The sequence below is a fragment of the Denticeps clupeoides genome, chromosome 17 (genome assembly GCF_900700375.1).
Source record: "Denticeps clupeoides chromosome 17, fDenClu1.1, whole genome shotgun sequence".
Classification (NCBI taxonomy): Eukaryota; Metazoa; Chordata; class Actinopteri; order Clupeiformes; family Denticipitidae; genus Denticeps; species Denticeps clupeoides.
The window spans coordinates 285-141,614 of record NC_041723.1 but is presented as its reverse complement, the minus strand read 5'-3'; the positions used below and the strand labels follow the sequence as shown (position 1 = coordinate 141,614).

General features: G+C 47.0%; 10 protein-coding genes, 1 non-coding gene and 1 pseudogene across 14 annotated transcripts in view; 8 read left to right on the top strand and 4 right to left on the bottom strand.

Annotated features, from left to right (window-relative positions):
• Positions 1 to 33,929, bottom strand: part of shank3a (SH3 and multiple ankyrin repeat domains 3a) — a 116,657-nt gene extending 82,728 nt beyond the window's left edge. The window contains exons 1-3 of the mRNA XM_028958753.1: positions 33,761 to 33,929; positions 16,962 to 17,264; positions 1,760 to 1,963 (exon numbers count right to left, since the gene is read on the bottom strand). Coding sequence (XP_028814586.1) covers positions 1,760 to 1,963; positions 16,962 to 17,240 — 483 coding nt within the window. The 5' untranslated portion in view covers positions 17,241 to 17,264; positions 33,761 to 33,929. The remainder of the gene's footprint in view (positions 1 to 1,759; positions 1,964 to 16,961; positions 17,265 to 33,760) is intronic.
• Positions 18,619 to 18,748, bottom strand: LOC114767577 (uncharacterized; annotated as a pseudogene).
• Positions 33,930 to 80,462: 46,533 nt separating the features above from the next.
• Positions 80,463 to 83,409, top strand: arsa (arylsulfatase A). Its single transcript, XM_028958663.1, has 8 exons — positions 80,463 to 80,847; positions 80,919 to 81,159; positions 81,278 to 81,496; positions 81,571 to 81,740; positions 81,811 to 81,935; positions 82,004 to 82,131; positions 82,501 to 82,603; positions 82,669 to 83,409. The coding sequence occupies exons 1-8, from the start codon at positions 80,633 to 80,635 to the stop codon at positions 82,965 to 82,967; spliced, it is 1,500 nt and encodes a 499-aa protein (XP_028814496.1). The 5' UTR covers positions 80,463 to 80,632; the 3' UTR covers positions 82,968 to 83,409.
• A 2,747-nt stretch (positions 83,410 to 86,156) lies between these two features.
• mapk8ip2 (mitogen-activated protein kinase 8 interacting protein 2) lies at positions 86,157 to 116,574 on the bottom strand. Of its 2 annotated transcripts, none has more exons than XM_028957351.1 (13): positions 116,273 to 116,574; positions 101,796 to 101,901; positions 94,759 to 94,968; positions 94,531 to 94,612; positions 93,942 to 94,118; positions 91,110 to 93,227; positions 90,762 to 90,837; positions 90,110 to 90,282; positions 89,917 to 90,026; positions 89,677 to 89,799; positions 88,898 to 88,968; positions 88,699 to 88,797; positions 86,157 to 88,505 (listed from the first exon to the last, which is right to left on the bottom strand). In XM_028957351.1, the coding sequence occupies exons 1-13, from the start codon at positions 116,335 to 116,337 to the stop codon at positions 88,433 to 88,435; spliced, it is 3,483 nt and encodes a 1,160-aa protein (XP_028813184.1). In that variant the 5' UTR covers positions 116,338 to 116,574; the 3' UTR covers positions 86,157 to 88,432. The 2 variants fall into 2 exon arrangements, with proteins under 2 accessions (XP_028813184.1, XP_028813185.1); XM_028957352.1 differs by having other exon boundaries at positions 94,026 to 94,118.
• LOC114766539 (gastricsin-like) lies at positions 98,866 to 100,927 on the top strand. Its single transcript, XM_028957354.1, has 9 exons — positions 98,866 to 98,921; positions 99,043 to 99,187; positions 99,436 to 99,553; positions 99,644 to 99,762; positions 99,848 to 100,047; positions 100,171 to 100,284; positions 100,372 to 100,519; positions 100,590 to 100,705; positions 100,777 to 100,927. Exons 1-9 carry the CDS (start codon positions 98,866 to 98,868, stop codon positions 100,916 to 100,918), a joined length of 1,158 nt encoding a protein of 385 aa, XP_028813187.1. The 3' UTR covers positions 100,919 to 100,927.
• On the top strand, positions 103,007 to 106,263 carry LOC114766540 (gastricsin-like). Its single transcript, XM_028957355.1, has 9 exons — positions 103,007 to 103,059; positions 103,432 to 103,576; positions 103,651 to 103,768; positions 103,876 to 103,994; positions 104,556 to 104,746; positions 105,029 to 105,145; positions 105,710 to 105,854; positions 105,929 to 106,027; positions 106,111 to 106,263. The coding sequence occupies exons 1-9, from the start codon at positions 103,007 to 103,009 to the stop codon at positions 106,261 to 106,263; spliced, it is 1,140 nt and encodes a 379-aa protein (XP_028813188.1).
• On the top strand, positions 108,412 to 112,248 carry LOC114766696 (gastricsin-like). Its single transcript, XM_028957796.1, has 9 exons — positions 108,412 to 108,464; positions 109,845 to 109,995; positions 110,070 to 110,187; positions 110,270 to 110,388; positions 110,465 to 110,661; positions 110,912 to 111,028; positions 111,115 to 111,262; positions 111,910 to 112,005; positions 112,084 to 112,248. The coding sequence occupies exons 1-9, from the start codon at positions 108,412 to 108,414 to the stop codon at positions 112,246 to 112,248; spliced, it is 1,164 nt and encodes a 387-aa protein (XP_028813629.1).
• A 679-nt stretch (positions 116,575 to 117,253) lies between the features above and the next one.
• On the top strand, positions 117,254 to 126,888 carry chkb (choline kinase beta). Its single transcript, XM_028957353.1, has 11 exons — positions 117,254 to 117,671; positions 118,731 to 118,839; positions 119,103 to 119,216; positions 119,980 to 120,113; positions 120,202 to 120,306; positions 120,449 to 120,507; positions 121,022 to 121,109; positions 122,444 to 122,552; positions 122,919 to 123,016; positions 124,191 to 124,272; positions 125,789 to 126,888. The coding sequence occupies exons 1-11, from the start codon at positions 117,454 to 117,456 to the stop codon at positions 125,843 to 125,845; spliced, it is 1,173 nt and encodes a 390-aa protein (XP_028813186.1). The 5' UTR covers positions 117,254 to 117,453; the 3' UTR covers positions 125,846 to 126,888.
• A 1,059-nt stretch (positions 126,889 to 127,947) lies between these two features.
• On the bottom strand, positions 127,948 to 129,310 carry LOC114767173 (galanin receptor type 2). Its single transcript, XM_028958751.1, has 2 exons — positions 129,305 to 129,310; positions 127,948 to 129,074 (listed from the first exon to the last, which is right to left on the bottom strand). The coding sequence occupies exons 1-2, from the start codon at positions 129,308 to 129,310 to the stop codon at positions 128,130 to 128,132; spliced, it is 951 nt and encodes a 316-aa protein (XP_028814584.1). The 3' UTR covers positions 127,948 to 128,129.
• A 2,356-nt stretch (positions 129,311 to 131,666) lies between these two features.
• On the top strand, positions 131,667 to 135,144 carry tmpob (thymopoietin b). The gene is made up of 6 exons (XM_028958575.1): positions 131,667 to 132,020; positions 132,334 to 132,442; positions 132,693 to 132,851; positions 132,944 to 133,044; positions 133,460 to 133,554; positions 133,668 to 135,144. The coding sequence occupies exons 1-6, from the start codon at positions 131,790 to 131,792 to the stop codon at positions 134,011 to 134,013; spliced, it is 1,041 nt and encodes a 346-aa protein (XP_028814408.1). The 5' UTR covers positions 131,667 to 131,789; the 3' UTR covers positions 134,014 to 135,144.
• Positions 135,145 to 136,063: 919 nt separating this feature from the next.
• slc25a3b (solute carrier family 25 member 3b) lies at positions 136,064 to 139,471 on the top strand. Of its 3 annotated transcripts, none has more exons than XM_028958895.1 (8): positions 136,064 to 136,147; positions 136,426 to 136,565; positions 137,268 to 137,395; positions 137,561 to 137,740; positions 137,987 to 138,168; positions 138,550 to 138,722; positions 138,805 to 138,915; positions 139,037 to 139,471. In XM_028958895.1, the coding sequence occupies exons 2-8, from the start codon at positions 136,442 to 136,444 to the stop codon at positions 139,195 to 139,197; spliced, it is 1,059 nt and encodes a 352-aa protein (XP_028814728.1). In that variant the 5' UTR covers positions 136,064 to 136,147; positions 136,426 to 136,441; the 3' UTR covers positions 139,198 to 139,471. The 3 variants fall into 3 exon arrangements, with proteins under 3 accessions (XP_028814728.1, XP_028814727.1, XP_028814729.1); XM_028958894.1 differs by having other exon boundaries at positions 136,068 to 136,147; positions 136,423 to 136,565; XM_028958896.1 differs by lacking the exon at positions 137,268 to 137,395 and adding an exon at positions 137,027 to 137,151 and having other exon boundaries at positions 136,068 to 136,147; positions 136,423 to 136,565.
• On the top strand, positions 138,204 to 138,385 carry LOC114767547 (small nucleolar RNA SNORA53). The gene has a single exon (XR_003742968.1). It is a non-coding gene; the product is annotated as a small nucleolar RNA SNORA53 (small nucleolar RNA).
• Positions 139,472 to 141,330: the final 1,859 nt, after the last annotated feature.

Sequence of the window (141,330 nt, the reverse complement as noted above, 5' to 3'; positions counted from 1 at the left end):
CAAAGCTCAAGAACATTTGGCCGACGCCCTGACCCAGAGCAACTCACAGGTTTCTGGGATGGGAGACCACTTTTCATGGATGAAATTGTTATATTTTCCATCAACATCAATACCTGATGGTGCATTTTTAAATAAGAGCGTGACTATGGCAACCTTTCAGCCATTTCTGGCAAATCTCACTGTTGAATTAAAAAAAAGATTATTGTGAGACCAGACATTAAGGCGAATAATCTAATGATTCTTATTCTTCCTTTTTCTTTTTTTTTTGCCATTTTAAAGCGATGCTGAAATCCATCAGTAATCCTGTATGATATAATAAGCCAGGTATTACATTGTAATGCACATTACACCGCTGGTGTCTCGCCAGACTGTGATATCTGTAAAACAAACCATGACATTTTGTAATTGTCACACCTCTATGGCCCTGATAATGACGATGCATTTGATTCCATTGCTCTTGTACCATGATTACATCATGTTTCATGTTGATCAGAAGGCCTCCGCTATTTCCATCATGTATCGTCCTGAAGACGTCTGGAATGTGCCGTTTTCTAGAGACTGCAGGGACAACATCCCAATCGGCTTGAATACGTGAAAGTTCAGATCTGTGATCTGTGGGCGATTTGCTGTGTTGTTCCGTGTTAATAATGAAATAGTCAGGGGGACGTTTATGACTCTTCACATGCCTGCTTGTAACAAGCTTTCAGTTTTGTCCCCCTTTCTTGTCACATTTATGATGCCTGTGATTGAGATTAGGAGAGGAACCGGGAAAACAGAGCTCATCTCCTCTCCTCTCCTCTCCCCTCACTTCACTCCCCAACTCTCTGAAGAGCTGCGGATTTAATTGGAACAATAAATCAGCTCAAATAATACTAACTGCAGCACCATAATGACAGGAAGAGAGAGATAAAGAGTCTAGAGAACCGCGAAGGAGGGGGATGGACGGATGAGGCAGAGAAGAAAGGTATATTCCACATGTAGAGTGTAAAATGGTCTAAAACAGCCTCGCACTTGAGGATGAGCGAACGGGTCGTTAACGGAGATTAGCATGAAGTAGTCGATTCAGAAACAGGATCCAAGGAGAACCATTAGTGGTAGGTCTTTTAGATCTTGTTCTGAGTCCTAAGCGTTTATTTTTAATGTTGCTTCAAAAGTTGAATTAGAATTTTGTGGAACCAAAAAGTGAATTTTCTACCAGCCAGAAGCCATGGGCCATCCAGTTTAATTTCCCACAATTGTAATGATACCTCCTGATGCGCGCATGTGTTCCTCCAGGTTCTCCTGAATCATCTACTCCTACCCAAGGAGCCCAGAAAGCGGAGCTACAACAACAGGCCTGTATTACAGTATTGTATGCACATTTACACTATTTATGACACGTCTATTGGTGCTTGGTAGTCCAGGTCTGATCTTCATACCCGTACTATACATTACATTTTACATTTACAGCATTTATCAGACACCCTTATCCAAAGCAACTTACAATCAGTAGTTACAGGGACAGTCCCCCCTGGAGCAACTTAGGATTAAGTGTCTTGCTCAGGGACACAATGGTAGTAAGCGGGACTTGATCCCGGGTCTTCTGGTTCATAGGCGAGTGTGTTACCCCTAGGCTACTACCACCCCCTATACGAGACTTACATCATCACCAGCCCTGTTGAGGTTACATCTAAAAACATAGTAAAGTACAGTCAAGAGAATAAACCACATTCCTTTTTGTAATGGGTGACGACGGCGCAGTGAGGAAGAAGGCTCTGACCTCCAGGTAGGGTACAGGGGTGACGGCGGGCAGTGGGTAGTCCTTCAGCGCGCGCTCCTCGTCTAGAAACTTGCCGGCTTTGCCGTTGTGGGCAGGCTGGAACAGGCCATAGTTCAGCACGTCCTTCAGGCTCTGGTTCAGCGTGTAGAGGATCCGCTGCTTCGATGACCAGATGGGAGCCTCCAGGTTAAACTTCATACATTTCTGCACACAGAGACACACAGAGAGGGCTGTGGGTTTAAGGCACTTACACCAACTGACCACTTTGTGGAGCTTGTGAGTCATGTGGGTATTTCTGTGTGCAATATGAGTGTGTGTGTGTGTGTGTGTGGGCCGCCAGATCCCTGACAGATAACAGACTTCTCACATCCATGAGACAACAAACGCACAAACACAAAGCAAACGCTGACTGAAACAGCACATTAGAAGAGGAACTACCAGCATGCACTGCTTTGAAGTGAGTTCTGACATGTCAGGTAACTTTCATCACTATCGAATCCCAATCTGAACAACACCAGGTCAACAGACACAACGATAAGTTCACGGGAAATACCCGTGTGACAGGTTAGAGTGTGATATCACAACCATGCTAGCATGACGAGGCGGGTGGTAGTAGCCTATGAACCAGAAGACCCGGGTTCGAATCCCACTTACTACCATCGTGTCCCTGAGCAAGACAGTTGCTCCAGGGAGACTGTCCCCCTGTAACTACTGATTGTAAGTCACTCTGGATAAGGGCGTCTGATAAATGCTGTTAATGTAAATGTAGGTGCCCAGAGAAGAGGACGCAGAGGTGACGAGAAGTCGAGGAAGGAAGGATGCAATTGTATGACATCACAAAACCGGGGTTTAATTGTGAAGAACAGGACAGGGGAGACATCCAATGACACTGGTGAACATGGAACATAACATCAAAGAACTGACCGCAAACAGAAACAATGGGCCGGTACCACACTGACCCGAAGCCGTCTGCGCAGGACATCTGCCGCTCGTCCATCGTGAATACCGGTCCAGTCATTCATTCATTTACCATTCACCTCAGTTGTTCATCTCTTTTCTTCTCTTCTCGTCTTGACTCTACTCGACTCGACTCATCTTATCTTCCACTCGAATCATAAAGACTCAGTGTATGGACTTCCCTCCCTCCTTCATGGACTGTTTTGCATGGCCCGCCAGGGGTCGTGCCCTAAGAGGGGGGGTACTGTCATGATCCGGTCCGAAAGGAATCCGGACCGGAGTTTCACTGTTGTCCTGTGTAATGTTCCCTAATTGTTTTCACATGTGTAAATTGTATAAAGCTGCCCTGTTCGTTTCTGTTCGCTGTCAGGTCTTTGATGTTATGTTCCATGTTCACCATGTCTCCCCTGTTCTGTTCTTCACAATTAAACCCCGGTTTCGTGATGTCATGCGATTGCGTCTTTCCTTCCTCGTCTTCTTGTCACCTCTTCGTCCTCTTCTCCGTTCACCTGCCTCGTCATGCCATCATGGTTGTGACACGTGATCATCTATTAAAATGATCCAATAATTTTTAATCCAAGATGCCAGATCTCTCACACAACTCGATGCCGGGACGTGTCAGCACCTTCTTTCTCTTTTCCATTGTGACTCTATGCAGCTCTTTTGTGCAACAATTTCTTAAAATTTGTTCAAATTGCATAATTACACACAGAACATAAGTAATACAAGACCATCCAACACACACACACACACTGGTTTCAACTGGAAATAAAAAGATCCCCAGAGAGTCCGAAACTCCCTAAACACTGATTCAGGTATGATATTCAGGTACAATGCAGGAGATTAAGCAGCTCAGCTTCTCTCTCATCCAACATATACACACAAACACGAAAACTGGATTTCAAACACCATTACTGTATAAGAAGGTGCAAACCTTCTCCAAAGCTTGTGACTGTAGTGTCATGGTTAGGTAAATGAGAACCTCTCATCCAGGGGGTGTCCTCTAATACTATTAGAAGTAAAAATTAAACCTGATGAACCCACTCGTTCCTGAGTTTCTTGTGACACTCTTGGGGCAGTGGTGGCCTAGCGGTTAAGGAAGCGGCCCCATAATCAGAAGGATGCCGGTACGAATCCAGATCCACCAAAGTGCCACTGAGGTCCCCTCGATGAAGGTTCCGTCCCCACACACTGCTCCCCGGGCTACTGTCATGGCTGCCCACTGCTCACCAAGGGTGAGGGTTTAATACAGAGGACAAATTTCACCGTGTCACAGTGTGCTGTGCTGCAGTGTTTCACAATGACAATCACTTCACTTTCACATTTGTGCTAATTTGTACATTCAATCACCACACAACTGTGATGTTTTGCACATTTGGAAGCCATGACAGTCGATGGAGATCATGTTTTAGGGGAGGGGTGGGAAATTCTCTGGGTGGAAAAAGCATGAGTAACAGGAGGTAACCTTTCCCCATATGACATCATAAGGGGACAAAGTGACAAAATAAAGTGATAAAGTGAAGTGATTGTCACTTGTGATACACAACAGCACAGCACACGGTGCACACTCAGACAAGAGGAGTTGGAACAGGGACGGGTCCTCAGGCTCAGATTCCTGGGGTCCAGCAGGCTGTAAATGTTTAAACCTCCGCCGTGGAGATGACTGATCCCAACTGGAGAGGCTTGCATGAGTAAATATCACAAGCTGTCTGGCTGCCGGCTCCTCCAGACTCCCTGTCCACGAGATGTGTGTGTGTGTCTGTGTGTGTGTGTGTGTGTGTGTGTGTGCTGTACTTACACTCAGCCAGAGTGACAAGGAAGAGTGAATAGATGCTCCTGCAACAGCAGCATCAGTTCTGCTTAATGAGATCAGAGAAAAGACAGCAGATTGACTGCATAACCCCCTCACTCTCAACAGATTACTGTGTGTGTGTGAGTCTGTGTGTGTGTGCGTGAGAAAGAAAATGACATGCATATGCTCAGGTACTCATTATCCAGCCTCTGCAGAGAACCCCCCATGTGCTGCACAACTCTGAATAATAAACACACTGTATGTGTGTGTGTGTGTGTGTGTGTATGTGTGTGTGAGACAGTAGTAGAGCTTATTAAAGTTTTCATGAAATGAATGTCCTGGAGTCTCTTGTCTCATGAAATGAGTGGAACTGGCTGTTTATTTGGGTGTAACGGAACACACTCCTGTAATGTATTTGTATTATCTTTCACTCTTATGTTGTCACAGCCTGATTCCGATGGGGTTCCCCCGTCTCTGTGATCCGGACCGGAGTTTCGTCATTTGTTTATTTGCTGTTATTATAAATATAAATGGTTGCCTTGTTGGGTTGTTGATTGTCTACCTGTCCTGTTGTGTTGTGTATTAAATCTTTTTTTGTAGTTTGCGTCCTTTTTTCTATGTACCACCATGACATATATTGTCTTATATTCTGTGGTCTTGTATGGATTATGTTTTTTTTTATTTTCTTGCTTGCTAGTTGTGTCTTGTTTTTACAATTCTGTTTTGTTTTGTATTGTTTTGAATATGCTTGTACAGTTTTGTATAGTATTGTATAGTTTTGAAAAGTCGGATATAGTCTTTTATCATTTTGTTTGTATAGCCTTATGTTGAATGATCTTATATATAAAGATGTATAGACTTGTACAGCCTTGCATGGTTGTGTAAAGCATTGAATAATCTTGTATAGATGTTTTTTTTATTATTTTGTATAGTGTTGTATAGTATTGAGTAGTTGTGTCTAGTTTTGTATACTTCTGTATAGTTTTGTAAAGTATTTTATAGTCGTGTATATCTTTGTATAGTTATGTACAGACTTGTATATTATTATATAGTTTTCTATCTTTTGTGTAGTTTTGTTCAGTCTTGTCTAGTTTAATTTATTCCTGTCTAAATTTGGAAAGTCTTGTAGAGATGTGTAAATTTTACAAATGTTTTGTACAATTGTTGTACAGTCGTATAATTTTGTACAGTTGTGTACCATTTTAAATGATGTAGTACAGTCGTTGGATAGATTTGCACAGTTGCATATATATTTTTTTTTGTACAGCGCCAGTCGAGTGCCACTGTTTGTATTTTTTTATTCAGTCGTTGTATAGTCTTGTACAGTCGTGTCTGTGTGTGTGCGTGTGTGTGTGTGTGTGTGTGTATATATATACATGTGTTCCAGAGAGTTCACATCTGTCCTGACCCACACCTCACATGAAATCTCTCATTCGCTCTCTGTGAGAAACGGAGGCAGGACAAGACGCAGGACAGGACGCAGGCGTCTGAATAATAAGGTGGAAATGCGCTAATATTAGGACGCTGATGGGTGCGGAGATGAAATATTACTGTATGAGATAAAAGAAGTAAAGATTTCTTCCAGGAATGCAGCCAGTGATAAAACAAGCAGCTGCTGCTTTGTCTGAGGGGAACATCAGCCTGCTCTTTGTTGGACGAATATGAAAGCCACCTACGTCCACCTGCTGCGGACGCTGGGACATAAATACGTGTGGTGGAGAGGTGGTGAGTGCAACACAAAAGCAAATGGGCCTTATCTTCGATTCCAGCACGGCGGTGCTGAGGACATCTCACACTGATCCAAAACCGGGGCCGCTTCCAATCTGGCTAATGCGTGTGTCAGTGGGGAGAGGCTGCAATCGCTCTCTCACACACATGCACACACACACACACACACTGAACACACCCACTTGATTATATATTTTTTTGCCATATTTTGTGGACATTTCTACTTAAATATAAAATAGCCTTATATTGAATTGTCAAATTTTTACTGAAATGTCTTAATTATTAGGTTTTCAGATTAAGACATTTCAAACACACCCACACCCCCCCTCCAGAGAGATGCATGTTTAATACAGCTGTAGTACCGCTGTAAATGCGCAGTACGGCCGCGTTACAGTCGAATCGATGCCGGCGCCTCTGGCAAGGGTACGAATGGATTTTTCTGCATCGATTCCTGTGGCCGTGTGTAAACCGGGACGCGTAGCAGCCACATCACAGCGGTGGCCCTCAGAAACAATGTCCGGTCCCCGTCACGAGAGGGAACATGAATCTGAGACTAACCTGTCACAACCCAAACTCCCTGGGCGCATTTGAATCTCTGTGGAATCCGTCCGTCTCCCTTCACCACCACATGACTGTGGCCAGACCCCTTCGACCATAATAAAAATAGCTTCCAATATTGTGCAATGACATTAGATCAAAAAAAGACTTCTGCTGACAGTGTCCAGGGTGGCAGCCAATTAAAGTTGGTTTGCACAGACATTAAGCGAATGAGGTTCCTTCTGAACGCAGACAGGGACCGACACCGCATACGCTTAAAGCTTTATCTTGCATCTCATTAGGAACCCTGAGCCCGAGACCCAGCAGCAGCGCTGTGTAATTGGCCAGCGTTGTTGAGAAACGGCTGGAGCAGAAGACCGGCAAACGCGGCGAGAGCAGCCTGCTGCGGGCTGATGGAAACCTGAAGCTCTGGAGAAAGTTCACCTGTCAGGCAGACGAATGGAGCGAAGCCGATCCCAGACAAGAGCGAACGCCCAGAAGACACAAAGCTGCTCCTGCACCTCATGGTGACTATAGATTATTCATGTGTGAATAAAGAGAATACCGATGTTAACGCAGCAGCACGCAGCAGCTCCACACTACATTCATCTCAGCGTCATTTTCCGGTTTGATCTGCTGCAGGTTGTGATTTGGCACCATCAGTTTCTCCAACCTGGCAACGGCCATCACAGAACAAACCGCCTTCATGCTCCTGCATCTCTGTGTACATCGGTTGGTGGATTAATGTGTGTGTGTGTGTGTGTGTGTGTGTGTGTGTGCGGCTGAAACAGCTGTGACTGCAGTGCACCCAGCCTGCATCCTAATGGTGCAGCACCACACCACCAATCATCTCCAGCCACCCAACGCTCTGCATTCCAGCCGAACGGGGCCCTGTGTGCGGTGTAAAAACGACGCTGCGACGCTGGTCAGGTTCCTCCGGAATCGCAATCCTGGGAGCGCCGCTTTAGAAAACGGCAGAACTTTTCGGGGGACCTCCGGATATTTAAATGAGAATTAGTTGCAGCATGTGCGGCAGTGTGGTAGTGTGTCAGGGTGTTTGTGCGGCACGTGCTGAAGGGTAATTGGGGTGAAGAGAAAAGACCCGCTGACCCCCACAGCCTCGGCACGTGTCGATCCTCCAATCATCAGATATTCCGAGCAGCGTGTGGTAAACAGAGGCTGTGTGTGTGTGTGTGTGTGTGTGTGTGTGTGTGTGTGTGAGGAATCCACCATGAAAATCCAGTGAAGTTTGACTGATGAGCTTTGCTTTGAAAGTGATGCAGACTGTTTGTTTGTGTCTGTGTGTGTCCCCATGCTGCTTCTTCACCCAGACTTGATCAGAACCGAGCTCCACCTGCCTGCTGTCGCCCTGGACCGAAGTGTGTCGAGCTTCTGAAGGACGTGTTTTAATGGGGGAGGAAGCTGATTGGTCCCACCACAGAGGAATGAAGCCTCTCCACCTCGCACACAACCTTCTCCCTTCATCTGACATCTGCCAGTAAACCTCCATACCACAAACTTGCAGAGAGCGTGCAGCTGGTGCTCTACAGGACAGTACTGTGGAGCCGCCTCTGGTTTCTTCACATTCTGCTAGGAAAATGAGACAACATGCAGGACGAGTTCCATACACATAAAACACAAAGAGAGCGAGTTCCTATCGATTTAACAACCTGTCAAGGCAATATCCGGAGGATCACAACCCGGTGGTTCTTCTCAGCTCCTTCATAGCAGGTTCTCCACCAGGTTCTCTGTCCTGGCGTTAACCAAAACCCACCCTACAAGACCTGCTGCCAGAATAAGGGCTTCATTATGTTTCACTTCCTTAAATGTCCCCATCATGAAAATGTGACTTTGTGAGATGATTTAACATTAATACAAGTTCCCCGAGTTGGTCTATGGTCCTGCAGCGGCTAGAAATGGCGATAATTTGGTTATTCTGCTTCACCGTTCAGAGAGCGGCAGCTCAGATGGTCGGATCTGGAATTTGTCCCCTTATGATGTCATAAAGGGAAAGGTTACCTCCCATTTCTCATGCTTTTTCAGGCCAGAGAATTTCCCGCCCTGCCCATAAGACATGATCTCCACAGACCGTCACGGCTTCCAAGCATGTTAAGCGTTGCAGTTACTCGGTGTTTGGATGTAAAAATTAGCACAAATGTATTTGTTTTTTACTTCCGTCACGCGAGACTCTGAAGAACCAGCGGGTTCATTTTATTTTTACTGGAATAATGCGACACGACTTCCTGTCTGTACCAAACATTGTGGTTGGTGGATGGTGTTGATGACGTCATTTCCGTGAATGTCCCCTCAACTTCTATAGGCCGCTCTCCTCCTTGTCCCGCCTCTCTCCTGCTCATTAGCATTTAAAAAAAAGCGGTAAAACGGTGCATCCTGGGAAATCTCTTTGTGGGACTGGATCAAAGTGGCTGTAATTCTGCACCAAGAGACGTCAGATACAGAATTAGGGGACCAACACGACCGACATAAAAGCAAAAAAAAAATGTTATGTCAGAGGAGCTTTAAAAATGACTTTAAAAAGGGAAAATGTGAAGATACATAGTCTACCATATTTTTCTTCTGGAACGTTCACCAGTCCCACCAGTAAAATCCTCACATCTGCTCATGTGAGTCCCGGACCAGCCGACGTCCGGACACTTTGTTCCACCAGACCAGCCGCACACTGACTCACAACTACAGTTTGCACTGTTTTAAATGAACTAACAGTACGTATACTTGTGTACAGTATATAGGTTTATTGTTAATTGTTTCTACAATGAAATCATTTTATTTATTTCTATTCATATATGTTTAATGTTTTTGTCACACCACTGCTGCATGAGAAGCTTTGCACGCAAAACTTTCACTCAAATACACTCTACCTGTGTATTGGTGTCATGTGATGTGACAATTAAAGCGATTTGATTCCATTTGATTTAACTACCTGCAGTTTTGCAAGAACACACACACATTTTCCATCTTTGTGAGGACCAGTCCAGTTCTTTTCATGATCAAAGTGAAGGGAAGTGATTGTCATCGTGAGACACTGCATCACAGCACACGGTGCACATGGTGAAACGTGTCCTCTGTATTTAACCGTCACCCTTGGTGAGCAGCGGGCATCAAGACAGGCGCCCGGGCAGCAGTGTGTGGCACCTTGGTAGTTCGGGATCATGCTCTACCAGGGTTCTACTCTGATGAAGGGTTCTGAGTAATTCTAGATCAGTGTGAACAGGACGTCATTGGACAGGGCTTCACTATTATGTGGCTACTGTCATGTTCTGAAGGTTTTAGTTAAGATGTGTCCACTGCAGTCCTCGGGTGTGTCAGATGACTGCGGCCATGAGGCTGAGCAAAACAACAACAATTTTAATCAGTTAACCCAGTGGCTGATGGGTAATTTCAGGAGGCAAGCGAGGTTATATGGAAACAAAAGATGTACAATTCAGCGACTGATAAAACTAAACGTCTGGAAGGGGAGAAACGGGCTCAAGTCTACACACACGCACACAGACTGACGTGAAAGGAATTCCTTCACAATATCAGCTTCAATTAAAGCTCCCATTCAGTCAGCTGACAAGGTTGAGAACACACGTCAGATTCTCCTGCTGCCGCTGCCAATCTCTCACTCTCACACACACACACACACACACACACACTCAGTCAAAAGAAGTGAGACGGTGTGGTGTGTCTGTGTTTGCTTTTCTCTTATTGTCAGTGACAAACAGGCCGACAGACACACAAAACGTCAGGGTAAATGTTAGCTGTCCCCTCCCTGTTTCCACAAATTCACTCACACATTCAGATCACAACAAGTAGTGTGTGTGTGTGTGTGTGTGTGTGTGTGTGTGTGTGTGCATACATGTGTGTTTGTGTCTCGTCACAAAACCAGGGCACCTCACAGCCAAGCAGCCATGAAATAGCCACACCTTCAAATAGAGAAAAACTAAAGGGAATTACACACACACACACACACTTTTGAAATACACAATCTGATCAACTGTTGATCCGAGTGTCACATTCTGAATTGCATTCCATCCAGAGATGGTGCAGAAGTGCCTACGGCGCCTCAAACTGGGTGACCATCACTGAATAACAAAATTGTGTGTGTGTCTGTGTGTGTTTGTGTGGATATAGTCAAGTTTGCCACTTGATTGCTCACAACATATCTGCACACACACACTCCTATCTGTAATATGCTTTTCCGAATGGCTGTGCTCCAGCGTGTGGGGAGAACGAGGAGAACCCCTTCAGGTAACATGCAGTTCCGGCGCAGCCTGTTATTTGGTGATAGCAGGGTGGAGGCTGCTGTACACACCGCTCGGTGTGTGTGTGTGTGTGTGTGTGTGTGTGTGTGTGTGTGTCTACGTGGTCTTCCTGGGGAATGCGGAGACATTTCAACACAGAAACCTGTCATTCGGCTTCTCCAGCCATGCGAAGTGTCCGGAACCTCTTCATGGACCAGGTTCCCCACTCCTGACCCAGCCTGGCTTCTGCTACCTCTGCCACTCTCCATCTCGGAGGAGATCAGCTCGATCGCGATAATAATTTAATTTAGTTTAAAAAGGAGACACGTGGCTGCCAGATATCCCAAATCCCGGAACTCCCTGCTACAAAATCCAGGAATCCAGCAAACGAGAGCATCAGGGTTCCCACAGGTCAGGGAATATCGGGGAATTCCAGTAAAGGCCTTTTCATGCAGGGAAAGTCAGGAAATTGGATTGTTTGGGTCCCAAGTCGGGGAATTGTCAGGGAATGTGGATTTACACGTCTTTCTTCCCCCACTCTGTATTTTCTCTCCCGCTCTAAAAACGTCCAAAATTCTTTGCAAAGTCGACACGCATCCTTACACTCGCCGACATGCCAGGTAAGTGTACATTCACAGATATTCTGAGTGAAAATGAAGAATTTAAGGACTGGCTCGCCCGAAGTAGAGGATGTGAGTGATGGAGTCGAGGTTTCATTCACGTAAATGCAGTTTTGAATTCTAGCCGAATGCCTTTTTCTGCTCAGCACCCCAACGTTATGTTGGAAACTACTGCAGGCAAAACTACTACAGTAGTGGCGAGACAGTAGTCTGCAGGTGAGACAGTAGTAGCGAGACAGTAGTCTGCAGGTGAGACAGTAGTGGCGAGATAGTAGTGTGCAGGCGAGACAGCAGTGGCGAGACAGTAGTGGTGAGATAGTAGTGTGCAGGCGAGACAGTAGTGTGCAGGCGGGACAGTAGTGGCAAGAGAGTAGTGTCCAGGCAAGACAGTAGTGTGCAGGCGGGACAGTAGTGTGCAGGCGGGACAGTAGTGTGCAGGTGGGACAGTAGTGTGCAGGCGGGACAGTAGTGGTGAGATAGTAGTGTGCAGACGAGACAGTAGTGTGCAGGCAGTAGCGTGCAGGCAGGACAGTAGTGTGCATGCAGGACAGTAGTGTGCAGACAGAACAGTAGTGTGCAGGCAGTAGTGTGCATGCAGGACAGTAGTGTGCAGACAGAACAGTAGTGTGCAGGTGAGACAGTTGTGTGCAGGCAGGAGAGTAGTGTGCAGGTAGGACAGTAGTGTGCAGGCGAGACAGTAGTGTGCAGGTGGGACAGTAGTGTGCAGGCAAGACAGTAGTGGCGAGATAGTAGTGTGCAGGCGAGACAGTAGTGGCGGGACAGTAGTGTGCAGGTGGGATAGTAGTGTGCAGGCGGGACAGTAGTGTGCAGGTGGGACAGTAGTGTGCAGGCGGGACAGTAGTGTGCAGGCGAGACAGTAGTGTGCAGGCAGGACAGTAGTGTGCAGGCAAGACAGTAGTGGCGAGATAGTAGTGTGCAGGCGAGACAGTAGTGTGCAGGCAGGACAGTAGCGTGCAGGCGAGACAGTAGTGTGCAGATGGGACAGTAGTGGCAGGACAGTAGTGTGCAGGCGGGACAGCAGTGTGCAGGTGGGACAGTAGTGTGCAGGCGGGACAGTAGTGTGCAGGTGGGACAGTAGTGTGCAGGCGAGACAGTAGTGTGCAGGCAGGACAGTAGTGTGCAGGCAAGACAGTAGTGGCGAGATAGTAGTGTGCAGGCGGGACAGTAGTGGCGGGACAGTAGTGTGCAGGTGGGACAGTAGTGTGCAGGCGGGACAGTAGTGTGCAGGTGGGACAGTAGTGGCGAGATAGTAGTGTGCAGGCGAGACAGCAGTGTGCAGGCAGTAGCGTGCAGGCAGGACAGTAGTGTGCAGGCAGGACAGTAGTGTGCAGGCGAGACAGTAGTGTGCAGGCGGGACAGTAGTGGCGGGACAGTAGTGTGCAGGTGGGACAGTAGTGTGCAGGTGGGACAGTAGTGTGCAGGCAGGACAGTAGTGTGCAGGCGAGACAGTAGTGTGCAGGCAGGACAGTAGTGTGCAGGCGAGACAGTAGTGGCGAGATAGTAGTGTGCAGGCGAGACAGTAGTGTGCAGGCAGGACAGTAGTGTGCAGGCGAGACAGTAGTGTGCAGGTGGGACAGTAGTGTGCAGGCGAGAAAGTAGTGTGCAGGTGGGACAGTAGTGTGCAGGCGAGAAAGTAGTGTGCAGGTGGGACAGTAGTGTGCAGGCGAGAAAGTAGTGTGCAGGCAGGACAGTAGTGTGCAGGCGAGACAGTAGTGTGCAGGCGAGAAAGTAGTGTGCAGGTGGGACAGTAGTGTGCAGGCGAGAAAGTAGTGTGCAGGTGGGACAGTAGTGTGCAGGTGGGACAGTAGTGTGCAGGCGGGACAATAGTGGTGAGATAGTAGTGTGCAGACGAGACAGTAGTGTGCAGGCGAGACAGTAGTGTGCATGCAGGACAGTAGTGTGCAGGCAGGACAGTAGTGTGCAGGCGAGACAGTAGTGTGCAGGTGGGACAGTAGTGTGCAGGCGAGACAGTAGTGTGCAGGCGGGACAGTAGTGTGCAGACGAGACAGTAGTGTGCAGGCAGGACAGTAGTTTGCAGGCGAGACAGTAGTGTGCAGGCGGGACAGTAGTGTGCAGGCGGGACAGTAGTGTGCAGGCGGGACAGTAGTGTGCAGACGAGACAGTAGTGTGCAGGCAGGACAGTAGTTTGCAGGCGAGACAGTAGTGTGCAGACGAGATAGTAGTGTGCAGGCGAGACAGTAGTGTGCAGGCGGGACAGTAGTGTGCAGGCGGGACAGTAGTGTGCAGGCGAGACAGTAGTGTGCAGGCAAGATTTGTTTTTGTTTTGTTTTTGAATGTCAGAAATGTATATTTGTGAATGTGGAGATGTTATATTGGTTTCACTGGTAAAAATAAATAATTGAAATGGGTATATATTTGTTTTTTGTTAAGTTGCCTAATAATTATGCACAGTAATAGTCACCTGCACACACAGATATCCCCCTAAAATAGCTAAAAATAAAAACAAACTAAAAACTACTTCCAAAAACATTCAGCTTTGATATTAATGAGTCTTTTGGGTTCATTGAGAACATGGTTGTTGTTCAATAATAAATTTATTCCTCAAAAATACAACTTGCCTAATAATTCTGCACTCCCTGTAGATACCAAACCTTTTTTCATGTAAATGTAAAGTATTTCCTTTAATGGAACATCTACTGGAAGTTCATCCCACCACCTAGTCTGCATGAAAAGGGTCTGGATGACGGTTTTCCTAGAACCTTGAGAGATGGTGGAACCAGTGGAGAGATGGGAGGGATGAGGGATCTGAAGTAGGAGGGTGTGAGCCTTCCTTGGCCACATCAGAAGTTCATCTGCTGGATGGACCATCCATTTTTCGGCTTGTAGGTGTAACAGACACTTGAGAAAGGGGCGCGGTTTCCGGTCCATCATCAGACACGCCCCCTGCATTCCACAGCACCGCCCACGTTTCCACGGTATGTAAAGTTAACAGTGTGTGTGGGGTGACCATACGGCGTGGGAGACGCAGCACCAGACGCCTGTGGGGACACTATAAATAGCCGCCGCAGCAACGTGAGCGGCCTGCACAAAGCCAGCCGGTAGCACCACAAAGCCCCGGTGATGGATGGCAGTGCCATTACGGTGGAGCGAAGCGAGCCAGAAGAGGGGGCAACATTCCTGCAGTGAGGGGGGACAGACAGGACTGAGGAGGACAGGACTCGGAACCCGGGGCTCGAATTTTATCATCATCAACGAACCACCTGACTGCATCAGCTCCGCCTCTCCTGTCTCACTTCCGTCCCAGGCTGTCTCCTCCAGCATTCACACTCTCTCTCACACCAACAGACAGGTTCTATTTCACCATCTCACTTCTCCTGATGTCTCACGGTTCCTGCAGACTTGTCTCACTTCAATAGGACATGCACTGTCTCACTTCTCCTGATGTCTCATGGTTCCTGCAGACTTGTCTCACTTCAATAGGACATGCACTGTCTCAATTCTCCTGATGTCTCACGGTTCCTGCAGACTTGTCTCACTTCAATAGGACATGCACTGTCTCACTTCTCCTCATGTGTCAAGGTTCCTGCAGCCCTGTCTCATTTCAATAGGTCTCGTATTGTCTCACTTCTCCTGATATCTCACGGTTCCTGCAGACCTGTCTTTCTTCAATAGGACAGGTACTGTCTCACTTCTCCTGATGTCTCACGGTTCCTGCAGACCTGTCTGTCTTCAAGAGGACAGGTACTGTCTCACTTCTCCTGATGTCTCACGGTTCCTGCAGCCCTGTCTCTCTCGATAGGACAGGTACTGTCTTACTGCTCTACATGGTAAAAGAGTATAGTGGGAGGGACAAATGATCCAAGCCAGTCCAGCACCTCCACAGTCCTGCAGATTCTTTGAATGAAGGAGGTGAGTAGAACGGTGGTGTAATATGATGTAATAAGACAAGTGATAAAGAATCAATATTAAAATATGAAAGAAGAGACGGGTGCTATTAAGATATTGTTCGTTCTATTAAGATCTATTAAGATCTGTTCTTGTGTGTGTGTTCAATGTGTGTGTGTGTGTGTGTGTGTTGACTGTGTGTGTGTGTGTTGAGTGTGTGTTGGGTGTGTGTGTGTTGAGTGAGTGTGTGTGTGTGTGTGTGTGTGTGTTGAGTGTGTGTGTGTGTGTGTGTGTTGACTGTGTGTGTGTGTGTTGGCTGTGTGTGTGTGTGTGTGTGTGTTGAGTGAGTGTGTGTGTGTGTGTGTGTGTGTGTTGAGTGAGTGTGTGTGTGTGTGTGTTGGGTGTGTGTGTGTGTGTGTGTTGAGTGAGTGTGTGTGTGTGTGTGTGTGTGTGTGTGTGTGTGTCAGACAGAGTAAGAGAAATGCTGTAATTAAGCGGTCAGAATGAAAATAACACTTTGAACAGAATGACATGAGCAGCAGATGTAATGAAAAGTTAATGGCTGTGATGTTATGTAAAAAGGCCTGAACCTCACACACAGACACACACACACATACACACACATACACACACACACACACACACACACACACACACACACACACACGGCTCATGTTGACAGTAGCTTTGGTAAGATAAAAGACGATCTGAAACACACTGGAGATCAATAAATCAAATCCATACTGTGTCTACACACACGCAGGCACGCATTGTGTGTGTATTTCTTGTGCATGCCTGCAAGTGTGTGTGTGTGTGTGTGTGTGTGAGGAGAGGGAATCATGTTTATTAATCAGCAGCAGTTTCTTTTATATTCCTGGGAAGAACAGAGGCCGTCTGATATTTGACGCCACCTTATCCAAAAGAACTACACACACACACACACACACACACACAATCCAGACACCCCCGTCTCTCTTCCTGCAACACACACACACACACACACACACAGACCACGGAGAACCAAACATATCAAGCAAAAGCCGGGGCAGATACACACACACACACACACACACACACACACACAGATAAGAAGAGTTGAGAAGATTTATCATCATTTCTACTGCAGTTTCTCCTGACTGCAGAACAAACTGTCCATGAGCTCCACACACACACACGCACACACGCACACACACACACACACACACACACACACAGACCACGGAGAACCAAACGTATCAAGCAAAAGCCGGGGCAGATACACACACACACAGCAGTGTGTGAATATATAAGAGGCAGGTGTCCTCTCGGGACGCCTGGCGCGGCGACGCAGCCTGTCAACTTTGACTGAAGACGGGAGGGACGCTCCCGGCCGCCTCTCTCTCCCTCTTAGTTGTGAAAGTCGGCCGCGGCACAGCTGACGGGGACGGGCGGCGTCCACGCAGGAAGGGGGGACTCACCGTCTGCTGCAGGTCGGGGATGCCGATGCGGACCACCGCCGTGTTGCCCTGGGGATCCTCCATGTGACCGTCTGCGCTGTCCCCCTGGCAGTGCGGCGGCGGCGGCGGGAGCGCGTGTGAGCGCTGGAGTGCGCCGGGCGAGCGGAGAGGAGGAGGAGGAGGAGGAGGATGCTGCTGCTGCTGCTGCTGCTGATGATGCTGATGCTGAGGCTGCTGGTGATGCTGCTCCTGTGCCGGCTGGGGGGGCTCATGGTTGCCGGCCGACGGACTCACAGGCATGAGGAGAGCCAGGACCCCACACTCCTTACACAGAGAGACACGGAGGCGTCATTAGTGGAAATAGTGTACTTCACACACACACACACACACACGCCCTGATTGGTCAGGGTTCTCCCTTCGCCCGGCTGTGATGTCATGGGATCGATGGGTATACCCCGTGGGCGTGAACCATGCTGTCCCGTCTCCATCATCACTTTCACCGTCACCCCACGTTCCTCCGACTCAACCTCAATCAATCCCGTACACACACACACACACACACACACACACACACTCTTTGCACGTTAGTTGCCAGCACAGCAGCTCATGGTACTTGGTGCAGCTCCATCTGCAGAGTGAAGCCAATGCACAGACGCCATCGTCACCAGAGAGGGCGGAGCAACAGATTACTGTCCCCGAGGAGCCCTGGGATGGATCTTCAGCTCCCAGCAGCACCACTTACTCTGCAGGGTTGAGCCATACGTGGACCTAAAAGTGACACTACAGGACTCAGACCCACCACTTTAGGGTACGACTATGCTCCGCCCACTCACTGAGGTCTCCATGGTCTCAGCTCGTCATTGGCTGATGGTCAATTTGAATAATGCATCACAAGGAATTTCTACACGTTTCCTCTCTACAGGCAACATATTTTAATGACTAAAACGTGTGTGTGTGTGTGCGCGTGTGTGTTGCGTTGCCTTCCTGTCTCCTGAGAATTTCAATAATAAACGTGTGCAATATGCAAAATATGCCTTCCAGCCCCCTGTTGGCCAAACTGATCAAAACCCAGGCTGAGTGAGACGCCACGGCGAGTCCGGCCGCACCCGCAGACTCGTTATTTTGAATAAAAGGTCGAGTCGGAGACTTTTTCTTTGGAGGATGCTCCTTAAACCCGATTTCCATCTTTTTGCTCAGCAGCTCAGTGGCAATGAGCCGAAAGGGGACAATGAAACGTGAGGAACGATGCAGTCGCTGCGTCATGGCTGTCGTTTTAATTGGGAACAACGTGAGAAGAGAAAAAATCCAGAAGCTCAACGCCAGCAGTGAAATAGACCCAGCCGTCCAGTCTGAAACCAACTGCTCTTTAAATGGACTTAATCCATCAAGATTCCCTGACGGATGCAGGAATGAATCATAAAAAAAAAAAAAGTGAAGTGGTTGTCATTGTGAAACACAGCAGCACAGCACACGGTGCACACGGTGAAATTTGTCCTCTGCATTTAACCCATCACCCTTGGTGAGCAGTGGGCACCATGACAGGCGCCCGGGGAGCAGTGTGTGGGGACGGTGCTTTGCTCAGTGGCACCTTGGCGGGTCGGGTTTCGAACCGGCAACTTTCTGATTACGGGGCCGCTTCCTTAACCGCTGGGCCACAACCGCCCCAGTTTCTCCAAGTGGGGAGTGCACTGTTCTCCCTGTTTCAATAATCAATTTAATATATGGTCCCCGGTTGGGGGACGTATCAGATATTAAACTGATAAGAACAGATACTACACATGATCTTAGCCAAAAGGCCGAGAAGCTCTTCATGGGAAGCGTTGTGAGGGTCAGGAGTGCACATGACCTCATGACCTGAAAATGTACCCGGTGTCACCAATCGGCCCCTGTGTCAGCGCTCGGAGATGAGCAGGAGCCGATGGGGAGGAGCTAGCAGGGTTCCTTCAGGGTCCTCCTGAACCCACGAGGCAAGATAACAGTTCCAGGAAATTACGCTTCGTAAGTGCTTCAGTACTTTGGAGAAAAGAGGAAAGATAAATCCTGTGATTATACAGAAATTAAGAACACAGATGAAAGCCAGCGATAATACGTGACACTGTTGGTAATCAACCAACTTCACGGCTCAAAATGCCATCAACCTCCCAAACCTCCTGGAGCTTTATGCTGACGTAACGGCCAATCTGCCGAGAATACAAACTGATATATAACCAGATATATGACTATACTCTACAGACCACGAAAAAAACACCCCAGTTCATAACAGTCAACCAACATCTTACTACAGTAAGCCTGAAATGGTCCAGGTCCTCCGGAACTTCACAAGCTATGCGTCGGCATGGGCATGTACTCGCAGCAGATCCGGTTGAGAAAACGGCGCGTGGACAGTAGCATTGAGAGAAGTGTGGAGGAGCTTACGGGAGTTTCACGCTTCTTACATCAGCGCCTCTGTCCTGCTGGAGAGGAAGACCAGTAGGTCAGCAAACCAGCCAATTCCACATGGAGGTAGATCAAGGAGCATCTAAAAGAATTTTTAAGACATATTAACTAGGCTTGGAATTAGAAAACTTTCCTTATGAGTTTTTATCATAAAAGGAAGCATTACTAGATCGCCCCCTTGTGGTCTCCATCAGCTATTATTCCAGGCTATGAAGAACAGAAGACCAACAGAATCGGAAAGTTCACAAATCAGGCATTTAATATAACAATGGCTGTGAATATATATTGATGAATAAAAATTTGGGGTAGAAATGTCCCCTGGGTCAATCCCTGTTGATGGATGCTATGATGGGCCAGGTCTGTATCCTGGCTGACCTCTGCAATGGCCCGGTTAGAACGATTATAGATGCTGGCATTGTGGTCTGCATTAACCTTGACTCTCAAATGAGCTCCATGCCTTCCCTCCTCCGTGAAACACTGATGCCCCCTTTATGAATAAAAGACTTGGTGCTTCACCGTCCTGCTCCTGGAGGCCCTCGCTTAAACAAGGGGTTCTTCGGAATATTAATGATCGCCTGGTCCGAATTAAGCACCCGTTTCAGGTAGCTGTGAAGAAGTGCTGCTTGGCTGGAGGAAAACCATGCTTTCCATTATCCCAAAGCATTAATGTCGCCCCATAACCACCCCATAACAACCACCCTGATTTATTCACTAAACCCAATTACGCCAGACTCGATAATTTCCACAAACGTGCTTCGGTGGAGGAAGCTGCGATTGCTGTCATGAGGTGGTCCTCTGCTCTGTGTCTTCGTGGACTTTCAACAGGTTCGCCAGCCGTCCACCGTCCCCTAAAAAGAACTGGATAATAAACATTCACAGGCTAATAAAACAGAAGGGCACTTCCTTCTACTACCGCGTTAAACAGAGAGACAGACACTTTATTCAGCCCAACAGTCTAATCTTCATGTTAAATAAAGTGAATACAGTTCAACCCAGTCCAGGTTAACCACACCAGAGCAGCAGTTCACCTCGCCAGGTTAAAATTGTGCAATTGTGCACTTTACTGCATTCATCCACGTATTTTTACATTATTTTATTCACGGTAGGCTTGTAAATCGATGAAAAACGGAACAATGTGATAAGAGGCAGCCAATAAAGTCATTTTGTAATAATTCCCTGCAGACTGATGCATACGCAACAGATCAGCGTGAGCGTACAGCAAACAAAATATGTTAAATATGTCAAATTATTCACAGTGATAACTAATGGGTTACATTGAGAGTTTGCCCGCCCTGAACAGGGACCTGAAAACAGGGCTGTGGTGCTGAGGACACAGGGATCCCCAGACCTACCGACCTTCTACACTCTTCCACAGGAGAGACAGATCGAGAGGCAGAGGAAGAACCTGGGACCCTGCTGTGAGGTGCTGTGGATTTCTCTAATAACAGCACAGTGGTGCATGAAAGAGCGATAAATAAATCCCACCCAGACAAGCCCGGAGCCCAGCGCCCGAGCCAGCGGAGACGAGTGACGGCGGCGACAGACGAGAAGATCGCTGCAGCTAATAAACAGCAACAAACAATCACGGGCGAGAACAATCACGCACTCCAGGGTAACATTACAAAGTGTTTAGGCATGGTTCATTATGCTTTACAGTTACACACACACACACACACAGCTGTTCTCAGATCACAGTTTACAGCAAGTTGTGTATTCACAATATATATTCGATCCATTTTGTTTGACAAATTGTCATTAGTTTAGTTTTCTTTTAGGCAAATCAGCGTCAATATGAATATGATTTTTTAGTGACTATAATCCACATCTGCTTGAGAACCAAAGCAGCTTTAATCAAAAATGTATTCTATTATAAAAGAGCACACGTATGAATAAGAGAGGCACAACTGGAGGTCACATGACCTCATGGGCATCCTACACAGACTCATACATTATCGCACACAACACTGAAGTAAGGGTGGTAGTAACCTAGCGGGAAAAAACACTCAGAAGACCCAGGTTCAAACCCCATTCCCCTCCATCGTGTCCCTGAGCAAGACACTTAACCCTGAGTGTCTCCAGGGGGGGACTGTAACTACTGATTGTAAGTCGCTCTGGATAAGGGCGTCTGGTAAATGCTGTAAATGTAAATGTAAACATAAATTCATTTGCATAAACAAAAATGCTTATCTTGCATTTGTGGATTTACATTTTCATCTGCAGACATACACACACACAATCAATTCATTATAGCCTGACACAATACAAAACCGACTGATTTGATGCGGTGGTGGTGATGGACTTCACTCTTCATTTAACGTTGTAGAATAAAAAGAACAAGAATAAGTTTGTGCCTGTTAGGAGCAGAGAGGAAGAACCCGGCCTCCACTAAACCTTGAGAGCTTTCACCATTATCCCTCGAAATCTCGGTAAAAACACTTGGCTTTATTATTCTCTGTTTACCTTTCGGCACCACATATTTATTCAAATAATTATGACTAAATGTAGTTTTTAATCTGCCATGCTTTCATGGTATTACTTAGGGCTGGATGAAATTGTCTATTAATTATATTGCCGCATTTTTACAAAACAGAGAGAAGTGAAAACAATATCACAGCTGGTTCTGAGCAGAGCATTAAAATGAACATATTGTTTTAATAATAGTTATGAATAATGGGAGAAGAATAATAAATTACTGCAGCAACAGATTCATTCACAGCATTTATATAAAACAGCACATTATATACTTAATTTGTAAATTATTATCATTTCGCAGTATTATCAGTTTTCAAGATGAACATATTACCTGATATTAATATTACTAGCCATGTCCATTCATTCCCCTTTTCGGTATCATTCTACTGGGAATATGGTCAGAAGTTTTCATGCCTCCATCCACCTCTATCGTTCATTTTGTATTTCATATTTAGTATTATACACTATAACTATTATTCGTGCGATGATTTGCACTGTAATGACCCCTGGCTGGACTATGACCTTCTGTGTATTGTGCATCATATTAGCTTCCGAAATCCCCCCCTGGATCAATAGACTTTCTGTCTGTCTGGATAATGAGTTTTGGGAGGCTCCTCCCCTCCACACTAATCCAGCCGCTGAGCGGCGGTTTCAGCTGGCAGGTCTGGCGGGAGCGCTGTCTCCAATAAAGTGCTGCGGCGACGCTGATTGGCCGCCGGCGATGCCATTAGCGCGGCTCGCCTGCTCAACTTGACCAGGGGCTTCTGCGATCCATCACTTATTAGTCCCCGTTCGGCCCACGCCAGCGATGTCTTCGCCGTTCATCAATCAGCGCCGCCTCTGTTCTTTGAAAGCAAGTCTCATCGCCACGAGGGTTCAGCGAGCAGAAATGAAGCATGTAATGTCATCTCTGACTCCCATCGGCCTCTAACAAGCACGAAATGAGACGCCTTATAGATTCATTTTCTACGTCTATTAATCTGAAATGTGCCATGTGATTGCTTTGAGAACGAAAACACGAACGCTGGTTCATCAGGCCCAATTAGGCCGGTGAGAAATCAAGGCGCGGCGTACTGCGTCTGTCCGGTACGACTGTACACAATACTCTCATGAAACTGTAAGATGGGACGTCTTGGAGACATGACACTCCTGTGCCTTTGTTGTGCATAGAGATTCAACACCTCCGTTTTTGCCTCACTTTGTCAAACTGCATTCCAACATCCCCTGAGCCAAACGTGTGAGGTGCCGGCCGTCGGGACCACCCACTCTCTTTGTCTTCCCCAGACGGGAGGCACCGGGGGCGTGACGTCAGAAACAACAGGTTCTGATTGGTCTGTGACAACTTCCTGTAGGCCAGGGGTATAAAGGTCTGTTCACATGTGGGGAAGGGACCTTTCTTTCCCAGCTGGCTTTCCATTGAAACCGGATTTTCCGGTTTTCGAGCCTGCTCTATCATCTCATTTTTTCTCATGGCTCTCTCTCTCTCTCCCTTTATTCTTTCTTCTCATTTTTGTTTTCTCTGCAACCTTGGTACCTTTTTGCATACAATATTCACATGCAATAACTGCAATAATAATTTACCGGTGTAACTGTTCATTTTTAACCTCTATTGTGCCATGCCATTTTCTGCCAGGTAACATCAAGTTGGAGTCGTTGAATACAGTGCTTTTGTGTGGAGGGAGAAAGAGTTTTTTACACTCTGTTCTCTCCCCACGGTCTTTTTACAAATGGTGATCCCGCCGTGATACCTTTGCTCGGATGTGGATCTGCGACCGTAAGTCTTTTTATTTGTATTTTTTTTCCGGCCACTGTTGTTGATTGGACTCAGTCAGTCAGTGCAAATCTGCAGAGTTATGAATTCCCTAATAAAGGTGTAATTCTCTAATCACATGGTGGGATTTTTTATTTGTATTTATTTTCCGGCCACTGTTGTTGATTGGACTCAGTCAGTCGATGCAAATTCGCAGAGTTATGAATTCCCTGAGTCCTACTATATTTACATGTTTTTTGCATTGCAATATCTGATCATTGTTGTTTTTTGTTTTTCTGGTTTGGTTTTAATGTACGATGAACGCTGTTTTTCTACATGTACAATCTGTATGCAAAACCACAACCTTTTGACTTCATCAGACTCCAAACAATGAACCCCACCAAGTCTTCAGACTCCAGACAAAGAACCCAACCAAGTGTGTAAAGTCTTTGATCAAGTTGAATATTCTATGTATGCTGCTGTGTTTGATCTCTGTCAAGAAGGCAGGTTTCCCTACAAGGGTGATCTCAGACGCCTGAAGATCGTAAAGGACATGGAACCATCGGCTACATTTGAATTCCCAACCTCTTTGTCTTCCCCAGACGGAAGGCCCCCGAGCCAAACGTGTGAGGTGTCGGCCGGCGGGACCGCCCACTCTCTTTGTCTTCCCCAGACGGGAGGCACTGGGGGCGTGAAGTCAGAAACAACAGGTTCTGATTGGTCTGTAATAACTTCCTGTAGGCCAGGGGTATAAAGATCTGTTCGCATGGGGGGAAGGGGACTTTCTTTCCCAGCTGTCTTTCCATTGAAACCGGATTTTCGAGTCTGCTCTATCCTCTCATTTTTTCTCATGGCTCTCTCTCTCTCTCTCTCTCTCTCTCTCTCTCTCCCTTTACAGGAGTTTTTTACACTCTGTTGTCTCCCCACAGTCATTTTTCCAAACCTGTTTATGCTCATAAAAGTCGTTCAGTAGCAACTTGAGCATTTGGCTGCTCTGCTAGCATGTTTGCTAAATGAACAAGGCTTTCAATAATAAACCTGAAACTTCTCTAGATGATGTGCAGAAATAGGACGGGAGCTGACAGAGCCATCTTCATGTGGTGACATCTGTCATGGTTCGACTCGTCTGAGGCCTCCAAATGTTCCTCGCCATCACTCTGCTGTCAACCAGCAGACGCCGAAGACGCGCTGATCTTCGCCCATTTTGCCCGAGTGGACGTCTGCTCCTCTGACCGCTGCACACCACAGCATGAATGTAATAACCTGCGAGAACGAATGAACTTGTAGAAGGTCCTGCAACAGTGCCACCATTCTGAAGGTCACAGCAGGTCTCCAACTGAGCATGGGGACTCTTACTATGACACTCTTCAGAAAAGATCAATACTGTGCCGATTTGGTTTGTTTTTCAATCCAAGAAACAGAAATCAGTGTAAAATGATAGTGTATGAGTGTGTATGAGTGTGAGTGTGTGTGTATGTTTACGTGCTGTGGATCTAACTGCTCACTTCACTTGAGTGGAGAACCTGTTATAAACATCAAACCGTTAACACTGTGACATCTTAGAGCTTCTGGCTTTTAAATCTTTGACGTTAAATAAATAACAGGCCACCTCTGCAGGGTCGGCTCACGTCTGCTGAATATTATAAAAATCTTCACATCTTCACGTTACTCCTCTAATCTTGGAGTGACGACCCCCCCAACAACCTGGGGTGACGACCCCCCAAATGCTCAAAGTAAAACCAGACATCTGCTTCAGGACCAGAGGGACAGAAGAGAGATGTGACGCCAGAGAGATGTGAGGAGTCAACTAAGCTAAATTACACAACTACTTAAACCATTACAAGCTGTGAGAAATATTCATTAAATGTTTGTGAGTTATGGTCAGAATATTCAGGAAATGTGTTTACTTCTCAACGTTACAAATTACGACCTTCAATCAAATAGAACAAATTTGGAACTAATTAACATTTTAATTTCGACTGACGTGGAAAGGAAATTGTTGAATGTGGGAATGTGAATTTGTGCGTGTAGATCTTTAATGTCTGCTGAGCTCGGAGTGACGTTGAAGAAGGGAAGCGGAGATGAAGAGATGGAGGCATGAAAGAGGACTTGGCAGGTGAAGATGAGGGGAGCATAAAGACGACAATCAGTTCTGGCAGGAACAGTTCAGATAGTAATGCACATCCGACAGACATGCGAACACACACTTGTACACCGTCTCACACACACAAGTCGCACAAGCGTTTGGATGCAGGGCTGTAAAAATGATGGATCCAGGTGGTCGGAGGTGGGGCGGGAGAGCATGGTGGTCAACTGACGGAAGCCCTCTCTGATTCCCAGCGGAATTCTAATCCCGGCCTGTCTCGCCAGTCAGCGATGCAGTGGGGATCCGAACGGTCCGGGTCCATCTACCCCCCCCCGCCTCTTGCAGCACCGGGGGGGACGTGGAGTTGTGGACGGGGCAGACAGGTTCATTTCATGGTCCCTGCGTCAGTGCGGCACATCACACTGGCTGTTAGTGAGGAACTGCAACTGCATTAAGACGTGTGTGTCTGTGTCTCTGTGTGTGGCTGAGTTCAGGTCCTAGGAGAACGTTCTCTGGTTTTTATAAAGAAATCTGCTCAAAGTAGACATTTGTCGCCTGGTGTACTGGACTCGAATTATATTTTACGACCGCCTCCACGTCCCATCTGGACGTCGTGGGGCGATTGTTGAGGCGGCTGGCCGCGGTCGGAGGTGGAGAAGTTGGAGAACGCGCCTGCTTTATCAGCGGGGCTGCATCTCCGCTCCGGTGCTGAGGAAATTAGCAATCGATACCGCCCATCATTAAACAAAAGACACGCTTAATCTTGGCTCGACACACACGTATACGGAGTGTGTGTGAGCACCAGCGGCTCATTAATGGAACTGTTCAGCCATTCTGACGTTCATCCGATTAGAATGTTGATTTTGATCTTCTGAAGTCACTTGCAGCATAATCACACAGACAACTCTGCAGTTTAAAGCAGCGTCTGATCAGCACAGAGAAATACTGTCCAAAACTGACATTCATGTCCCCATCTGGTGACATGCACAATACACCGGCTGCTCACACCAATTTACATCCACAGAGCGCGTGCTGCACCGTCCCCAGAAACACAAGACTTCAGGAGGATGAAGTTCTCCACACCAAACCGCAGGAAAGAACAAAACTTTTCTTGGCATTCACATGGGACGTGTTGACTGAGGTCACCGTCATTATCTATTCATTTCTGTAAATCAGAAGCAAACACTCTTCAAGCAATAACTGGTGTATGCATTATTACGTATGTTGAAGTTGAACTTTATTGTCATATGTACAAAGTACAGCGTACGGAGCACAATGAAATTCTCACTTGGAAACCCCTCCCACGTAGACAGAACATAAGACGTGATACACAGAAGACATAGAAGACAAAGTGGTGCAGCAGCAATAAATAATCGTCACAGGCATATCGATTACTGCTTCTCTGTCATGTGGGGTTCCACAGGGTTCAGTCCTGGGTCCATTTTACACTCTTCGCAGATGCATTTGATGAACTGTATTTGTCTCTTGACTGGTGACCTTTGTCTGAATGACTACAGCACCTCCTGGGTCAGCAGCCAAGTCTGTTTGTAATCTCAGAGTCGGTTTTAATGACTCTGGAAGAGCGGTGGCCGAGTTGGCAAGGAAGCGGACCCGTAATCCCCTAATCGAAAGGTTGCCTGTGCGAATCCCAAGGTGCCACCGAGGTGCCACTGAGCAAAGCACCGTCCCCACACACTGCTACCCTGGTGCCCTTCACGGCGGCCCACTGCTCACCAAGGGTGATGGTTAAATACAGAGGGTTCATTCCTCTCCAGGCTTCAAATCCTATTTTTTATCTAAGGAACATGCCTTGGTATCCTCAACGACGTCAACATCCAAGTACTGCGCTCTGTGATGTTTTTTTTTGTCATGTCCACAAGTAAATTGTACCGAGAAATTTCACAGGAAGTCTTTTATCACTCGCATAATCCGATTTCTGATTAGCTCGACTAGGAAACGTCTAACAACGACTGAGACTACAGAAGTGGTCTCTAATAACAGTTGAACCTCTGCAAGAGACAGAAACCCCCCCAAGGGACAGAAAAGACAAACATCCAGCAATGCAAGATGCATAAAATTCTGCTGCGTCTAATTAGCTTGCGAGGAAACAAGACCCCCGGCTAATGAAATTAGCAAAAATAATTGTCTGCTCATTAAACGGTTTGTGTGCAATATTTCACAACAGGGCACCAAAAAGATGGCATGAAAGCAACACTGGAAGCTGCTGCTGGAACGTGAAAAAGGACCCAGACGTCTATCCTACAGTCGTTTGCAGAAGCAACCGGGCTTTGTGTGAAGTAACCACTGGCTGTGGACCCGTTACTGTGCGTTCCTCACCCCCATAGAGGCCGAGTGAGGACAGCTTTGTCACTCGCTATTAGACTAGATGATGAACCTCTGCCCCGGTGAGCATGTGGGTGTACAGGCAGAATATGAGTCCAGGTTCCCCCACGGATCCGATCGGGGATGAAAGCGGTGGCGGGTGGTCACGAAATGAGGGTTCACGTCTCAGTGATATCGATCCCCTTTCCCAGGACCCGAAGTGCTACGATGGGATCAGAGTAAATACATTTACCAACATGCACCTCGCGAAAGGAAAGCTCCCTCGGCGTGCCAACGTCCTTTAAGTATTTCGGTCCGTTCTCTGGTTCAAAATGTAAAAAGTTGTGTCTTAATAGACAACATGAGAAGAAATAATGATGCACAGCAAGAAATCTCCCTGAACATGTTAATGCCTCATAGTTCGAACATTGAAACGCTTCTGCTCTTCCGTCCCCTTCCAATGATCCAGGTCTGGAGGAAATGCTTATGGATGGTGAACGAGGGAGATCTTTGGGGATTTACATTCAATTTGAGTGACTTATAGACAACTGAGTAGAATTTGGTGTCCAGAAGATGCATCGAGCATAGTTACACCACACAGTGACACAGCGTCACACCAATCCGTTCCTGTTCCCTCTCATTTCATCTCTGCCATGGATGGATACATGAACAACATCTGCATATCTTGGCCCAAGCCATCAGGTCTATAGTACCTACCCTTTCCATTGTGGTAAATGGGTTTCACATGTTGTACATTTTTTCAACGAATGTTCGTTTTTGAACAAATTGTTAATTAGATTTTTAAATTCTCGTCAGATGTGAAGATGGATGGTGAGGAGGCTTCACACACACATTTTTACATTCCCTCTTAGTCTAGCACTTGTCTAGCTCAGTCTAGCAACTGTACTGGTCCCGAGGGGTCAGATTGGACATTTTTAGGCTCGATTACTGCTCTAAAATGAACGGGATACAGCTGGAGCATGGCTCTATCCCGTATACAATTATAATACAATTATAGGAAATTATTCACGAGAACCTCAGCACTTCATTACAGAGTTCCCACACTGCACCATCACACACACACACGCATCCTTCTACTAACACGTTTGTGGCTTCTATCTACCCCTGCAACAGGCCTTCAGCCAACGGACTCCATCCCTCTCTCTCTCTCTCTCTCTCTCTCTCGATCTCTCTCGGGAGCCTGCTGGCTCAGGAACAGGAGAGAAAGCGAATAATTACGAGTAAAAGTGGACGGAGACGGAGGGACGGGATATGGAGTCGGGAAGAGGTCTCTGTGCTCAGCAACTCTCGTTTAAAAAGGATTTTCTCTTATTTGGAGTTACTCAGCCCCCCCAAACGCTCGCTCTCTAATTGGCCCTTCGGTTTAATGTGATTAAGAAGACGGTTTAAGAACGAACGCTGAACTCATGCTAATTAACATGGAGCTGCTGTTTCCGCAGGGACCGGAGATGACACTGGTGATGGCAGCGAATCGTGCACAACACACACGCAACACACACGTACCACGCAACACACACAACACACACATACCACACAACACACTCATACCACGCAACACACACAACACACACGTACCACACAACACACACATACCACGCAACACACACATACCACACAACACACACATACCACGCAACACACTCATACCACGCAACACACACAACACACACATACCACGCAACACACTCATACCACGCAACACACACATACCACACAACACACACGTACCACGCAACACACTCATACCACGCAACACACACGTACCACGCAACACACACAAAACACACATACCACACAACACACTCATACCACGCAACACACACAACACACACGTACCACACAACACACACATACCACGCAACACACTCATACCACGCAACACACACAACACACACATACCACGCAACACACTCATACCACGCAACACACACATACCACACAACACACGTACCACGCAACACACTCATACCACGCAACACACACATACCACGCAACACACACGGATTGGACTGGATTGGATCGGCAACATATCCGATCCATTCTCTCAAAGTTTGCGAGCTGACTGAAGTCTCATTTCAGTCGGATGTGACATGTTTGGTCACATGACTTTTGATTCGGTTCAATGGAGACCTCAGATTCGTGACTGGGTAGACGTCGCATGACGAGCTGCATCGTACGTGAACGTCGCCACCATATTGCGATAGGCTCTGCTGTGGCGTGAAGCATATACATGTCTATGGAGAGAAGTGCATAAAAATGCCTCACTCTTGTGCTGCTTGGGGCTGTACAAACCGCTGTACGCTCCAAACCAGATCCCGGGGGATTACATTTCATAGGTAAGGCTGGACAATTGTTTTGAATATATTTGGCCATTATAAAATACCGTTTTATAAGTCTTAACCTTAGCTAAGCTAGGCTAAGCTAGCGAAGCTATGCATTCCTGTGCTCAAGTCAGCCTTATTGATCTCAATAATTGCAACACACTCATACCACGCAACACACTCAACACACACATACCACGCAACACACTCAACACACACAACACACACATACCACGCAACACACTCAACACACACAACACACACATACCACGCAACACACTCATACCACGCAACACACTCATACCACGCAACACACACGTACCACACAACACACACATAGAATGCAACACACACACACCGTCTTCAAACCGACAGCAGTGAAATGAGACCGAAGACAGACGATCGATAGGATGCTCCATCAATGCAGCCCATTGTGAGATAATCAGCCAAGGAACTGCCCCCTGGGGGGGCGCTCTCCCGTACCGAGCGTGCGCCTGTCTTCCCATCCAGTCGGCCACTTAGCATCAGTGACGTGCCACAGCGTCCCCACGCCTGCCCACAGAAAAGGGGCGGGTGGGGTGATCAGCTAATTAGCAGGGTCACATGACCGTTGGGCGTGTTTATCTGGAACTAATGACACATTTGTACTATTCACCAATCAGAACGTTGATTTTAACAATATCGATATCTGATCTATTGTGTTTTCCACCGGGAAATCGTTTTAAATTAAAGGTAAAAGGGCAAACAGGATTTAAATTACTGCTGTCAGGACATACAGAACGCCTTTCGGCCAACCGCAATCCCATGCCGGAACTGGGTGGCATAACTAATTAATGAATTTGTGTGAAATGCCAGAAACGGTATAAAATTAACCCCAAGCTGCCTCGGAAGCACGGCAGAGGTTTGTTAACATTTAGCCGAGGAGAAAGATGAAGAGCAGGGGCTGAAAAAGAGGGAGCGGGCGGGGCCATGCAGGAATGCAAATCTGCCCTGGGCAGAGGAGGACGCGGTGGGACAATTAGCACATGGACAGCACAGCTCTGACATCAGACACGTGGGGCATGTGGGGCAGTGGTGGTGGCCTGGCGGTTAAGGAGGCGGCCCCGTAATCAGTTCGAATCCGCCGAGGTGCCACCGTCCCCAAACGCTGCTCGCCAGGCGCCTGTCATGATGCCCACTTGTCAAGGGTTAAATACAGAGGACACGTTTCGTTGTGCGCACCGATTATCATTTCAGATGATGGACAGCTTCACACAGGTGAGCAACATCTCAAACATCACCTGCAGTGTGAGCCACTGAATGGCTGGCGGTCTGAGCCCGGAACTGGCACAGCGACGGTAAAAACCGCCACGTGGTGGAGTCGTTTTTAGGAAAGTGGGTGAGCGGGAGGTGAGGATCAGAAGCAGATGGCTGGCAGACGGAGTGGAGAGCTACAAGACCGGCAACTGCGGTCGACACTCAGCACTTTCACCAGGGGAACAGATGCCAGGTCACACACAAGTGCACACTGTGTGTGTGTGTGTGTGAGTGTGATCTTTCGAAACATCTACGGAATACTCGCCAAAGTCAAGCCCAGGTGCTCAGTGCAGAAGCTCCACCGTGATGGATCTGTCACAGTTCTCAGTTCTGTTCAGCAATTTACTTAAAGTGACAAAGTCCCGTATGTCAAACATTGATCAAAAATTCATTCATCGTTTATAGTCATGAAACAATGACATAATGTCTGTAGAGAAGCAGCAATACAATATTGTTCTTCATCTGTAGATCATTCATCATCCAACAGAGTTGTGAGAGACCGACACCCAGTTCTATTAGAACATCTCTACACATCAGTTACCGTTGGGAAGATGAAAACCATTCTGTATAGTTCTGTGTATACTTTATTCACATCATAATTGCCGTTTATTACAATATCATTCCACCACTTAACTGCACACTGACTGATTCAGGACAACGAAGCTGTGGTCACGTGATGAGAAACGATATTGATCCGAAGAGCATCAGAATACACATCACAGTGAGATCACCAGCTCACAATACTGTGAGAACCTAATTCCCTGCCGGGGAGGAGTGAAGTGAGGAGAAAAGCGTCTGAAAGGGTGTGAGCCGACAGCAAACAGAGCCTTCTGTCCCATTCACGTCCTGAAGCTTCAAAAAGGGACACGAATGCATGGATTTCACACAAACGTCTGCATTGTGCAATTAGAATAGGTCTTCTAAGTCAATAATTAGATTATGGTTTTAAAAATGGTGTGGAGGGACCTGGTCTTATCCTCCTCTGGAGGCCACCAGATGGTCGCTGAAGACCTTTTCGCAGTTTTCTTTTTCAGTCAGAGGTGGAGTATCGAAATGGCCAGGCCAGTTGCGATGAACATGTGACCAGAGGATGAGCTCCACAGATGACGTGGGACAGGATAAGGTCTCCAAACAGGTGTCAATACAGCAGAAAGCCGCACGATGAGAACATTGACCTCCAGATTAGCTCTAAACACCGTGGTCTCCACGCTGTCCACTGCTTCGGTGATCAGAATGTCTGATTGGCTGAGAAAGGCAGATTCTCCGGCCTCCTTTTCCTCGGTGCAATGAGAGCCCAGCGAGTCTGAAGGGACTCGTTTTTTGGGATGGCCTCTCGGTAGTGGCACCGCGGAGAAAGCGAGCCATCATCGGGGCGGAGCCGGCACGCCGCAGATCCATTGTCCTGCTCTTTAGTTCTCCGTGCTGTTATTTTGCATGGAGGCCATTGTGAGAATTAAATCGAATTTCCCGTCGTGAAGAGGAGCCCGGGAGCGAGACAGAAGCGGATTACGACTGCTGAATAACGGCCAAAACTGGCTACGGTGCACGCCGGTCGCAGGAAACGTCCAAAGCCGGTCACACGCAGTCAGGTGGGGTGGAAATCATTATCATCCGTCATATGAGCTCACGCGGTGGAGCGGCTTTCACCAACCCAACCGACTGACTGGTGGCTGTGCTGAGCTGGAAAAGTTTGTGAATGTCGTGCTGATAGACCCATAATTCAGCTTGGTGGCACCTGACATCACCTGACGTCTCTCTGTGGGACGGAACCATGACGGTCTGAAACCAACTAAAACACACAAATCACGTCCAGTGGGTCCCGGATCAAAACAGGTCCGAAGCCGTGACCTGGAGAGTGTGTCACACGGCATTTACATTTTACATTTACAGTATTTACCAGACGCCCTTATCCAGAGAGACTTACAATCAGTAGTTACAGGGACAGTCCCCCCTGGAGACACTCAGGGTTACGTGTCCTGCTCAGGGACACAATGGTAGTAAGTGGGGTTTGAACCTGGGTCTTCTCGTTTATAGGTGAGTGTGTTACCCGCTAGGCTACTACCACCCTGCACCACCACAAGAACGGCAGCAGCACACACACACTCACTCCACTCACCAGCACTCGCTGTCGGGGGAACAGAGCGGTGGCGCCCCAGAGCCTGGAGCTCAATCACGGAGCAGAAGAAGCTCCTCGAGCCCGGCCTCAAGTCGGGACGAGGGACGTGGCGAGGGACGCGGCGAGGGACGACGCGAGGGACACAGGTTCACAGCTGAAGGGACGGAACTCTCTCTTTCTGCGGCATTAACACAGCTAATAGGATCACAAGTGTCCATCTGTCCCTGAGTGCAGCTACCCTAAAAATACACTCCTACAAACACTAATGCCACACACACACACACACACACAAACACCGCCTCTGTACCCAACGCACTGTGAACTTAATATCACAAAGCACACGTCTGCGTTGTACATGCAGTACAATGTTAATCAATACAATATTAACTAATCAACTCACAAAACAAACATATTCACACACAAACCGACCCTGCATGTTCAAGAAAAGTGGGAGACCAGAGAGAAGCCAGGACGGAATGTGTGTGTCTGTGTGTGTTGTACTGGTGTCTGTATAAATGATGTCCAGTGAGAGTTATAAACCAAGCTGACTGAAATCCTCTGGCCTCACACACACACACACACACACACACACACACACACAGGTTTTAGGTTTGCCTTAGAGATCTCTGTAACAAGCTTTGTAACAAATGATTAATCGAATGCAAGACTATTAAGTTTTTAAATACGTGGCACACATCATGACATCACTGACCCTATTCAGACACACACGCGCACACACACACACACACACAGCTGTCAACAGCCAGATGAATAATTCAGCAAGAAGCATATCACACCGTATGAAACGAAGCAGGAAAATCTGCATTCTTATTCACCACAAGCAACAAGATGCTGAAAAAGAGTCAACAGCTGCTGACCACACACACACACACACACACACACAACCAGATTCCAGCCCAAATTCAGTCCATTCATCAGCTGAAGTCACAAACATCATTCAGAAGGAATGATATTAAATATGAATTAAAATATGACATGACCTCTACTGGTCATATGAAAGATTCGTCTTAACTGGGATTTAAGGAGAAAACAAGCACATACACACACACACACACACATACACACCGACGCTATCAGCCTGACAAGCCACTGCGGTTGATGTACGATCCAATCACATAGCTCGTTCACAGCACCGCGAGAGCAGGGGGTGGAGCAGAACGGGGCCGAATGACTCGGGAAAACGCCCCCGACTCCTTATCAATGAGAAACGACCATTACATCTGACGGAGACGTCCACAACTCACAGTCCCACGTGTCCCCGTCTCTCTGGGGTATTGAAATGAATCGTAATCGAAATTAATCGCATAATTGCTTGGTGATTTTCTGGAGGCGTTACATAAAAATTCTAGTTAAAAAGTAGGCGGCCTGATGTGAGTACGGCGCCGCTCCGGGTGGGAATTCGGCCAAAATGAATGTCCTCTCAACGCCATTCGTGTTTTTGCCTGGTCCAGGCGTCTTAACTCTCGTCTCACTGATGTATTTGAGAACACCATGTGAAGTCACATAGTGTGACTTCAAATCGAATTGTGTGACCAGTGCAGGTTGACATCTTGTGTGTATACAAGATGATGCGTAGCTCCCCTGAATTACTTATTCATTCCCATCGTCATTGCAGCAGACACAGTTTATTAAGGACAGAATCTGCTCACCTTTGATAGGCTAATTTGTGACAAGAACCATAAAAACATTACATTTACATATCCAGCATTTACCAGATGCCCTTATCCAGAGAGACTTACAGTCAGTAGTTACAGGGACAGTCCCCCCCTGGAGACACTCAGGGTTAAGTGTCCTACTAAGGGACATGATGGTAGTAAGTGGGATTTGAACCTGGGTCTTCTGGTTCATAAAAAGAAATGACGTGTCCTACCAAAGTCAAATCAAATTGGGTGGTAGTAGCCTAATGGGGTGACACACTCGCCTGTGAACCAGAAGACCCGGGTTCAAATCCCAATTACTACACCATTCTGTCCCTGAGCAAGACACTTAACCCTGAGTGTCCCCAGGGGGGGACTGTCCCTGTAACTACTGACTGTAAGTCGCTCTGGATAAGAGCGTCTGACAAATGCTGTAAATGTAAATGTAAATTTTTGGATTCACCCCATATGGGGTTTATGGGGTGAAACTAAAACTTAACAGGTTGTCACGGCTTCCGCTCACCTTCCAGGTCACGAGAGGGCACCAGGGCGACCTCGCCAACCTGGAAGGACTACCTGCCCATGACAACAGCCAGTATAAAATGGCGATGAAGAGCAAGAACAACCGCTAATTCATTCATCAAACTTATTCACGTTTGCTGTGAAGCGTTTTTTGGATTGCCGACCATGCTCTGGATTACCCTTCTGCCTCTTGTTGGCCGCCTTTTCCGTCCCCTACTAATGATTACTAGTGGGGAAGGGGACAGACCCATAATCAGAAGGTTGCCCATTCAAATTCCGAGCTTCCTCTTGACATGTACACATGGTGCAATCGTTGGATATTAAGACGTTTGTGGGATATTTGTGCACGTATGTATTTTGACAGGGAGTCACATTCCAGCCCCCGTCATAAAGAAACTTTGGAGTGCAGAAGATTCAGCAGGAGACTTCAGGGTGAACTTGTGTTCTACAGCAACAATCTTTTTCAAAGTTCACACAAAACCGATGATGTGTTGCTCTGTATTACCCCATTTAGGAAACAGCAGAGTCCTCTTCACCATGCGAGACCAAACACACACACACACACAAATAAATTCTGAGATCTGACCACACCAGTCCAATATCTCCAGCACACTCACATGTCTGCCTGGGCCAGGTGAAGTTTTAGATGTGCCTGATCAATAGCGCAGACCTGCAGCGTCATCACCTGCTTCCACAGCTCTTCACGGGGCAGCAGCGTTTCTCTTTCTTACACACACACACACATGCACGTGCATCTCCATCCATGTGAACACACAGAAGCAACATGCTGTGCTCAGGCTTTATAAAACAAGGCCATGGCCAGTTCCCCAGCATCACCATGACGACAGAGGCCTTTAGTAGGATGGGGAGGAGGGAGAGAGTTGAACAGGAAAGAGACATAAAGAGGGACGCAAGAAAAGAACTGACCAAAGAGAGGCGCGAGAGATATCACACAACCGGCAACAGTGCGTTTACAACCTATTATTATTAACTACGTACAGTCACAATTTTGACATGATCTGTTTTTCTGCCTTACTTTCCATGAAACACTGGACCGGCGCATTTTTGTTGCACACCGGTCACCCTGGACAAGCAGAGGAGAAATTTTGTTGTGTATTCAACAACACAACGTGGTCCAAATAATTGAACAAAAGAACAACAATCTGTAAACTGTCATACATCTGTATTTTTCGAGTCCTAGAACCGGCCAGTTACCAGCCAATCAAAAAAGGAAAAGGCCTGCACAACAGCCAATCAGAAAATAGCAGCACTCTATCTGGGCAGAACGCAACACAACAACCAATGAAAAGGAATCTGGAAATTCCTCACGTTATTCTGCTTACTTGTGATGAAAACAATGATGCTTCACTTCAGGCACAGAGTAAGTAGATGATGATGATGATGATGCCAAAAGATTGCACACCTATCCTTGGCCAGTTTGGCCCATTCCTCTTTGCAGCCCCTCTCGAGCATCATCAAGTTGGATGGGAAGTGTCGGTGCACAGCCGCTTTAAGATAATACGATTTAATCGAATTCTAAACATAGTTTGTACAGTTAATACCACCGAAAAGTCCAATAAAAGCAACTAGTGCTGTCTGTGTTGGATTTATGACTAGTACTTTTTTACATTAAGTAATCAAAAATACATTCTAAATCAAGTAATTTCTTTTACTTTCACTTGAGCGACTTTTTTAAATCCAATTTTTTCAGTACTTTTTCCACCTGTACTTGGACCTCATGCAGACATAGGCTGTGGATCTAGGATCTAGGTGTTGTTCTTGGTGTTGTTTTAGGTGATCCAGTTGTTGTCCGTAGAGGACATTCAATTTCAGTTTTTTTTTTTTTGTAATAGCAAGTTCTTTTTCGAAATAGTTTCTTATCTCAAGAAGACAATACGAAAAAAAACAATTCACATTCACCATTTCACACAAATCCAATGTTTTCGACTTTACTGAAAGCAGCAGATATCTAGATATCTGCGTTCTAAAAACTGTAGCAACAGAGAAGATACTGTCATTCACCGATTCATTCCTTTCGAAGTTTGCAGCATGCTTTTATGACTCTGAGAAAATGAAAAAAGAAGTTTGAGCTGATAAAGATTGCATTCGGAAAGGCAACTGAAGCAGTTATGTACTTAACAAAAAGTGGAGACCTGGCCTCCACAGTCACCGGACCTGAACTCAATTCAAATGGTTTGGGGTGAGCTGGACCCCAAAAAGTGCTAAACACCTCTGGGAACTCCTTCAAGACTGTTGGAGAAGCATTTCAGTTGACGACCTCTTGAAGCTCATGGAGAGAATGCCAAGAGTGTGCAAAGCAGGAATCAGAGCAAAGAAACTAGAATATAAAACATGTTTTCACTTATTTCACATTTTTTTGTTAAGTACAGAACTCCACACGTGTTCATTCATAGTTTTGATGCCTTCAGTGAGAATCTACCAACGTAAATGGTCATGAAAATAAAGAAAACACGTTGAATGAGGTGTCTCCAGACTTTTGGCCTGTACTGTACATCTGTGAGTTTGACAACGCTATTTTTGCTTGAGTGAAAACCTGATTACAGCAGTATCAAATGCTTTTATCCATGAGATACTGTAAGTAGCAAGTTCCCAGTTTTCCGGGTTTTCCCAACCACTGTTGACGGCACCAACTCTTCCCATATGTCAGATCGTAGATCTCGGCTTGTGTTACCTTCAGTGCCCAACAGGATTTTGTTAATGTGAAAGATCAATAAGTCAACTGATATGCTGGGAAAAAAAAGTTAAATAACAAAAGTGAAAACCCGACATGCACTAAATTACACATTGTTAAGTTAGTTCTGAAAAACATTTACATTTATGGCATTTATCAGACGCCCTTATCCAGAGCAACTTACAATCAGCAGTTACAGGGACAGTCCCCCCCTGGAGCAATTTAGGGTTAAGTGTCTTGCTCAGGGACACAATTGGGATTTGAACCTGGGTCTTCGGGTTCATAGGCGAGTGTGTTACCCACTAGGCTACTACCACCCCAAAAACATACTTTACCTTTCTTTTTTCCATAAATGTGCTTATGCTGATTTTGAAAAGAAATGAGGGGTCGGCAACGTCACACCCCAACATGTGATATATCATTTTAAGGCTACAGTTGTCTTCTCTAAGACAGAACCCGACTAGGAAGTAGCCTAGATTTAAGCAAAAATTGTTCAGTAAAGTACCACAAAGTTAATTACTGGGTCTCATTTTATTCACATGCTACACAGCTTGCTGAAAGTGTTTAAATCTAAAATGAATTCCGCAGAAATACATCCGCTCAGATCAGTTACCTGTAGTAGTTAGGGTACAGGGCCACCCAATGTTAACTGACCAGATGTATTTCTCTAGTTCTCTAGTTCACAGATACGAAAACCCAGATGACCTCATGGGGCCAATCATGACACCATGAAGAAGTATAAATGGAGCGAACCACTGTTGGACCAAAAAGGTGATTGATGCAGACTTCATGATACCATGTCAATATGATACCATTTCATTGACACCGAAGCCTGTAAATCTTCTGTCGGTGCCAGCGGGTCGTCTGAGAGACCCGTACGTATCAAGTGCGGCTTTTCTAGCATATTACAAGTGTTTGCCTTTTTTTCTTTCTGCTTGTAGTCAAATTTGCAATTGTTTTAATGCAGGAAACAAAGTCAACAGGTCCTAGAATTAATTTGTCCTACATTTCAAGGCAAGAAAACCAACTCAGTCTAACCTATCGTCATATTCCGTTTCTTCATATTAGTTATATTTATCTTTAGCTAGGAAGGGTTTCTGGTTGCCTTCACCAGATTCCTGTGCTAAAAATTTTTTTGGGTCAGTCAATTTTTTATAGATCAAGTAACCAGCAGTGCCAACTCCAACCGTTGCACCTAAACTTATCATTACATTTTGAGAAACTAATTTTCCAATTTATTTTAATGCATTCATATTTTTTGTCATTCCTAAAATTGAATGAGGAACAAATATCTTTAAATAACTTAGCAATTAAACAAAAACCTAAATTAAGTACACAAGATTTTATCCTTCAACATTCTGGCCATATAAAAAACATGTTCTTGAAAACGTTAAATCTCTTTAAAAATAGGTATCAGAACACATATGGGTTGAAGATGGTCTCCTAGTCACCAGATTTACACAATCTTCTTTTATAACGTGTCAAAACATTTGCTCATGTACTGCTGCTGTCCGTTGGGTCAGTCTTGTTTGGTTTTTAAGTCGCACCTTCATTAGAAGATTAAAAGAATAAATAAGTTGAGTAGCAGTAAATGGCAATTGCAGTTGCGTATCCCAAAGCAGCAAGTTTTCCACCAAGAACGTACATACGCTATACTTCAGTTTTAACTACTTTAGACATTATGTGTTTTGTAAGTTTTGCCGCTTAAATAACTAGCCGTTTGACAATTTTTTTTAAACTTTTTTATTATTTTCTTTTTACTCATAAGACAATTTGTTTTCGTAGACATGACATATCACTATATAACTGTGGTTTTCCATGACACCTGCACGTTATGTATTGACAGAAGGCGTGTTTGAAGGAATCGTAAAATATGTAATAAAATAAAGTAAAGATTCGTTTAAACAATGCAATACAGAACAGATTTTCTAGCGGTGGTATAAATTTTGTCACAGATGGTTTGAAGATGGTCTCCTGGTCACCCACTTTCACACCAACTTCTTTAATAACGTGTCAAAAAATAATCGTTAAAATAACGTTTCATGTCTTATTACCATTATCATGGGTGTCATCTTTCTTTTTGCCTTCTGTAGCATCACTAGCTTGGGAAGAAATCATGTCATCTTGACTGGTGTTAGGTCTTTTAAACGCATCTTCAACAGAAGATCCCAAAATGAATGAAAGAACTGTGTAGCCATAAATGCAAACCGCAGTTGGAACTCCCAAAGCAACAAGTTTTCCACTAAGATTTGGTATATGAATCATTCTAACTATTTTTTTTATGTTTCTTGTAGTTGTATGTATTCTGCTTAAATAGCTAAGTGTGAGACATAATTTATTAAAATTTTTCAGTAATTCTTTTTTATTCTTTTTTTATTCTTTTTAACTCTTGTATTTGAAAACCTCATGTGACCATGCAGAAAATGTATGGCATGCATCTTCATGCAATGATATTGATGCATTTAATAATCACACGGTCACGGAACGAAATGTGTCCTATGTATTTAACCCAGCACCCTGAGTGAGCAGTGGCCACCAGGACAGGCGCCCGGGGAGCAGTGTGTGGGGACGGTGCTTTGCTCAGTGGCACCTCGGTGGATCGGGATTCAAACCAGCAACCTTCTGATTACGGGGCCGCTTCCTTAACTGCTAGTCCACCGCTGCCCCAAGTAGGAGTAAGTAGCATTACTTGTACTTCAATTCCTCTGATCGGCACATTTATACAAATCCTGAATACATAAAAAATGCAACATGCACTTAGTTTTATTTGTTTCTTTCATTAAGAAAAAAAAAAGTGACATTAAGAATAACTGAATGTTAAGAAAAACTGAAAAAATGTGACGCTTGTACAATCGTCACATTTTTCTATATCAGGGACATTACAGAGTTTAGATTGTTTAGGCGTGACCATATTCAGTTACAGATTAATTATGCAATTAATAATGAAGCTCTACTTCATTATCAGATTGGTGTCAAAGGTATCAGAACACGGAGGACTGAAGAGAGACTCCTGGTTCACTCAAATGTCTTTTTTTCTTGTTTGTTTCCTCCTGTAGCATCATGGGAAGCAGTCATGTCATCTTTACTGCTGCTGTTCTTCGGGTCAATATTGTTAGATTTCTTAGACAATATTGCATCGATGCAGTGCAGAACATAATCGATTACATCGATTATAATGACATTGCTTGATGTTATAAAAATTCTTATTAAAAAGTAGTGCCGGTAGTGACTGTGGCGGACTGATCTACAGGGTACACCTGGCGACCGTGACGTAATTTCACGTGACCAATAGAATCAAAGTTTTCTTTCTACCGCTTCGAAACACTCAAACGAAGTGGAAATGGAGGAAAAGCTGATCTTTGAGTCTCCATAGATATATAGCACGACATTACCACCCTCTTATCAGAAATAAAAAAAACATGCATATTTCTTGCACTGAGCCCCGCGAGGCGTGCAGCGTTGCTGCGTTCGGCGTGAAAGCAGCTTTCGGTTTTCTTCAATGGGCAGAAAGTCACCTGAAGCCACAGATGTCTGAACCAGACTTGCATCGTCAGGGGAGAGTAGAATGATCACAGACTGTTTTTCCGCTCGTTGTAGTTTGCTGTGTAAAAACAAGACTTTTGTGGGACTATTTAGAGACCCTGGATGTTGCTTGCGACGTGAATACGTGAATGTACGTCCACGATCTCTAAATAATCCCATCAGAGTCTTGTTTTCACACCTCTAATATACATGCATGGTGTTAAATCTACGTACAGAAGTGGAAATTACGTTTACTTGCAAGTGCAAGGTATTTAATTTAATCCTGAATACATTGATGATGCGACAACTTCTTTCATAAAGAGACAAAAAAAATCTAATCAAATGTTTACAGCTAAATTACTATGTGGGCAAGCATGGTCACGTACTTCTTCAAGACAAGCCTACCACTTCATCACTTCTTATGATCTTCTGGTCGATCTTGTCAGGTTCTGTAGCATCACTAGCTTTGGAAGAAATCATGTCATCTTGACTGGTGTTAGGTCTTTTAAACGCATCTTCAACAGAAGATCCCAAAATGAATGAAAGAACTGTGTAGCCATAAATGCAAACCGCAGTTGGAACTCCCACAGCAACAAGTTTTCCACTAAGTTTTGGTATATGAATCATTCTAACTATTTTTTTTATTATGTTTCTTGTAGTTGTATGTATTCTGCTTAAATAGCTAAGTGTGAGACATAATTTATTAAAATTTTTCAGTAATTCTTTTTTATTCTTTTTTTATTCTTTTTAACTCTTGTATTTGAAAACCTCATGTGACCATGCAGAAAATGTATGGCATGTCATCTTTACTGCTGCTGTTCTTCGGGTCAATATTGTTAGATTTCTTTTTCAGGCAGACATTTATTACAATTTTCGCTAAGATGGATTGAATATGTGCTAAATGAATCATTTTAAATATTTTGGAAATTATGTTATTTGTAATGTATGTAGGCTGCTTAAACTGACATTTTAGTTTTTTTTTTTTTTAAGAATTTATTTGGAAGCTGACTGTGGTCACCTGACCTTTTTTACGCATGACATGATACTCACAATTTGCATAAAGTTGCAGTTTTATTTGTAGACGTGACCAGAGATCTATAGCACGACATTGGCGTCTTAGCAGAAATGAAAAAGAAACATGCATGCAAATAGCAACCACAACTAGAAGCCAAAATTCCAGGGGAAATTTTGATGGGTCTGTCCGGGCATTGGTCACAGCTGCGGGCATGGGATTTGTAAAATGGGGCTTCTTTACTGTGGTAAGTTTTATTTTACAAATCCGTTGTTTCTTTACGTTTGACGGTCTTCGCGTGGCGGTCTTTAATGTTCTTTAATGTTGTTTTTTGCCATTCTCAGCACAATAATAAATGGTCTGTCTTCCTGACAGACCCAAATATATAAACTTTTTTCGCGCATTTACACTTTTTTGTTTTCCCAAGTTTGTGCATGATCCGTAAGTCCGACAGATGTAAACCATACGTCAAATCGTCGGCCTTGGCGAGATCTACGAGACGACATCAATATCTTCTTTGTATGTCAAACCGTCTGGACGCAAACTCCAAAAAAGTCCAATTTTGGGCTAGAATAATAAACGCGTTCCGAAAACGCTTTTTGGCTAATTGCGCGCGGACCGTAAATCCGGCCGAGCCGAGCCATACGTCAAACCGTGCGTAACGACAAGCCGCACGATTTGATATGAGAGTCGTGTGTGTGCTGTGAAGCGTTTCATCGCAAATTCTTGGAAACCAGATTTTTTCACACTTTTAATGTTTTGGACGCGATTTGTGGCCCTCCTGTAATCCCCAAAGAAGCAACCAATATGTCATTGTGTGTGGAGAGGTCAGGCCTTCGGCCTGACCTCTCCGTTTTTTTTGTGCGTCTCACGGCCTTAGCGTGGCAGCCACAAATGCGAGACATGGCCTTTTTGGCCTTCTTCCCTATTTCTCATGTTTTCCTGACCACTGTTGGCGGTAGCAACACATCCAATATGTCAGATCGTGTGTCGAGGCGAGGCCTTCGGCCTCGCCTCGACACCCGTGTCTCTAGCTTTTACGGCTGGTCACAGGGAGCTGAAAACCTCTTCCTCTGCGCAACAGTAAACCGCACTTTTTACGCTTTGAAGCCGATTTGTGGGCGGGCCGTGCGACCTACCAAAACAAAAAATATATCATCGTGTGCGGAGTGGTCAGGCCTTCGGCCTGACCACTCCGTTGTTTCTGTGCGTTTCACGGTCTTACCGTGGCGGCCTTGGACGTAAGACGTGTCCTTTTATTGCCTTTTTCCCAGTTTTCCGGCTTTTTCCGGGTTTTCCAAACCCCCGTTGGTGCCACCGACTCGTCCCATACGTCGGATCGTAAGACTCGGCGAGGCCTTCGGCCCCGCCTCGATTTTCGGGTCGCTAGCTTCAACGGTTAGCCTCAGGGAGCCAAAAACGGGTTCCCGGCACGATGGTAAACGGTACTTTTTACACGTTTTAACCCGATTTGTGGCCGGGCCGTACGACCTACCAAAACAAAAAATATATCATCGTGTGCGGAGTGGTCAGGCCTTCGGCCTGACCACTCCGTTGTTTCTTTACGTTTGACGGTCTTCGCGTGGCGGTCTTTAACGTGAGACATGTTCTTTTTTGCCATTCATAGCACAATAATAAATGGTCTGTCTTCCTGACAGACCCAATAACAAAAAATAGCAACCACAGTTGCATAGACCTACACCATAAAGTTTCCAACTAATATTTGGTATGTGAATAATTTGAACTATTTTGGAAATTATGTTATTTTTAATGTATGTAGGCTGCTTACATAGCTAACTGTTCTGTTATTCTTAAGCATTTCTTGTAAGCTGACTAGGGTTACCTTTGGCATGAAGTGTAAGTTTCCTGGTCACCACCTTCACCCCAACTTCTTTAATAAAGAGACAAAAAAAATTAATCAAATGTTTACAGCTAAATGTGGGCATGTACTTCAAGACAAGCCTACCACTAGCACCACATCACCACCCATGATCATCTTGCTTTTTGCCTCCTGTAGCATCATGAGCTTGGGAAGCAATCATGTCATTTTTACTGATGCTATCCATCTGGTTAATGTTAGGATCTTTAGAAAAAAGAGATAAGTAGTGTGTAAAAGAGGCGTAGCCAGAAAGGCCAACCAGAGCTATGTATCCCAAAGCGAAACGTTTGGTTTTTAAATAGCTAACTGACATTTTTTATTCAAGAACTGTTGCATATAAAAACATCACGTGACCATGTCGAAAATGTATGGCATGCATCATGAGGCATCGATATTGATGCATTGATAATCGTAATCAAATCGAATCGTGAGACCAGTGAAAGTTCACACCTCTAACTGACAGGACGGGGGTTAAACCTGCACATACTACAATGTAAATGTACTTAATTTAAGTAGCAGCATTACTCCTACGGTACTTCCTCTGATCGCACATTTATACATGAATGATGCAACATGCACTACGGCGGAAACTGAGCCAGGGAAATGTGCCCCGTGAAATCTTTTGCTTTATTTGTTTCTTTCATTAACGAAGCGTGCAGTCGTTTGTAGAGACGTGCAAATGTCACATTTTTCTGTAGGAGTGACATTACAGGGTTTGAGATTGTTTAGGCGTGACCGCATGTAATTACAGAGCTGTCCTCAAGAACGATCGTCCAAGTGTGCAATTAATAACGAAGTTCTGCTGCAATTGAAAATTAACTTTGAGTCCTAAATTGAAAATGAATATTTTTTTTTGGAGCATGTAAGAGAAAAGGAGATAAAGGGGGACGTGGTGTCACTCACTCCCTCATCCAACCCAGTCTCAGCGCCATCTGTCAAGACTGTGTGGACATCTGGGTCCAAAATTTGGTTTTGAAAGTGAATGCCCCAGTCAGATAAGTGGTTTCTGGCTGACTAGTTTATGCCACTTTGTGTCTGATGATTAACAAACTTTCCAGCAGTTACAGCAGTCTTAATGTCATCTTTGACCTCGGAATCTCTGAATTGTGTGTGTTGCTTACCGGGGTGGACAGAAAACAATGAGAGAGAATGAGCTGGGGACTGAGGGACTGAAAACAATAGGTATTATCTGCTCCAAAATGAGACCCATTCAGAAAGTGATCACAGTGTGCAACTGACTGCAGCAGAAGGACTCAAACAAAGGTGAGCATAATAATCGATATCTTCTTCCCTCACACACACACACATTTCTGCATATAACGTGTCATTTGAATAAGTGGCTGTAGACATGGCGGAGAACCATTTAGTGCTCAGTGTTCCTTAGAGCTGAAGATAAATACTGAAAACCAATCATCAATATGCTGATATGCCTATGATACTGGATATCTAATCTGTCTTTAACAGCCTCCCTCTGAATAACCCCAGCTGATGAGCGTTTCCTGTGGCAGGTGGAAAGAAAGGTAGCGGTAATTCAGACTCCTCTTCCTGTGATACGCTCATGCTCACTGAATAAATGAACATCAGAGCTGTAAGCGGTAAAGCAGCAAGAGAATAACCGTCATGAAGCTCAACGGCTGAAAGCACATAAAAAGCATGATAAAAGTGAGTAGCAGAATGGCTGCAGCACACTGTCAGGAACCAGCATGGCGGCTCCATTGCTCTGGTGCTGTTGACGTGTGTATGAGGCTTCAGTTGCCTCTGCCAGCTGGAACGGAGTGCTGCACACATGCGGTTTGTGGGAGATTAGGACGGAGATCTGGTAAACGCCCACCGGCTGCCCCATCACAGCCACATTCCAGGAGCCTTATAGGCAACGTTTGTGGAAAGTTTTACAGGTCAATGAACTGGTATGATTGTCTAAAAGCAAACTGCATGCTGGAATAAGACATTCTTCATTCAATCTGATACTCCGGTATGTAACCCACTCATAGTCTGGAAACTCATGATCAACCATCATTCTCTCAAACTGTGCACTATTATCAGTCCCGCATGTTCACCTAAAGGTCCCCTATCATGTCACTTTGTGAGATGATTTAACGTTAATACAAGTTCCCCGAGCCTGTCTACGGTCCTGCGGTGGCTAGAAATGGCGGTTGGTGTAAAGAGTGTTTTGGTCGTTCTGCTTCACCATTCAGAGAGTGGCAGCTCAGACGGTCGGATCTGGAATTTGTCCCCTTATGACGTCATAGGGGGAAAGGTTACCTCCCATCTCTCATGCATTTTCCACCCAGAGAGTTTCATACCCCTCCTCTAAAACATGATCTCCACCAACCATCATGGCTTCCAAACGTGTGAAGCATCGCAGTCGCTCAGTGTTTGGATGTAAAAATGAGCACAAATGTAATTTTTATTTCCATCACGCGAGACTCTGAAGAACCAGTTCGTTCAGACAGGCACGACTTCCTGTCTGCGCCAAACATTGTGGTTGGTGAATGGCGTTGATTACAGGCAGTGCAGAATTATTAGGCAAATGAGTCTTTTGTCCACATAATCCTCTTCATGCATGTTGTCTTACTCCAAGCTGTATAGGCTCGAAAGCCTACTACCAGTTAAGCATATTAGGTGATGTGCATCTCTGTAATGAGAAGGGGTGTGGTCTAATGACATCAACATCCTATATCAGGTGTGCATAATTATTAGGCAACTTCCTTTCCTTTGGCAAAATGGGTCAAAAGAAGGACTTGACAGGTTCAGAAAAGTCAAAAATAGTGAGATATCTTGCAGAGGGATGCAGCACTCTTAAAATTGCAAAGCTTCTGAAGCGTGATCATCGAACAATCAAGCGTTTCATTCAAAATAGTCAACATGGTCGCAAGAAGCGTGTGGAAAAACCAAGGCGCAAAATAACTGCCCATGAACTGAGAAAAGTCAAGCATGCAGCTGCCAAGATGCCACTTGCCACCAGTTTGGCCATATTTCAGAGCTGCTACATCACTGGAGTGCCCAAAAGCACAAGGTGTGCAATACTCAGAGACATGGCCAAGGTAAGAAAGGCTGAACACAAGTTGAAACGTCAAGACTGGGCCAAGAAATATCTCAGGACTGATTTTTCTAAGGTTTTGTGGACTGATGAAATGAGAGTGAGTCTTGATGGGCAAGATGGATGGGCCCGTGGCTGGCTTGGTAAAGGGCAGAGAGCTCCAGTCCGACTCAGACGCCAGCAAGATGGAGGTGGAGTACTGGTTTGGGCTGGTATCATCAAAGATGAGCTTGTGGGGCCTTTTCGGGTTGAGGATGGAGTCAAGCTCAACTCCCAGTCCTACTGCCAGTTTCTGGAAGACACCTTCTTCAAGCAGTGGTCTGCATCCTTCAAAAAAAACATGATTTTCATGCAGGACAATGCTCCATCACACGCGTCCAAGTACTCCACAGCGTGACTGGCAAGAAAGGGTATAAAAGAAGAAAAACTAATGACATGGCCTCCTTGTTCACCTGATCTGAACCCCATTGAGAACCTGTGGTCCATCATCAAATGTGAGATTTACAAGGAGGGAAAACAGTACACCTCTCTGAACAGTGTCTGGGAGGCTGTGGTTGCTGCTGCACGCAATGTTGATGGTGAACAGATCAAAACACTGACAGAATCCATGGATGGCAGGCTTTTGAGTGTCCTTGCAAAGAAAGGTGGCTATATTGGTCGCTGATTTGTTTTTGTTTTGTTTTTGAATGTCAGAAATGTATATTTGTGAATGTGGAGATGTTATATTGGTTTCACTGGTAAAACTAAATAATTGAAATGGGTATATATATTTTTTTTGTTAAGTTGCCTAATAATTATGCACAGTAATAGTCACCTGCACACACAGATATCCCCCTAAAATAGCTAAAAATAAAAACAAACTGAAAACTACTTCCAAAAACATTCAGCTTTGATATTAATGAGTTTTTTGGGTTCATTGAGAACATGGTTGTTGTTCAATAATAAAATTATTCCTCAAAAATACAACTTGCCTAATAATTCTGCACTCCCTGTACGTGATTTCTGCAAATGCCCAGTTGCTGTAATAGGCCGTTCTCCTCCTCGTCTCGCCTCTCTCCTCCTCATTAGCATTTAAACCTACAGACACGTGTATATGATATATATTTTTGGGGTTACTCAACAATCATTTAATGAATGGATGCATGATTCCACAATAAATTTGTTGACTATGAGACATGCAAAGTCACTCAGAGCACTGAGGCAGTTGATTAGCTTTTTCTCAGGGTCAGTACATGTAACTACAAATCAATCAGAGCCACAACACATTGAAATGTGTGTTACATGTTCATATGGAATCGGTTTGTGGAGATTTTAGTTTCTTCAGGGCACAGACCCCTGTGTGGTTGGGGTGAGGATATTGCACGTTGCATGCAGGACTGGACGATATAAGTATACAACCAGTTGCTAAAATTGTTTCAAATTGTGTTCTACCATTTATTTTGTGCCATTTCAAGGTGCAGAACAAGTCCAGCATGCATTGCGCGTCAGTTTGCAGTTAGGGGTGCCAGTTGTAGATTCATCCACCGTCTTGAAGAAGGCATGTTGAGATGATAGGCTTTGGGGGAAACAGCGATTTACATTAGAGTAAAAAGCAAGACTGCTAGCTTTTGTTTGCATGGTGTCTGTGCTGTTAAATAAAGATTTATTTCACTTGGGTGTCTTGATTACTCCTCCTGACACCTGGCACTACAGTATTGTTAATGATATGGACTACTGGCAACTGATGGACATTTTAAAGTAAAGTTGAAGTGATTGGCACTTGTGATACACAGCAGCACAGCACACAGTGAAATTTGTCCTCTGCATTTAACTATCACCCTTAGTGAGCAAATGGTGAGGGAATTGGTAGTAGCCTAGTGGGTAACAAACTCGCCTATGAACCAGAAGACCCAGGTTCAAACCCCACTTACTACCATTGTGTCCCTGAGCAAGACACTTAACCCTAAGTTGCTCCAGGGGGACTGTCCCTGAAACTACTGATTGTAAGTCGCTCTGGATAAGGGCGTCTGATAAATGCTGTAAATGTAAATGTAAAATGAGCAGTAGGCAGCCATGACAGGCGCCCGGGGAGCAGTGTGTGGGGACTGTGGCACCTCAGTGGCACCTCAGTGGCACCTTGGCGGATCAGGATTCGAACCGGCAACCTTCTGATTACAGGGCCGCTTCCTTAACCGCTGCGCCACCGCTGCCCTCTTTTTACACCAGAGGCAGTAAAACGTGCAGGTGTCCGCCTCATCCACACACCAAGGACGAATGCAATGTGACAAAAATCTGGCATAATTAATTTACTTTTCACTACCTGACTCCTACGTCCCACATCAAAAATCGCCGTTTACATCATTATTGTGAGGGGGAGACCCGTAGAGACTGAATCAGTGTCCATATCTGAGAGTGTGGGCAAATCGCAATCTAGTAAGAGCTTGATCTGAATATTAATGCTGTTATCCAAACGCTTAATGCCTTGAGTGAAAAGCTCGACAGATCTGATTGCGGGTATGATTGTCTCTGCGAGGGGTGTAATCACACACTTACCTCAAGCTGATTCAGACCAAAAATTTGGACACACCTTCTCATTCAATGTGTTTTCTTTATTTTCATGACATTTACATTTACATTTACAGCATTTATCAGACGCCCTTATCCAGAGCGACTTACAATCAGTATTTACAGGGACAGTCCCCCTGGAGCAACTTAGAGTTAAGTGTCTTGCTCAGGGACACAATGGTAGTAAGTGGGATTCGAACCCGGGTCTTCTGGTTCATAGGCGAGTGTGTTACCCACTAGGCTACAACCACCCTACCATTTACATTTACAGCATTTACCAGACGCCCTTATCCAGAGCGACTTACAATCAGTAGTTTCAGGGACAGTCCCCTCCTAGAGACACTCAGAGTTAAGTGTCTTAAGTGTCTAGCGGGAAACACTCTCGCTTATGAACCAGAAGACCCAGGTTCAAATCCCACTTACTACCATCATGTCCCTGAGCAGGACATTTAAACCTGGTGCTACATGTTACATTTGAACAATTAGACAAGGTTACATACTGACATAAAGTGTACGTGTGCAACACCGACAAACTGGGCTACATAAGGTGCAAACATGGGACACAGGCAGTGCAAGAATAACATTTAACCAAAAACATTCAGTCAGTGCTAAACTAGAGCTGTTACAGAGTCTGGCAGTGAGGGCCCAGATGCTTCGGTACCTTTTTCCAGATGGTAGGATGGTGAAGGGTGCATGTGAGGGGTGTGATGTGTCCAATGCGGTACAGTTCCCAAACCAGACTGTGATGCAGTTGGTCAGAATGCTCTCAATGGTCCCTCTATAGAAGGTGGCGAGGATTGGTGGTGGGAGATGGGTTTTCTTCATCCTCCGTCAACACCAACAGCCTGTGTTGAGATTCCAGGAGAGGTTCTTCTCTAGATAAAAACACTGAGGAACTTTAATTTCCACACAAGAACCGTCGATGTTCAGTGGAGTGGTTCCTCTGTCTTCAATCATCTCCTCTGTTTTGTCCATGTTCAGAAATAGATAGTTGACCTTACACCAGTCTGTCAGTCGTTGCATCGTTCTTGCTGATTAGACCCACCACGGGCACACAGTTGTGGGTCAGCATGGTGAACAGCATTGGACTGAGCACAGAGCCCTGAGGAACTCCAGGGCCAGTGTGGTGGTGCTGGAGATGCTTTGCCCGATCCGGACAGACTGAGGTCTCTCAGTCAGGAAGTCCAAGATCCATTTGCAGAGGGAGGTGTTCAGAGTGCAGCTTGAACCCAACATATCCGATCCAGCAGATCAGATACTGGCAAATACCATTATTTTTTAAGGAACAGGAAATCAGATGACATTGCCATAGTTTTAATCCAAAATGTAAATAAATAGAAATAATCCACAAGAAGAAACTGAATGCCCATTGGCTGGGTGTGATTAGTAGCCTAGTGGGTTCCTGTGTTCCTGTCACTACTGATTCAACCCTTTCCTACCCAAAGCATGCCCTATGCACAGCAAACTGGGGAAAAGTAGGAGTGAGCCTGAGTCGTTTTGTAGTGGTTGCCTTGGAAACTGGGACGGAACAGGACAACAGAAGGAAAAAGGAGCCACCCAGAGCCATGAACAACCCTTAGAGGTACGTGTGTACGTGTGTGTGTGCGTGTGTGTGTGTGTGTGTGAGAGAGAGAGAGAGAGAGAGAGAGAGAGACAAGGATGAGATCTCTTGGCCAGTTGGAGCTCTTTTATTTTCTCCCGAAAAAGCAATGATGTCTCTCCCTCTCTAACAGGGAAAAAGAGAGTAAAAAGGATGAACTCTTCATCTACATCATTACCAAATGAAACGTTGAGTCAAAGGAACAATGAGACGGCTGATCGGCACTAAGTGAGGAGGAGAATAAGACCGCATGCAGACTTGACTGTGAATGGCCCTCCATTAAAGACCTGCAGATTAGGCTCTGGATTCATGCATGGAGAGGCACACATTACTACGCTTGAGTATTTGCAGTTATTTTACCATATTGGCTTGCAGGAAAAGATTACAGGTTTCGAAAGAGAATATAGATTTCAGATCGAATCTGTCATGCAAGTTACCTTCAGCGGTGGGAAAGGCTGAATTTTAGCTGAATGCTGAACAGCTACTGGGGTGGAGGGAGAGAAACATATCTTCCGCTGCCTACTGAATCACATAAGGAGAAAATAAAGAAAACTGGTGGAAGATGGAAAAAAATACTTGTGGAGCCGTATGTAAGCTCCCCAAGCAGAAAATTGCCCAGTATCGGACTGAATAATGGGCCATGTTCTAATCCCATGAAGGACAAGAAATGCACCATTCAAGATTCATCCCAGATCTGATGAGCTGCAGATGGGAATGACCTGAATCTTGCCGCCCGTAAAGGCCAGTGCAGAAGTTAGTTACTGTTTTTATCCTCATCACAGTGCTCGCTTTAGCCTGGTCAGTAGAGATTGTTAAGATTTTATATCGATACTGCTTGTTCATTTTAATACTTTTCAGTATTCTTATTAATAGTATGTTCTAGACTTGGTGCAAAAAGCAAAGACATGTGTACATTATTTTGGAGGTTGTCATCGTTCTGTATAATTATTTCACAAGTGACAATAACGTAATGGAGGTAATCAGGTGTCCCCTTGTGGGCCAGGGGTACCATAGCGCTACCAAGTGACAAAACGATGTGAAAACTGAATTAAGGCAGAAATTACAACATGTGAGAATGATGAAGAAAAAACTGAGAATAATATTGTGATGATTAAACCGGAATGCTGACAGGCCAAAGATCTGAAGGGAATGGCAGATAAGGGGACCGTCTTCAAGCATCACCAGTACCGACGTGACATCTCTGGACAACAGGAGTTCGGCGATATGGAAAAGAAACGCAATCACGATATGCTGTCTCATATCGAACGATTTGATTTTTCAGATCCATATTCTGTCACAATTTATCAATGTTATCCTAACTTTGGTCCTTGAGAATTTTAGTAAAAGCTCGTCCACGCTGAAATCTGATTGGCTCGCATGCAGGCACTTGTTTCCTTGCTCTAGTTCTAGCAAAGATATTTTGGGATATCTGGTATCCACCTGTCTCTATTTAGAAGTTATGTAAATTTACACACTACAGATTCTGCTGTACACCATGTTTATTGTGATTGTGGAAAATGCCCGAAGCTGATGACCGAAATCGGGCTGAATTTCATCACGATCATCGATCCAGATTGTCTGGAGCACTCCGAAAAGCACTCGTACTAAAACTAGTAAGGAGTGGCAAAAATCACGCTGGTTATGTGCAACCATTTTCAACCAGTGATCAATCATCATTCATCACAGCCTATTATTGTGATTAACCGCCAGAGGAAGCACTTCTCTAAAGAAACAAATGAAGTCAGCAGCTTCTGATTAATGAGCCGAGAACGAAATCGTACTGCTGTCCCACACCGGGACCGGGCAGGTGGGCTTCGGGAGGGTATTTGGACCCTGCAGCCTCAAAGAATAAACGTCCTTAAATTCAGACGGTACTACACACCCAGGGAAAACACACACACACACACACACTTCTCTATACATCATCTTGAGCTTATGCCCTACAACAAGATGACCTCACTTCTCTGGGGTCTCTTAGGAAGTATTAGAGAGACAAATACACTTATCCTGGCGATTTACTCAGTGTGTGTGTGTGTGTGTGTGTGTGTGTGTGCATGCTCATCCCTAAGGACATGAATGAAAGACTCTGAGATGCGGCCATTTCCCCCCTCACCATGATGAATGCCTAGACACCCGTGTGATCTCGACCATTTTAACAAGCCATCCTGTCCTGACGGCATCTTCTCACCTTTCCATGCGGCGCTCAACCTGCATGACAACATCAACGACAGTTTGAACCACACGCCATTCATAGTTATACATCGAGGACAAGAGATGGAGGCAATAAGCATGGCTGAAGAGCCCTGAAGCATTCTGGGATTACTTCCAGCTGCAGTACCGGAAGCCCATGATTGACAGGTCAAAACTGCACAAGTACAAAAATGAACGATTTAAAGTGAAGTGATTGTCACCGTGTGCAGCACAGCACACGGTGCACACAGTGAAATTTGTCCTCTGCATTTAACCATCACCCTTGGTGAGCAGTGGGCACCAGGGAGCAGTGTGTGGGGATGGTGCTTTGCTCAGTGGCACCTCAGTGGCACCTTGGCGGATTGGGATGCGAACCGGCAACCTTCTGATTATGGGGCCGCTTCTTTAACCTCTAGGCCACCACTGCCCCCTATAGTCAAGCAAAAGCAATGCGATAAGCGTATAATCAGTCACGTTCAATTATGAAACGTCTAATGTAATTATAGACGTCTGCCATTTACAACGTCTGTGCCATTTAAAAACGAAAGTAACGTCCACACCAGCAGACATACTGCAACTCTGCATTTACCTTCGGCAAAACGAGAGCAGAGAGAACCCTTAGATCAAAGAGGAAAATCTAGATGCACATAAATAAAATATAGCTGCCGGGAAGCTTTGACCAGCTCATATTTTAATGAGAAAAACAGAACATTCATTTATTATTTCATGCGCGGGGTTTCATTTTTATAAAATTGAAAACAGTAACATTTGCATACAGAACGTCACAACAGTCAAAATCCAGAATGAAAGTGGAGAATTTGCAATAATCACATACTGTATTTACGAGAAGGCCCAACTGTGAGCCCTGTGCCACCTTTTCACCTTTTAGATGAAATATAGGAACTTCGAACAAAAAATGAAGCTCAGAGCTTTCATGATAACGTGCAGCCAGTGGTGGCCTAGCGGTTAAGGGAGCGGACCCGTAATCGGAAGGTCCCGTCCCCACACACTGCTCCCCGGGCGCCTGTCATGGTGCCCACTGCTCACCAAGGGTGATGGTTAAATACAGAGGACACATTTCACCGTGTGCACTTTATTTTTATGAAGATAGTTAAATTTACTTTTAGGCCTCGTGTGAGTTACATCTTTAATATCTGAAGGATTGAGAATGGAATTTCATGCAGGCACAATCAATGATTAACCCGCACGGCATGCAGGTCTGCTGAACTCATTCATTTCGTGCTGGAGGTCTTTTGTGTCATTCAACCACTTCAGTTAATGGACGGTGAGTAAAGCGTGGGATAGGGCTCACCTTCAAATTCACGTCCATCCAGGAACGAGGTCAATGCAAAGTGAACGCCTTCCCCCAGGTTATCAGGAACCCCACATACCGCCCTTGGCCCTCGTCTGGACTTATCAGCAGTGTGTGGACTGACCAAACATCTGTCCTGACATGATGGAAAGACCTGGCCAGGGACTTTGTGAAGGGCAGGAGGGGTAGACTTGTGTTTTTGAATGGCTGTAGGTTTGTGTGTTTTAAGGGACAATTAAAAAAAAAAAAAAAAGTCCATTATTAGAAGAATAAATATTGATGATGATGATGATGTATTGCAAGTGCATTTGCACCACACGGACCTGCTGTAGGCCGTAGCGCTCAGTAAAGGCTGCTGAGTAATTATGCTATGAGCTGGCTCAGGAGACAATGGCTCCGACACACACACACACACAGACGGAAATTGACTGAGCATTTTCTCCTCACATCTTGCTCTGGGTTGCCAGGGCAACATGTATTCAGACTTGACTGAGGCGGCGTAAGGAGATGAGTAAAAGAAGCAGCTCATTCAAAAAACAGCCATTCACTTGCAGCAGATATATCTCCATACGCAGATGAACAGCCTGTTCACACAGAGCCCGGACTTTATTAACATTTAATATGGACTTCATCTCGACTACTGGAGCCTTTAACGATGCAGAGCTGGGGAGTGTGGTGGAGGGAAACCAACACCATTCCGCTGGAGCATGGGCCAAACGAGCTCTGAGTGGAGGACATGGCTGGACAATCCATGTGCCAACATTTTCAAACGTAAATCATTTGTTTAATTGCAAAACCAGTTCATCCTGAAGTGACCATTCCAACACCGAGGAGTCCAGACTGTGACCTGGCAGCATTACTGAAACCCTCGCTGAGTTACTGTGCAACGTGTAATCCTACCAGGGTCTCATTGTCACACAAAAGGCAGCATGTTTTATGCATATCCAATTTGAAGACTGCAGACGTCCATGAAAATTCAATAGGTTGAGTTTCTCCTTAATGTGTTTGTCTTTACTGCTGCAATAGTCATTTATTAACATGAATTTCCATCATGTAGAAGGTTCACACTTTGGGTGTCTAAGTGTCTAATGAGTGAAATCTTATTTTTTTAGCATATTATCTATTAACAAATGCTGTCATGTGTCGCTGGGTGCAGGTGGGATTAAAAAAAACATCTTTGTCGAATTATGGGATGAACAAACATTAAGGAATCTACTTTAGGAAAGGGAAGAATGAGAAGGCTCACACTCACAAGGGACTCCCCACACGACCACAGGACAACCACAGGAACCTGATTCACACTGTCTCAGGCCACACTGTGACCAAGCCGCTGGCCAGCACCCAGACCACACGTGACAGTGACACTGGCGCAGGCATCCTTCTAAAAAATGGAAACGGGTTCTAAAACACGCAAGCGATGTAGTACAAACAGTAATGTGTGGTGGAATAAGGACTAGTTGGTCTAAAGCCTGACCACTTCAAAAGATCAGAGTCAAGGGTGAGAGAGACTGAAACACGTGATGGGAAAAGGTGGAAGAAGACAGTGGCGGCGGCTGGGGATGAGCGAGGGAAATGAAAAGTGAAGAAAAGGGGACAAAGTGAAAGGTGAGACATTTTCAATTGGTTTCTGAATGTGTCCTCACCTCATCTGACATTCATTAAGAGCCCTACACCTGCTGCATCTAAAAGACACACACACACACACACACACACACACAGAGAGAGAGATAGAGAGAGAGAGAGATGCCCTTCAGGAGCCCGACATTTGAACACAACCACATTTCCCTCACTGGTCTTACATAAATACAGGTCTCACTCAGGACAGAGGTGGTCTATTTAAGAACCATGGTCTCCTAAGTGACGATCCAATCACACAGTGTCAACTTTTAATGATGCCTCATGGTGTGATCTTCTGCTGAACCCTGTCTAGCAGTTATGAGCTGGACTTCGCTAGACTGAAACTGCAACCTCCAGCATTCTGACTGGCCCCGCCCCCTTATCTTTAATTTGAGCGCCCGTTCAATACTAAGATCATAGGTTTCACTCATCAAAGTTAAAGCCTAAACACACACACACACACACACACGCACACAGTTCTTTCAAAGTCTGCCATTAGTACAAAAAGAGAGCATAATAGCCACATAAACCAAAAACGGTGGACTTTGTAATGCTATAATATGAGTGAGCGTAGCAAGAATAATAAAACATAAAGGATATAAATAAAACGAGCCATGAAAAATAGCAACGCAGTCAAGGCGGATACACACACCATTAACTGCAACGTCATGTGGACCCCACACAGGGCCCTGAGGAACCCACACGGGTTTAAAAGAAAATCCAAAACCAGACAAAATCCATTCCAAAAAGGAACAAAAATGTAATTTTAGCATTCTGCTATTCAAACGTTCAGAACAGTGTTCCCATATTACAATTTGATGCCGTGGAAATAATATTTTTCTATTCCAATTTAAATCCGATCTTTGTTTTCCGCACCCAGAGAAACCAAGACATCATTCTTAAACACCACACCAGTGTCCCGCCCAAAACCGAAGACGGACTTGAGGAGGGACAGTGAAACGGAGGAGGTGGTTTTCAGCGCTGAAAACTCAGAGGAGGTGGTTTTCAGCGCTGCATCCCTGTCGCTGCCTGATCAGAGCCAAATTGTTCTGAGGTGGTGCATCATTATTTAACAGGTAAGTCAGGAAGTGTGAGCACACAAATCGGGGACCCAATCACGGGCGCTACGTCCCTCTTAAATGAGCGTATATACGCCAGGAGAACGCGATGACAGGGCAACGTGCTCATAACAGGTGATCACCACATAACCATTAATGCATAGCCATAATTTGTGAGGAGATGACCCCCACAAACCAGATCAAGATAATAAATATATGAAGGAATATTTTTATACTAACATTGTGCATTAACAACTTGTTGATTCTCTTTATTCATTTCATTTGCCAAAAAATTACGGGCATGTTTAATCGTACGGTAATGTTACTCTCCCACGTTCCAAATGGGGCAGTGGTGGCCTAGCGGTTAAGGAAGCGGCCCCGTAACCAGAAGGTTACCGGTTCGAATCCCGATCCGCCAAGGTGCCACTGAGGTGCCACTGATGATGATGTCCCGTCCCCACACGCTGTCCCCACCGGGCGCCTGTCATGGTGCCCACTGCCCACCAAGGGTGATGGTTAAATACAGAGGACACGTTTCACCGTGTCACCATTTTGGCATAACTAAATCTCAGAAAGTTGGTGAAGTTCATTAGATTCACAAACAGAACGTTCATCCAGACAAACCATCACACTCTTGAGATTCGAATCTCAAGTTAGCTCCTCAGTTAATGTAATCAAGCTCTCCGCGAGACACTGGGCCGTTGTGGTTGGTTGAGAAGCTGGGTCAGGTGGCACATGCTCTTAGCCTCCATTTCACAGCTGGGCACCAGCCATGCATTACAGCCAAGCAGGTATAAGACGAACCTTCACTCACCGTTGTCCAGCCCATCTGTTGATGTACCTGCACTTCTCCGTGCAGGTACATCACGAACGATGAAGGACATTGGTAGGTTTGAGGCAAGTCAGCACAAACTCATCTTTATGACGAGATCATTGTCCAAAATACAGAGCCAGCTAACACCGATTGTGTCATTCCAGGTTAACTGAACACATTTTTTTTAGCATGTGATTAAGTTAAAAAAACATTTTGACACATTTCATATCAGATCCAATAGTTACATATCAGTTCATTCTGTTCAGCTGAATGTAGTCGGGAACAACCATCTCGCCCAGAACGTGAGGTGATTACACCTGAACAGAGAAACGGACAAGTCAAGTTCAAATTTTACATTGGAAAGCCAACGTTCTTCATGACATTTTGTGCCAGTTATTACACAGCGGTTGGAAACTGGCACTTTCCGGCACTTACTGGTACTTCTGCACGCCGCCGTGCGAAGAGGCCGTCACTGCACCTCCGGGACAATTTACCCATAACAAACAATGCAAATTAATATAAAGGGGGATCTTCTCATAAAATAGTAGTGGTGGAAGAAGCCTAGTGGGTAACACACTCGCCTATGAACCAGAAGACCCAGGTTCAAACCCCACTTACTACCATCGTGTCCCTGAGCAAGACACTTAACCCTGAGTGTCTTCAGGGGGGGACTGTCCCTGTAACTACTGGTTGTAAGTCGCTCTGGATAAGGGCATCTGGTAAATGCGGTAAATGTAAAACAGGGTTCAGTGGTATACAGATGAGACAGGGGTGCAGTTTATGATTTCTTGCATTTTCTGTCCAACTTTTTTTTGCAATTGTTTAAAACATATATAACATTTAAGTGTTAATCAGCTAACTGACTTTTAACTGTTAATATTTAAATGAACCATCATTTACTATTGAAGGTAGCATGAGTTGATCATAGACTTCACCAAATTAAAATGAAGCTGAACTCATTCTCCCGGCTGTGGAAAACGCCCTGTGGTATTGGTCCAAATGCAGCAACGTGCTCATATTTCTGTTCATATTTTGTATTAGACTATAATATTTTCAGAATAAAACTAGCTCATGAGTATAATAAAAAGGAAAAGCCTGGTGCTCATTTCGTGAAATACTGATCATGTCAATTTTGAATAGATGAGAACGTGAGTCATAAATATTAGTAAAAAAAAAATATTTTTTTGTTTCCTGCAGTTGCAAAGGAGCTTATTGTGGTGAATAAAATTCTGTTACCGTAACTGCAGTAACCTGGCTGTATTGCATTGCCCTGCGCGTGGAGGCTTCATCTCCAACTCTTCCCCCATGACACCCACATCATTTAACCGAAGCGCCCGGCGATCAGCAGAAGCTGAAAGGATCCGGGGAGCAGGGCCGGCGCTCGCTCACCCGCACGCAGGGAGAGAGAGAGCTGGCAGATCCTGACGTGCACAACGACGGTCCAGCAGAGCGCGAGACCGCGAGGGTGCTGGCCGAGACACCCTCGCCGCGCCAGAGCCAATCGGAACGTGAGCCTTCAGTGATGACAGAGCCAGCAGCAGGCCTGAGTACAGCTTACAAGACCCGGTGTCCATTTACAGACACACAGCTGAAATGGCCCACGTACGCCCAGACGTGTCTTCTGAGCGGTTTTGGAATGTGTGTTATGATGAGGTATCGCCGTTATTGCATTGCCAGCATTGTGTCATGTTGTCACACCTTCAGCCGCATCGCCTCACCACGCGCTGATTGCTGACCGCACCCTCCAGAGGCCAATCCTGGCCAATCCTGCTTCACCGGCCATCATTTAACATACAGGAAATGTTAATCTGATTTTGAGATTTCTCTTCCAAAACCTGATTCAGATGTCTGTTAATGATCATGTCTAGTAATGTTATGTTTCTATGATGAACCACATGAATACAGTACAACATTTACATTTACAGCATTTACCAGACGCCCTTATCCAGAGCGACTTACAAGCAGTAGTTACAGGGACAGTCCCCATGGGGACACTTCCGGGTGAGTGTCTTACTCAGGGATGTAGCAAGTGGGCTTTGGGGTTCTTCTGGTTCATAGACCACTACCACCCCACACAGGGAACTGTTGCAGGAACTGTACAAAAAACATTGCCAAATGGACTCGGTTACAATTCCGCACCGCGAACATGAAAGCAACCGTGAAGAGATTAAAACGGTAGGAGAGTGGCCTGGATCGCTCCACATCATCATCACTGCCCAGATGTCAAGGTGTGCACTGACTAACTCACAGTCTGCATTTAACTCTCATTAGAACCTCTCCTTACGCCACTGTAGACGATGATTTGACAATTTAAACCTCAGATTATATTCCTCAGAGCGCCAAGTGGTAGCAATTAAGCAATTTAACACCAATGGGCGCTTTTAGGAAACATTAGTGAGCACCGTCTGTATACCTGAGTGGTCCAATCCTGAATTCAGGGTAGGAGGATAATGAGCGCACTCTATAATAATTACCATTAATTGCATAGAGAGTGCGTTGGGGCTGGTTTCCAGTGGCAACACAGCTGCTGTGCCTACAATGCAACGCTGAACGGCAGACAAAATCAAGCTCTAAATTTGTGTTGATGTCTTAAAGGATTTTCCGGTGTGCACTGATGCCGTGACAGTCCCAGTCTTGACCTGATTCACCAGTTCAACCCTGCTGCATTCCAAAAAGTGACGTGATTGTCATCGTGAGACACAGCACCACAGCACACGGTGAAACGTGTCCTCTGTATTTAACCATCACCCTGAGTGAGCAGTGGGCACCATGACAGGCGCCCGGGGAGCAGTGTGTGGGGACGCCGCTTTGCTCAGTGGCGCCTTGGCAGATCGGGATTCGAACCGGCAACCTTCCTTAACCGCTACGCCACAAATAAATAAAGTGGAGAACGATGTGTGGAAGGAGTGCGTGACAAATCAAATTCAAATTTTATTTGTCACATACACAGTCATACACGGTATGATATGCAGTGAAATGCTTTAGCGACTGCGTCAGACCACAATAATATGTAAAAAATATGTGTAACTGGTAGGGTGAAGGTGTGCAAATGAGTTAAAGACAATGTTTAAAGAAAAGAGAAAAGAGCCATAAAAAAAAGAGCAGTAAAGTAAAAAGCGCAGAGTGATTTTGTGCAAAAGAGTCCGGAGTGATTGGAGGTGAAAGTGAAAGCGCTGGAGTTCTATGTACTGTTGTTGTTGAGAGACAAAGACTCTAAGACGCTCAATGCGTGACACTTTTTACACGAGACCTGACCGTCACATAAATATCGCTCTTAGATGAACATATTTCCTGTGACATTTTAATGGTCTGACGCGGTAATTGTAAGAATAAACTTCCTTTGAGCAAAGGAAACAGCAGCCACAGGATCAGGCATCTGAATCGGAACGCCGGCATCATTAAGATCTCTGATTATGAACAGGAAATCAATTAAAAGCGTCCCCATTTAAAACGCCTCGTGGAAGCGCTCGCGTGACTTGGAGGCGAACGGAAGGCCGAATCAGCAGCAGATTAGACGCGAACGCGCACACAGATGCCATCGACTGAGGTGCCGCCATGGGGCAGAATACCATCCTGGTATTCAAATGTGGCCGATGTTTTATGATTTAAATCTACGCCTTTCGGTTTTATTCCGTTGTATTTTTTATTGGTCTTCTACAATGTTGATCACTTTACACTAGATGTTCCTTCATGTTCCTCGAACCTGATCCACACAGCCGAGTTCAGCGCGACGCGCTGCTTTATTCATCCCCGCCTGGGTCTGCCCGTTTCCACAGAGCCCAACAATTCATAATGCACAAACTAACAGCGTTTGTCCTGGTTTACTGTCACAGGCTTTCACTGCGGTGCACACACACACACACACACACACACTTCAGCTGACAGACCACGGCAGATAAAGGAACCGCAGGAGCAGGGAAAGAAAGGGCGAAATAAAGACTTGAGATTACACGATAAGACACTTATTGGAAATGATGGTCGGGGGAGAGTGTGTTCACAGGCGACGATTTATCAGATTCTGAGGCGCTCACAAACGTGCAGGAGATGCAGGCGCTCGAATGTCAGCTGTTCTTGTGCGGACGAGTTAAAGATAATCCATCACAGATATGGAAGAAGATGCAAAAACGCTTAACGCTGCGTTGCTGGACCGGACTGCAGGGGTCTGCAGATTTGAAGGGTCCATGGTGACAGTCACAGAGCTCCTTTGCTCATAATGCGTTGAATATCTGTGCCTTTTTGTCCAGAAGTGGAAGCGCCGCTGCACTTACTTTCTGAGCAGCAGGCGGTTCGTTGCTCTACATCAGTCAACTCACTGCAGACCATCGGCTGTGAATGTCTGCTGCATGTAAGCTGCCACAGACTGGGACCTCCTGCCCGAGATTTACATTTACATTTTACATTTACAGCATTTACCAGACGCCCTTATCCAGAGCAACTTACAGTCAGTAGTTACAGGGACAGTCCCCCCCTGGAGACACTCAGGGTTAAGTGTCCTGCTCAGGGACACGATGGTAGTAAGTGGGGTTTGAACCCGGGTCTTCTGGTTCACAGGCGAGTGTGTTAACCAATAGGCTACTAGCACCACTAGTAGGTAGGGTAGACGTTCCGAGCCTGTCAGAGAGACCCCACCGCGCGGTCACTGGACCCTCGGTTTGTCCAGCAGCGTCTTGCTGCTCTGTAATTGCAGCCCATCTCCAGTCCTGCTCGTCTCTCTCCTGCTGATGCAACATGCCATGCTGTCGTCCTGTATTCACCGTGTTGGGAATTAGGCCCCGGCTGGCTGTGCGCGTGTGCAAAAGGCAAACAATACAATTAGTATAGTGAGCAATAGGGGGGCACTCACACACACACACACACACACACACAACCTTCGCCTTCAACTCTGCACGTCCAATTATTTTCCCTCCCAAAATGCACGGTGACAGACAGCTCTAACGAAGCAGCAGTAGACGGGCGTTGGTGTGTTTGAGGGTTAAGTGATGTGAAGCACGGAAAAATGCACAGAGACACAGGGACTTTATGGAAAACTGCCCAGCAGAACCTGGTTAATAAGCCATAAATGTGTCATTAATGCATTTTAAGTAAATAGTTCTTCGGCCCGTTTCTATATAGGGCCAGTGGTGGCCTAGCGGTTAGTGAGGAGGCCCCGTATTCAGAAGGTTGCCGGATCGAATCCCGAAACGCCAAGGCACCACTGAGCAAAGCACCGTCCCCACACCTTGCACACAAGACATGCATTCTGGCAAAACGGAGACAGGACTTCCTGTCTGTACCAAACATTGTGGTTGGTGAAGGGTGTTCACCGCCTCTCTCCTCCTCGTTAGCATTTAAAGCTACAGACACCGAAATTGTGGGACTGGGTCACCGTGGCTGTATGCGAGAGTGAAGTGATTGTCATTGTGAAACAACGTGTCCTTGGTGACCGTGGGCACCATGACAGGTGCTCGGGGGTGCAGTGTGTGGGAACGCTACCTTCATCAAAGGGACCTCAGTGGCACGGGGTTCGAACCGAAACCTTCTGATTACGGGGCCGCTTCTTTACCTGCTAGGCCACCGCTGGCCGAGACTTCAGATACGGTATAAAAACGACCGATATAAAAGCACAAAAATAAAAATTCATATCAGGGGACCTTTAATACCTTTTAAGTCTTGAAGTCTAGATACCATCAGCCGCTGGGTTACCTCCCCGGTGAAGCCCCACCAGGCCTCTACTGCAACTGTCTTCACTTCCTGCTTGGGACATTGTCCCCTCAGTTTTGTCTTAATGCCACCACGGGCCTTGCAGCAGAAAATAAAAAAAGTCAGTAATTCCAGTGTTAATCGGACTCAGGTGAGACGATGATGGACTCGGTCACTGTATGACCGAGTGACAGTGACGGAGGGCAGAGGTGGCGGGGACACGGGGTATGGGGGAGGGCTTGGATTTACAGTAGCTAAATCAGGGTCTGGGACACACCATGGGAGACTTCAATAAGGGTCAATGTGAGGCAAGGTCAATTAAAAGAAAGCTGGCATTAGTGAGGAGAAACCAACAGAGCAGACAGCGTCCATGTCCCTGTGTCCTTCCGCAGCCACCGGAACTTTGGGACACCGACCCTGGCCTTGTCTACACCCGGGTGGCCGTCCCCGGGGGCCTGTGGGCGTGGCGGAAGCGTTACAAGCGTCTTTGTCTTATCTGTTGTTCCACAACCGTAAAGGTTTTTTTAGACACCGGCAAGTGTGACCAGATGAACCAGGTGAACTTTTCCCGTCCATCTTCCATCAGTGTTCATTTTGTTCATGTGGCCCGTACCAAAAACCGCCGCTGACCATCTAATATTGAACGTAAATGGACAATGAGGGAATAAAATACACCGGGCCATGGAACAGCTGAACAGACAATCGTCCCCTTACTTTTAGTCTCTTTATACAAACTCTTGTAATTCCTACATCGTTCGCCTGATCTGGATGTAAATTCCTGCGGTTAAAGCACGTCTTGTTCCGTTGTGGTGGTGTAACGATCCAAAAAGATCAGAATTGTAAATGTTCCGATATTGAATTTTCCGTAGTAGCCCGGTCACAGTATTCGCTGTGGCCATGTTGAGAACTGCGGCCCGTTCAGAAGGAGTTAATTATTGGCCGTCTGTGGGAACCGCCGGCGAGAGGAATAACATGAGTGATAAATGTTACTGAGGTCAGGATGTGGAGTGTTTTTGTGCCTCTTGCTTTCTCTCCTTGCCACACAGGGCGAGTTTGATGGTGTGTGTGTGTGTGTGTGTGTGTGTGTGTGTGTGTGTTTTAGCCACTGGGACATTTAAGCCAGTGTGTGTTCTCTGCACTCTCTTTAATTGAAAGAGATGGAGAGTTTGAATGGAGCAGAGGACAAGAACCGAGCAAGAACAGCGGAGGAAGCAGCACATTGATCACAGCCGATGAAATTCACCAGATGCCAGCAACAAAAAACCACCCCGCCTTCAACTGGCATCCTCATCACTTTTCTCAATTTCACACACGCACGCAGAAAGTCGTAGAGAAGACGATCTGTGAGAAGAACACCGCAACTCACCTACCAGAGCGCCGTTCCTGGAGTACCTGCCGTAACTCCATCATCTCCACTTCGTAAAAACGGATCATGCGGCTCAGAGCTGCGCGGCGGCGCCGGCAAAGAGGAGCCGGTTCACCTGATCCGCCCTCACCTAGAAGCGGGCGGGAGGGACCCGGGGGGGTGTGGCTCCAGATAAAAAACCCGGACGAGGGGATCTTGCATTTAAAGCAAATATGAGCATTAAATGTGAATTTTGCTGATTGAAATGAAGTGTCTAGTACAGAATGTTCTGGGAGACCTGCAGAGAGAATGTGTGTGTGTGTGTGTGTGTGTGTGTGTGAGACTTTATATTGTTATATCTGTATATGGCAATAAGCTTGAAGTTAAAGTTGAGTAATAACTGAGGTATAACAACCTTCCAACTTACTGATGTCCCTTCGTCATTATAACGCCCAAAACATGTTGTTATCGACACAGACGACACCTGCTGTGTGTATAAATATTACAGTTCATAAAACTGGGTTCTGCGTGTGTGACTTGGCATTGTTTCCTGTATATGGCAGGTTGAAGGATTTTCCAACATGTTGCATGAGCAATAACTGAGATATATAATCATGACACTCCAAACAGCGACACATCACACGACTCGTGTCGATTTAGATGAATGCACTCGTTTTAACTTTCTGATGTCATTGACAGAAGTTGTTATTATTACACACAAAACATATTATTACAGATAACACCTGCTGTGTGTACAAATATTACAATTCATAATACTGGATCCTGTGTCAAAGCGAAGGACGCGGTGAAACGTGTCCTCTGCATTTAACCATCACCCTTGGTGACAGTGGGCACCATGACAGGCGCCCGGGGAGCAGTGTGTGGGGACGGGACCTTCATCAAGGGGACCTCAGTGGCACCTCGGCGGGTCAGGAATCAAACCCGCAACCTTCCTATTTCGGGGCCACTTCCTTAACCGCCAGGCCACCACCGGCCCGAGTGCAGATTTCTCATTACAGGTGATACCATTTTTATTATTAAAAGGTCCTTTCCTTCATTTAAAATGACCTACCAACGGGCCAGAAGGTGCACATTTCATCTTCCTGATGTCTGGTCATTACGAGTATTATTGAAAAGCTTCTGACCACCGAAACACCTCCATCTGATCACCATCACACCAAGCTGACTGCCCCCAGGCTACAGCTGAACAAACGAATGCTGAACGCAGCCACATTTTGGTCACCATCACATTGCCGCTATTAGGAGCTTTCATTCGATGTCACAGCTTCTGCCCAAAATGCCATTTACGCTCCTCTAGTTCCAAGCAGACAGCGGGGTCAGAGCAACATGATCCTCAGGGCATCCAACTGAGTAGCTGCAGGGTTAGAATTACTCCAAAAAAAACTACACGGTTCAGTTGGGGGTCACTTAACGTTCCATTCATCTCTTCTTCAGGTTTATGATTTATAGTGGGCTTCTGGTTTGGTTTTATTGGGTCTAGAAGCAGATGGTACCCCTGTCGGAACTGCGGTCGTGTTAACCAGAAGAGGCCTGGAAGTGATGTCAGCACAGTGCCATGCTGCAGCACCTGTCATGTCCCAGTATTAGAAATGGAATTTGACAAAATTCTTAAATGATTACATTGCTGTTTGCATATCTTAACTAACAATATTAACATTCAAGAAGATTACCCTGTAATATGCGGTATTAGTTTTGAAGTCTAAAATGACAAACGTCTATAAGTAACAGGGACTGATGGGGGATTACATCCACTGTTCTTTTTCCCCTCCCCTGTGCCAATTGACTTTTTATGTTGTGTAGAGTCTAGAGTCTATGTGCTTATATCTGTTTTTTTTTTTTATCCTCCTCCTCTATCGTCGTGTTAACCCTGCCCTTTTCCCCGATCTTTTCCCCGATCTTCCTGACCTGCCCACCCCCCAGTCTTCTATCTATCTATTTATCTATCTATCAATCTATCTATCTATCTATCTAATTTGTGGCAAATGTAGAGTTTCTGTGTCACATAAATCTTTCTTTTTAAAATAAATATATTACACACATTTGCAGACATACTGAGCTTTACGTTCCATTTACACCTTCTTTTTGCATATATGATTTTAGCGATTTTGTTGGGTCCTCCTAACCTCCTTTTTTTAAAAAGAAAATTCATTTCCAACGCAGAAACGAATGTGGAATTCACTCATTAAAATAAACGGATCGTAAGGTGTCCTCAGGGATGCCAATGTGCTAAGTTTGTTCCTGATTTATTGTGCTTGTATGCAACGTTTCCAGATGCACATCAGCATGGGACATGGTGCATCACTACATTACCTCCACAGAGTATGAATAAGGGTGGAGGGTCATGCTGTTTAAACCTCAGGTGCAGCAGCTCCAGATGTGAGAGTTTTTCAGTTAAAATGAGATAAAAACTAGACAAAAAACTGCACACTTTTTAATTTTTTTTTAAATTATTAAATACGTCTGAACGCTGTGTCAGGCGTATTGAACACTTGTGACCTGGACGCCGAGCCGCTCTGCAGAACCACCCCAGGCTGCTTCTTCATGAATATATGTTCCAGTCTGGAGCTGGTCATCTCTCTCATCATCAGGGTGAGGGTCTTGTCTTTCTGAAGTCCTTCAGAGGACCAGATATCCAGTGATCCCAAGTACTTGAATATGCCCCTCTACCTGCTCCTCAATCCCTTCTTTACCTTCGTACCTACCCACTTCCTCAATGTCACAGTTATGCTTCTTCAAATGTTCATTTTACATTTACAGCATTTACAGTCATAGTGACAGGGACAGTCCCCCCCTGGAGACACTTAAGAGTCTTGCTCAGGGACACAATGGTAGTAAGTGGGATTTGAACCTGAGTCTTTGGTTTGGTCTAGTTTGTAGGTTAGTGTCTAACCCGCTGGGCCACTACCATCCCTATCCATGGAAAAATTCATGAGGAACGTTTGAATATATGCTTGAGGTGGACTGACGCCGTCCCAGAGTCACTACAGTAAGGACGAGGAAATAATAAATTCCAAGCCCATATGTGTTTTTCTATCTTCTGGTGTTGAGTGCACCGTATAAAAAGAAAAGTCCTTTCTCTGTCTCGTTCTGCCGCTGTGCTGCACCGTGGTGAGCTGTTTCCCCCTCGCCGCCTGAGCTCCAGCTCGGAGAAGATGCCTCGGTGATCCGCACGCTCTTGAGTGCAAGATCAATTATGAACAGGCCAGCGCTGGAGGAAGAAGAATCACAGAGATCGAGTTGCACTCAGAGCCATTATCCGGGACCATTACCTGATGGGCGAAACGTGTCGCCGCTCCCTCACAAGCACATCTCCTCCCTGGAATGGTCTCCCCAGACCCGCTGCGGGGCTGCAGGATTTACGTGAATAAATAGGTAAAAGTAGAGAAACTCGCTAGAGTGGAGTGGAGTGGAGTGTCTCCCACACCACAACTTTTACATTTACATTTACATTTATGGCATTTACCAGACGCTCTTATCCAGAGTGACTTGCAATCAGTAGTTACAGGGACAGTCCCCCCCTGGAGACACTCAGGGTTAAGTGTCTTGCTCAGGGACACAATGGTAGTAAGTGGGGTTTGAACCTGTGACTCTGTAGTCTTCTGGTTCATAGGCAAGTGTGTTACCCACTAGGCTACTACCATCCCATTTAATGAACTTTTAATTATTCTGGATTATTTAGCCCCCGTGTGGAAACACCATGAAAGACCGTATTTCTGGTTTTAGAGATTTATTTATGGAGATCTTGAGGACGCCTGGAACATCTAACCAACATCTCGAAGGAACTCTGTAAACGTCTTAGTGACGCTCAGGCCACCATAGCCAGTTTCAGGCCCTCTGAGACGAGAGTGATAAGTGGCGTAATTTCAGACGGTGACCCGCCGTGTTTAACAGCAGCATCGTATTTCCCGCAGATGAAAGCGGCAGAACCCGGAGGACAATAAAAATCACACCGGATTTTTCCCTCTGAGATTGGCGAGCATGTGAGACGTCCCCTGGGGGTCCCCTCAGGCCCCCCCCGACATGGAAAGACCCTGCACCCGTGTGAGGAACAGTGATGATTTTTATAACGTAGCAGTATTTAAGAAGCTGCAGTTTTCCCATCAGGCCTCTGCCAGTCAGAGAGCTTAAAACCGTTTACCTTCCAGCGGAGCGTGGAGCCGCCGCTGTCACCGTCTCCCATCAGCCCCTGCAGCCGCCGCTATGCTTTCATGAGAGGAGGTGCAGCATGAGAAATGAGAGAGGAGAGGAAACTGGAGGACAGAGACGTCTTCACTCTCGAACGGTTCTCCATTCAGTCTCCTGCTAATCATTGTTTATCAAAATTGACCAAACCTATGTGTATTTTTACAATGGTGTCAATGGGGGACGAGAACATTGAATGCAGGCCACGCCCCCGTGGTTCCCTGCACCTGTAGCCCTACCCCCGTGTTCTGGGTTCTGGAATTGTGACCTGAAAATTGGTTACAGTTGTATAATAAGAGAAATGTGTGATGGTTGGAAGGCTGAAAGTTATTGAGCATTTTTGATTTGTAGAATGCATGGGGGCGAATGAAAGGATAGAGAGGGATGAAAAGAGGAGTGGAGGATGGGCGGTGAGGGGAAAGAGGTTAAGTGTGGTTGAATTCATTCAATTTGGTAAATGTGAAATGTTTGGAAGGCTGAAAGTGTGACCATGGATGATCTGTAAAAGGCATGGTGGTGAATGAGATGATGGAGGGAGGAAAAGGAGGAGAGGATAAATGAAAGTGATTTGAACTTTCATACATACATAGAAGACAATTTCATTAGAGTTCCTCGCGTCCAGGTCAAACACTGGGTCATGGCCAGCCTCATGTCTGCCGGAATAAAGCTTTAGCTACTGACGCGGGCGGAGCTCCATTAGCAGGTTTGTTGTGCCCATGAATATGGTAATGGGGCCGGGCACAGCTCCCCATTACTCGCCGCGACCCCCCGGCTGTAGCTCCTCTAGCCTTCAGCCCCCTAGGTAAGCCATTATGAAGCAGAAAGGAGGTTTCTCCTCTCCCCGTCTGTCCCTCCGCGGCGCGGCGTTATTGCGGCATCAGAAACCCGAATTGTCGCATTAAACATGAGACGTTTGAAGCCTTTTGCCTGTCTTGCCCCTCTAAGTGGTTATTTCCCAGCTTCAGCCTGGGGTCCGCTGGAGCTCGAGGTTTATATCACCACAACCATCAGCAGCCTGCGGTTACAGGAAACCATCCGATTGGCTGCTGCCGGCCAAATTGGCGCCTTATTTGCATGAGCGCTCAGAAACCCTGCTCTTCGCTGCCAATCCCATAATCCCTTGTGTTGGTCCGTCACGCGGCTCCGCCGGAAGTGAATGGGAAGGGTTCGTTCATTGTATTTGCTTTATAACCGGACGCGGCGCAGAGGAAGCTAGAAGAACGGCACGTTTTCCAGTACCGAGGCCGGAACGTGATTTATTTACCGCACGAGCCCGACCCGACTAACATGAACCCAGCTAATAACGTTCATTTGTAGAGTGAACATCTGTCAGGACAAAGCCCCGAACCTGGGAATTCTCTCTGGAATTCCCTACCACCACCCGTCAGACCATGTACAGACGTGGCAATTTTCTTTAAAGTGAAGTGATTGTCACATGTGACACACAGTGGTGGCCTAGTGGTTAAGGAAGCGGCCCCGTATCAGAAGGTTGCTGGTTCGAATCCCGATCTGCCAAGGTACCACTGAGGTGCCACTGAGCAAAGCACCGTCCCCACACACTGCTCCCTGGGCACTTGTCATGGCTGCCCACTGCTCACTCAGGGTGATGGGTTAAATGCAGAGGACAAATTTCACTGTGTGCACTGTGTGCTGTGCTGCTGTGTATCACGTGTGACAATCACTTCACACGGAGTACACAGTGAAATTTGTCCTCTGCATTTAACCCATCACCCTGATTATTCTAGTTTCTTCTTGTCAAATCTTCAATTCTCTGTTGTTCTGTCTTCTGTTCTGTCTCTTTTATTCCTGTCGTGTCCTTTGTGAAGGTGACTTTAAACACATTGGTATGTTTTTATCGTATGAATCCAGTTGAAATGTAGGTGTTTTACACCCTTTTTGCTTTTTGTACACCCCAATGTAAAGCTACTTTGCGTAACGTTAAAAACGCTCAATAAATAAAATTTATTATTATTGTTGTAATAATTTTTTTTATGTGTATGTAAGATTTAAAGGAACTATTGTGCTGTTCAAGTGCAGTAACTAATACTATTACTTGCTTCCTTTCTTGTCCTCAATAGATTATAGGACTGCTGAGCCGTGGTCTGAAGACAAATTATGAGAATCATATTCAGACCCGACTGATAACAATTCGTTGCTTTCCTTTTTTCACACAATTTGCAAGTCGGTGATAAATGTCCATGCTCTGGTTTGTAAAATGTCCTGCTTGGGGCACATTTTATTAGCCTTACCTACGTGGTAAATCCATGTAAGCGATAAACCTCTTTATTTCTCATAATGTTACACCAGTTACAAGAAGGCAGATCATTTAATGAAACATAAAGAAATGGCTGAACAAATGGAACACGCACATACTGGTTTAGATAGTAAATCCAGACCAGTTTTAAACCATTAGAGTTTTAAACCCTTATATGCCATACGAGCAATATGAAAGTGAAGTGATTGTCATCGTGAGACACTGCAGCACAGCACACGGTGACACGGTGAAACGTGTCCTCTGTATTTAACCGTCACCCTTGGTGACAGTGGGCACCATGACAGGCGCCCGGGGAGCAGCATGTGGGGACGGGACCTTCATCAAGGGAACCTCAGTGGCACCTTGGCGGCTCAGGATTTGAACGGGTCGGTTTTCTTACCCGCTAGGTCGCCACTGCCTAGTATCCTTGGTATCCTCTGGTATCCTTAACAAAAACATCAAGACATCAATAGCACTTCAGTAACGCTCTCAATTTATGTATTTATGGATTCCCGTGTCCGTCACCGTGAAAACTACTCATTCTTAAGACTTAATTTCTAGACCTGTTCTGTCTATTACAGAGATAATTGGCTTCACACATATGCGCTGAGGGCATCAACAGCACCGCTTCCCATTCACTTTGAGTTGAATTATGGGTCCGTCACTTCACGTTGCTTGTGGCAGAGCAGGAGCCAATCAAATTCATTTAGGCAACCAAACACATGCACATTTACGACATTTACCAGAGCGCCTTACAGTCAATAGTGACAGGGACAGTCCCCTTGGAGACGCTCAGGGTTCAGTGTCCTGCTCAGTGTCCTGATGGTAGGACGTGGGGTTCGAACCTGGGACTTTAGTTACATACACAGTATTCTGTGTATACTGTCGTACTGACAATAAACCGATCTCGAGTCTTGAATCTTAAACCTCATGGCCACACACCCATCTGTGAGACTGCCTGTCTCCACCGGAGGAATAAGCAGACGAGTCTAAACTCATCAGCCGTTTATCTGTTTAAACATTAACACACCGCCCGTCTGTATCTCCCTGGGAGGTTGGACATGGCTCCATGTCACACTGCGCGTGTTCCGGTGACTTCTCAACTGCCCGAATTTACTGTCGGGTCAAATTGCTTTACTACAACCACAGTCAGAAGAATATGGGATTTGGACAACAGGAAAATTGTGAAATTACAGTAATACAATTAGAATAATAGGGCTGAGCAATAAACCCTGAAATAATATTTTTTTATGAATTTGTACAGACATAACAGCTCACAAAGCTTGTTTCTGAATGTCACAAGCAACATTGCTATAATAATAAATGTGCCTGGTGTAAAATGGTGTAAACGATGGTTAATGTGCAATCATTCGTATTATTGTCATTACGTGGTTATGGTTGTGTCAGTGTGTCTTTATCCAGCACTGAGGAGGAGGCGATTCTGCCATATTGTTCTCATTAAACACTGATCCTGATGACACGAGACACATTTCTGCGTCCTGGTAAAAAATTAATGTGTGAGGTCTAGACCTTCAAATGCTTTCAGTGGATGAAACTGCATTCTGACTAGCTGAAGCAGCCGCTGCCTCGTAACGGACCTTCTGTCCAGCTTTTATACAGGAAAACAGTAGACGTTCAAAGCAAAAGCAGAACCGCTCGTGTTCCTTCAGCAATACAAATGAGAAGACGTGTCTGGCATTGAAATGAACACTTGCTTGCGTCCGTGGTTGCAGTTGATGTTCTTCCTCTAAGTCCTGAAGCGTTACAGCCACACAGTGCTGTGTCACATTCACTGTGGACAACGTACTGTTTCTGTAGATGTACAAAGTGAAGCAATGGTCATTGTCGTGGGTAGTAGTAGCCTAGATGGTAACACACTCGCCTATGAACCAGAAGACCCAGGTTCAAATCCCACTTACTACCATCGTGTCCCTGAGCAGGACACTTAACCCTAAGTTGCTCCAGGGGGGGGACTGTCCCTGTAACCACTGATTGTAAGTCGCTCTGGATGCTTTATAAATCTCATAAATGCTTTAAATGCACCCGTCACCCTTGGTGAGCAGTGGGCACCATGACAGGTGCCCGGGGAGCAGTGTGTGGGGATGGGACCTTCATCAAGGGGACCTCGGTGGCACCTTGGTGGATCGGGGTTCGAACTGGCCACCTTTTGATTACTGCTCCTCTTCCTGACCTGCTAGACCTCCACTCCTGGTCCAACACGTCATCTCAGATTAAAATATGCGGCCAGAAAACATTCTTGAATCACAAACATTTTGGGTCAGTTGATGGATTAAGCCTAGTCCTGAACTAAAAGAGAACTTTTTAACCATTTTAACACGTTTTGATCACCGCTGAGTCTGGATCAGAACCCCATTTAGTTGGAGTGTGTTTGTGTGGTCCCACTATTCCATCATCAACACAATAACTTGCTGCAAGCAACTTGGACTGAACAGTGTATTTATTAACATTTTTTTTAAATGTTTATGAACGTACTTGTATATGGAGCGGACGCCTAGCGGACTCGTAATCCTGAACCGCCAAGGTTCCGTCCCCACACGCTGCTCCCCGGGCGCCTGTCATGGTGCCCACTGCTCACCAAGGGTGACGGTTAAATACAGAGGACACGTTTCACCGTGTCACCGTGTGCTGTGCTTGCTGTTCATCATGATGTTGATAATAATAAAACGAGATTTCACTAAATACTTTTTATTAAGAATGCGTATGCAGAACGTCAGGAAGCCGATGAGAGTTATAACAGGCAGCAGGACTGAATTTAGCAACAGTAATAGATTTCCAAATTAATTACAGAAACCAAAAAGCCAGTGAGAGGATCCTAATAATGGCTAATGCTAATGGCTCTAGTCCATTTTGGAGCAAAAGGCAAACCGACGCCGATATCATTAACATCTCATGAATTCTTGTGTGTCCTCAGGTCATTAACATGTTCGTTATGACCCAGGCCTGCACCCTCATCCATCCCAACGTTCTACAAGTGAACGAGGTTCTGTACACGCACACCCCTTTAGGTTTAAATAGCGATGGCTGATGGCGTTTAGTATCTAAAGATGTTTCCGGCTCTCGCAGGATTGGCTGGGTGAGCTGATGTCATAGGCGGCGTGTAGACAATGGTGAACCATCATGAGCTTCTCATGATGAAGGTCCGTAGAGAAGCCACCTGCATTTTACATTTGGCCCTCGGGGTTCTGGAGGGATGGTATCAGAGCTGCCGCGCCTTCACAGGAGAGCCTCTTCAGGCTGTTATGTTGCCTCGCTGCTGTAAAGGTCAGCGCCGTCGCGCCGCTCCCCGCCTGATCACACAGTCACCAGCCGGCGCCACCTGTAGCCGGGCTGGAGCGCTTGTCAGCCCCGCCCGGCATGACACCGCAAGTGACATCTAACAAGCAGGACCAGAGTCGCTTTCGAAGCGCAGGCACGCTCCTAACGCCGTAATGAATAACCTGTCAAAGGCTAATACGCCGTCACATCGGACCGAGACGGGCCCGAGCGCGGCCATCCAGGCAATGTGACCTTCCACGGCATCCTGATTTAATTCCAGCATTCACACAGCGGCTACACAGGTGTAGAAACGCCATTATTCCCACCTTTTAACTATTTAGTTAACAGCTCCGGCTTCCCATCGATTCTGCTTTCTCATAGAGCCGTGCACTCGTACAGACATGGATCTGTAAAACTGAGGAGAATGGAGTAAAAACTTCTCAAAAGCACTGTATTCAAACCACTCCAACTTGATGTTACCTGGCAGAAAGAGGCGTGGCACAATAGAGGTTTCTACTTTATTAACACCAGTAAATTATTATTGCAGCTACACGTGAATATTGTTTGTAGAAAGGTACCAATGTTACAGAGAAAACCAAAATGAAAGACAGGAGGAAAAGATAGAAAAGGACAGAAACGTCTGAGCCAAGCTTCAGAGACATCACCTGATCCAGGAGAAAAATGGGAGGAGAGAAAAGACTCGAGAACCAGATGGCCCGGTTCCGATGGAAAAGAAGCTGAGAAAAAGAGTCCCCCGCTGCCACACGTGAACAATCCTTTATACCCCTGACCTACAGGAAGCTGTCACAGACCAATCAGAGCCCGCTGTTTCTGACGTCACGCCCCCGGTGCCTCCTGTCTGGAGAAGACAAAGAGAGCGGGCGGTCCCGACGGCCGGCGCCTCGCACCTTTGGCTCGGGGGAGGGCCGCCAAATGCCGCAATGCCGTCCGACAAGGACATGTAAAACGGAGGTGTTGAACCTCCATGCAGAAACGCCATGGCCCTGTAAGATGGGACGTCCCATCTTACAGATCCCAATTACAAGATCATTTCATAAAACTGCACCGTTCACTCGATTCAAAATTGATCATTGTAACTAGTTGCGAAGACTCAGTCCCGGTTACTCACTTGCTATTAAAAACAGCGCAGAGCTCGGGAAAAAGGCTCAGGCCGCGCCGGTCCCGCCCACTTCCATATATTTCAGATGAATTCCCACGATCAGCTCATTTTCGCTGTGTGTCTGAGCTGATGCAGACTGCCGGCGTGGTCCTGTGGGTCACTGGGTCACGCGTGCCCGGTTCCTGGCACCGTTCCTCCTCTTCGGAGGGACTTTATACGGGGGATTTATGGCCGGCGAGGTTTTACAGGGGGCTTCCTTTCCCTCGTCCTCTCCGTCACTGTGCCAGAGAGTGAGATTTCACCGAAACGGAAGGGACACCCAACACACCGCCTGAATTATTCACCAGCATTCCCCAACACCGAAGAAGAGGTAATTCTAACCCCCACCACCACCACCACCACCATCCTCAATTATTCATCTGAACGTGGTCAGGCAGGACGCCCGCTGCCGGGGAAATGATGATTGGCAATCAATACTCCTCCGTAGCCGGGCAGGTGATGAGCTGTGTTATAAAGTCGGGCTGAAGGAAATAAATCACCGTGGGCCGCGGTAACGTTACACTCCGGGAGCGTGGCGGGGCTCACACAGGGTCACGGCGAGGCTAAAATCCAATTTCAGACACACCAGAAGCCACCTGCATTCATTCACCAAGCGAGATTTACAGACCCCGAACCCTCTCAGGAGGAAGCTCCAACCGTCCCAGCCCTGGCAGGAGCCACCGGGAAGTGTGTAGTGACAGGAACGCAACCTGTCGCAGGAAACGTGCCACAATGGCACACACGGCACAGCACATCCTCCGCGACGCCAGTGAGCGTCTGTCACTCACAGGAGTGGGAGGAGTCAAAGCCCTGTCAATCTGTCATTGTCACGCCTTTGTCCTGTTGGCAGGTGCGTTGCATCCTGATCCAGGTGCCGGTCAGGACCCTGTTGATGCGGTTATGAGGCTTTGGTGTTATTTAGAGTCCTTTTCTATATATCCGGCCATCGTGCCGTTTATTACACAGCCCCATTTATGCCGATGTCATGCTCATTCATTAACTTAAATGAATTACATGGATCACAGTTAGAAGAAAATTGTTTGATCATGTAGGAATATGTGTTTCCATTCAGATTCAACGGCAAATCAATAAAATCGTTTTTAAAAAATCAAGCCGAACTAATTTAATATGTACGGCTTTAAACAATTCAAAGGAATTCGGACGGCCTAAATCCAATCAATCATGTAGAATCAATGTCCAGTTCCACAATGTCCGTGTCCAGATGGTTCCAACGTGCCGATCGGATTGCAGGGCCACAAGTTGGGATCGTTCGCTGAGTTATTTGGACATTTAAGAACAAAACGCTGGCGGCCTGCCGAGCTATAAAAGCATTTTAATCGTTTCCCAGACTGGACCTGGCAGCGTGGGTGTAACTGCAGCTGTGTGTGAACATCCCACTCTGGCACCGAAGTCACTAAAGCCATTAGGAGACCTTACACACACACACACACACACACACACACACACACAGTCAGTCATACAGACCGGCCATCGAAAATGTCCAAAAAAGAAAAATGTAAACCAGAGAGCGACTTCACCGACCCGTACAGTCACAGGTATCGAGCCCACCGACGTGAGGAGAATTACAAACGGCGTAAATGTACGGAGCTCCAGACCCGACCGTCGTCTGTTTCCCAGCGGAAGGGCAGAATTTTCCAAAATCACCATTTTCCCACCGGGAAGGAGCGGCGCAGGGGTCTAAACAGGTTGTGTTTTCTTCCATCTAAGCCCCTGTGCCCAGTCTGCGACTTCATTACTGTTACCACACACACACACACACACACACACAGTGAGCAGAATGTAGGTCAGCCCTGTAGAGGGACATGTAAGTGAATGTTAAATTCTCCACCTCCAACAAAACAGAATAACTGGGGGATGTTGAGATGATCACACGCGCAGCGCTGCAGCGGCGAGGCAAGCCACTGGTGCACAGTAAAGAAATCACACACACACACACACACACACACACCAGCACCGGAGAGGCAGGGTGGAAAATCGACGCTGACACTCCCTGCCCCACGACCGCTCCGCCGATCCATTTCTCACCGGCCACTCCAGGCAAGGGCGGCGGCAAGGGCGCCGGGGCCGGGGCCGGGCCCAGAGGTGCGCCGGAGACGAGCCTCCTGGGCGTTAATGACATATTAATGAGGGACAGGGAGCGCCGGGACCAGCCGTGAGGAGACAGTGACCCGCAGTGGTGATGCCAGGTCTCACAGATTCCACATTCCATCAAATATCAGAGAACGTGATGCCCATCCGCACCCAGGCATCATGGTACCTTCATCATCACTCTCATTACACTGTGAAATCGTCTTTTACGATTCCTTTTTACCACTTGGACTTCGAAAATCCCACTTTTCATCTTCCTGTTCAGCCACCATAACTGCCTTCCAAAATCTCCTTACTTATTTCCTGGTGAGCGGGTTCTGCGGTCGTTATTCATCCAATTTCCTTCCCACACCGGGCAGGGAAGTGCTTCTATAATTATTTTACATTTTGATGTTCAGCTGTATATGTGTGACCAACTGGACTTTTAGTTGTGAGTTGTGAGCCTGTTAGGCCGTAAATGGGAAAATAAAAGCTGATCATCAGGCATGATTTCAGGCACGTGTCTAGGTACAAAATGTACTCTTGTACAACTATGTAATATATAAGTACTTAAGTAATTGCTTTTAAATATGCTTAAAGTTTTAAAAGTATTTGTAAAATGTCTTCCCAAATGCATAATTTTACAAGGGCCGGTTGTTTTTTTCACGTTCACATATGAAAGTTTCATACATGCATCTAAGTATAGATGTATGTGTGATTATTTCATAAATGTGTGTTGCACATGTGCTTGAGTAACAAAAGTCGGCCATACAGTATATCTTACTGTACATGGCTGCCTGTGTGCCAATATTCCTCTCGCTATTGATTCTATTATATAAATAACCAGCAGCGTAATCGTAATGAAATATAGTGCAGTAGAAAGTATAGATATTTGCCACAGGATAACGTACTTATTAATTCAGTTCGATACATGATGGAAATATACTATTTTAATAATTCCATAATTTCTGTTTTAGCCGCTCAGACGAGGGTGGTAGTAGCCTAGTGGGTAACACACTCGCCTATGAACCAGAAGAATCCCACTTACTACCATTGTGTCCCTGAGCAAGACAGTTAAGCCTAAGTTGCTCCAGGGAGACTGTCCCTGTAAATACAGATTGTAAGTCGCTCTGGATAAGGGCGTCTGATAAATGCTGTAAATGTAAAACTACATTTCCCACAATGCCACGGGGTCAAACTGCGCCTGCGCGGTAAAAGGCACAGTCACGTGATCGTCATCATATGACGAGCACCGTTTGTAACTGCTGCTCGCAACTTTTGATTGTGCATTAAAACTGTAAAACGTTCATTACAGCAGAACTTTGACTTTTTATGTTTTATGTTTTTATGATAAGATGGCCTACAGTAACCCAGCGATTCTGAATTCCTCTTCAGGCTGCGAGCAGTAATGGGTCCGCTCACGCTGCTCGTCCTGATCAGCCTTCTCTCCGCCGGCTCCCCGCAACCCAACTTCGTGCTCATCTTCGCCGACGATCTGGGATTCGGGGACCTGGGGGGCTACGGCCACCCGAGCTCCGTGACCCCCAACCTCGACAGGCTGGCGGCGGGGGGGCTGCGGTTCACCGACTTCTACGCCACCAGCCCGGTCTGCAGCCCGTCCAGGTAACGACCGCATGTTCCAGCGCTTCTGCTGGATCTTCCGCAATGTGGTCATTTCGTGATCGTCTTCGTAGAGCCTCACTGCTGACCGGCCGGTACCAGACCCGCTCCGGCATCTACCCTGGGGTGCTGTACCCGGGTTCTAAGGGGGGTCTCCCACTGAACGAGACCACCATCGCAGAGGTCCTGAAGCCCAGGGGCTACGCCACCGCCATGATGGGCAAATGGCACCTGGGGCTGGGACTCAACGGCACGTACCTGCCGTGGAAGCAGGGCTTCGACCGCTTCCTGGGGATCCCTTACTCCCACGACATGGTACCCCGATTTACACGCAAGTCGCAGAGCAGCCGCATCAATCATATCCATTTATCGGGAAAAAAGAGACGTGTGCTCGGCATTCCGTATTCCTGGTAATGGTTCTTCTTTCCCAAAGGGTCCCTGCCACAACCTGACCTGCTTTCCTCCCGACGTCAAGTGCTTCGGGACGTGCGACCTCGGCGTGGTGACGGTGCCCCTGATGAAGGACGACGTCATAGTGCAGCAGCCGGTGGACTTCCTGCAGCTGGAGGAGGCGTACAGCGACTTCGCCGCCGACTTCATCAGGAGCTCGGCGGCGAGGCGGCAGCCGTTCTTCCTGTACTACCCCTCTCACGTGAGTGGAGGTGCGGCCCCTCGCCCGCTCCGGTAAACGCCGGCGCCCTAACGGCCGCGTCTGTACCCCTGCAGCACACGCATTACCCTCAGTACGCCGGGAGAGGGGCGGCGGGGAAGTCCCTCCGAGGGCCGTTCGGCGACGCCCTGCTGGAGCTGGACTCCACCGTGGGGGCCGTCCTCCGCTCTCTGGAGGACAGCGGCGTCACCAACAACACCCTCGTCTTCTTCACCGCTGACAACGGGTGCGTGTGGAGTCCCCGCTCGTCTGAAGGCGCCCCGAGCGGCCGTTTCACCTCTGGGTTCGTCCCCCAGGCCGGAGCTGATGCGCATGTCCCGCGGGGGGAGTTCTGGCCTGATGAAATGCGGTAAAGGCACCACGTACGAGGGGGGCATGAGGGAACCGGCCATCGCCTACTGGCCTGGGACCATCGAGCCTGGTAACGCTCCGGCTTTCCTCGTTTGGCGCTGTGGCGGTGGTTGTGGGCCTTCATGATCTGTTTCGCAGGGGTCACTCACGAACTGGCCAGCACTCTGGACGTCCTGCCCACCTTCGCAGAGCTGGCTGGAGCTGAGCTGCCAAGCGTCCCTCTGGATGGGGTGGACATGAAAAGCATCCTGTTGCATCATGGACGTGTAGGTGGTGACGTTTTACTTCTGTTTTGTGACTTTATGGGATGATTTATGTGGTAGTAGCCTAGTGGGTAACACACTCGCCTATGAACCAGAAGACCCGGGTTCGAATCCCGCTTACTACCATTGTGTCCCTGAGCAAGACACTTAACCCTAAGTTGCTCCAGGGAGACTGTGCCTGTAAATACTGATTGTAAGTCGCTCTGGATAAGGGCGTCTGGTAAATGCTGTAAAATGTCAATTTAACATGACTACGAGTCCCTCTAGTCTGTCCATGGTCCTGCAGTGGCTGGAAATGGTGATATGAATATATATATATTCCAGATCCAGTGTTCGGGGAGCACTAAGACCGATATAAAACATTTCTTACAGAGTGAGAGGGAATCCATGTTCTTCTACCCCACCGATCCCAGTGAGAAGTACGGCGTATTTGCGGTTCGGCTGGGGAAATACAAAGCTCACTATTACACACGAGGTGAGGGACAATTTCACGTTGGAAATACGTTGGACACGCCTTCATTTCCTCTCGTCCCCGCCCAGGCGCGGCACACAGCGACACGACCCCGGACCAGGACTGCCACGTGACCTCGTTCCTGAAGGCCCACGACCCGCCGCTGCTGTTCGACCTGGAGGCCGACCCGTCGGAGAACTACGACCTGGCCACGGAGGGTCACCCCGAATACGTGGACCTGCTGAAGCGCATGCAGCAGGTCCGGGACGACTTCCAGGCCTCCATGCAGTTCGGCGAGAGTGAGATCGGGAAGGGCGTTGACCCTCAGCTCGAACCCTGCTGCCGGCCCGACTGCAGCCCCAAACCAGACTGCTGCCGCTGCGGCTGAAGGACCAATCAGAACCCAGGATTTCAGCCACCCGGCCAATCAGACGCCCAGACGTTCTGTGGACAGGTTTAACGCTCTGGAGTGGAGGGAGATGATCTCATGATGATCTTGTGACCGACACATGAAATCGGTAGAAAAGTGATCGTCACATGACCAAGATTTTTTAAAATAAATAAAAAGGGAAAGGTTCGGTTCAGAAGTTGATGTGTTGTGTGATGATCCACGTTTGATTATTTTAGTGTTTAGTGTACGGTACAGTGTTTACAGTGTCAGTGTGGAGCCTGATATATCACTGTAAGGACCTTGGGAATATTTTATTGCTTGTACTTCTTTCTTTCGCTGATGTAACCTGATTGACATTTTATGATTTGATCATTTCTTCATGTTCCACAGGAATCACACCAGAAGTTATCTATGAAATAAATTTAATTACAAAAAATAACATTTTTGTACTGTTTGTTACTGATGGCTAGATATATTAGCAACAGGAATATAACCTGAAACTCTTATTTATTTACAATATGGTACTTGAAGAAGGTAATTGGGAAGCAAAACTAAATTAATATTTAATTGATCAGAAGCTTATCAATACCAGGTCACCACTTGTAGTTACAGACTGAATAATACTTATTCAGGTCCCATTGCACTGTGACTATCCTGTGAGGCGCATCATGAGGACAGGCAGATACGGACAGAGAAGTTCTTTCTCTGCTCACCAGTAGGTGGCGTCACAGGACTCACTTTTCACATTACCATTCATATGGGAACTTTTTTGTGGACTGTGGTCACTGCACATCAGATATTGGTCAAAGTTGTTCAAATCCTTACTTTTACTTTTTTTTTTTTTTTTTTTAATAAAGTTCATATTAGTTGCCCTGTTTGGAGTTCTTGTCCCCTGTTTTTTTCAGCAACTTACAATCAGTAGTTACAGGGACAGTCCCCCCTGGAGACACTCAGGGTTAAGTGTCTTGCTCAGGGATACAATGGTAGTAAGTGGGGTTTGAACCCGGGTCTTCTGGTTTATAGGCGAGTGTGTTACCCACTAGGCCACTACCAGGCTACCCATACTTGCTCTTACACACAGTGGAAGTCGACTGAGTTGAGTCCTTCCGTGCTCATGTCCATGCCGGTCATCACCGTACCAGAGCCCCTCTGAATGCTGGGTATCTTCACACTGACCACATGACCTGAGCAAGACATTTAACCCTGAGTGTCTCCAGGGGGGACTGTCCCTGTAACTACTCACTGTAAGTCGCTCTGGATAAGGGCGTCTGGTAAATGCTGTAAATGTAAATATACTGTAAATTAAATATGATGTGAAAACCATTTTTTTACTTTATTTAAATGGGCAATTAAACCTGCGTGTTCCTAATGTCTCCAGCAATGTGGCTGCCATGTCTAAAATGTGTCTTTCCTTCTTTTTCTCAGGACTGCAGAGACACAGCTGCTAAAGTCACCAGAGAGAGAAAGAGAGAGACGTCTCTCAATGATATCTCCGCTCCTCTGTCCACCCGCGGCCGAGTCAGGGCCAGGACGCTGCTCCCCCCATCTCAGGCCCCACTTCACCTGGCTGAGCATTAAACCAGGCCTGAGAAGACATGTTCCTCAAACATCTATAGTTTTACAATATATTTACTTGACTATTATAATATTATATATTCTAATATTATATTAATATTATATTATATCACTAATTTTATATTTACTATATAATATTAGTATATGATTAGTATATGAGAGCTTGGAAGCCAGAATTGATACTGTACAGTTGCATCAGGCTCATGAATATTAAAACTGTTATATAATATTAAAACATGGAAGGTTTTCATTATGACATCGTTCACAGTACATAGAGTGCAGAGTGGCATCAGCGAAGGAGGAATATCGGAACTGGAAAGAGATGGGACCCAAAAATCAAAGAACAGTCACATTAACTCATCATTCATCTTATTCTTATTCTCGTTTGTTTTCTAGTTTTTCCTTTCTATTAAGCTGTAAATGTGGATTAAAGTGAAAAGTGAAGTGATTGTCATTGTGAAATGCAGCACACGGTGACACGGTGTGTGGGACCTCAGTGGTACCTTGGCGGATCGGGAATGCAAGACAGTTAATTCACCTTCATATTTAATCGTTTTATTGCATATTAAGACTTATAACATGATTTATTCTCCACAGTCACCACAGCAGGTCAAAAGGTCTGGTTGTCCTACACAATTGACAAATGGCAAAAGTTTTACACCGGATGGCCTTCCTGACCGAACCATCCACATTTATCCAGGCTTGGACCAGCACCAAGAAATACGCTGTCACGTGGGTCACCAGTGGCTACGTTAACATGACAATTTATTCTAAATAGTGATTTAAAACAGTAATGTTTGACAATAATGGTCATTCAGCTTCAAATATTTTTACATGGAATATGGGTTGGGCTTCATTTCCCCATAATTTATCATTATGAATAACATTAAAATAAATATATAGACAACAGATGTTCAAAGGAACTGAACATTTTCGAATAGAAACAAAATGCAGCAGCACATTTACATTTACGGCATTTGGCAGACGCCCTTATCCAGAGCGACTTACAACGTGCTTCCATGTCACCATGGATGAAGAGATCAGTTCTGGTTCACTAGGACCCCCAACTATGAATACAATCTTTTTATTCACTCTGTTGTAGATTCTGTACGACTGATCTTCAGCCTTCCCAAGTTCTCCACACCGCCCCTCTGCTACGTTCCTCCACTGGCTCCCAGTAGCTGCACGCATCAGGTTCAAAATACTGATGCTGGCCTACAACATTTACATTTACATTTATGGCATTTATCAGACGCCATAAAAGGAAGGTAAAAGGAAGACGCTCATCTAGACTCTTCTCCGTCTTGGCCCCTCGGTGGTGGAATGAACTTCCAGCTCAGTCACTGAGCACCTTCACACGGCAGCTCAAGACCTTCCTCTTTAGAGAATGTTTAGATGAACTTGTAACCTTCTTCTTGTCTGACTTCTGTATAGAAACCAGAACTGACCACTTCATCCATGGTAACATGGAAGCACGTTGTAAGTCGCTCTGGATATGGCCGTCTGGTAAATGCCGTAAATGTAAATGTGAATGTGTTGCATCCTGGCCACAAGGGGTCGCTGTAGGACACATATGCAAATAACATAAAACAAATAGAAACAGAGACATACTTATGACATCAAGCATATATTTTATTTGTAAGACCAATCCATGACAAGGCAGTGACTTTTTTTTTCCTCTTTACATGTCCTCATTTTTAAAGATACAAGATTAATAGTTAGTCACATACTGATTTGTCCTAGATATACAGTGAAGGATCGCAATTATTTATTCCAAGTCCAAAAGTATTTAACTGTTACGCTTTAGCTACAGAAGCTAGGAGAATCCATTGGAGCTAGTTGTGCCTCGGTACTGATGTGGCGTAACAGCCATTCCACGCATGGGAAATGCCGGAGTAAACGCTCGGGAGTAAAGTAACGGAGCGGTTTATGCGCTGATAACGATGCCAACGGTCACGAGTTCTGCTGTTCAGAACCCGAGTGGGAGTCTAGCTGTGAAGCTCTGCTAAGAACCGGGTTCATTAGTCTGTAGTCATTGTACCTGCAGAAGAAAGACTGTGTCTGGAGAGCCGAGTATGACACACATAAGACAGCAGACGTGTGGTAAAATGCAGGAGTAAAATCACCCAGTTTTGGAGATTAAGGATTTGAAATGTACATATTTATTGTTAGTAACATACTCAACAGGAAGCACACAGCATGGTCATCTGGACTCTAGAGTATTTACAGCAATCTAACTGACAGCAAAAAATCACAATGGAATTCTGAAAACTCCTCCGCTAGTGTCGTCATCACAAAGGGACAGGTTGGACAGGCAGAGACGGGGATGGAGAAGGTGGGCCAGGTGTCGAGAGAAGCAACTTTAGCAGGCCTATACGGTTATCTGGAAGCCAGGCTACTGAGGCAGCAGGATCTCTTCCCAGCGCACACGTCACACGATCCACTTTCCAACGGCTGAGCAGGAACCATCCTGAGATAGTAACGTGTAGATGCTGATAGTGCTGTGGGCCACAGAACATCTCTGTTCACTTCATGTGTCAGAAATGTGAAGTAATGGAGCATATGGTTTATGAGGGATGAACAGGATGATCTTTCATCCACTCCCCCTTCACACCGCGGTAAAAAACGTATTATTTCGTGTTGTGTTTGGTAGAACATGCTCTGGTGTAACCCTTACTCGGATCTGTACACGACGCTTTATGATAAATAGGCACGTCTTCTGGGTCTGCGGTTTGCTCTGCTTCTGGTACTGTAATTAAAATGATTTGACTTGAGATGACCAGCGATTATTCCTTATATAAGGTAACTAAATTATTATCAAAACCACATCTAGCAACAACGTTCCTGAAATATCTACATAACGTTCCCGCAACATGTACATAATGTCCTCAGGATGTCAAGTAAACCCCACACTCTGATGGGACCTTTAGGGGACATTGAGGGGACGTTTTGGGGACATTGTTTTCCATAATGGATAAAAAGTGTGAAAATGTACTGGTTTTGCTCCAATCATCCATTCCTCCTCATGCAAACCAATCACGAAATTACGCTGCGGCATCTGAAACGCGGCATTCGAAATGGATTTCACAGTCAACAGAGTCGACTCAATCTGCTAAATCTCAGCAATCCGGTTGCCTCCATGCCTACAGTGGCTAGACGACCCTCTACCAGACAGTGTTCATCCTACTCACACCACAGTTTTCACTTCCTCAGGAGTTTATTTACATCGGACCAAACGCACAAATTAAAACCCTTCGCTTGATGTTCTGTAGCTCACTTCCAGTAGTGAGATGAACTTCTAACAACGCTTGAACCGGTGAATGGGCAGACCCTGTTCATCTTATGTGTTACCATGGTTACGGCTGCAGATGCTACTTACATAAAATGCCTCCTATTGATTATACATACGTATGTACAGACAGACACTCACAGACCCACGTGAGCTTGACCAGCAGACCTCCTGTTTCTCATGTGTCGATGTCAGCACAGGTCGAAAAATTTGCATGTTTCAGCTTCAAAGAAACACACATATGTACAGAAAAGCTGAATCAGTACAAACCATCTTGGATGCTTTCCGGTATCGTTGAGTGTCTGTTAGCATACCCCTTTCATAGCCATGCATTTAATCGTGTGGTCATTTTTCTTTTTGTCCAGTACTAGAACATAATCTAGATGTAGGTAAACTGGCAATCTGTTAAAAAGATGGCAGGGAACTCAATAAATGGATGAAGAAGATAAACACAGGACCACAAAGCGTAGAGGAAGGTCCCAGTCTGGTCTTGGACGAGAAGGAGGCCTATGTTACATCAGAGAAAAGCTACCATGTGCCCTCTGGTGGCCACTGTGGGAACAGTTTCCGGTGATGGGAGGGCTGTTGCCATGGTGACCTACTCCAGATAGATGTCCTCAGTTGGACAGGCGTAGTCCAGGTGCTCCTGGTAATACTCCTGAAAAGCCCGCCTGGGGAGACACACACACAATGGCCATTATGACCCAGTCTGGGAGACTGGACTGTTTAATAATGCACAGCTCATCTGCTGCTGCTGATGATGATGATGATGATGATGATGAAGACTAGACTCTGGAACCATTATCATTCCGGCCTCTGTTCTTTCTGATGGATTGTAGAGGAGGATAGTTTACAGACACTCACCCCACACATTCTGCAACGCGGCGCATGGACTCCTGGGATACAAAAACGTGACAGGCAAACCGGTGCAGCATCGGGTGCTTGGTAATGAATCCAAAGTAGCTTAAAAATGCAATAAATATAACATAAAGACATTTTAAATTCTACAAAATGTTCCGTGTCTGCGTCTGGTCTTGCCATGAGTGCTGCATGTAAACTTTACCAGTTGTTCTTTGGGTGGCACCCGCAGAAGGAGATGTTCTTCATCTGGAAGAAGTGACTACACCTGTCAAACTGCAACAGAAGAGAGCGTGTCAGCTTTAAAGATCAGCGTCTACAACACGTTCAGCGTAGCAGTCCGATCTCAGGGTTCGGTGGCGGGCGACAGCCATTAAAGATGAGCATTGCTTGGTGGTCCTTTAATGAGAAAAATGAATCCAAATAAGAATTTAATTAACAGAACCAGAGTTCAAATGTGAAATATAACTTTTATGTGAATATATCTTTTAATTTCTCCAGTACCGATGACTTTATACTTTATTTATGAAGTAGTTTTAATGAGTCTAAGAGTGCTTTCACACCTTAGTTCGTTCGCTTTGGTCCGAATCAGTCGGTGAGTGTCTAACATTTTCCCAAATCCAGAAATTCCTCTCTGCTGATTGGTCAGATGTATCACCGCGAGAACAACAAAAGTAAATGCAGGAAGCAGACGACACTGAAATGTTCTCATAAGTCACCGTTCTCAAATCATCTGTCTTGGTCCTGGCCGCACCGGAGTTGGCGGTTTGATTCGAATGGAGACCGCCTGTTTTTGTGGGTCTCGTTGCGGGACAGGAAGTTGATTCAAGCACTGTATGCACTATATAAGCACATTTATGACAACTGTTTCATAGCATTACATCATGTAATTATTCAAACTTAAATGAACTAATCTGCACTCAAAATGTGAGCTTTGAAGGGGGCTGAGGTAATTTAATAAAGAATGGATTTCATCTCCCTCACCTCTTCCGACAGGTCGAAGTCATCGTCGAGGCTCATGATGAGTTTCACGCCCTGCAGGCTGATCTCCAGCTCGCACAGGGACGGCGGGCGCACGTGCAGCGTACGTTTCCGCGACGTGGCGATCTGACCGGGACAGAGCGGCACCCGTCAACCTCAACCTACGACTGCCACCGCATTCACCATCGCGTCTGAGCAGGAAACTAAAATATGTCATTTACAGGCATGTGGAGCATACTACACCTTTTGCATGGCAGCACAAAGGATGCCGTTGCCCTGGTGATAGGGCACCTCCACCGAGCCCAAGAACTGCACGGTGAAGCTCTCCACCCAGCCCGGGCTCCTCTTCACACCTACACAACACCACCAAAGCTAAAGACTGAGCAGATCAGCACATCATTCTGACCTTCCAGAGCACACTTTATCTCCTCCTCACCCAGAGGCTCCTTGGCTTGACCTACGACCTCGTGAGCGTAGTAGGCAGGGAAGATGCCCCTGGCACCCGTGCGCATGTTGTAGCCGTGGTACCAGAAGTCGTCCTCCTCTTGCTCCACGAACAGCGGGTCGTCCACATCCAGCTCCAGTTCATCTTTATGCCGAGGGATGAACCTGCAGTGGTCAGAGGTGAAAGTTCACAAATTGTGTCTCTGTCAGCTGACGTCAGTTGGGGAGACATATGCATGTTATATGCATTCATATATAGAGGTAAAGTTATCTTTGGCGTGGTTGGTAGCCATAAGGCCAGGAGCCAGACCATTATGCTGCAAATCAGTGGTAGTGAGAAGGTATCTCCCAACCTACGTATAAGAACTTTGAGTTTGAGATGGGGCAGCAAGTAAGGAAGCAGGTCTTCCAAAGGGAACCATCAAGGTGCCACTGAGGTCCCCTTGATGATGGTCCGCACTGCTCATGCTGCCCACTGCTCACCAAGGGTGATGGTTAAATACAGAGGACACGTTTCACTGTGTGCCGTGCTGCAGTGTTTCACAATCACTTGACTTTCCTTTTTCACTTTGATTTCCATAGAAAACAGGCCACTTACGCCTACAGTTTGGTTCAAGACTCAGTATGAAGGGTTGGTTCCTCACCTGAACACAGCACGATGGGTCTGCTCTCTCTCCTCACCATTAACGGTGCAGGAGAACAGACCGAACGACTCGGTACCTGTGAAGACACACACACGGAGAACAGAGCCGAGTCACTGAAAGAGTCATGAGCCAGTCTCTCACAGACATGATTACTGATCTATTCATATAAAATTAACACCGCACGTCCTCCACATGCATCTCCAGAATAGATCTTCAAGATGTGAGAGTCATTATCCCTTCATTAACTATGTAGGAAGGACCCCTGAAGATCTTCCCATTCTGACCCTCATCTCACAACTTTGGAACACCAGCAACACGTCTCCTGATGGCATGTGTGTATTTACTCACTGGACGAGCGGGACGTGCCGTTGACGAACACGTTGAGGAACTTCTTGGAGAAGGGCAGGTCGGCCTCGGGCGAGGAGTCTTCCTCGGATGAAGAGTTGATCAGCAGGCCGGGCCGGCCGCGCGCCGCGCTTCGGAACTCCGCCTCGGGTCCCTCGTCCTCGTCACACACGGTGGAGACGCCGTCGCTGTCCTCGCTGAGCAGCGAGGTGCAGCGCTTCAGGCTGACCAGCTCCAGCGTGGTGTTCTCGTCCACCACCAGCGTGTACTTGACGCTGTCGTAGGCCAGCGACTCGTCCAGCTCCCGCGCCCGCAGCGGCTGGAACGCCGGCGTCTGCAGCTCCCACACGCTCTCGTCGATGGGCGGGGAGCTGTCCAGGTAGGGCTCGGAGGCGAAGGGCGAGCCAGAGCGCTGCGGCGACTCGTCTTCCTCGTCGTTGTCGGTGGAGTAGCTGAGGTTGAAGCAGTGGTTGGTCATGGCCGTGGGGATGTCCAGCGTCAGGCTGTTCTTCACCTCGGTGATTCGCTGCAGGGACTCGGGGTCTGGCCTGGTCTCGCGACCCTCGTCCTTGTCGCTGACCGCGCTGTCGGTCGGGCTGGGCGAGCTGAGCTCCTTCACCCGGAGGTCGTTGTCCGGTTCCGCTTCTTCCGTGTTCTTCACCTGGTTCTTCTCTGCCGTTTTTGTCTTCTGGCTGGACGTGATGGTGTCATGGGTGAGCGTTCCCACGTCTTTACCTGCAGAACCATCGTTCCCATTGTCCCCTTCGTATCCGTTCGTCGACTGCACACTCTGCTTCTGCATGTCGGTATCGGCCTCAGCGAACGCATCCACGTCAATGTCAGAGGACGGAGAGATGGTGTCGGAGATGGAGGTGGAGCGTTTGAGGCACTCCTCGGGGCAGCTGATGGGGTAAGAACCCTCTGAGATCATCTTGTTGACGAGGTTGCTGAGCAGCCAGGGCGAGTCTGAGTTCTCGCTCAGCTCGTCCTCCGACTCGGACTCGGAATCGCCCTCACTGGTTCCGTCGTAGTCGTCTGCACACGGCATGAGCTTGGGCCCAACGGGGAGGTAGAAGGAGCGCTGGAATCCCTCCAGACTGTGGTCAGGTTCCACCTTCAGCACCAGCTGCTGGGACGCAGAGTCCTCGCAGGGGACAGCGGGAGGCAGAGTCTCGTCCGGGTCGGCCTGGTGCTCGTACCCAATCTCCTCATCGTCAACGTTCTGCAGCCCCATCAGTGCCTGGCCATCATCGAGGTCCTGTTTGATGGGCTCTGGCTGGCCGAGAAGAAGCGAGGTCTTCAGGCCAACAATGCCACTGTCCTGTTCGGGGTCAAGCTCAGGGTCAAGCTCGGGGTCAGAGGTCGGAGAGCTGGCTTCCTCTATGGAATTGGTGAGGTGGGAGGAGCGGCCGCTGCTGGAGTCGCTGCTCAGGTCCAGCTCTGTCTCCGAGATGGAGGAGATCATGTGACTGACCAGCGTGCCACCGCAGGCGAACGCCGCTTCGAGCTCCACCTCGATGTCCGAGTCCGAGCCCGGCGAGCTCAGGTCGTCGCTGTGGCGGTCCGACTCGGCGTAGCGCTGCGTGTTCATGTCGGCGATGCCGGGGTCGGACGAGGGGGAGGTGGAGTCGTTGGCGGACTGAGGTGGAGGACCAGACGAGACGTAGCTGGAGAAGGAAGGAGGTTCGCTGGGCTCAATGCACGGGAACTCCACGTAGCTGGAGCCCTCGGCGTCCTTCCTGCCCTCTCTCTGGACCAGGAAGTCCTCCACGTCAAAGATCTTGTCCAGCTCCGTATCGGACAGCGGGGTCTGCGCCTCGTCGTTGCCGAGCGGCGCCGTGGACGACAGGCACCTGCTGGTGCCGTCCAGCGTCAGGTCGTTCTCCAGCTCGTCCGCCGTCTCCGTGGTGAGCGTGTAGGTGTTGTTGGAGGGCCGTGAGCAGCAGGGCTGGAGTTTTCCCGGTCCGACGTGCAGGTCGTGGTCCACCTCGGTGTCGGAGCACTGGGACACGCACTCGTCCACAGAGCGGACGTGTTCCGGCGCCGCGGGAGAAACGTCCGGGCGCTTCTTCAGCTCGGACGCGTTAGAGCCACCGCACGACTTGTGCTGACCGAACGAGCCTGGAGAAGAGGAGAGGTGGGAGGCGGGCAGAGAGAGGGACAATGATGAGGACTCACATGGACACAGAGACAAACCCAAAAGTAATTTCAGGGACAGAGAGAAAAATAGGGCTGCACAATCTTTAATTTTTCAATGTGCATTGTGATATTACAGAAAAATGTGCCTAATTTGAATTTAATTTAATAATATAATAATGAATATAAATTATTGTCCAGTTGTCAGTACAATTACCTTATTGGCTGAAACACAAGACAACTCTTGTCACAACATGTTCTGTTTGTAAAAATTGGTTAAAAAAAAAAAACAACATTTTTAAAAGGAGTTCGCTTTGTGTTAAATAAGAAAATGAACAAAATCTGCTAATCGGTGGCCAGATTGGTCAGCTTCATGCCAGATGGTGGGTCCTGAATTTAAATTTGTGCTCCGCATTGCTCAGTTAAATCTGGCCAAATTATGACCGAAACACTGAAACGCCTTTACAGGTTTCACTATTCTCATGGTCATTTTCATGGTCATTTTCGTGCTTTTGGAACATCACAATGTACAGCGCACATCATGCAGCCCTGAAGAGAAATGTAGGTGGGGATGGCACTGAATGTCGTTTTATAAGGACGGGGGGACAGGTAGGGAGGATTTCGGGGTGAAGCTTCACAGTCAGAGTGGAAATTTATGGTCATGACGTGGATCAGCACAGCCCCGCCAGTCTGTTTTACCGTATTCTGGCCGTTCGCGTCTGTTGCCTTCAAAGTCGTACAGTAGGGGTCTGCCTGGGGACTGAGCTGCGTTTGGGGGAGTACCTTTGGGTGGGGCAGTTTTGCCGGGAGCACCCACACATGAACCGGTCACATGGTCACCATCTTCCAGACATGAGTGGGTTGGAGACAGACGACCTGCATACACACACACACACACACACACACAGAGAGAGAGAGAGACAGGGTCAAAATCAGGACCAAGTCTTACTTGTCTGAGATACATGAATTACATTTCCGTAGCCTAATCCGACATCATCAAATGCTCTTCCCATAATCTATGATTATATATTTCATACACATCTCTCTTTATTGGAAGCTGTTGTTAAACATAAATATGTGTGTGTGTGTTAAGTTAGGGGCCATTACTGGAAATATAAATAAAATAAATATTTTTCTACTCAGATCATTCTAATGTAGTTGCTGTGAGGAGGTGAGATGAAAATCGCCAGTGCAACGTGGAGCGCGTCATTCGCCATGGCAACAGAAGCTGCAAACCTGCGCTGCGATTGGCTGAGGGAGGAGGAGGAGGCGGCTCCAGCACACTCACCCTGAGAGGCGGGGTTTCGCAGAGAATCCTGCCAGCTTGATTTCCGGGGAGAAACGCCACTACTGTTGTTGTTCAGCGAGTCCTGAGAGACGAGCGAGGAGAGAAAGAAGAGAGGGAGAGAGGGAGAGAGAGAGAGAGAGAGAGAGAGCAGGAGGGAGAGGGAGGAGCCAATGAACTCAACTATGAGAGGACGCTTCATGGTTGGTGTGCATCAGACGCGGCGAGTACCTGGGACACCGCAGTAGTGAGGTTGAGGGTGGTGGGTCGACTCTTGAGCGAAGGGGAAGGTGGAGGGGATGCTGAGGGAGAGGGTGGAGCCTCGGGGTCTTCATTGTCTTCGTCTTCGTCTTCATCGTCAATCATCTCAAATTCCTGGAAGTCGTCTTGGAATGAACACACCGGGTGGTGGAACTCGTTCTTCTCCAGAATCAAACAGTCCTGTGGGGAGAAGAGGAATGGACTCGTCCGTGAACATTTTACTCACTAGCTTTTTTAATGAAAGCTGAAAAGGGGGGAACTGAGGAAGATTCACTGGAAGATGCCGTGGAGCTGCGGCTGAGAAGGTGTGAAGGAGCAGGCCACCGGGGAGCAGTGTGTGGGGACGGTGCTTTGCTCAGCAGATTTCAATATATCTGCATTATGTCCTCCAAGGTGATGAACCCACTCGCTCCAGATCACGTGAATGCATCACTGCGTCAGTGTGACAGAAGTTACCACGATCGTGGGCTTTGCAGCTCTTCTGACGTTGGGCATTTGTGTAGTATGTGGTAGTAGCCTAGCGGGGTAACACACTCGCCTATGAACCAGAAGACCCAGGTTCAAATCCCACTTACTACCATCGTGTCCCTGAGCAAGACACTTAACCCTGAGTGTCTCCAGGGGGGGACTGTCCCTGTAACTCTGGATAAGGGCGTCTGGTAAATGCTGTAAATGTAAATGAAGTCAGGCGCTGATGTTGGTTGAGAAGGTCTGGCTCACAGCCTCGGCTCTCATTCATCCCATGCATGTGAAGCTCATCTCCACACCCAACTCTCTCTCTCATCCATGCCTGTGTGGACCTTCCATTGTACGCTGGCCCCATGTTGGAACAGGAAGATGTCTTGGTGTGCTAAAGCATGCATAGTTTTTCTCGCTGGAACTAAGGGGCCACGCCCGACCCCTGAAAACCAACCACCATAATCCAATGAACACATGAATTTGGTGAATTTTGATGGGTATTTCCTTCAAATCATATTCAAAACTACGAAACAAAAAGAGATCCTAGAAATGCTACATCTCACCAATCTCACCCTTTGTAGGAGGCACATGGCCGAGTTTTGGAGATCGGGGGATCGCGGCAGAACACGCGTATCCGTTGGTGTCGATGCAGTCGGGTTTAAATTTTTATCCAGTTTAACTTTTAACATCAATAAACATTTAAAAAATAAAAAGAATACACTTAGTGCAGCTATTGATGGAGGGAGACTAAACTGATTCATATTCATATCTACGCAGCCTTAATAAATCAGAAAACAGAATCAGAAAATCTGAATCAGAAAACGTTATTAATCCCGAGGGCAATTGCTTAATTGATCATAATCATGCTCACGTGCATCAAACCCTCAACATGTCTGTATTGTAGATCCATGCATATTGTGGTGGTAGTAGCCTAGTGGGTAACACACTCGCCTATGACCCAGAAGACCCGGGCTCAAACCCCACTTACTACCATCGTGTCCCTGAGCAAGACACTGTGTCCCGGGGGACTGTCCCTGTCACTACAGGTGTCTGATGAATGGCATAAAATAAAAATGTATATGCAAAGGTAATATTTGCTCTGTTAATCTGGTCCTCTGAGACGTCCACCACACCGTGTCTCAGAGACACGTCATTCATCAAGGGCGGCCGTGCGCTCCCCACACTCACCCCGTCCTTCTCTCTGCTGATGCTGACCACAGCAGAACGAGCGTGGTGCAACGCCGGGGTGAAAACGGAGGCATGATGGGCAGGGAGGCTGAGATCATGTATCTACATGCATCTTCATCGTTCTTCCTGAACTCTGTCTGTCTGCTGCATGGAATGTCGGAATTTTACTTTTCTTCCAGCCGCTGCGTCGCCGCCCCTGCAAAGCTGAAGCTAAACGCGTTCTGACTTTAATTAAAAGACTCTGATTAAACAATCGCTTTTTAATTAATTTCCACATGCATTAACGGCGCTGACGGGAGGAGAAGAACGCTCTCCAGCCTGCCATCGTCCCGTTCTTCTGCTTGCTGTTAACACAGACAAACGTCACGTCGGCAGATTTTACTCCCAACATCAGCCTCTTATGTAAAAATCCGTCACTTCTGAACCCGCTGCTGATACACACACACAAACACACACACACACACACTCACACAAGCCTCTGCACACAATTAATAAAACATGAAACTGCACTTGATAACTTCTTCTTCCTCTGCCGATTCAGAACATCTGACAGCTCAGTGAACGGGCCGCGTGTAGCCGGGAGGTTCCTGCTTCCAGAGTGGTGCACTGCAGGTCTTCTCACCGCAAGCAGACGGTTTCATTCATTCGCACACACACACACACACACACACAGCAGACAGACCAGTCGCAACAGAGAGAACTTATTCATGCAGTGAGCTTTTTCCTGCCCCTTTTTAGGTGGATTTTCTGTCCCGCGCCGGCAGCCCTGCGGTTTATCTTCATCACACTCGGTGCAGCTCAGATGCTGCTTGATACGCAGCGTGCTGATTCAGCAGCTGAATCTCTGCAACGGCGCGAAGAACAAGTCTGTAGCGAGGGACACTCGTCCATCCCATCGCAAAATAAACATTACTTCTCCACGCGGTGTGTTTTTTTCATATTGTTCCTGTGGTTCCATCGTTCGTATTTTGCATGTATTGGTGTTGCCCAAACCCCCCTCAGCTGACTCGTCTTGACGTGGAGGACGTTCACCCTGCCAAGGAGAGGAACTCCAGCAGCCCTGCAAAGACGTTCACGAGTTCAAGAACGTCGGGAAGGACAGGAACGTAGACACAATCCCATGTTGTGGCCATGAGGACGTCATCATGTGCGAATAAGAGACCAAAGCAGAGACCGTTCCTTTCTAAGCTGACCCTGTCCAGTGGTGTCCAAGCAGGTACGCAAGCGGACCCGTAATCGGAATATGAAGTGAAAGTGAAGTGATCATTGTGAAACACAGCAGCACAGCACACGGTGCATACAGTGAAATGTGTCCTCTGTATTTAACCATCACCCTGAGTGAGCAGTGGGCACCATGACAGGCGCCCGGGGAGCAGTGTGTGGGGACGGTGCTTTGCTCAGTGGCACCTTGGCAAACCTTCTGATAACGGGGCCGCTTCCTTAACCGCTAGGCCGCCACTGCAGGTGGCAGGTTTGCAGGTTTGAATCCTGACCCGCCAAGGTGCCACCGAGGTCCCCTTAATGAAGGTCCCGTCCCCACACACTGCTCCCCGGGCGCCTGTATTAACTGCACTCCTCCACTGTCCAGCGTCTTCAACACCTCTGGACAAATCTCATCCGTTCCTGCAGCCTCAACCAGCATGGACCACCACAGCAACGTCAGTTCCAGTCATGTGGTTTCTCCTGATCAGAAGGCATCTCCAGCAGGGCGAGGACTTCCATTCACCATTCACCATGTCCTCAGCGGCAGTGTTTCATAAAACATAACTGCCTTCAGCTTGTTATGATCGCTGTTTTTCAGAATCTTGTTTAATAATCGTTCATAACTACTAAGATAAGATACACAAAATTTGCTTTCCACTTGCGGCCATGATTAAATCCCAGTTATCCAGGACATGGCATGATAGTCTTGACCTTGCATTGGCAAACACCCTTGGCCACCAGTAGGGTACATGGAGAGATCTGGTTCCCAAAGTGGTTGGTGCGTCAGGGATCCATGGGGGTTACATCTTCCAGACACTCACAGTGATATTCATGTTCCCTGGAATCAGTGTCCATACTGTACAACACATCTCCAGCATTTATCAGACGTCCTTATCCAGAGCGACTTACAATCAGTAGTTACAGGGACAGTCCCCCCCTGGAGACACTTAGGGTCTTGCTCAGGGACACAATGGTAGTAAGCGGGATTTGAACCTGGGTCTTCTGGTTCATAGGCGAGCATGTTGCCCACTAGGCTACTACCACCCTTCTTATCAAAAGATTCCTAATCGCCTGCACTGTACATGTGGCCCGCAAAGCAAAACAAAAAGAGCTGACTCAGAGGACAGGAGGTCAGAAGGACCTGCGTGATGACGGGCCCTGGGTCCACTATATAAGGGCCACAATCTCCCCGGAGTAGCCGTGTTCACGAGCAGAGACCGAGCCACCATGAAGAGTCTGATCTTTCTTCTCGCTTTGGCCGTCATGTCCGAGGCCCTCCACAAGTAAGACTTGCTTTCCTTTAGAACTGCAGCTCAGTTTGGTCACCCGCCTGATGGACGTATTTGTCCACATTTCTGGAATTGTGATTTTTGAGTAACCGTCTGGTGTGTTTTTTTGGTGCAGGGTGCCTCTGACGAGGGGGAAGTCCATCAGGCAGATGCTGAGGGAAAGGGGCGTGCGCCTGCCTTACACTGACCCCGCCCTCAAGTACCAACCCCGCGAGGTCCTGGCCACCTCCGGCATCGACCCCATGAGCAACTACAATGACGTGAGTGACACTCACCTACACTCCAACTTCCATCCCTTTCCACCATCTTACCACCCTGTGGAGACACCATGTACATGGAGAACTTTCATCAAACAACCACAGTCCTAAAAAAGTTGAACTAGCTAGACTGGTCCATAGTGTTTCATGAATAGTTTCATCTTGTCTCCAAAGCATTCAAGTTGAAAAGATCCAGCCAGCCAAATCCTTGTCTTTGAGAAGAAATGTACAGGTTTTTCTCCGTCTTTCAGAACGAGTACTATGGAGCCATCACTGTTGGAACCCCACCCCAGTCCTTCCAGGTGCTGTTTGACACTGGTTCCTCCAACCTGTGGGTGGATTCAGTCTACTGTAGCACGCAGGCCTGCAGTACGTCTGTTCATTACGACCACGCCCCCATGTAGTGATGTTCAAGGCTCCTGAGTGCATTTATCAAAACATCACCGTCTGTCTTCCCAGCAACCCACACCCAGTTCAACCCTCAGCAGTCCTCCACCTGGTCCAGCACTGGCCAGACCTTCTATCTGCCGTATGGAGCTGGTAGCCTGAGTGGTCTCTTTGGCTACGATACTGTCACTGTGAGTGCGCTGGATGTACTCGTACTGTTCATTCCAACAAACAGGCACGTTCCTCCTCACATGTCCCTGTCCCTCCTCTCCTCAGGTGGCTGGCATCACCATCCAGAGCCAGGAGGTGGGTGTCAGCACCAATGAGCCCGGTCAGAACTTCGTGGTGGCCCAGTTTGATGGTATTCTGGGACTGGCCTACCCCAGCATCTCAGCAGGACAGCAAACGCCCGTTGTGGACACCATGATACAGCAGGGTCTCCTGCAGTCGGACATTTTCGCCTTCTACCTGTCCAGGTACAGCATACCGACACACATCGTTGTATGTTCTGAAATTCGAGGCACTGGTCAGTGATGGAATTGGTCAGAGACAGTCTGGAGAAATGCATAATGGTTCCTGCTGCTTTTCTGATTGGACAGCGGTGGCCAGGGAAGTGAGGTGGCCTTTGGTGGCGTGGACCAAAACATGTACACCGGGCAGATCTACTGGACTCCAGTCACTTCTGAATCCTACTGGCAGATCGGAATTCAGGCGTAGGTGTTTTATTATTTCAGTATTTGGACCCACGAAGCCGTATTCAGAGTAAAATGCGATGGAAATGTTTGTATCTTGGAATGAAGATTCCTGGTGGGCGGTCAGGCCACCGGCTGGTGCTCTCAGGGCTGCCAGGCCATCGTGGACACTGGCACCTCCATGCTGACTGCCCCTCAGCAGGTCCTGGGCTCACTGATGCAGTCGATCGGCGCTCAGCAGGATCAGTACGGACAGGTACGGTGACTCCGGAGAAGGTGGAGCTTTTGAGGAGAGCTGAAATGATGTCTCTCTCTCTCTCTTTCAGTATGTGGTGGACTGCAGTCAGGTGAGCAGCCTGCCCACCCTGACCTTCACCATCAGTGGGGTGGACTTCCCTCTGCCTCCCTCGGCCTACGTTTCCCAGGTGAATCAATGGGCCATGTCTTCCTGGACGAAATGGACGGCAGCCATGATGCTGATCCTCATTTCTCTCTCTCCTGGTCTCCACAGAGCTGCACCATCAACATCACCCCGACCTACCTGCCCTCACAGAACGGGCAGCCCCTGTGGATCCTGGGAGATGTCTTCCTCAGGCAGTACTATTCCGTGTACGACCGCGCCAACAACCAGCTGGGCTTCGCCACCGCAGCCTAAACGGCCCCCCCGTCCCCCGCAGACCTAATCAGAAGACGTCAGTTCCCATCATCCCCGGAGCCTGGAAACACGGCATCCCCAGCTGTAACAGCCACCACCCTGGAAAGATCTGCACTCTGAGCAAGCTGCTGAATGGAACCTCTGCCTCCTATAACATCTGCGGAGCTGCACTGCAGCTGGAATACGTACAAATCTCATGCACGACCCAAGACAGTTTTCTTCTCTGTTGCTGTCCAATAAATTTCCTCAAAACAACAAATCTGGTGTTTTAAACATGACTGACCTGAACATTTATTTTTATTTTCCATACAGCCGCCGAATGTTCCATTATTCATCGGTACAAGTGTGAGTGTGTTTGTGTTAATTAAGGTCTGATGAAATATACAGTAAAATCCTCCATTGGCAACATGGAAAATATAATAACCAGGGACCATGTCAGACAAACTCTCACACACACACACACACACACTCATACCCAAATACACACATTTTAACCAACAAAGTCGTTTTATTATACGTTGCGCCTTACTTGCTATATAGGCTCTGCTTTTTTATGACCCATATTCCAATTAAGAGAAGTTGCTTTTTCACTAGAACAAGCACTGTGAACATCTCATTCACACCTTCTTTACAAGAGAAGAGAATGGACGCAGGGAGGAAGAAGAACCTGAATTCTTCCTGGAACCTATTTGAGATGTTGGCATTAAATTCCACTGTCAATGGACACACACGCACACAGATCCGGTTGTACAGAACACTAGAATCTAGGAGAGTAGCGAGTTGTGTGAAGCTGAAGATGAAAATCACACCGCAGACAATGGTTCCACTTCAGCAGTAACATGGCGGTTAACATTACAGCATGGGGCCGGGTCCATACCTTGTCATATGGGTCAGAGTCATAGTTGAGGCCAATTCCACAGTCGTCTGTGATCTCGGACAGATCTTCATCATCAAACTCCTCCAGACTGATGTCATGAGCTGGTCTGAAAGGAAACAGGATGATGGTTAGAGAACCACACTTAGTGAAAATGGTTAGAGAACAACATGAGTGGAACAAGAGATTCCTCAGACCATCCTGACCATCTCAGCATATCTAGTGAAGTGATTGTCACTTGTGATACACAGCAGCACAGCACATGGTGCACACAGTGAAATTTGTCCTCTGTATTTAACCATCACCCTGAGTGAGCAGTGGGCAGCCATGACCGGCGCCCGGGGAGCAGTGTGTGGGGACGGTGCTTTGCTCAGTGGCACCTCAGTGGCACCTTGGGATCGGATCAGGATTCGAACCGGCAACCTTCTGATTACGGGGCCGCTTCCTTCCGCTAGGCCACCACTGCCCCACATGTCCTGAACATGAAAAGTGTCCGACAGTGGCCTCTGAATTCATTTGGCATCGATGGCATGTGAAGTTTGTCATGATTAGTCGCCGGCGGGAAGTCCGATGCAGGATTACTATTGGCGGAGAGCTCAGTTTCCCGCTGGAATCAATACAGCAGCTTTCTGTCGGTCTGCAGCACCAACTGAAACAGCCCGATACCCACCATGATCCAAAACCACGACCTGTAAAGCTTTACTGAGGGTACAGTACGTATTTTCCACATCTACACACCACTGCCAGAGATAAGATATAACCGTTTTATAACCATTAACAGTTCATGACCTTGACTAAAGCCCTTTATTCAGACTGTTTGCATAGTGTGTCAAATCTGATAGGACATTAAGCTATTTACAATAATTAGAATATACATAAGAAATAACCATTTTGGCAATCTGTGGAATTTAAGGGTTTTCTTTTTTTTTTTGTCCCCTGGATTCGCACTCAATTCCTACAGATATGAGCATTTATGTAGCGTAGCCTTAAAAAGCACTTTTAATACCTGTTCCAAATACAATAGCAAGTGGTAACACATTAGAAGCGTATCAGCCACTTATCGTGGTCTTTATCAGAGGTCGCCTGCGTGTTCAGAGGGCCGGAGAGGTCGCGCCGGGCTGGGCGTGGTGCGCGGCTCCTCCGCTGGAGATATAAGGGCCACCGGCTCCCAGGAGCTGCAGTGTTCGTAAGAGGAGACCGACACGGGAGCCACCATGAAGAGTCTGGTCCTGGTTCTGGCGGTGGCCATCATGGCGGAGGCCATCAAGTAAGATTCGAGTTTTGAAAGAAATTGAATTGAATTCTTTCATTTATTTCTTTCAATTGAGAATTGAAAGAAAGAAATGTTGTTTGGCGAAATCAGACATCAGACACACAAGCTGTGCGTTACATAAACTAAATGTGGGTTAAGTAGAGGGGATCATGGTGCATGATGCACGATGCATTTCTAATCGAGGTTCAGAGAGCAGGAGATTACAGCCAGAATGAACATATTTCATAACGCGACAATCTGCAAACAGAACATACAGAACCACCTCCGAACGGAGCAGAATCTAATGAGGATTAGAGATCTGAGCATGCAGGGACATCATGGGGTCGAACGTGTGTGTGTGTGTGTGTGTGTGTGTGTGTTGTGCAGGGTGCCCATCATGAGGGGTAAGTCCGTACGGGAGAAGATGAGAGAGCAGGGCATCGAGCTGCCGTACGTGGATCCTGGTCTCAAGTTCCAGCCTCCTGAAATCATCGCTGCTTCAGGAGCCGCAGCCATGAACATCTACTATGACGTGGGTCAAAAAAAAATCCCGTCCCACAAAGACACACAAATGACTGGCCTAAAAACGATATTTTTCAATGACAGACCTACTACTACGGCTCCATCAGCATCGGAACTCCACCACAGACCTTCCCAGTGCTGTATGACACCGGCTCGGCCAACCTGTGGGTGGATTCGGTCTACTGCAACAGCCAGTCCTGCAGTACGCTGACGCATAAACTCCATCAAGCGGCCGTAATCTGAGCAGCGGCTGTCATGCTGACGCCCCTCACCGTGTGTGTGTGTGTGTGTGTGTGTGTGTGTGTCCAGACGTGCACTCGAAATTTAACCCGCAGCAGTCCTCCACCTTCCGGAACAGCGGCTCGACGACGCAGATCGTCTACGGAGCAGGAGGAGTGGACCTGATGCTGGGATACGACACGGTCAACGTGAGTCCCGGGTGCCCTCCACACGATCTGGCCGTTATCTTCTAAAACGGGTTCCAGAGTGAATTTCGGCGTGTCCGCATAGATGGCAAAGAGGCTTTTTTTGTGAAAACGCTTTAATCCTGAACGCGTCATACATACAACAACATACATTTACAGCATTTACCAGACGCCCTTATCCAGAGTCAGTAGTTACAGGGACAGTCCCCCCCTGGAGACACTCAGGGTTAAGTGTCCTGCTCAGGGACAGGATGGTAGTAAGTGGGGTTTGAACCTGGGTCTTCTGGCTCATAGGCGAGTGTGTTACCCGCTAGGCTACTACCACCCTACACCCTACTGGGCTACTACCACTCCACGCACTCCAAAAGCCACCATGTTACCTAAACACTAAGCGTAAGTCATACGATTTGGGCCTCTGACGAAATCCTCTCGACAATGCACATTTCTAATGAAAAGCAGCGTGGGCTGTTACAGCGCCACCTACAGGTGTGGAGGGGGGTTAAAACTGCGTTCGGGACGTTGGGGAACTTAAGAACCTGATTCCGACTGGGCTTCCCTCATCAGGTGGGTGGCATCAGCGTCCAGAACCAGGTAGTCGGTCTGAGCACCAGCGCGCAGCTGAGCCCCACCCCCTTCGCCGGCGTGGTGGGCCTGGCGTACCCGTCTGATGCTGCAGGCGGACAGCCCACGCTGATGGACACCATGATGCAGCAGGGCCTGCTGCAATACGACATCGTGGCGTTCTACCTGGCACCGTAACTCCACAGCGGCCGCCCGCCCACACACACCTGTAACCTGTAACCTTTAACCTCGTTCACTTCCTGTGATCCATACGAAATTCCCACCCTAAAACCACACGCCCCCACATTTCTATCAATATAAGCAGGTGTAATGTAATTTGTTAGGATATTACAATTCTAGACATTATCATACTAACGTAGCCCGTTTTTTAATGTTGAACAGAAACCTGATCCGTCTGCAGCGTCTGGTTAAACCACCACGGTTTAGTGATCTTAGCGTTTATTGGATATTTGCAGCCCCGGTCAGTCCGGCAGTGAGATGTGCTTCGGAGAGGTCGACAACAGCAGGTACCAGGGCCAGATCACCTGGACGCCGGTGACGACTGGCTACTGGTGGCAGATCAACATTCAGGGGTATTACATAATACATATTACATCACACACACACACACACACAGTACTCACCTCAAAGTACACTTTCACTTTCACTTTCAATCTCTTCTGGACTCCCCAGTAATCCATGCACAAACTTTAAACTTTTAACTCTTTTACCTTGCACAGATAATTTTTTTTTCCCTGTTATGTAAATGATTGTTTGTCACTGTATACTTTACTCTACTCATTTGCACACCTTCACCCTACCTCTTACACATATTTTATGTTAAAGACAAAAAATGTAATATTTGGTCATGTTTGCAATATTGGCATGTTGGTTCATTGTATACTTGCAATATTTGCAATACTGTGGCATTTCACTGCATCTCATATCGCGCATGACTGTGCATGTGACAAATAAAATTTGAATTAGAAAAATTTGTGAAGCTCATGTCCAAACGAGCGTTTAATGCAGAGTGATTGTAATATTTGAAACGATGCAGTCATTATTTATTCAGGTTTAGGGGCGATTCTGCAAATTTCGGCCCTTCTGATGCTACGGCTCTCCGCGAAGCATCACGCTTTCGGCTTCTTGCTTTTCAGCTTTGCCGTCAACAACCAGGAATCTGGCTGGTGCAGCCAGGGCTGCCCCTCCATGGTGGACACGGGCACCCTGCAAGTCACGATGCCCCAGCAGTACTTCAGCTACCTGATGCAGAACATCGGCGCCCAGCAGAACTCCGGCTCCGTAAGAACCCGCCTCCGTCCCGAACGCCTCTAACCGCGAAGGCCAACGCGTAAACGTCTCTCTGTGTGCCGCAGTACTACGTCGACTGCAGCCAGGTGAACAACCTGCCCACCCTCACCTTCACCATCGGAGGAACGGCCTTCCCGCTCTCCCCTTCGGCCTACATCCAGAACGTGAGTGGAGACCTTCCTCCAAATTCGTTTTTTTTTACCACTGCAGCACTCTGCATGAACCCACTTCTTCTCTCCGGGTGAAGAACAACGGATACTGCATGGTGGGCATCACCCCGACCTACCTGAACGACCAGAACGGCAACCCGCTGTGGATTCTGGGAGACGTGTTCCTCACCCAGTACTACTCCGTGTTCGACCGTGCCAACAACCGCGTGGGCTTCGCTCCGGCGGCGTAGACGCACCGTTTCTGGCGCGGCGCGGACCACTGCTACTGCTTTTATTTCGCTCAATAAATTCCTTCAAAATGAAAAGGTCTCCTCGTTTCTCAGAATTTACAGGGCCTTGTCTGTTTTAGGGGGGAGACCCCAGGTACCACGTTTTTATTTAAATTATGCAAAGGACTTGCAAACGCAGAGGAATAAGTTTTCAGGACGCCGGGAATTTACACAAGTCCACACTCGTCCTCATCCTGTCACACACACCAAAACCCCTCAGACCATGACCACGACAAACAGCGTCTGCCGTTGGGGTTAATAACCCGGCTGCAAATAAGGAGTGACTTCGGGTGTGGGGAATCAAGGGGGGCGTGGCCTGAAATCAGTGTTCCGGCACGACCTCTCTGGAGATGTCCCCACCTCACCACCATTTTACAGCCTAACATCCCACGTTGCTCTGAACCAACGTTTTAATAAAGTTCAAAATTGCGAAATGGGAGAAAAGCCTCGACTACCTGGTTGGTCCAACGCATCAGAACCACTGAAATCAGAAGGATGCTGGCTGAAAATGGAGAGAGACGTATCGAGACGAATGAATTGTGTGCCACTGGTGAGGTTGGCATTAAATTCAGTCTTAGTCATGTCCAGACTCGTTTTAGTCTAGTCGAGTTTCAGTCTGTGCATTTTAGTCTAATTTTAGTCAGAATTATCAATGAATATTAAGTCTGGGTTTAGACATAGACATTTTAGTCTATATTTAGTCTATAAAATTGTATAATTTTAATTGAAAGTAATGAAATTCTATTTAACCCAGTCAATATATTACAAGTATCTAGTAGAACAGACAAAAACAACAGTTTCTTTTAGTCAAACCCGTTTTAAAACAACGATATTTTATTGTTGTATTACTGTTACCTTATATACTCAAGAATACTCGACATCCATTCCAGACACGGAAGACGCTCTTATTTCTGACAACATATTCAGTTTTCTTTTCCACTTTACGGTAAAGAAAGTGCTCACTTCACCACAAGTAATTAACGTAATTAACTCCACGATTGCATATTGAGGAAGTGACCAGATGGGAGATACAGGAAATATAACGAGACGTTTCGTCTAATTTTCATCAACGAAAATAAGGAGACGTTGCAGTATCATTTTTATCTTGTAAACAGATAAATCTACGATATCACTTTTACTTCTCAACAATATTACATGATATAGTTTGTTAGTGTTATCGTCACATGACCAGCAGTCTTGAACCACGAGTCTCCAGGGGAACACGGAGAAAACGCTGACGTCTGCCGAATGACTCAACAACCAAACTGGAATTTATGGAGTGATTTTTGGTTCAGATCAGTATGACCAGAGGTCCCTGAGGTGACAGTAGGTCACAACACCCATCTATTACAGACATCAAAAGCCGCTTTCCATCATTCAGTGCCAAATAACAATATATAAGCTTCTTAGAATTCAGCAAACTCGTGCTGAACAGTTTGAACTTAAGTATCATAGCAACCAGGACCATGACGGGTGTGACTACGGAATCACAAAACCAGCAACAAATCAGCGGGCCGGTCCACCAATCTACCCCTGCAACAAAACAATATTTAATTGCAATTTATTACTTTAGTCAATGATTATTTGATGAGTTGCAGAGTGAGGAGAGATGATGTTGAGTCATGTGACCAGCAGAACCCAATATACTATTAATTCATTTTTAACATATGTATTGATGTATTATAGTTCACCATGTGATTCAGAACAGAGAAAATCCGAACCGTTATGGAAATGTTCTGTCCAGAGATTTTTTTAATGTATTTTATATATAATCTATGTATTTGATCATGTAAATGTTCTTTTTGTTTTGTTTTTTTTTTGGTCAATTCCACCATTACAAAAGTGGCACTTAGCTATTAATGCAGAAGACCTTCAGACAGTCCTTCAGTTGGACTTCAGGGAAATTTGTCGGAGCTGATAGTGTGTTCATGCACACAGGAAACTAAGCCTGTCTGTCTGGAAAAATAGCCTGGTTCAGAGGACAACGGAGGTCAGAGAGGAGCAGCCAGAAGGAACTGGGTGTGGTTTTGCCCCAGTGTTGGGTATATAAAGGCTACTGGATCCCGGGGGCCAACGGGTCTGAAGGGAGCAACTCAGAGTGGCGCCACCATGAGGGGACTGGTCTTCGTTCTGGCTCTGGCAGTCACATCTGAGGCCTTCAAGTGAGAATTCTAATGATTTACCTCTACACGCTTCCATTCTTTCGCTATATCGGCTCAGATATCAATATCGCTTTTAGGAAATCTGGTCAGTATGTTTCAGTATAATATATATTGTATGACAACAAACGCGATTGTATGATAACAAACTCAAAGCAACTCGATTTCAGTTTTCTCCTTCATTTACTGCATCCATTTAGGTCGGGGAGATGTTCATGAGGCTGAGAGCCTTCATCAAAAATTATTATACTGATAAGAGGTTATGTAGCTCGTCACACTTCTTATCCTGTGACATTTTGCACTGATCCAATGACAGATTCATGCAGCTGTCGGGACACAGGCTTTCAAAGAGGTGCCAAGTGGGTAAATTCATTCTGACACAACTGTCAGATTTCCAGTCCTACACTTGACAATACAAATTATGCAAAACAATCAGCAAAACTGCTGCAAAAACGTGTCCAACAGACCGTCCACTGAGGTCTTCAAACCACAGGGAGACATGGCCTTTTTTGTTTGGTTTGGTGAGTGTGTGCGTTTATGCTGTCAATTATGTTTTTAATCCATGAGGACGCATGAGAAAGGGTGTGGCATGATGGACACTTGTTAAATAAAAAAGTGGTTTTATTAAGTTGCTCCAACTATCACGTCTCGGGCCCGGTGAGGGAAGGAAGCGCAGAAGCGGGACGTCATTGTGACAAAAGGGATTTGTTTGAATACAAAACCAGCAAAATGGCCAAAAGGAAACAGGAAGGAGTAACAAACCCGCAGGCATGTGGCAGTAAGGTCAGGTGCTGAAAACAAACGTGAGGTAAGTCTCTCCACATCGATGTCACTGCTCTCCTCCTCCTTTTACTGGGCTCTAATCACGGACGGCCGATCAGCGGCAACTGTCCGTGATAGGAGCCCTGCTGTCAGCCTGGCCGCGCCCTTTTACGTCCTTTTGTTGGAAACATTAAGATATTAAGTCGAATCCAAGTTCATTTAAAAAGGGAACGTTCCCTTTTTCCAGTCCTGGTGTTATTACACACAGCTGCTTAAACATCCATCAATGTGCACTCACAATGATACGCGTGTGGTGGTGGCAGTGGTGTCCTAGCGGTTAAGGAAGCGGCCTCGTAATCAGAAGGTTGCCGGTTCGAATCCCGATCCGCCAAGGTGCCACTGAGGTGCCACTGAGCAAAGCACCGTCCCCACACACTGCTCCCCGGGCGCCTGTCATGGCTGCCCACTGCTCACTCAGGGTGATGGGTTAAATGCAGAGGACAAATTTCACTGTGTGCACCGTGTGCTGTGCTGCTGTGTATCACATGTGACAATCACTTCACTTTATTATTTATTATTATGTGTGTGTGTGTGTGTGTGTGTGTGTGTGTGTGTGTCTTTACACAGGGTGCCTCTGATTAAGGGTAAGTCTATTAGAGAGGCAATGAGAGAGAAGGGCGTGTTCCTCCCCTACGTCAACGCGGCTCTCAAGTACCAGCCTCCTGCGGTCCTGGCTGCTTCTGGTGCCACAGCTGAGTCTCTTTACTATGATGTGAGCAGGAATCAGGCAACATGTCTGTCGTCCACTCACTTCCCATCGTAAGAAGGTGCCCCTGAATGTTCTAGGCGTTCTACTACGGAGCGCTGAGCATTGGCAGCCCACCGCAGTCCTTCATGGTGCTGTTTGACACCGGCTCTGCCAACCTGTGGGTCGATTCTGTCTACTGCAACGACAAGGCCTGCAGTACGTCCAGCCAGATATGACGCACGCTTTATTAGACGGGGCTCCTTTCACCTTCAATCACCTCCCCTGCACATCTCCACAGACACGCACAAGAAGTTCGACCCGAAACGGTCTTCCACGTACACCTCCAGTAACGGCCGCTTCAGCATGTGGTACGGCGCTGGCGACATGGACGGCATTTACGGCTACGACACGGTCACCGTGAGTCCTGAGCACTTACTTCCCATTCCATGCTATAAAGAGAAGAAACGCTGACTCCTTTCCTCTCTCGTCACAGCTCGGCAGCATTGTTGTGCCCCAACAAGAGGTTGGCCTTAGCGTCACCGAGCCTGGGGACAACTTTGTCGTGGCCAAGTTCGACGGGATCCTGGGCCTGGCGTACCCCTCTGATGCTGGAGACCAGAGGCCTCTGATGGACACGATGATGCAGGAGGGCTTGATCCAGTACAACTGCGTGGCATTCTACCTGAGCCGGTAGTCGAGTCTGACCAATCAGATCATGTAGGCCATGCGGCGTTACCTGCCAATCAAACCAAGGGTCGGCTCCAGAGTAAACCATTTATTTATACCAGAACTGACCCTAAATAATGATTTAACTAAATATGATCAAGTCATTTCCGACGTTTTGTGACGTATTGACAGGCTGAGGTAGGGGGGTCATTAATAGTGAAAGCACCGAACAGAGTGCATCCTGGTGAGATGACGGGGCGTCTGGTGTGTGCAGTAGCGACCGGGCAGGAAGTGAGGTGTCCTTCGGGGAAGTGGACTACAGCAAGTTCAGGGGCCAGCTCACCTGGACACCGGTGACCCGTCAGAAGTGGTGGCAGATATCTGTCCAGAGGTAACAGCCAGTTCAGCCATGCCCAGGTGCCCTTGCGGCTTTCCGCTGAACGTGTGTGTGTGCGTCTGTGTGTGTGTGTGTGTCAGCTTCAAGATCAACAACCAGCCCAGCAGTTGGTGCAGCCAGGGCTGTGAGACCATGGTGGACACGGGCAACCCCGCCATCTTCATGCCGAATTCGGTGCACCAGTACACCATGAACCTCCTGAAGGTCCAGCCGACGCAAGACGGATACGTAAGACACACGATCTCCAGGCAACACCAACCCTGTTTCATTCAAATTCAATAAAATGCCATTACAAGGAAAGAGACAGAAAGCAGACGGCAGCAGGCCTGCATGTTCTCTACCACGCAAGCAGGGAGTCATTTTTCCACAGGATCTGGTCTCAGAACTGAACCATTTTTTCAATATAGGCCACTTTCACACCTACAGGCTTTAGTGCTTGAATCAAACTCAACTAGGTGGAGAACACAACTGCAATCCAGTGAATTCTGGGTAAATTTCAACGTCGTCTGCTTCCTGCATCTACTTTTGACGTTCCCGCGATGATCCATCTGACCAATCAGCAGACAGAAAGTTCATTTTGCTTCGCTTACATCTTCCCAGTGTGAAAGGGAACCGAACCAAGAGGAACATGATACAAACTCACCGACTGATTTGGACCAAAGCAAACGAACCAAAGTGCGAAAGCACCCATAGAAGAATCCTTGATATCTTTGTCCTAGTTCAGGAGTTGAAATGCAAAAACCGCTCAGTCAGCCATTATTCATGAAGTCAGAATGAGCCTATATTAATATTCTAGTGTCTTTGCTCAGAGATCCCATTTGATCCCAAATCCCTCCACCGGCTGTCTGCCTTTTTCTCCCTGTGCTTGGTGCTAGATGGTCGACTGCAGTCAGATCAATAGCCTTCCCACCCTCACATTCACCATCGGCGGGGTGGACTTCCCCGTGCCGCCCTCTGCCTACGTGGAGACGGTGAGTTCTTCTCAGCGGACCCGGCACCTGTCTTCACTGTCCACAAGTGTTGCTCAGTCCCTCATCTCCCCCATCTAGACGTATCGCGGCGGGTCCCCATCCTGCTCGGTCGCCCTCTACCCCACCCAGCCCTCCGCCGCGCACGACCTGCCCCTGTGGATCCTGGGAGACGTATTCCTGCAGGAGTACTACTCCGTGTTTGACCGCACCTACAACCGAGTGGGCTTCGCCCCCGCAGTGTAGGCGTCTCCAGTCGACACATCAGCTCCGCCTACAGCAACGCCCACTTTTATTATTGGCAATAAAACCTCAGCGGAAAATCAAATGTAGCCTCAATAAACCAAATCAACAAATTTTACCGTATAACTGGACGTCTGGTGTCACATTACATCTGTCTCAGTATAAAAAATATCCATTTACTGTAAAAATGTAGACGCAGGCAAAATAGACAAAAAAAAATCCAATACGATAAATCACAATTCATGTACAATTATTATAATGAATGAAATCATTCTGACCCAAATATGAGAAAAAAATGCTTTCACTAGTCTGAATTGGTCTAGAAAAGGGGGAGACACGCACATCTGTGTTTGCTTATTAACACCGACTATCAAACGATGCAACGCAGCAACATGACAAGACGGGAAAAGGGAGATTCAGACACAGACTGTAGGAGAAAATACGGAATACAGAGCGGCGGGATACGTTCTGAACTTCCCCAGAATAATCAGGATAATCCTGCTGCACCATGAATGAGTGTGAGTGTGTGTCTGTGTGGTTGTGTGTGTGTGTGTGTGTGTGTGGTTTTACGTTGGTTTGTTGTGGTTACCCCTAGGTGTCAGGCTGCCCCTCTGACACGAATCAGGTCACTACCACTAGGGGTGTGAAGGGGGGACAGGCAGGCGGTAACCAGGTGACGGCGATTTCAGCAGGGCGTGGCTTTCACCGCCTTTCATGGATAAAAAAATTAATTCAATCCCCAGTAGCAGTGTCAAGTTCGATATGAAAAAATATGAATACTGAATAGAATCTCACTCATTCACACACACATACACTAAATGCATAAGAGGCTTTACGTGTTACATAACTGCGAAGCCTCTGCATAAACAAAACTCGCCGGACACGGCCACCTAGGAGATGACATTTGGACCCCAGTGGGATAAAATTATGAGAGCAAACACACACTCGGGTCAAAAAACTGGTCAGCATCAACATACTTCAAAAACCAACTGTGTGGAGTGGAGTCATGTGCTAGAGTAGCTTCTTGAGAATGGCATAGGTAATATAGGCAAAAGGGCGCAATCCATCCAGGCGGCTCCACAAACGAAGGAAGAAAAAACATTCCACTATTCCTAAACGTCCCCTGACATGAAAATGTGACTTTGTGAGATGATTTAACATTAATACGAGTATCTCCAGCCTGTCTATGGTCCTGCAGTGGCTAGAAATGGCGAAAGGTGTAAAGATTGTTTTGGTCGTTCTGCTTCACCGTTCAGAGAGCGGACGCTCAGAGGGTCGGATCTGGAATTTGTCCCCTTATATCCTAAGGGGACAGGTTACCTGCCTTTCTCGTGCTTTTTCCACCCAGAGAATTTCCCGCCCCGCCCCTACAACATGATCTCCACCGACCGTCGTGGGACTGGATCACAGTGGCTGTAATTTTGCACCAAGAGACTTCAGATACAGAATTAGGGGACCAACAACACCGATATAAAAGGAAAAATTATTCAATGGAAGAGGAGCTTTAAAACTAGTTGATATGAATGTGTCTTAAAATGAAAAGAACAAGCCAGCATGAATTGACCTGCTTGGCAAAGCCTATTAAGTGGTAATTGTAATAATAATGATGATATGTAACTTTCCTATGAAAAATATCTAGGCTATTATGCTGCAGCACCCAATATTTCTCAGTAGTGCCTCACTATGAAACTAGCACGTCTCCGCTGAGGTCCTACAGCCTGGAGACCTCAGATTCATGACTCGTGAGTTATTTCATGGATCCATAAATCACACAGCACTTCCAGACAAATGCTGCCAGTAGATCGAACACATGACTGACTGTTTTACCAATCAGACGTAGCCATGCAGTCACATGACCACACACACACCATGACATCACAGCGCCACACACTCACCACACAGCACAGACACAGAATGAATAAAATGGCAGAGTTTACAGAAAGAATACAGAATCCCAGTCTTTCAACACATATGTTGTTAAATGGCGCTCTATACATTTTCTGTAGAGGAAGGAATTAGCGTTATCGTTCAGCTCTTTTATTTAATATAGCAATGCTAACACATATGTTTAGCATATATAACATGTAGTCCATTAATTACTGCAAATTATATTTTAATAAGTTATTACTATTATTTTATTTGTACAAAACTACATAATTAGCACATTTATATTCTTTGGCTTAGAAAACATAGTTTTGAAAAACTAAATGATGTATTACTATGAGTAGTTTTATCCCCAGACACATTTTTACTCTTACTTGAGTCATTTTTTCATGACTACTTTTTATTTTTATTGTTATTTTGGAGTAACATTCTCATACTTCACACCGTCCCCGTGGAGACACTCAGGGTTAAGTGTCTTGCTCGGGGAAGCGGTGGGAGTAGGCGGAGCTTGTGCTCCGGCCCGCTGGGTGCTACCAGCCCACCCAACACTCAGTTAGAACCAGTCTACACCCTGCCAGTAGTGAACAGAGAGCCGTCCTGAGATTAATGTGAGTCACACGGAGTGTGTGTGTGTGTGTGTATGTGTGTGTATGTTTGTCTGTGTATTCATAAATCTTGCTTTAGTGACATGATTATGATCTAGGTTTGTTACTCTCTGTTATTCTGAGTGTCACTCAGCCTTTGTGCCTTTAATTAACTGGAGCCTGTCACGGCCGCGGGGTCATTTCATGTAGTGATCCGTCAATCCTCCATCACTCTTCTCTCCTTCCTCATCCCCCCGCTTCCCTCGTCCACCGCATGATCTCAACATCTCACTCTCTCCTGCTCTCCTGTCATCATGCCATATACCTCATTGATTACGGGAAATAAAAACACAAGCTTTCATTTCCTGAAAGCGCTGAGCAATAACGAGGCCACGCCCCCTCACAATCACCGGCCAATCAATAAGAAGCATGTGTTACTGACACGGGCTGCGCTGGACTATCTGCTAACCTCCAGAGACCTTCACACTCCGGTCCACCGATGGCCCCACCAGTGGATGCAACAGTCGCCCGCAGCGGCAGGAAAAGCCGGCGAGGGACAGAGAGGCGGAGCTCAGCCGGGCACAATGAACTCCCTCTCGCGTAAGCCTCTTACGCCGAGCATCAGAGAGAAAGAGGCAGACAGAAGCGGGTCAGAGATGCATTAATACCAAACAGGCCCTCTGTCTGATGGACGCACGTCAGTAAATAAGAGGAGGAGCAGACGAGGAGGGCGGAGTCGAGAGGCATCAGGAAGAGGCACGAAAACAAACCCAACGGTGGGGAAAATGCAATTTAAATCATTCATCAAAGGTCACTGAAAATTGTATATTATTATCATAATGCACCTTATACTGCGTATTTCAATTTGGAGACATTTTTCACCTGGACTACATTTAAACTCCACTACATTCCGTAAAATTCCGTAAAAAGGATGTGCTTCCTGCCAGAAGGGGAATCTGATTTCACCAGAAATTAAACAGTCCTGTTTCGCCGCCAGAAACGGATTTATTAGTACAATAGGACACTAGAACACAATAAATTACTGGACTATTTTCATAATTAAATAGAAGTTAAAGTTTAATCCCGGATTCACAACGTGAAATTAGGTATTCATGGAAATACATGCAAACACAGGATAAAACCCGGATTCTGTGTATCTTTCAGTGGACGATTTCGCGGTTAAACGCTCTCAGCACATGGACGCGCCGCAGTTCCCTGACGTCTGACGACCTTTCACCTGCTTTAGTTCCAAACCCCGGCCAGGGGGACACAACAGGGGACGAGGACATGAAAGCAGCACATGAACGTGGTTGGAAGATCCTCTTGCCGGACACAAGGTCACCGGGTAAAGGCTATTTTCTCCACTCCGTTCACATGCTGCCAGTTATTAAAGGAACATGTCAAGCTGGAGAGCAACAAAGGGACAAATTGTCCACACGGCTCCTCCAGAAGATGCCTGTATGTAGAAGGAACAACCTCTCGGATGCCACATGAGATATGAAGAGATGGAACAGGGCGTGGGCCTGGCGAGGTAACTCGACCCCGTCAGATGAGCTCACCTGCAGCCCGGCGGCGAGAGCGAGTGGAAGGTGGAGAGGGAGAACATCTCGGCCCGGTCCGCCATCTTCTTCTTCCAGGCGGGGTTGGCGGGGCGAAGACACGACTGTTACTGGGCGCAGACTGCGGATGCGCGGCCCATGCGCGGCGACGGCGACGACGAGGGCTCCACCGAACCAGACGCGCCGGTCCGCGCCACCCGCCGCGGAGCAGGGAGGCAGGGAGATAGGATGCGGCTCGTTCACCTGCGCGGCGCAGCGCTGAATGTCAGCATCAGCACCAGGAGGGCGGGGCCACGTCACGTCACGTCGACGCGCCCTCTGCGTAGGATCTGCAGCAGCGAGAGGGAAAACACTGCGGAGCCTCACACACGCATACACACACACACCCGCATCGATTTTATTCATCTCCATTCGAAATGCGGCTTTATTGCTTGGATGATTTCAACAAATGTGGAAGCAAACACCACAAACGCACCCTGTACATCCATTTAAAGACAAATTTGAGCGCATCGGTGCAGATTAGACGACCTGGCGTATCGGGAGCTGTCCACGTCCACTGGTGCTGAAGGGGAGGCGGACAGCGCCCTCTGTGGCGAGCAGGATCACTGACAGATGCAGCAACTGTTTTAAATATTTTATTTGCCATTTGTTTATTTAATCCGGCATTATGCACCCTAAAAGGTGTCATTTCGACTACCAGGGTGTGTTTACCGGTAAAAATTGAGAAAGCACAATTAATTTAAATTAAAATATCCCAGACCACAATGAACCATGGCTGAAAACGTGATTATAAGTAGAAACAGAATGGAGACGACAGCGTTGTTCAATTTCCCACTGGTATATTAAAACGGACAAAGGTTTGGTTCGCTGACTCGGCGTGACGCAATCGGAACTACATTACCCACAAGTCCGTGCGCTTCAGGGACCAATCAGCGCTCCCGACGTCGGGAGGCGGGCCCAGCCCTCACACCGAATAACAAAGGCCGTTACTCGGCGTGTCGGTGAGCGGCTGGGGGGAGACGGTGGCCGACAGGACATCGTGCGTGGCGGTTAAAGGACGAAGAAGTTTCGGCCGTAATTTACGGTTTAAAAGCACAGTTCGTGTGAAGACCACCGGGACGTTCGCGACATAAACGAGGCAGTACAAGTTCTCCGCGGCTCCCCGGGGTCCAGGACACGCCATGCAGGCGACGCTCAACGCGGAGAACGGCAGCCTCAGGGTCCCGAGTCCCCGCGGCGCCAACGGGGACGACGACTCCGAAGCGGAGTCCTTCCAGGACGGCCGGACGGACGAGGTCGACCGGGAGACGCGCGGACGGGCCTTCGCCTGGTGCCGAGACTTCCTCTCCGGGTCGTGGAAGAGCATCAGCGAGGCGGACTTCCAGATCCGCATCGTCAGGTGGGGGAAGCAGGTTTTGGTGAGACTGGATGGAGTTGTGGACCGGTCACGGTTTACTGTGATGGTGGTAGTCGTGTAGAGGACAACACATCGGCCTCTGAACCAGAAGACCCAGGGTTTTTTTGGGGGGGGGTTTTAAGTGAAGTGTTTGTCATTGGGAAACACTGCAGCGCAGCACAGGGTGAAACGTGTCCTCTGTATTTAACCGTCACCGTTGGTGAGCAGTGGGCAACATGACAGGTGCCCGGGGAGCAGCGTGTGGGGACGGGACCTTCATCAAGGGCACCTCGGTGGCACCTTGGCGGATCGGGATTCGAACCGGCAACCTTCTGGGGCCGCTTTCTTAACTGCTAGGCCATAAATGTACTGTCCTGTTGAGTGTCAGGGTTCCTATGGTCATTCAAACCCTGGAAAAGGCCTTGAAAAGTTTTGGGATACGAAATAAACATGTAAAGTTCTGGAAAATTCGTTGAAATCTGACACTTGAAAGTATAATGAAATATGTGGTTCCCATAAGGCTGCGCGAGAAACGTTTTTCTACGTTTACAACTACAACGTGTAAAATCAGAGCTGGTTTGTAGCATCTTTGCCGGCTTTACGTAGTGAACCGTGTCACGCTTCTGTCACCCTTCAAGTGGGCAGTGGTGGCTGAGCGGTTAAGGAAGCGGCCCCGTAATCTGAAGGTTGCCGGTTCGAATCCCGATCCGCCAAGGTGCCACTCAGCAAAGCGCCGTCCCCACACACTGCTCCCCGGGCGCCTGTCATGGCCGCCCACTGTTCACTCAGGGTGATGGTTAAATACAGAGGACACATTTCACTGTGTGCACCGTGTGCTGTGCTGCAGAATTTCACAATGACGATCACTTTCTCTCGTATTCCAGAACGTCCTCGGCCGCGTGTCTCCATTTTAAAAGTAAATTACAGCTGATGCCTCCATTTTGCTCGGAGGAAGAAACTCTGCCGTGTAAGTTCAGCAGTTGAGTTGAACCGTGTTCAGAGTCTCTGGCCTCGAGTCTCGGACGTTCTTTTGTGGAAACGTGCTTGTGTGTGTGTTTGCAGCGGGGGTCTCAGCAACCTGCTCTACATGTGCAGCCTGCCCGACCACGTCCACCCGGTCGCGGACGAGCCGGCTCGGGTCCTGCTACGGATTTACGGGGCCATCCTTCAGGTGAGCGAGGCGGCGCCCTGCCTGCTGCAGCCTGACGTTTTCTGCCTGTATGGTATAATACTGGGGTGGTAGTAGCCTAGTGGGTAACACACAAGTCCCAGGTTCAAACCCCACTTATTACCATTGTGTCCCTGAGCAAGACACTTAACCCTAAATTGCTCCGGGGCGGGACTGTCCCTGTCACTACTGATTGTAAGTCGCTCTGGATAAGGGCGTCTGGTAAATGCTGTAAATGTAAATAGTGTGTGTGTGTGTGTGTGCAGGGGGTGGAGTCTCTGGTGCTGGAGAGCGTGATGTTTGCCATACTGGCGGAGCGGGCCCTTGGCCCGCGGCTCTACGGCATATTCCCCGAAGGACGGCTGGAGCAGTACTTGCCTGTACGCATCTCTCTCCCCACAGAGAAAACGTGCTCGGTGTTGCTAGAACGGGAACGTAACGGGAACGTTCCTATTCATAATGCAGGCTGGTGGCCTAATCCAGGTAGATTAATGGTCTGTGGTAAATGGGCAAAGTGGTATTTACCGTTCAACAGGAGTACTGAAAGCGTAGATGCGCGTTAATGTTGGCGCGAGATCTGTTAGTTAGTTAGTTGTAGCAGGAATCTGCGTATACGACGAAATTGTGGGACAATATACAGAGTATACACAATAAAAAAAACAGGATATCCGGTAGACATTAGGCAAAAATGTATGGACTAATATGACACACGGTTTACAGTAAGGATGTGCGATGCCGATTTGGCTTCTATATCCGATTTGAAATTCAGGTTGGTATCGGCGATACTGATCCAATAATGAAACACTGTACAAAACTAAATGTGATTGGAAAGTCGAACTTAAAAGTGTGAAAATATCGATAACGTTGTGCTATTATTGATATCCAATACTGATATCAACTTGGTGTAGATAGTATTGATGTTTAGGGTTGATCCGCACATCCCGAGTTTACAGGTCTGTATTGAAGGATTTGTGTGTGTGTGTAGAACACAGTGGAATAAATAGATACAAATATTATAAATTGTAATATTGCACATTGCAATAATCTCAATTTCAATGATCTTCATGTCACACATTATTGTGATTATTGTGTATTCCATGCATGCATACACATACACTCAAGAAACGTCTGTTTGTCCTGCAGAGTAAACGCCTGCGCACAGATCAACTCGCCGTTCCGGAGCTTTCCGCCGAGATCGCCACCAAGATGGCGCGTTTCCACCAAATGGTCATGCCGTTCAATAAGGAGCCCAAGTGGTTGTTTGGCCACATCGACAAGTACAGTAAAATGCACCGTTGGGCCTGGAAAACCAGCTCTTCCGGCTCCCAGCAACGTACTGACCCTGGGGTGTGTGTGTGTTTACAGATACATGGATCAGATAAAAACGCTCAAGTTTGTCCGGGAGGCTCACGTGAAGAAGTTCAACAAGCTGATGAAGTACGACCTCCCCGCCGAGCTGGAGAGTCTCCGGTGAGAGCTTCTTAACGCACCGTACTACTCGCCGCACCGGCCTCCTGGGCCCTGATTGGCTGGCAGGGTTTACGCCTCACCCTTCCCAACCTGATGGTGCTGGTTATTAACGTGATGTATGTTGCGTCCCGGTCTCTCTCAGGTCACTGCTGGCAGCGACTCGCTCTCCTGTGGTGTTTTGTCACAACGATGTTCAGGAAGGTGAGGTCACAATCTCCTAAATACCGGAGTAATCTGGAAAATCCTGTTGCGTAAAAACTCATCTGATATGACGGCAGTGACTTTGCCCGTAAGCACGTCAGCGGCCAAAGGCCACTCGCCAATGAAGCCAAGTTGGAAACGATGCCGGATGGAGTTTATGGTTGGCTAAAAAAGCTTTAAAAACTGTGCCCACTTGATGTGAGAAAAGCGCAGAATTGCAGCTAAAAATGTCTAAACAGGCAACAGAACATCTCGTTGATAAAACGGCTTAAAAAGCCTTGCTGATCTTGTGGAAACCCTGGCAGCATTCGGCCACGCCTTCCTAGCAGGTTGTACGTACACATAGAAACGCGGGACTTGACTGCTTCTGCCAGAGCCAGGACCCCAAACACGCCCGACACGGCGAGGTGATGCGACAACTGCGGCGCACTGACGTATCCCGAACACGCCAACGATGCATGCGTGGCCAGATTTCTGCGGAGGTCGGCGCTGACGATCTGTCTTTTCGTCTTAGGGAACATTCTCAGGCTGGACGGCTGCGGTGAGAAGTCCACGGACAATTTAATGCTCATTGACTTTGAGTACAGCAGCTACAACTACAGGTAAGACGCTGGACACTTTATTAGGGACCTCGTTCACGGCGTCCACCCACAGTACACGTTAGTCCGGGTATCATTGGTGTGGCTGGAAAATTGTCCAGTCTGAAGTGTGGACACGCCCACTCACTTATGGGTCTGGCATTTTTTTACGTTATAGAACAAAACTGAAGACGGCGGTCTATGAAATAGAACACATGAGTTTATGTAATAAACAAAAATCTGGGAGCGTTTGCTGCGATGGCAGCGTTTCACGCTCTCGTCTACTCTCCACCACTTTTTGACAACAGTCCTGAAGGTTCATGCTGAACACTTTCTTATCATTCACTCATGTTAATCTCATCAAGCGGAATTTGATAATGACGATAGTGAAGGAATCCGCCATGAAGGTAAAAAGAGGAAAAACCAGATCGAACATGCTTCACTTTCTCCTCATACAACAAATACTAAACATGCTTCAAATATGGGAACAGAGCAGAGCAGCGTCCTTCACCCCGGTTCCAGACTAAATGAGGTGAAGCAGCGCCCCCTGGTGTGTGGAGCATGACTGACTTTAACATCCTGCAACAGCTTTACAAGACAGAGTTTCTGTGGATCCTTAAAAAGTCTTCAATAAGATTTTCGAAAATTGAGCCCTTATCATATCATTAAAAAATGACGAGTAAGCCGTAAATCCATAGTTTCAGGTCTTAAAAATTCTGCAGACCCAATACATTTATTTACTTGTAAACTCAAATTTTTCAAATTTCTATTATGTATTATGAAGTCGGAATTAGCGGAACCACCTATGCAATTAGAAGGCTAAATTCTGCACTCGCCGGCGGGGTTGTCCTCATTACAAATGTCTCTGGAATTACTGAATCAGGAGTAGCCTACTGAGGGAAGAGCATGTTACTCCATCGGAAGTCTGTTTCCGAAAATTCAGCCTTGGTGCAGAATTACAGTCGTTTCGGTGTCTGTAGCTTTAAGTGCTAATGAGGAGGAGAGCGGCCTATAGAAGTTAGGAGCATTCGCAGAAAAGACGTCATCACCACAAGTCGCGTCGCCGTTTTTCCAGAAAAAAATAAAATGGACCCACTGGTTGTTCAGAGTCCTTGTGGCTTGCTGCAGTACAGGTACTTTGAGGCTGAATATGTAATGAGTCTTGGAAGTAATATTTGATGAGTGTATTTTAGAAGCGCATCTCTCGCCCTTGGAATTGACCACCTTGATGAAGTCTTAAATTTGCCTTCCTTAAACCTGCAGAAACCCTGAAAATATCATTGCTAATAGAACAATATTGTCCTGTGCGATGTCTAGTTTTCAGACACTTTTCTCTTTATTCTGTTTTTCTCTTTTAGAGGCTTTGATTTTGGGAACCACTTCTGCGAGTGGGTTTATGACTACACATACCACCAGTGGCCGTTCTTCAAAGCTGACCTGGAGCACTACCCCAACCGAGAGCAGCAGGTCCGATTACTGCCCCGTCCAACATGACTACTTTCCTCAAGATGCCCGAATGAACACTGAACTCGATACAGGAAGTGTTGCAGCGGTTATCAATTCAGCGTTGTTCATCTGGTGCAGTGAATGTAATCATTTAGCGTCACTCTAAATTAATGTCTCTGATTATTTCTGGAATAATGATTTTGTCCAGAGTTTCCTGTTTTATTGATATGAATTTGAAAGGGTTTGCAAAGAAGAAAGTTTATAACAGATTCAAAATCAGTCAGGGTTGTTCCACTCTGGACCACAAATACAAAATTATGAATTATTATTATTATGTACTTCATAATCCGTGAATTTTCACCAAGCATTACTTTTGTTTTTGTGCAGCTGCATTTCATCCGGAACTACCTATCTGAGAGTGGCAGGTATTCTAACAGGGATGACCACACCCAGGTGGAGGAGGAGCTTCTTCTTGAAGCAAATCGGTATAAAGTTATATAAGCTACCACTTTTAAAGCCTCCTGACACTTATATCCGATTCACAATCTAATCAGGAATGGTCTACAGGAAGGTTTAGTGTCATAAGGAGGTCGCATTTCTGTAGGCTTGTTGCAGCCTAGTGGGTTAAATGCTCATCTGTGACCTAGAAGAGAGGCTGAATCCACCTACTACCACTGTGTGGGTAAGGCCGTCTGGTGAATGCAAAAAAGGTTTGTGCTGGAGAAATCGCCATTATATTTAAAATTTATGGCATTTACCAGACGTCCTTATCCAGAGAGACTTACAACGTGCTTCCATGTCACCATGGATGAAATGATCAGTTCTGGTTCACTAGGACCCCCAACTATGAATACAATCTTTTTATCCCCTCTGTTGTAGTTTTTTTGCATAAATCAGACTATAAGAAAGTTACACGTTAGTGTGAGTATCCTCTAAAGAGGAAGGTGTTGAGCTGCCGTGCTGTTCTGACCTTGAGGGGAACTTCATTCTACCAAGACAGAGAAGAGTCTAGACGAGGGTCTTCCTTGTACCTCCAGCGGTGGAGGGACCAGGCGAGCAGGACTGGAGGGTCGGACTGAGGTTGGATGGTGAAACCCCATGTTTGGCTTTGTAGGCCAGCATCAGTATTTTGCAGCTACTGGAGCCAGTGGAGGCAGCGTAGCAGTGGGGCGGTGTGGGAGAATTTGGGAAGGTGCTGCTGCATTCTGTATTAGTTGTAGATGCCGGATAGCAGTCAGAGGTAGACCTGCCAGAAGGGAGTTACACTAATCCAGTAGTCAGATTTCCAGGGACTGAACAAGTATCTGGATCCGACTGATGGGGAAGTGGTGGCCTAGCGGTTAAGGAAGCGGCCCCTTAATCAGAAGGTTGCCGGTTCAAATCCCAATCCGTCAAGATACCACTGAGGTGCCACTGAGCAAAGCACCGTCCCCACACACTGCTCCCCGGGCGCCTGTCATGGCTGCCCACTGCTCACTCAGGGTGATGGGTTAAATGCAGAGGACAAATTTCACTGTGTGCATCGTGTGCTGTGCTGCTGTGTATCACATGTGACAATCACTTCACTTTATTTATAAAAGATATTGTAAAGAAGGAATCTACATGAGCGGGAAAGATGCGAGTTGAGAAGAAGACTTATAGAGTGTACTTCTGCCACAGGTTTGCTCTGGCCTCACATTTCTTCTGGGGACTGTGGTCCATCATCCAGGCCAAGATTTCCAAAATTGAGTTTGGATACATGGTGAGTGCATTATGTTCCCATATCATACAGTGGGGAAAATAAGTATTTGATACACTGCTGATTTTCCAAGTTTTTCCATTTACAAAGATGAAAGAGGTCTGTAAATTTAAAATTACTTTTTTTATTTTTTTAATTGCATGAAATTAGTATTACAGAGGTCATACATTTCGCATACATACATAGGGTGGTAGTAGCCTAGTGGGTAACACACTCGCCTATGAACCAGAAGACCCGGGTTCAAATCCCACTTACTACCATTGTGTCCCTGAGCAAGACACTTAACCCTAAGTTGCTCCAGGGAGACTGTCCCTGTAAATACTGATTGTAAGTCGCTCTGGATAAGGGTGTCTGATAAATGCCATAAATGTAAATGTACATTTCCTGTAGTTCTTGACCAGTTTTGCACACACTGACTGCAGCAGGGATTATGGCCCATACAGTCCTCTTCTCCAGATCTTTCAAGTTTAGAGGCTGAAACACAGTCATTGTCATGCTGGAAGACCCAGCCACGGTTGTCCCATGATGTTTCCACCACATGCTTCACTGTTGGGACTGTGCTCTTGGGATTGTTCTCTTCTTTTGTCTTCCTTCAAACACAGCAAGCGTCATTTTAGCTTCATCTGACTTAATGATCTTTTCCCATGTTCCCACTGAATCATCAAGATGGTCTTTGGCGAGCTTCAGACGGGCCTGGGCGTGCTGGCTTGGGGGCACTGTGGGTTCTGCAGGATTTTAGTCCATGACTGTGTAGTGTGTTACTAAAGGTGACCTTTGAGGTCCCAGTTCTCTTCAGGTTATTGACCAGGTCCTCCTGTGTAGTTCTGGTCTGATCCCTCACCGTTCTTATGATCCTTGATTCTTGACTGATTCTTAAAGACAAACTAACATGTTTGTGAGAGTCAGAATTCTTGCTGGTTGGTTGTTGGGCAGAATGGTTTTAACAAAAAAATCTAATTGCGATGTATTTGACATATTGCGATTGCAATTTAATTCGTGATTATTCATTACACTGTGTATAAAAACTGTAGCATAATTGTACATCAAAATATGAATAAAATATGCACTTTAACTAGCATACCACGAGTTTGGAGCGAGCATGCTTGTTTGCATTTAAGTGGGTGGGGCTTTAACATGGGGAAAAGGGCGTGGTGTGAACCACTGGCAAGACGATAATGTCGTGTTGTAGATCTCTGATTCTACTGGCACACAGTGGTCAGTTCAAAAAATTTGACCATGGTTTACATACAAGGCCACGAGTGGCAGCCCGAAACGGGTCTGGTGCCACGTGAGCCATAGTCAATACAGAACGCCCCACTCTGTTGGACAAAGCGTTGTGTGCCCACGTTCTGCCTATTCCAGCCTCTCACTCGCCGACTGTCTCCATCCAACCCAGCATGTCTGCGCATGCGTCTTCCCACATCAACCCTGACGTTAACCGATGAAGAGGAGTTTTCTTTACTTTCGTTTACTGTTGCAATGTACTAACTCGGTAGGCCTGTGGTCTGTATGCTTTCAGGACTATGCCCAGAGTCGCTTTGATGCCTACTTCAAGCAAAAGAAGCTCATTGGTTGAAGTTCTTCCAACAGTGACACTGACTGGTACACACCAAAGCTTTTACTGAATTCTGGATTTTCTCTTATGTTGAGAGAAGACTAAGAAAAACAAAGAAGGTGAACAGAATAGATGAAACAAAAGAAGGGACGCAATGCATCTCTTTCCTGTCGTTCCCGCAGTTATATCACGAATCTCAGAATTTTACATAATTGTACAATGGTAGAATCAGGCTTTTCATCAATTAGATAGAAAATCTACAGTGTGCACAACACTATTTTGCTACATTTCTTTGCTTTTAATTTAATTTCTACATGTTTTACTGTTGTTATTATTCTCCTCATTGTGTTCTGGGTCCATCATTTCAGACCTGTGTCCATCTGTACACAAAGTTTACTTTTATTAGTGTGTTTTATTTCTGAACATCAGACTGTATGTTTCCAGATGATTGACGTGAGGACTACTGTAGACTGCCAGTATAGACACGTGACTGATTGCTGACCGTGGCAATATACTTCGTCCGATGCTCGGCCTGTTCTAAACCGTCTCTTCTAGGTGATTAAAATGTGACCGTGTGGGCCGTCATATGGGAACAGTTTGACCTTTTTGAAAAAAATATTGCACTATTTACTTTTTAAAATTATTTCATGTGAATGTGATTTCGCGGATGGAGCAGTGTCATGGCTGGTTAAAAATTAGTTTATCTGAGTTAAGTTTGATCACTATGTAATTATTTCCATGTAAGCTGCAGACTGAAGCCATTTCAAAATCGGCGTGTCCATTAATGTTTGAGTCCTGTGTTGAACACAACTTTCCTGTCAATATCAAGCATAATTTAAACTCTATTTACTTCACGACAGACTGTGAAGAACCGGTTGTGGAAATGTCAGTCAGTTGAGGGACCAGTGCATGACATGATAATGGTTTTACTCCAGTAAGAATGAACCATTCTGATCCCTTCTTACAGGCAACTGAATTTATTTATTTTTATCTACTTGCACTGTATCTGTAATGTCCTGCTTGTGTGTTACTGCTAATAAATGCAATTTCAGCGTTATCTGTAATGACTGTGTGTTACCAGTCCCTAATTCTTTTATAGACTGATAAGTTTTCTCAGTACAGGTCCTGGACCAACTAATGCTACCTGTACCCCTGCACCACCGCCTAGGACCAACTGCAACATGATATGACAATGAAACATGAGTACACAACTATGGGCTTTACATTTAAGGGTCTTCTTGTAATGAGGGAGAATATCTGAGTCAGAATAACTCACCCCCCATCCATAATGTATAAAGAAACCGAATCAGAATAACTCACCCACCATCCATAAAGAAACTGAATCAGAATAACTCACCCACCATCCATAATGTATAAAGAAACTGAATCAGAATAACTCACCCCCCATCCATAAAGAAGCTGAATCAGAATAACTCACCCACCATCCATAAAGAAACTGAATCAGAATAACTCACCCACCATCCATAATGTATAAAGAAACTAAATCAGAATAACTCACCCACCATCCATATTGTATGGAGTATCTGAATGAATCAGAATAACTCACCCACCATCCATAATGTATAAAGAAACTGAATCAGAATAACTCACCCCCCATCCATAAAGAAGCTGAATCAGAATAACTCACCCACCATCCATAAAGAAACTAAATCAGAATAACTCACCCACCATCCATATTGTATGGAGTATCTGAATGAATCAGAATAACTCACTCTCACACATGATTAATTGAAAAATAAACAGAGTACTTAATTTTATTGTTAAAAAACTATGATAGATTTTTACATTACATTTACAGCATTTGGCAGACGCCCTTATCCAGAGCGACTTACAACGTGATTAAGTCCAACGTAGATTAAGTCCGTAGTAATTAAGAATTACTCTGAATTATTATGCTCATTAATGCAATTTCAGGAAAAGAGAGAGAGAGCTTCAGAAAAAGCTTAGTGAGCTCTAACGTTTTGTTTTACTAGTTTTTTTTAAATCATGCATACAGCATAATTAAACGTTTTCCCATCAGTAACTCCGTAATAGCTCAGAAGGGGACTATCTAAAATAGTGAAAGTGAAGTGAAGAAACGCTGCAGCGCAGCACGCGGTGACACAGTGAAACGTGTCCTCTGTATTTAACCGTGCCCCTTGGTGAGCAGTGGGCACCATGACAGGCGCCCGGGGAGCCGTGTGTGGGGACGGGACCGTGATCAGTTGTTTCGTGACATTGTGCAGCAACGGAGGCTTCAGGTAAACGGATGTTTGATACGGGAGGGTTGAGAAAATGGCCGTCTTTAGAAGCAGTCCGTGACGCTGACGACCTGCGGGTGCACCCGGTTCCTGCCGCAGCCGGGCAGGCAGCCGTCCCCGCCGCGGCGGTAGCGTTTGGACAGCAGGACGTACAGGACGGGGTTGACGCACGGGTGCAGGTACTGCAGGACGGTGCAGGTGAAGTAGAAGACCTCCCACGGCCGGCCGTGGCGGTACAGGCCCAGGTACAGGCACAGCTCCAGCACGTAGCCGGGCAGCCAGCACAGCGAGAAGGTTCCGGCGGAGAGGAGGACCATGAGCGCGGCGCGGCGCGTGTTGCGGCCGCCGCTGGCCGACAGGACGGGGCTCCGGCGCAGGAAGAGCGCCAGGCGCGCGTAGTTGACGCCGATCACCAGCATTGGCAGCAGGAAGAAGGCCACGAACTGGCCCAGCACCACCTGGTAGTGGTGCTCCTGCGTGGTGGGCAGGCAGAAGGTGAAGTCCTCCAGGCCGGGCCCGAGGCTCTCCTTGGTGGCGAAGATGCGCAGCGGCAGGCTGGTGAAGAAGCTCAGGGCCCAGACCAGCGCGAAGGCCAGCACCGTGAAGTCCATGGTGGGCGGCCGGTAGGGGTTGGTGACGATCAGGACCCGCACCATGGACACGGCGCACAGCGAGTACGTGCTGGCGGCCAGCGAGAAGGCCAGCAGGAACTGGTAGACCTTGCAGGACGCATCTCCCAGCGGCCAGGAGAAGCTGACGGCCGAGTGCAGGGTGAAGGGGACGAGCAGCAGCGTCAGGAAGTCGGCGAGGGCCATGCCGAACAGCAGCACGTCCAGGCGGTTCTTACGCAGCGTGCTGTGCTTGGCGAACAGGGTGAAGACGAGGATGTTGGCGCTGAAGCCGATGCCCAGGATCACGGCACAGGTGCAGGCGAAGACCAGGATGTAGGAGTTCTGGAGCGGGATAAAACCCTCACATAACCATGCCAACTAAAATCCATACGTTCAAACGCCTGGGAATATGCATGATGCATTTATCTAAATACACCATAAAAACAACACACTCACCATCGTGGTTAACAGAGATAGATATTCCTCATCAAGGCACCTAACAGCCACATGATATTTCTTTATCTCGGCGCCTTGTGACTCTGCAGTGTGCGAAGCAGCAAATTCCTTCTGGTTGGCCGAGTTCCCCTTTAAAGGGAAAGAGGAGCGACCTCCATGCTTACTTATTGTAACTTATTACATCTGCTTCATTCGTAACATGAAATGCAGTTATGATGATTAACAAATATGAGTTATAGACGCCTACATCTGAGCAAAAAGATATTCTACCAACCATAACGGGTCCAATTCGAGCATATAGTAGTTTACACATTTTTTTTATCTTTATGTATTTTCTAGTCAATTTGAACTTCATTTGTGGTAATTAATAAATAGTAAAACTGGTGTTTGTGTAATGGGGATATACGTTTACTTTACTTTATTTTGCAGACGCTTTTATCCAAAGCGACTTACAGGAGGAAGACACCAGCAGTTCAGCTTGTTCAACCAACATCAGCGAGAGCAGCATTTTCATCTTTTTGTTTTTGGTGTTTTATTATTTTGGCTTGGAAAGGGATTTCAGTCCTGGACATGAAATGTGGTCCACATCTTCATCATCTTCAACCTTCCAGCCACATTTATCCTCCGTCCACTCGCCCCCCATCTCCTCCACTCCTCCTTTTCATCCCTACATCATCCCATTGAAGCCAATTCCATTTTACAGAGCAAAAATGGTCACGTTTTCCGTCTTACATCTAACGTCACCAAATTTCACATGACGCATCGTGGCCTCGTCCTGTTAACATTGTTGACGTTAGCATGCTAACATGCTAATTTTTGAACATGGTCCAAAAGTGACCAGATTTCACGTGAGCCATCGTGGCCGTGCACCATTAACATTTTTGTTGTTTTGCTGCTAGCATTAGAACGCCAACATGGACATTTTGGAACATGGTCCAAACGTCACCAAATTTCATGTTGCGTTGTTAGCATTTTTGATGTTAGCATTGCTGACATTAGCTTTAGATGCTAGCATGATAACATTAAAATGTTAATATGCATATAAAAGCATAAATATTCTCAATTTGCAACCAATTTCACGAATTAATGTAACAATGATTCCACTATTCCGCTACATTCTTTCGCTCATTTTTACAATTTTTTACAATTTTTTTACAATTTTTTTACAATTTCACCCATTGCACAAAATTAACAAATTTTCCTTTCATCTCTTAAAGTTTTCATAGATTTGGCAAAAATCGTTCATAAATTTTTAAACAATGATTCCTCTCTTCCCCTTCTTAGTTCCATCCTCTTATCTTCTAACCTTTAACTGGATTCCAGGCCAAAACTGAGGTTTGTTCACAAACTTCCCTTTTCTAGTTTGTGTCTGTCATTTGTTGGTTGACGATGACATTAATGATCGAGTCACCTAATGGCTTGTACTGCTCCTCTCATGACAGGAAGTGTAGGCCGGTCTCATGTGTTTGCTCTCCTCCATTACCGGGCCCAGATCATGCCGTCTGTGCACACAGAGGAGCTCGTGGTGCGATAAGCATGGGGATCGAAGGATGTTCGTGCAAAGGTCGACACTGAGCTTTTTCATGCAGTGGTTTCCACTCATTGCCACACGTCACAATGCGCTACTACCCACCAGGGGTGGTAGTAGCCTAGTGGGTAACACACTCGCCTATGAACCAGAAGACCCGGGTTCGAATCCCACTTACTACCATCGTGTCCCTGAGCAAGACACTTAACCCTAAGTTGCTCCAGGGAGACTGTCCCTGTAAAATACTGATTGTAAGTCGCTCTGGATAAGGGCGTCTGATGAATGCTGTAAATGTAAATGTTACGTTATCTTCCATAAACTTGTTTTATGCTGGATGATAATTGTGTGCATGATTGACTTACATGCCACACCATAGTGTAGAAACGGATGTAAAGAGAATAAACATTTTAAACTGTTTTATTCACTCCTGGTATTAAGAGACATGCAGTGTTTGCGGGCCAGTGGTGGCCTAGCGGTTAAGGAAGTGGCCCCGTAATCTGTCGTGGCTGCCCACTGCTCACTCAGGGTGATGGGTTAAATGCAGGGGACATATTTCACTGTGTGTGCTGTGTATCACAAGTGACAATCACTTCACTTTAATATGTTTAATGAACATTAACAGAAGTGAAATTCTTCCAATCCGGTAGGGGGCAGCAGAACACTGGATCCAGTCTTCCGACGGACGCGTTCCAAGTACTAGTCGTCAGTCTTAGAGAAGGAAGCCACCCTGCCCCAAAACATCGTGGTTTCAGATCAGAAAATAAAAAAATCACAACATGAATGAAAGAAAATATAACTGTTTCATTGTTTTTCTCGGAAAACCAGTGATCTCGCATCTCTGATGCAGTTCGCCATTTTTTCCTGTCCGCCGTAGGTAGCATCGCGCCGATTTAGGACACGCCCTCGTCCTGTCGTTCACAGCCAATCGGGCTTCGTTTCCTACGCCGCGGCGGCCAATGGGGTCGGGTTTCATTACAACGCGGAGTTTCGGGCGCGCATTGTTCCCTGACCGGGTAGTCCGGTAGTGCTAATACCCGGTACGCGGAGCTCCGGCAACTTTACCGCGTTAGATCGGATCTTAAGCCGGCTCGCTGGCTAAAGTAGCGGCCATGGCGGAGTTCCTGGAAGACCCGTCGGTCCTCACCAAGGACAAGCTGAAGAGCGAGCTGCTGGCCAACGCCGTGGCGCTGCCGAGCGGGGAGCACAGGAAGGAGGTTTACGTGCAGCTGTACCTGAACCACCTGACCGTGCTGAACCAGAGGGGCCGGCCCGCCGACACCTTCTCCAGCGACGAGGAGCCGCCGCTACCGGTCCCGGCCAGCCGCAGCCGCTCGGGCAGGGTGCGCGACTCTAACCGCTCCTTCTTAACCGCGTTGTTGATGTATATGAATGTAGATGAACGTGGACGTGCTGTAGATGTATGTGGACGTACAAGAAGATGCATGTGGTGTAGATGTATGTGGACGTACAAGAAGATGCATGTGGTGTAGATGTATGTGGACGTACAAGAAGATGCATGTGGTGTAGATGTATGTGGACGTACAAGAAGGTGCATGTGCTGTAGATGTATGTGGACGTACAAGAAGGTGCATGTGGTGTAGATGTATGTGGACATGAGACATGTAGACGTGACCGGACTGGATCTGTCCACAGAAAGCCGCCAGGAAGACGGACAAGCCTCCATCGGAGCTTTCTGTGCTCACGGATGAGGATCTGAAGGAACAGCTGCTGAAACATGGAATTGCTGTGGGACCCGTAGTCTGTGAGTTTTCTCACTTCTGAGCGTAATATGATTTTTATTAAGATATTATAAACTCGTGACCTGTCATTGGGGCGTCAGGTCCAGCACCTCGGCAGATCGGGATTCGAACCGGCAACCTTCTGATTACGGGTCCGCTTCCTTAACCGCTAGGCCACCAGGGAAGGTTGCGGGTTCAAATCCCGACTGGCCATGGTGCTGAAGTGGGTGACAATGAGCAGAAATTCCTTCAACTCTGCTTTCCCTGGTCCAGCGTCCACTCGTAAGCTGTATGAGAAGAAGCTCCAGAAGGTTCTGGAGGATTCGGCAGATGAGGTCTCGCTGCCTCCGGAACCCGCCACGCTGAAGGCTGACGGGAATCAGAACGGCAACACGCACGCCGTGGAAGATCATTTCAGCGACAAGGAGGAAGGTGGGAGACGCCGCCGGCTTTGTACCCGGCTTCGGCTCGCCGCTCGTTTCGGTCTTTTTCCATGCGTTTTTTTTTTTTTTTCCCCCGTGCAGAGGAACTGGGGGCTGCTGAGGCGGAGCCGACGCCCGTGGTTACGACGGCGAGGAGCCGAGGGAAGATTCCCGTCAGCACCAGAACCAGCAGCAGGAACAAGGCGAGGAAGCAGCGCCCGGTCGTCCCCGCGACTCCACGCGTGTTTTCCGGTCGAGGCCACGCCGACGGGGCGGTCCGTGCCGAATCCCGACCACTCGCCCGACTGGTTCCATGAACCGGCGCGTTCGAAACGCGGTTTTATCGTCACGGCCCCCGTTTGTAACTTCCAGGTCTCCCCAACGTTTGTTTTATTCGGTCCGTTTTTATTTTGAGGAATCGTTTCTTGCATGACGGGCACAGGAGGGAACCGTAAAAACCCACCACAGCCACGGTGTTTAGGTGAAGAAATGCGTTTCTAACAGAAGGCGTTTATTTGAAGGGCGCGGTGTTCATTTCCCGCCTCTGCTTCCAGCATCGTAATTCCTCAGGGTCCCCGGTTCCGGATGCTTCTGTAACGCTGTAATCTGTGGTTGCAGGTGGAGAAGAGAGTTGCGGATGAACCGGGCGGCGACGACGACGACGTTCTGAAGGAGATGTTCCCGAACGAGGCGGCCACCCCCACAGGCATCAGGTTCTCACCACGTTCGCCTTTTGCAAATCTCCTAATATCCTGGAAATCAGCTTCGTGCGTTGCAGGAGAATTCGGTTTTATTAACGGATGCGCCGCCTTCCTTTTCCGCGCAGCGCCACCTGTCGAAAGCCGATCCACGGGGCGGCGGGGAGGCCGGTGAGACCCCTTGACCTTTGGCCCGACGAGTGCCGGCCGCAGCACAGCATCACCTTCGAGACCGGCTCCTACGCGCAGAGCTTCTCCACGCCGCCGGCCCGCGGGGGTCGGAGGTCGCGCGCGTCGCGCTGCCTCTCCGCCTTCGCCCGGCTGCTGGCGCTCCTCGGCGCGGCCGCGGCGGCGTTCTACCTGTACCACAACGTGGACGAGGAGCGGGTGAACGCTCTCAGGGGCTTGTTGGACACCCACCTCGCTCCCTTGCTCAGTGGAGGTGAGGGTTCCACGGCAGATGGAGACAAGTGAAAACGTTTCGTTTTGTTTTTGGTGTTCGTACTACGAAGGTCCGGTCGCGGCCGAGGGACATTTTAACTCCTTCTGTAAAGGCCCTGGCTCTTCTGAATTTACTGCGTGGTGTCCTCAACTAGTTCCTGTGTGTGTGTGTGCAGCTTGTTTCATGTCCGTCCGGGTTTTTTTTCCTCCTGTCGCACCATCAACATCTCGAGGTCTTTTTTTTTTTTTTTTTTTTTTAGGGCATTTTAAGCGAGAGATGAGATTTACACGATTTAGCTTTTTTATACTTTTACACCTGTAGGCATAGAGACGTAGGACAGCAATACGGTTCGGCGGTAAATGTGCATTTGAAAATGTCTGTATTTTTAGACACTGTATTCGTATATTTCTACTGCGTCGCGGTTACCAGCGTCTATAAGCTGAAGCTGTCAGGGTTCATCTGGACACGGACAAAAATAAAGAAATGCCCTCCTCGATGTGAGCTAAGCTCTTTTCTTTAAAAAAAAAATGAAATAAAATTCAGCTGGGACAGGGTTCTAAATCGTCCTCTCGGATAACTGTGGGACGGATTGACCTGCGTGGACGCCACGGTTGTCCCCGAAATGCCACCGGCACCAACAGCTGAAAATAGTCAGCACACCTGCCGCACCCGTCTCTGTGTTCACTTGCTTTTCAATCGTCGTTACTAATGAGTCTGTACCGTACGGCAGCGTAGCCGGACTGTGTCTGCATGACCCGTATTTACTCGCCAGAATATGGTATTTTTGTACGTGGTGTTTGTGCTTGAGACCCGTTTCTGGAATATTTTAGTAAATCAACGTTCGGAGTGCTTCCCTGTGCTTCTGGTGGACGCGGCGGCACTTAACGAATAAATAAAATCTTCAGAGGCAGCTGGGAAATACGCCGTTTTTAAATCTGTAGCATTTTATGGCTGGATGAGATTGTTAACATGAAATGGAAAATTGTTACAAAATAATGATGCTTTTTTTTTTTTTTTTCCATTTGCCTCATTGACTTGGCTTTTATTTGGTATTGATGATATTCATAGATTTTCATATATCTGACATTTCTTTTTATTCCAAGACCTCTTCTTTGCAATAGGTGGATATTTAATCTTGCATTAAAACATTTTTTAGTAACTTCTGTTATTGCCTGATCACTGCATTCTGATTGGCTGGAGTTCATCCTGTCTGTAAACCGGTATAAACAGCAGGTACATTTCGAATACATGACATTACATAAATACATATGCCAGCCCCTCTATTGTTGGTGAACAATTTGCTCTTTTTATTTTAAAATGAATCTAAGCAGTGGATCTAAATGTAAATATAAAATAGCATTTTTATTTCTTTAGTCCCATTGAATTGAGTTGCACTCCATGCAGTGAGAAATACAACAGGAAGGTGCTCGCAACCATGCACAGAAATAAAGCAGTTCCCTGTTTCAATTCCGTCTCGATCCAATTTTAATAGGTGAACACACAATGCAAACTGTGAAGGACCTGTTCACCCGCTTCGGTCTCCATCTTCAGTCCACGGTTCTCCAGGGAAGCAGCAGCTTGTGTGTTGGGTGAACTCACCTTTAAGTTGCGTCCAGTCCAGTCCAGTGTTCATTTCTAGATTTTCACAACCTTATCCCCCTCCATTCCTCTTAAGACATGAACTTTATTAGTGCAGAACGGAATTTACATGATTTATGACGTGACCTTGGAATGGTTTTTATACCACCGACTTTGATTATGATAAAAGCAACAGTTGATACTGTTTACACTCACAAACATGCATTAAAAAATATATATAATATATATATATATATATATATATATATATATATATATATATATATATAATATAAATGTATTATATATGTGTGTGTGTGTTTGTATAGTGTATTCTTTTAAACAATTATTTCAAAAATAACATTTCGTGCAGCTATGTGTAAAATGTGGTATAATATATTTCACATGAACGTATTTGATATAAACCGGTAAATTAGCCGGTCGTTAGAATTCGAGCGTGGTCGTGACGCCGCGTGTTCTGATTGGACGTCGCTCCCCGTGACGTCACGACGTCCCGAACAAGGCGGCGCGGCGGCTCAGCTGCAGGTCGGGAAGGACGCAGGCGCCATTTTGCTCGCAGCTCCTGACGTGAGTAGGAAGGCGGTTTTTAGCCTCCTTTATTTCGTATTTCTTCTCCTTTATTCTTCTGTCTCGCTTCTCTTTCCTCCGCGTCCGAGTCGCCGCTTGCGGGCGAACTCGTGAGTTTCCGCGTCTGTTTTCCGCCTCGCCGGCTCCGCGGCTCCGGGTGAAGCCCGGTTCTCCACCGGATCCCTGGACGCCGCAGTCCGTCCGCACGCCCGCCTGCTGACCTTGGGCCCTTCAACTTTGACCTTTTAATAACCCGTTTCCCTCTGTTCCCGCAGCAGCGACTCCCTGGACACCATGTACCCGAGCACGTTGACCCAGCTGGCCCGGGCGAACCCGTTCAGCGCCCCGCTCTTCTCCCTGCAGAAGGTCGAGGAGCCCGGGCCGCGCCGGAGGCTGGCGGCCGCGGCGGCCGTGGACGGTGAGCCTTGGATGAATAAATGATGATAAAGACCACGTGTTCGGAAGTGGAGGACGGTGAAGGGCAAAGAGACGCGTTTTATTTTCTGGCCACATGACCGCTAACTGAGGCAGCCGGGACTCGGCAGTAAAACCGCCGTTCATTGGTTGTAGGGGGAGGGCCTCGAGTTCTGCTGCCAATCAGAAGCGGCCTTTTAATAGTAATACTTTTTATGTTTCTGTGTGTTTGAACTTTAGACTCAGAATAAACTCTTATTACATTGTAATGTCCCAACGTGGTTTTCAATTAATTATTTATACAGTATTTACCAGAGTGTTGGGGACAGTCCACAGGGACAGTCCCCCTGGAGACACTCGGGCTCCCGGTGGTAGTAAGTGGGGTTTGAACCCGGGTCTTCGCTGGGGTCAGCGGGGCAGAAGTGACCTTGACGTGAGCTCTGAAACGCCTGGTCTCTTCCTCAGAGGGGGACAGCTGTGAGTTTGGCTCGCAGAAGTATTTCGTCCTGTGCGGCTTTGGCGGGATTCTGAGCTGCGGCACCACGCACACGGCCGTGGTGCCGCTCGACCTGGTCAAGTGCCGGATGCAGGTGTGTGTGGGTGTGTTGCGGGCGACGGCATGCGCGTGCATGGCGTGGCGTCTCGTGCCGTGTGTGTTGCGGGCATGAGCATGTTTGTGTTGTGGTGTTTGTGTCCCGCCCTGCAGACTCGGACGTGAGCTGTGAGTTCGGCTCGGGGAAATACTACGCCCTGTGTGGCTTTGGGGGTATCCTGAGCTGTGGCATCACGCACACGGCCGTGGTCCCCCTCGACTTGGTCAAGTGCCGTCTGCAGGTCTGTATCTGCTCGCTCGCCCATCTTTTTTTGGTTCACTCATGTACTCATTGGAGTGTTGCACGTCGCTAAATCACCGTAACGCACGTTGACGTGTCCAGCGTACAGCAAGCGCGGCCGTGCCCTGTAAATAGGGACCTTCTAACGTGACTTGCGTCCTCGCAGGTGGACCCGGCCAAGTACAAAAGCATCTTCAACGGCTTCTCCGTCACGGTCAGGGAGGATGGCGTCCGGGGACTCGCCAAGGGCTGGGCTCCCACCTTCATCGGCTACTCCATGCAGGGCCTGTGCAAGTTTGGCTTCTATGAGGTGTTCAAGATCGTCTACAGTGACCTCCTTGGAGAGGTGAGTGGTGGAACTACGTCCACCAGGTGGAGCTGTTGAGCGTTTTCCATTTTTTGAGGTCAGCAGATATGAGTGCCTCCGCTCCTGTAGATGGCGCTATACAGCTGGGTACTTTTAATTACTGCGTGGCATTTAATCTTGTATTTCAGCTCTGTTTTTACTTCTTCACTGAACTGTAGGATGTTGTAATAATTACAGTATATCGTGATATAAACGTATAAAACACCTGCTTCTGCTATAAAACAGGAGAACACGTACCTGTGGAGGACGTCGCTGTACTTGGCAGCCTCCGCGAGTGCCGAGTTCTTCGCCGATATAGCGCTGGCCCCTATGGAGGCGTGTAAAGTGCGCATCCAGACCCAGCCTGGCTACGCCAACACCCTGCGACAGTGCGCCCCGAAGATGTACGCCGAGGAGGGCCTGTGGGCGTGAGTATTTACGGCTTCTTCTCCCGGCTGCTCCGCACACGCTCCTTAGATCCACCTCTGGGAAGGTCCCCCTTCCGGCAGCTTCGTGGCTGTACAGTTGGAGGTGCTTGAGTCATTGGCGTGTGAGATCAGTGCACCTGCACCACCGGTCCGTCGGTGGCACCGGCACCCTTTACGGGGACGTCCACCGGTGCGCCTCGACCGGGGCGCGGACAAACCTACATTTCCAACATTTACCAGACGCCCTTATCCAGAGCGACTTACAATCAGTAGTTACAGGGACAGTCCCCCCCTGGAGACACTTGCTTGCTCAGGGACATGATTGTAGTAAGTGGGATTTGAACCCGGGTCTTCTGGTCACCTGCTCTGTGCTCCCCGCAGGTTCTACAAGGGCGTGGTGCCTCTGTGGATGAGGCAGATCCCGTACACCATGATGAAGTTCGCCTGCTTCGAGCGCACCGTCGAGCTGCTCTACAAATACGTGGTGCCCAAGCCGCGCAGCGAGTGCAGCAAGTCCGAGCAGCTGGTGGTCACCTTCGTCGCCGGCTACATCGGTGAGTCGGGGGTGGAGGTGGCGCTAGGGGCGGGATGTGGGCGTGTTCTAAAGGCGTGGTCTGTGCGTGTTTTCCCCTGCAGCCGGCGTGTTCTGTGCCATCGTGTCCCACCCTGCCGACTCGGTGGTGTCCGTGCTGAACAAGGAGAAGGGCAGCACGGCGGTGGGGGTGCTCAAGCGGCTCGGACCGAAGGGTAAGGGGGCGCGGCGCTCGCTTGGGTCCCGTTTAAAAAAAAAAAAAAAAAAAGAATAATGATAATAATATTAGAATATTACAGGCCGCTGGGATTTAACCCGTTTCGTCCGAACCTGCAGGTGTTTGGAAGGGCCTGGTCGCACGTATCATCATGATCGGCACACTGACCGCGCTGCAGTGGTTCATCTACGACTCGGTGAAGGTCTACTTCCGCCTGCCCCGCCCTCCTCCTCCCGAGATGCCCGAGTCCCTGAAGAAGAAGCTGGGCCTCACAGAGTAAAAAAAAAAAAAAAAAAAACCCTCCCCACCATGCCAACATGGCCTTTCCCTCCTATTTAAAACCTCACCCTCCACCGCCGCCGATACCACGAAGAGCGTGAAGAACGAAGGTGTTCTCCTCGAGTACGGGAGAGGACGTCAGGCAATGCAAGCAGAGTTGGTTTCAACTCCCAACGTTCATTCTGTCGATAATAAAATCAAATAATAACCTGGATTTTTATTTTCCACGTCTCAATATTCATCACTTCCATTAAAAGCCTTAGTTTGATCTCAAATGTTTTATAAGAGATTTTATTTATTTATTATTTATTCCAACTGGAGTTTTGAAATTGACCTTGTGACCTATCGTCGTGGACATTTTGTCTGAGAACATTTTATATTTCAGTTCCTGGTCTTCATTAGACGTGGAGTCGGTTCCAGCTCCTCCGTAAACTGTTACGCGGCCACCACTCGGTTATAAACATTTTACCAGATGCCCTTATCCAGAGCGACTTACAATCAGTAGTTACAGGGACAGTCCCCCCCTGTAGACACTCAGGGTTAATTGTCTTGCTCAGGGACACGATGGTAGTAAGTGGGATTTGAACCTGGGTCTTCTGGTTCATAGGCGAGTGTCTTACCCACTAGGCTACTACCACCCAGTAGTTACAGGGACAGTCCCCCCCTTGGAGACACTCAGGGTTAATTGTCTTGCTCAGGGACACGATGGTAGTAAGTGGGATTTGAACCTGGGTCTTCTGGTTCATATGCGAGTGTGTTACCTGCTAGGCTACTACCAGCCTAAACCCGCTCGGCTGCAGCTTGTCTGTTAAATCCCTCTCGTGACCTCGCCAGATGAGAGTTGGACGTAAGGTCCCCATCCGGCGCATGTTTTGACCCGCTTCTCGGGCCTGTAGTCACAAGATTCGGCGAAGCAGACTAAAATACGACTTCCTGTTACGCTTATTATCAGCCAGAAAAGTAGAAGGACGGCACCGCGTTCTGTTCCGCGCACTGTAAACTGCGCCGTAGACGGTCGAATGATTCATTACAGAATAACTCCGACTTACCGTTTTCATGCAAATGGAAGCGTGGAGGAACCGCGTCCACCTTCGTGAGGAGGGGACGGTGGAAGAACGTCCAGCCACACGCACGTCGTCCATCCTCATTAGGAGCCGGGCTCACCGATTGGCCTGATCTTTAAGAAGATCAGCGCTGATCTCGCCGCTTTCCAAACAGCCACCCGGGGCGGGATATAAATAGTCCGAGACGCCCTCACACATCCAGGCTCGTCAGGTCTTATTATATTCAGCCGAAATCCAGCGCGTTTCTGGGCCTGCGGTGGTTGTCATGACGACTAGCAACAGGCCTGATATGTTCGCCATGAAATCATAATGTACATTTACACCCTTATCCAGAGCGACTTACAATCAGTAGTGACAGGGACAGTCCCCCCCTGGAGACACTCAGGGTTAAGGGTCCTGCTCAGGGACACGATGGTGGTAAGTGGGGTTTGAACCTGGGTCTTCTGGTTACCCGCTAGGCTACTACCACCTCCATAATCTGGCCTGAAGCTGATGAAGCTCCCACACCTCCACCAATCTGCCCGACCAGCACCCCAGTAATTAATGATCCAAGCGCAGATCCGCTTCATGCTGGGTGACGTCCTAGACAGGGTGACCCCGAGACACGACACCCCTTCATGTCATCTGGCATGTTCCTGCCTGGGTTTCTCCCGTCCAGGTAATTAATCCGAGTTTCCACGGCGACTGGATTACCGTAACCCCATTACCCGTCTGTGGTAAATAGAGCAGGAGGCGGGGCCTCGGACGCAGCGTGGGCGGGGCCACCTCTCGCTGTCAGGGGACGCCGAGTGGCGCAGGAGCCGCTGTCTCTTCTCCGGCATGCCATGTTGATCTCGTGGTGGTGGCTGTACCTGGCAACGCAGAGCTTCGTCAACCAAGGCGAGTATTTCCACCACCTGGACGGAGAGCGTGTGGAACGGACATGTTTGACCTTGACCTGTGCATCTTGAGACGTACTTTTTAAAAATGCCCGGGCGGGGCTAAACAGGCGGGTTTGCGCGTCGTGTCTGTGTATGAACTAATTTGCATGATGAATGAATGAAGCAGGATCTGGTGCGCCGAGCGTGCCA

What these genes read in the sequence shown, in the direction of transcription:
- arsa (XM_028958663.1), top strand. Translation starts at nt 80,633, where the DNA reads ATGGGTCCGCTCACGCTGCTCGTCCTGATCAGCCTTCTCTCCGCCGGC. An exon ending in TCCCTTACTCCCACGACATG is followed by an intron (nt 81,160 to 81,277) that starts GTACCCCGATTT and finishes TCTTTCCCAAAG; the next exon opens with GGTCCCTGCCACAACCTGAC. An exon ending in GCCTGGGACCATCGAGCCTG is followed by an intron (nt 81,936 to 82,003) that starts GTAACGCTCCGG and finishes TCTGTTTCGCAG; the next exon opens with GGGTCACTCACGAACTGGCC.
- LOC114766539 (XM_028957354.1), top strand. Translation starts at nt 98,866, where the DNA reads ATGAAGAGTCTGATCTTTCTTCTCGCTTTGGCCGTCATGTCCGAGGCC. An exon ending in ATGTCCGAGGCCCTCCACAA is followed by an intron (nt 98,922 to 99,042) that starts GTAAGACTTGCT and finishes TTTTTGGTGCAG; the next exon opens with GGTGCCTCTGACGAGGGGGA. An exon ending in CTGTAGCACGCAGGCCTGCA is followed by an intron (nt 99,554 to 99,643) that starts GTACGTCTGTTC and finishes CTGTCTTCCCAG; the next exon opens with CAACCCACACCCAGTTCAAC.
- LOC114766540 (XM_028957355.1), top strand. Translation starts at nt 103,007, where the DNA reads ATGAAGAGTCTGGTCCTGGTTCTGGCGGTGGCCATCATGGCGGAGGCC. An exon ending in TGGCAGATCAACATTCAGGG is followed by an intron (nt 105,146 to 105,709) that starts GTATTACATAAT and finishes CTTGCTTTTCAG; the next exon opens with CTTTGCCGTCAACAACCAGG. An exon ending in CCCAGCAGAACTCCGGCTCC is followed by an intron (nt 105,855 to 105,928) that starts GTAAGAACCCGC and finishes TGTGTGCCGCAG; the next exon opens with TACTACGTCGACTGCAGCCA.
- LOC114766696 (XM_028957796.1), top strand. Translation starts at nt 108,412, where the DNA reads ATGAGGGGACTGGTCTTCGTTCTGGCTCTGGCAGTCACATCTGAGGCC. An exon ending in GTCACATCTGAGGCCTTCAA is followed by an intron (nt 108,465 to 109,844) that starts GTGAGAATTCTA and finishes GTGTGTGTCTTT; the next exon opens with ACACAGGGTGCCTCTGATTA. An exon ending in GTGGCATTCTACCTGAGCCG is followed by an intron (nt 110,662 to 110,911) that starts GTAGTCGAGTCT and finishes TGGTGTGTGCAG; the next exon opens with TAGCGACCGGGCAGGAAGTG.
- mapk8ip2 (XM_028957351.1), bottom strand. Translation starts at nt 116,337, where the DNA reads ATGGCGGACCGGGCCGAGATGTTCTCCCTCTCCACCTTCCACTCGCTC. An exon ending in ACTCTGACCCATATGACAAG is followed by an intron (nt 94,969 to 101,795) that starts GTATGGACCCGG and finishes TTCTCCCCACAG; the next exon opens with GACTGTTTGATTCTGGAGAA. An exon ending in TCACTACTGCGGTGTCCCAG is followed by an intron (nt 94,613 to 94,758) that starts GTACTCGCCGCG and finishes CTCGTCTCTCAG; the next exon opens with GACTCGCTGAACAACAACAG.
- chkb (XM_028957353.1), top strand. Translation starts at nt 117,454, where the DNA reads ATGCAGGCGACGCTCAACGCGGAGAACGGCAGCCTCAGGGTCCCGAGT. An exon ending in GCCGAGCTGGAGAGTCTCCG is followed by an intron (nt 120,307 to 120,448) that starts GTGAGAGCTTCT and finishes GGTCTCTCTCAG; the next exon opens with GTCACTGCTGGCAGCGACTC. An exon ending in AAATTGAGTTTGGATACATG is followed by an intron (nt 124,273 to 125,788) that starts GTGAGTGCATTA and finishes GTATGCTTTCAG; the next exon opens with GACTATGCCCAGAGTCGCTT.
- tmpob (XM_028958575.1), top strand. Translation starts at nt 131,790, where the DNA reads ATGGCGGAGTTCCTGGAAGACCCGTCGGTCCTCACCAAGGACAAGCTG. An exon ending in GCCGCAGCCGCTCGGGCAGG is followed by an intron (nt 132,021 to 132,333) that starts GTGCGCGACTCT and finishes ATCTGTCCACAG; the next exon opens with AAAGCCGCCAGGAAGACGGA. An exon ending in GCCACCCCCACAGGCATCAG is followed by an intron (nt 133,555 to 133,667) that starts GTTCTCACCACG and finishes TTTTCCGCGCAG; the next exon opens with CGCCACCTGTCGAAAGCCGA.
- slc25a3b (XM_028958895.1), top strand. Translation starts at nt 136,442, where the DNA reads ATGTACCCGAGCACGTTGACCCAGCTGGCCCGGGCGAACCCGTTCAGC. An exon ending in CTTCGTCGCCGGCTACATCG is followed by an intron (nt 138,723 to 138,804) that starts GTGAGTCGGGGG and finishes TTTCCCCTGCAG; the next exon opens with CCGGCGTGTTCTGTGCCATC. An exon ending in CAAGCGGCTCGGACCGAAGG is followed by an intron (nt 138,916 to 139,036) that starts GTAAGGGGGCGC and finishes CCGAACCTGCAG; the next exon opens with GTGTTTGGAAGGGCCTGGTC.